The sequence below is a fragment of the Pholis gunnellus genome, assembly GCF_910591455.1.
Source record: "Pholis gunnellus genome assembly, chromosome: 17".
NCBI lineage: Eukaryota > Metazoa > Chordata > Actinopteri > Perciformes > Pholidae > Pholis > Pholis gunnellus.
The window spans coordinates 3217891-3361578 of record NC_136544.1 but is presented as its reverse complement, the minus strand read 5'-3'; the positions used below and the strand labels follow the sequence as shown (position 1 = coordinate 3361578).

Sequence of the window (143688 nt, the reverse complement as noted above, 5' to 3'; positions counted from 1 at the left end):
CAGAGAGTATGTCCGTTCAACCTACCTGGTGCACCATGAGAGACTGGACCTGCCTCTTGAGGACCTGCATGCGGGCTGTGGTGACCACCGAGCGGACGTCAGGCACCACGATCTCACTGAGGATGTCACTGATGAGCCGGTGGTTCCTCTGGAAGCGAGCGGCTGCTGTGTGCTTCACTGAAAAACCATCATCGTAGTCTGGACGGAAAAAGACGACACTTAACAGTCCACCAGGAGAGTTAGCAGCTCACATTCCACCGCAAAACGTTTCTGTTTGAAGTGCAAAGAACTAAAACCTTAAACTGTATTACAATCATCATATACATAGATATATACATGAAATGTGACCATATGCATTTAACCCATCCTAAGCAAATGGGAGCATTGGGCAGCTGTGAAGCACCCAGGGAGCTGAAGGAGAGTCTCCCTAAGGACGACCCCGCTCCACCATCTGAGCCACAGGCGTCAACATTCCAACTGAAAACTGGGCTTTCAGTGCTGTATGGCACCGTATTTCCTCATCATAAATGCACTCGGCTTTCACATCTATTCACATTTAGAACCATTATTAAACATCTTTAATCTCTTGATCGATGCACTTTAGAAATGCTTTTCAAACATTCATAACTCAAACTTACCATCCGGGTCTTCAGCGGGCTGAATGCTCATGTACGGCTCTCCTTTGTCCATGCGGCTCTGCCTCTGTCTGCTCTCCTCCTCCATTGCGGCCTCGGCCCGGTTCTTAGCGTTGACGTAGGCCAGGTAGGTCGGTGAGTTGTGGTAGGCCTTCAAAGAGTCGTTGTACTCAATCTGAGAGGAGAGAGAAAGCATACAAGCTGAACAAAATAATACGACAACCTATCTGATCCAGATCGTTTGTTACAAGCCATTAACTATTGTTGAGGGATTTCTTTGTATATTTTTAATGTTGGGTCAATTAAAGTGGCATTCCACCCATTTTTTGAGCATCAAAGACTCATATATATATACACACATAAACATACACATCAGTGGTGGGCCGTCTGCTGGCCTAAACAGAATCACAAATAATTTTTTTTTTCCCATCCCTTCCTCTGTTGCTCTGCTTCCAGCACAGCTTGTTTCAAGGAGAGCTTTTATCCAATCAGATTCAGCCTCTATGTCTCTATGTAAGGAGAGAGGCCTGGGGTGCTCTAGGTAGACTTTGCAGATTAAAGTATATGGGGACGATATTGTTGATTGTCATAGTCTTCAACCAATCAGATCTTTAGTTTGACATGTTGGGCGTATTCTTTGACGTGCAGATGCTACCGAGGTACCTGCTAAGTACGTCTGCATTAAGGTGAGCCGTGATTGGTCAGTGGGCCAGCGCGTCACTAATGTGAAATTGACGGAAGCTGGCAGAAGTTAGTTGGAGTAGCAAGAGTTCAAATTAAAAGATATGGAAGAAATTATAAAATTTTTAGGGTTATTATATTATTTCGTTTTATGTACGGTGTTCCTGGCTGACAGCGTCGCACATTTTATGGCTGGGAATGTGTTTCATTTTCACTTAGCGTCTTGGTGTTTGGAGCTATGCTACACTAACCTGAGGACGCCATAGCACGGCAGGACACTACAGCGCTTTTGAAAACTTTTGGAGAAACCTGAGTGGATCTACAGATCAACGAACGCGTTCGCAGGGAAACGGAGCTCCACAACCGGTCCTGCCGGCCGGTCGCAGTTGACCCTAACCCTAACCCTAACCCTAACCCTAACCCTAACTCTTAAAAATACATTAAAGAAAAAATGTAATTACAGCCTCAAGGTTGTATACCCTCAGCCAACCAGTCATGTTAGAATTTATATCAATGTCTGTCCAAAATGTCATCATGTCACCATTTTATCCTATTATACAGTTATGTGAAATTGTCATAATTAGCATATGAATTCTTGATTTATAGCCAAAAACATGTTTGGGAGGTCACAGTGAGCTTTGACCACCAAAGTCTAATCAGTTTAACCTCGAGTGGATGTTATGTTCCACACGCTCACAAAAACATAATGCTTATGTTGCAAAACTCTTAAGGCAATCACTTTACCGTTGTCTTTAGTAAACATCATTTTTATTCAATCTAAGAAAAAACAGGGCTGTGATCCATCACTAGATGAAATGAAATTCTAAATAAATGTTAAAAATGGATTGGCAAAATAATTCAATGGCAACTGTGATCGTTTTGATGGTCAAGTAAGAAACAGCAGATTTCTGGTTACCGCTTTTAGATTTTTCAATTGCTCTCAAATTGATTGGCTTAAACTGTATTTAAAGAGAGACACCTCTTTGCGTTTGTGTACTTGTGGCAGAATTAGCTTAGACTTATGGACAACCGAACTGTGCAAAGCCCACACAAAATATACTGCAAAGTACACTCAGGACTGTGCAGACCTGAACCGTAGCCGTAATGATGACACTCCTGGCAGCTCACCTTCTCAGCTTCGTACTCGTTCAGGTAATCTTGTTTCTCCTCATCGGTCAGGTCTCTCCACATCCCTCCGATAATCTTTCCAATCTCCCACAGCTTCAGGTCCGGGTTGGATGCCTTCACTTGGTCCCATACCTTGCATTTGCGCACAAACGCAAGATGCAAACACGCATGCACCATTGAGAGCATCGCCCAACCCACACACACACACACACACACACACACACACACACACACACACACACACACATACAAAAACAACATATGGTCACAACAGGGAAACTGCAGTTGATGGTTAGGTTAATATAAGACAGAGAAGGAAATAAAAGAGGAAAAGTGCTAAGGAAGGAAGAAATTGGCTTCAAAATTATTATTTGGGTAAGGTAAAGGATATTTTGTGTTGCAAAAAGATTGGATGGAATGGAATGAAATATATCTAAAGACAGAATCACCAGTTTTACGTGAACATGAATTTGAGTAGATTTTGTCTTTACGCCGTAGTCAACGTTAAAATGTCAGCTCTAACACTAGAGAAGCAGCAAAGCAACAGGCACAAAGGGGGAAATGAAGGCAGGAGCAGATCATGCTTGCAGAAGGAAACACGAGATGTCATTTCTCTTTATCATCGACAAACATGGGAGGCTACTGTAAGCCAACGGGGAAACAGAGTGGAGAGTATCCACTAGGTGGTTGAGGTGGTGGTGAAGGCGTCATGGCTTGGCTGTTTCCCACCCTAAAACCCCTGCAACTTTTCAGGGGATGGGAGGACAAGCAGTAAAAGCAGACACCGTGGATGGGTGTCTTACCTTCCTGCTTACCTTCCGGCTGTACCGCATGTAAGGCATCAGTGGCTTGTCTGGAGGCTTGGGAGGCTTTGGGACGGTGATCCCTGAGGAGTTCTGTGAAGGGAAGACAGACAGAGACAAGGGAGGGCAAAGAAGTGGAGAAGAAGAAAATGAAGGAGGAACAGAAAAAGGGCAAAAGGTTTAGAGAGAGAGGAGAGAAAAGCAAACAAAAACATCAGCTGATTATGGTCTGTTTATGTTGAAGCTTGTATGAAGGCAAATTAAGAGGCGTTTGTGTGAATATGATAATACATAACTCTAAAGTGGTCCTGAATGCTTTCCTAGTTCCTACAGCTGGATACATATTGATTGTTTGGCAGCTAACCCTAGCATGTCGAGAAAAACAGTTCGAGATAATCGAACAATTACAAACGGTTGCTATTTAGAGGGTTTGCTGCTAGACAACAAGCCTGTGAGCTTTGTGGCTGGTTCCTGTTTGCCGACGAGGCAAAAGACATCCACCAGACTGGCCAACTGAGGGATGCGTGGCAGTGCTCCATCCAAGTATGTCATCAGTTGTATCAAACAGCTGTGCAAACATTCATAAAGCTATAGAGTGTAATAACCAGGAACTGCAGGCGATGCTTGGAAATGTCTCACTTTAGGACTAAAATAAGCCGGAAGGTCAAAATCACCTACTTGCAATGAAAACATTGAACTCCATATTTACAATGGGACAGTTGTGCACAAGTCTAAAAGGTGGATTTGTTCTGTCCATACGTGTTCTCTTTGAGTACAGCAGTGTAACGCCATTAATAGAAATGTGAAAAAAGTTAACCCCCATGTAACAGCCCGAGTGAAAAATACATCACGGGCTACGTGCTTTTCAAATTGTAACCCCCATGTGACGAATCAAATGGTTATTCAGAAACATTTTATAAAACCTCATCTCACTACTAAGAAGCAGCATCGTCTTGCAGGCAGGACAGCAGAGGTTATGTCACAGAGATGTACAAAGAAGTACTGAAGCTAGGTCCATGCCTGCCGTACACCTCAATCCAGACCATGACCAGTCACGGCCTGCACGTCGAGCGCAGAGCTTCCACAAGCAGCACTTTGTCGCGTGCACGCTCGGAGCACGACTGGCAGAAATAGTTCCGTGATAAAAAAGCACGAACAACATTTCTGAGGGTTTTACAAAGACAGATAATTTGTTTTTAAAATATTTAGAAACAGGGGGTCCTAAATATCTACATTTGAGTTTCTATTGTGCCAGCCAAATCTAATAAGATATTCAACCGTTGTTTCGTTATAATGAATTGAAGACTTGAGTTTTCTTTACAGGTCTTGAATAGAGGTAATAAAGTAGTCCATGAATATAAGATGAGTTAACAGCTAATTACAATTCCTCCTCGGCATTGTGGAGAATACCGCAACGAACAGCGCATTGAGCATAGACGCCTTTGTGCGTGTTGTCTATGGGGGCTCGTGCCAAGGTGCCTCGCACGGGTATAAACGCCGCTTTACAGGGCAACACACAGCAGTCCCATTGCACTATGAAAGCTGGTAACCAGCGAGTCTCTGCAAGTTGGTACAGCGTGGCCGTCAGGACACCCGCTTGTCCTATTTGCCTTTAGTACCTTACAAGCAAATAAACACGCAAACACTCATTAACTGAAAAATGTAAAACGTACAGCTTGATATTTCTGTCCTGTGTTCTTTTTAGGGACGCCCCAATGACCTTCTAGATCTCCTAAAGAGTTTCAAGCGACAAAAAATAGTCAATCGCCAAGAACCATCCGTCATAGGGATTAGAACTTAGATGTTTCCAGTGGTTTCTCCTTGCTAACGGAATGGAAGTAAATGTTTGGTGAAGCAGACTTAAACGTATTGGAGAGTCTAAATGAGTCAGAATTACCTTGAAGCAGACTTGTTGTAACTGACACCGAAAATATTCCTTTATTCTTTCATTTAGTCTGAACATTTTTAAATGCAATATAACTCTATGACCGGGGAAATGATGGTGACTGAACACGACCCCTCCTCTCCTATCTGTGCCCCTATATTTAGCCCAAGACAGTTTCTTAGTACCCTCCCTCTTATCCTGCACCCCTCCCATTTTTTGTATTTGTTTTCTCATATCCCTCCATCAATTCATTACCCTGCTGGAGCCTCCGGAGCTCCCTCCCAGCCGGAGGTTGTTGTAGGCCAGATGGCTGTAAGGGTTGTAGCCCACAAACCCTGGGGTGGAAGGCAATTGCTGATGGAAGACAAATGAGACAAAACACGAATGAGAAATGGTTTACAAACAAGAGGAGGAAGAGGGATCAACATAAATAAGTGAAAAGGGGGGAAAAAAGTGAAAATATATGCGTATTGTTTTTCTTGTTTGCTTTCCATGATGTCATCATGCAAGACAAAAAAGGCAACTGGCCGCCAGGCTGGCACTCACAACTCACAGTGGGAATGTTGTAGGGCTGCAACTAACGATTATTTTAATAATCGATTAATCTGTCGATTATTTGTTCGATTAATCGATGAATCGGATAAAAAAAAAAAAAATTTAAAAAAGCATTAATTTCCAACCCTTTAATCAAAAACAGAGCTGTCAGTGCACATTCACAGAGAAACACATCTTCACAAAGTGCACAAACAGGTTGCTCGAACATCCCTGAGCTGTTAAAGTAATTATTTAAAAAATATCAGGAGTGGGGTTCAGCGGGTTTACCCACGCCTCTCAGTGAAGGGTAGACACGCGCTGATCCATCAGTGTGGCGCGCTGCAGCCCCGGACATGCACGCGAATGAACACAAATAGTCCCCGGCGATACCGGCCGCGTTCATCGCGTTTGGTGTTCACACACCTTTGGTCTCTGAATTTTTGGCGTTTGGTGTTCACACACCTCACCAAACGCGGTGAAGCACACGATGCACACGAATGAACACAAATAGTCCCGCGATACCGGCGGCGCGAATGACGCGAAAATAATACAAATCGCGTAAATCAACTTCCGGTGTTGTTATGGCAACGTTTATACGCCGGTCAGCGTCAGCTACAGAACCGGAGTCCTGTTCCATTATTCCTGCTGCTGTGAACACTCAAACATCTCCGCCACTTATTGAGTGGCGTAATAATCGCGCGACACAACGAATCGATAATGAAATTCGTTGCCAACTCTTTTAATAAACGATTTTTATCGATTTTATCGATTCGTTGTTGCAGCCCTAGAATGTTGCATGTAAATCAGGTCCTTGTGACAAGCTCATGTTCTTAAGCCAAAGTTGCATATAATTAGCCATGTAACCGCAGCATTGCATTTCAACTTGAAACAGTTCCGCCCCCTGCTATCAAAAATAAGCTTGACTTAGTGCTGGGCGGTATGACCAAAAGTGTGTATCACGGTATTTTTCTAAATTCTGGCAGTATCACGGTATTGACACACTTTCAACACAGTGTTTTTGGAGCATAGGTCTGTGGTGGACTGTGGTATTTTTAGTAATTTGAACATTTGAAGAGATCATACAGTTATTTGACTTTTACATCTAGCATTGCATGAGCTACGATGTCTTTCCTCGTCTCTCCCCCCTGTGTCACGGTGTGGGTACATCTCACTGGAGTCAGGAAACGTATCAGAATACCCTTATTTGATTGGCTAAACTGCATCACGTGACGTGATTTACAACGCATTGGTCGGTGTTTTCCTGCACCGCTGAACAAAATAACTCCGCCGCTTTAAGGCAAAGGCCCGCGACCCACTGAAAACGGGTCCGCGACGACCCACCAGTTGAGAATCTCTGGTCTACAGGATCGTGACGAGCGGTGGTGAGCAGCTGTTTGTGTGGCGTGTCTTCCGTCTCTTCCGGTTTCCTTCACGTACATTCCCCTGGGTCCTAAGCCCCTCCAAGTACAGCTTCTTATCACCCTCTATGTACCAACGCACATTTATAACAAATACCACACATATTACACGGTAATCAGCGTTGCATACGTGTCAAACTCTATCGGTGCATCTCCGTTCTGTCTTTGTTCACCCTACATCGCTGTTCTGTTCTGTAGCGTTACTGGAGGACGGAGCCTCTCCCAGCTGTTACCGACGCTAACGCTTTTAGCGGCGAACTATATATTTAGCTGCCTGTTGAAAACAGACAGCAGTTGTTCTGGCTATGTATGACGGTATGTGAAAAATTCATATCGTACGGGATATTAAAACCGGTGTACCGCCCAGCACTAGCTTGACTACAACTGAACACCAAATGTGCTAAACTCTGATATTTGATGCCAAAAAAAGCTTAATTTCTTAAATCACATGTAATCATAAAAGCGCATGAGGCACATTGACTTCTGCGCAAAACCATAAATGAGTGGTGGTATGATAGTAAAAAGCAGAAGTGAGAGCAAGGATGGAGAGCTGAAAAACGTCCTCTGTGTTCAGACAGAGAGAGAGAAATTAAAAGAAAGCAATGTAAAAAAATGTGGAGAGAGTAAGACATCAAGAAAGAAAGATAAAAAGGAAACCAAACAGTGTACAGACCTAACATGGCCCTTTGGCCACTAAACAGTAAAAGCTGAGACTGGAACTGAGATTTGGACACTTACTGCTGCCGGGGCAGGGGGAGGGGGGGGAGCGTAGGATGGTCGTTCTGTGAGAGAGAGAAAAGAAAGAAATGTTAGGCCACTGTTACCACAACCTGCTTCATGTGTCATAAATCATATTTATGTATTATTTCCCCTTCATAATACTGCTATACAGCAAACACTAAACACTGATGGTGATTTCAATTATCAGAAATGGAGTCAATGCCACATTGTTCCCAGAACACAGGAAAAGAGCTTGGCAGGCCAAAACCTTTACAAACTGAGTCAAACTAAGTGTATTAGAAAAAAAGAGGGGTGACGGCAATAGAGGACAGAGCAACAAGACACACAGCAGCATGGCGCATGCATTGCTTCTTCAACCAGTACTGGTTTGAGACCAGAGCTTGCTGACGTCAGCTACACTATGGGAGAACTTCCTCACTGCCATCTAGTGTGATTGTAACTAAGAGCTGTTGCACACAGCAGAAACATTCTGCAGTTTGCCAAGACCAGGAGATGGTCTAACGCAGTGGTTCTCAAACTGTGGGGCGGCATGTTTCACGTCTTCAACCAATAACATGCATGTTTCACGTCTTCAACTAATAGCATGCATGTTTCACGTTACTTACTTGACATCGTGGCTGCAGACGAGATTAAGTAGAGCAGGCAATTCCCATTTTGGTCAAGCTGGATAAGAAAACATAAGAGAAGAAGAAAACCCATCACACACATTATATGAAGTAAAATCACACCGCTAATGCAATTTTTAGCTCGGTAGAACCAGTAGCATAAATACACCGGCAAATGATTTTAAAGTAACCAGCACCGACGATAAGGACGAATGATAACAATGGTTGAGGGGAATTAAAAAGCTAACGTGAACTTACCCAGCTTGGCCTACTAGCCAAACCTGCTAACACAAAGAGGCCATTTATCCCATAATAAACTTGATGGTATTGAATTCAATGGTTTGTACGTCATTTAGTTACTAAAACAGAAATTACACAAAGCACGACCTCTTGCAAAACGGTTGACACATCAGAAGCGTGCATGGCTTTCAAGATGTTTGAAACCTTGTCGTTGAAGCTAGGCTAACGAACAATACAAACTCTGGCTAACATTACATCGTGGTGGTTAGCTACCCATACTATCTTAGTTATCTAATTCTAATTCAATCACATTTGACGTCGTTTATACACCAGTCACAAAATGATAAAAATGTAACCGTTTTCAAGTAATTATGTTGGAAACTGCGTAAACATACTCAGTCAATCGTCCTTTGTTCCCTCCGTAGGGCCGCTTGTTCCGCATCACACAAACCGGAAGTGTTAGCTTTGTTCTGTTGGGCGGAAAAGATGTTTTCAGAATAAAAGCGTAACTTCAGATATACAGCCGCTGCAGTTGCCATTAATATACATCAATAAAAGAAAAACAGATTCTGAAATCTGCAATATTCCAAATCAAGCAATATTTCCCAGACACCATTTGACTTCTTGAGAGTTCTAATTGTGTTATCAATAACCAATAATTATTTGTAGTATGTAAAAAATGCTATTCTCATCATTGATCCAAGTCTCACTCAAAGATAAGGGTATCTTCTGCCGGGAATAAAGTGTGGTTTCAACCTCCTCGTTTGGATCACCCTCCCGGTTCCTCAGTCTGTGAGCAGGGCCGAGATCCTCCTTGTGGCACTGGCACCTCAGTGGCTAGTCTGTGGCAGGCGTCACAACAGTGTCAGCGAGCGGCACTCGTTCGGCACCCGTCAAGAAGCTGCAGAGCTGAGCGCGCGGAGCCACGTTTCCTGAGAACACCCACCCATTGTTGTTACGACAGGTCAGCTACCGTAAATCAGTTTTATGATTTGAGTTGAGTCACCTGAGCCACCCGTTCTCTGTATACATCCTGAGAGTAACCACGTTGTACTATTTTGTTTCTCATTCATTTTATTTATTTAAGTATGATTTTGTTGTTTTTGCAACAAAAGGGAACATAATACACTCTTTCCAAATTATTACTTTTATAGTCATTTACAACAATCGGCTAAAATAATGAAAATAAATAATCTGTTTTATTATCATTTAAAAGTATATATATGAAAACGTTTTAAAATTAAAACCCATAAAATGCCCAATCCAAAAATACAAAATATCTTCACTCATCCTCTGCTTATATGTAGGTGTCAGTAGGTAGCCACAAGCTGCCAGTGCCAACAGTTGTCAGAGGAGTGCCGCCAGCAGTCAGAGGGGAGCCCCCAGCAGTCAGGGGAGTCTGTTTTATGGTTTATTAGTTTTTTCTTTTGAAGAGGGACGCAAAGTAAGACAGGTAGTCCAGAAGTAAGAATATGTCAAAATAAAAGTCAAGGCAAAAGAATGACCGTATGCAAGAAAAGTGTTAGTCTATGGTGCAAGCACATACCAGGGTAACATGGAAGAAAAATAAATAAATATAAATGTATAAACGTGGGCCGATGGGAGTATGTTAGCAACAATAGTTGACTACATGTGATTTAATATTCATTCATCCATGTACACAGCAAGAATCAACTTTTCAATTAATCTGTGGATTGTTTGATGCAATACAGTTGGTAATATAGTTTAATCAAAATCCTATCGTAACAACAATGGGTCTTCTCAGGAAACGTGGCTCCGCCCGCTCAGCTCGGCAGCTTCTTGACGGGTGCTGAACTTGTGCCGCTCGCTTGCCACTGTTGTGGCACCTAACTGACACCTGCCTGCTGAAGTGCCACTGACTCACTGAGGTGCCACAGTCCTGACGCCTGACTGACACCTGACTGACGCCTGCCACAGACTAACCACTGAGGTGCCAGTGCCACAAGGAGGATCTCGCTGTCTGCCCTGCCTTGTCCTTCCCGGTTCTCACCCTCACGTCCCTGGATTCCCTGCTGTTCCCTGTTAAGTTTCTTTTTGTGTTCATGTCGCATTAAAACCCTTTTGTTTCACTCTGCAATCCCTGGTCATGTCTGCGTTTGAGTCCACCACCACGCCCCGTGACAGTAAATGCTAGTTTGGTAGCCAGTAGAGTGCTTTATTACCATTCATTAGCAACCCCTGTTTGACACCGGGTATTTTGCACACTACTTTCATAACAATGTTCTGACTAGAACAACTTGACAAAGGGTTGAGGTGGATCTCAAATGAATCTTCTTTAAGATGATGTACACCACTTCTATGTGGCATATTCTGTTGACCTTTAATCTTCCCCTCAAGATTCCCTGTCCTTCACACCTACCGTTCTAAAACAAAAGGTGGGAGGGAGGTGAACAGTGTGGTTTTGATGGTCTTTTTGAGGCCTAGCCAGCCTGCTAGAAATAAAAGTGGGAGTTTTGGACATTAAGTTCTTGAGTTAGGCTTTATTTATAATATGATAAAAAGCTGATCTTGTTGCTGCTTTTATGTGGTCAGACTAAGAGCAGAGTCAACTATAGCAAGAGGGGCACTACAGGTCACAGAGTTATTTCATATTTGGGAAGTTTGATTTAGCTTAATTGTTAAAAATGGAACTATGGACATCCATTTTGGTTGGTTACTCCATAACGTGTGTAGCCTATTATTACACTTTCATCAAAACATTTTGTAATAACCACTGCAGTATGTCATATTTATGCTGTTGCATATTGAATTCTTTGTTGAGTTATTACATAATGTGGTGCTGTTATAGGGCAATATTGGTTTGCATCAGTTGCAAATATTTCACAGGATGCAAATACAGGTTCTATGAAAGTCCAAAGCATGCCCGACCTCTACACCCTTTACTCTTTCCCTCATTCCTTCAAGGGCACACTACCTCCAGAAAAGCAACTGTGGGAAATATTAGTCCGAATCAATATATTAAAGCATATAAACAATGTGTTAATCATCCATTAAAGCAGTTCTTGTTTTTTTTTACTTTAGGTGAACTCCAAGAAATAATGGTGTCACAGACTGGAACTGGAGGAAGGAGACATTGTTTTTGATTAGCCAAATGAAAATGATGTCAACTAAGGAATGTGATGCAAGTTATGCCCATAAAGCGAAGACAACCATTAAAAACTGAAAATGTTGGCGAATCATTAAAAAAGGAAAATGATGGATATGCACATTGTTGGATTTAGCAGTAAACCTTTAATCATATTGAACTCTATTACATCTGTGTGTTGATTGAATAAGCATTTGAACCATTGTGGTAGAGGAGCTCAAGACATCTGGCCCAGGTAAACGTGTTCTTCCACACAATGTTTGTGAGAACAATCTCAAATGCAGCACCGTCTGTAGGACAAAACAAAACGTGAAGCCCCAGAAAATGTTGTAATAGTAATAACTTTGCATTTTCACAACTAAATAAAAAACAAAAAATAAGCAACAATGAAAGTTAAAGTCACAGATCAGTATTGATTGACAAATAATTCACAACCTGTGGTCAGATTTTCAAAATTCTTGATTAGTGCATGGAATCGCATTGAATGTGAACCCATTATAATGACCTATTCTATTCAATCCCTATGCTTTCGCTTTGGAGCCACCCAGGTGTCATGTTTTTGCTACCATGAACGGTATGTCGACGGGTCAAATGCTGGAAGATACATTTTTGCAGTTTGAGGATTCCAAATTAACGATAGGAAGTCCAAATATACAGACAGCTTCTTGTTCCTGGTGCCAGATATAAGTGCATGAGGCATTTAGCAGAAAACAATGTAAGTGAAACAGAAGTATAGAGGCTTTAGGATGATATATGCAAATGATTATTTTCTGCACTTTATTCAATCATACCCCTAATTACAGAGTCTTCAGCCATGGAAGCAGCTCTGTGAGGCCAGTAAGGTTCAGTGGTACATTGAAAACATCAGCATGCTCGCAATGCTGATGCTGACATGGAGAAGTTTAGCAGATACAATGCAATGCTTCCAATGTAAGCATGCTAATTAGCACAACAGATCCAGTAAAAGTACAGTTCTGGCTCCGTGTTTCTATATAGAGAAAAGCCCTGAAGGTTAGTGCTTCATTAGTGATTGTTTCACACAGCAACAGCAGCATATAGCAGCGGGAATATTTTGTTCAGGTCAGAACTTTTGTCTGGTACATGGATAGGACAGACAAAGCTTTTAGCTACTAGCTTAGCATGCATGCCGAGCCAACGCCACATGTTGCTGATGAAGATCTTGACATGTCATTGAAAGCTCTGAAAAAGCAAACAAGTGGATCTAGAGTTAATCCTTTTGTCAAGACATCTTCTGAGCTGTTGGATAACTTCACTGTACAAACCTGTTCTTGTTCAAGTTGAAACTATTCCAGATGCAATGGAATCATGGGAGCTGTTCTCATCGTTTTAGAACCCGCAGACACTGAAGTATTTATAAGTCAGTTGTGCTTATTATTATTAATCAATGCATTTTTTTTAAACTAAAAAACCAAACTGTGTTAACTGTGGGCTACAGTGGATTTAAATATGGTTGTGAAGTGTTAGTCCCTGTATTACAATATCTGTCAATCATTTTATAGCAGGTTCCAATTTTTTGTTTTGAAGTTATGCTGGCTAACATTATACATAATAAAATATAAGTATGACCACAACAGTTTTTCTGCTTTTTCAGTCTTCTTATCTGACTCTGGTCAAATCGGTTTCTTTCTTTTCCTTCATCTCTTTCCTGACATTTTGAATCTGTTAGTCTTAACTCTCTCCTGCTGACTGTCTCCTCTCTCCTCCGTTTTAAACCGGGCATAATGCTGCAGTTAAGCTTTTTCTCTCAACTCATCCTCGTTCCCTCCTTTCACACCCCGACGGCCCAACTTTAACATGGACCAGGGATCAGCAACCTTTTCCATATGAAGTGGCATTTTTAAATGTTCTTGTTAATCAATGGGCCATATCGACTTTAAGATTAACATTACGTTTAATTATGACATCACAATAAATATGAAACAGCTCTGATTCTATTCCATCCATATAGGTAATGTATAGCAACATTTGAAAAAAAAAATGTTTTCTCCCATAATCAGGACATAGTCAACTTCTATGAGAGCACCTTAAGCCTTCTGCATCCCAGTTGAAATCAATTCAATAACAAATTCTGCAAAGAAGGCAACGCGCCCTAGCTAATCAGAGGCAGCGTAGGGCGGGTCTTCCCTGAATGTGGGTGGGGCAAAAAAATCATTCAAACAACCCTAAATTACAGGCTATGCAACTGCCAATTGCTGTGAAAGAGGTTATTTAGCATGCAGATGAGAGGGCACTTCAACATTTCCAAAAACTCTCTTGCACACCTGTAGCTAGTTTTACCCTTTTTTAGTTTTACTGCGCAGTGTCACTTCCTGTGTACATTTGGCGAATAAAGCTACTCGGATTCTGTTAGTTAGGTTATATGAGCTATAGAATTTACATTCAAGCTACTTGAACTATCAGGTTAAACTGGGTGCTTTAACTTTGGCCTTATCTCAGAAGGGGCTACTTGTTTTGTGGTCCTTTGAATGACAGATTACTAGTATTTGAGCCAGTTGGCAGCACGTTGATGTCATATGCCAGTCCTTTTTGAATTGTAATTATTTGTGTTTGTTTTGTTCATGCAAAGCACGAATGGGTACTGGGTTGCTGCTGGTACCAACATGAGGATACAAAGAACTTCAGTTACGCATGTTTACCCGCCACCACAGCCCCGTCGCTACCAGGTCATCTTGTGATTTTTCTTTTGTTTGTTTTTGAGGCGAGTCTTCAGGACTACAAGGTCAATGTAGAGGATCTGGTTGAGGACGGCAGAGGCGCAGAGCAGTCCACCGTGCAGCGCCCCAGCCATGCCGTTACAGAATACATCCTGACCTGCACACACGAACACACACACAATCATCAAGCAGGCACGTCAGTCTCTGTAGACTCCAGACCAGATAAGACTGTTTGTCAGTCAAGTCACCTGTTAGGTAGAGTCCGTCGATCGGTGTCTGCGGTCTTGTCCTGGCAACTGTGTCTGGGGTAAAGCGCTCCAGGTTGTGTTCAGCACCGTACATCTCGCCTCTTGGAGCACCCAAATAGTGGACATTAGTGAGAGGAGTGGCAGCATCCACCATCACCACCTGAACATAAACACACATGCTATTCACTGACACAACAGTTGCCACTTCAGCCTCTTTGCCCTTACAAATATAGTTTGGAGACAGAGCAATATTTTGGACTGGTAATGTGTAAATACGGGGAAATGTCTATGATAAAATATGAATCCGACCACACACCACTGCCTAGCACATAGAACGGTGACACCTGAGCTCCGTTCACTGAAGACGGATGCCCCAGGAATAAAGCTAGGAAGTGAACCTTGAGCTTGGAATACATTACCTTGTCCCGCAGTTGAGGGAAGATTGTTAGTGCCCAGTCCAGCATCTCTTGGGCCATGCTGTTTTTCATATCCACGTAGTTCTGTCCCCTCTTGCCAAGCTTTGTCCCCTCCCATTCCTCAAACCACTCGTAGCGAGCCATGGTCAGCAGCGTCATGCAGGACTTACCTGCAGAGAGATAAGAAGGGGAAACATGGAAACATCAGATTCCCTTTGGATATTCTGAATTAGGTCTTATTCCGAATGGAGCATTTTCCGCTAAAGACATGTGGGATATGCCAGTACTATTCAGGTTTAGGGAGCATTCTTTAGACATGTATACAGCGCATTCACAATATTTTAAGGCACTTTGTGACACACTGCCTCTTTCCTGTTTGCAACCAGCTCTGTGCGTTGAACACAAAGCAACAGTTTGTAAAGCTGGAGTAGAGATGAATGCTCGTTTCTGGGCGAAAGTAGAAACACACCTACTTTTAAGCATGATGAAGGACTTGGATATCAACAGGTTTTTAGATATGAACAAATATTATATCTGGTTTACGTTATTACGGAATATGCACGGCTGCATGTCAACAGGAATATTAGTGCAATATGAATTTTCATTAGGTCATTAGGTATATTGTCTTTTTCTGAACAAGGGCAAAAAATGGTGCATGTAAATGTAGTCATCTTCTTGAATGATCTATGATTGTGGGTAAACTCTGCATTGTACTGTAATAACTGCATTAGATTCCAAGTGAAATAAGTTCTAGCGAGTGATTGTGCTGATGTTCAACTGCTCAGCCAGAGGAGAACATGGATGCTGCTCTACCTGGTGTCTGCTTATTAATATGTTGGCTGGTGTTTTGGTATCTAATACACCTTCAAACTGGATTGAAGTTCATTTTCCTACTGTACCTGTAGCAACACAACAACTCCAATGTGTCTCTGGAGCAATGCTTAATTTTTATATTTAGAGTAAATAAAAAAGAAAAGTAAACACATTTAATTAAATATGAAGAAATAAGATGCCTAAACATAATAAATAACAATAAAATAAAACAATGTAGCTTAATCAGGGGCTACAGAAAAGGTTAAGGGTTAAGATAAGGGTTATGGGGCACAAAACGGATGCAGAAGTGCAAAGAACATCTATGACAAAAGATAAGAAAATTATGAATTTGTAACACGAGTAAATATATATATGCAAGATTTTAAATTGAATTTCTCTGATCTTGATCTTGATCAAACACAGAATTGAAAGGAGCGTACCCAATTTCAGCACCATTATAATTGATCTAATTGTTCATTCCAAAGAGTTTCTCTTTGGGAGAAATCTCATCATAGTTCTAAAGTTCTTTCCTTGCATGTTTGTAGATTTGTCTGTACTTTGTAGACCAACTTTTAAACAGCACCTGAGCCTTAACATTTCATTAGTTCAACTCAGTTCAATTCTCTATGAATTCTAGCAAATTCTTTATATTTGAAAGTCACAAAGTTGCTGGCACGAGTGGAAGGGGGTATCCGATACTAACAAGTACTTCTACATGTGTGTACATGTGAGTGTTACCAGTTACCTGGGTGTCGGGTATCGGCTGTGGGATCTTTAGCTGATGGGAAGGTGATGAACATCATGGGAATGTTTCCCAATACCTGCTCTCTGCTCAGAGAAGAGTAATGCTCCATACTGCACACACACACACACAACAGGGATGTGTTGAAATAACATGGGATATGTTAGACTCAAATATGATCAAAATATATATTTTTATATAAAAACCTACAGTGAGTCCAAGTCATTGTCTTTATACATCCAAAAGTTGGTGGAAACAATGCCCAGCTCCTCTTTGGTTCCATCCAAACCAACAAAGACCAAGAAGGAACCCATACCATGACGCATCGAACCCAACAACGACTGGATCTCTACAAACACACACACACACACACACATTACAGGAAGCACGCCGGAGAAAAAGACAGCGAGTAAGAAAAAAAGGTGCAATATAATGTTTAGTGGCTGCAGTCCCCCATGATGTTACCTGGTTTGTCCTGCACCGGTTTAGGCAGAAACTTCTGGAAGGTGTTGAAGATTCCCGCATTGGAAATGACAACAGGGGCATGGACCTCAATCTCCTCTTGTCCTTTCAGCACCGTCACACCTGACACACGTACACACAGTTTTAATCCCAAGGAAATATGCAGCATTGCATGTTGTGTCCTGTTTAGTAGAGGATACGGACATAAGGCTTAGTGGTAGTGGATTCCCCAAAACCTAACAACAAATCAATCATTTTATAGCGCCATCTGTGGCGTGACGTGTTGGAAAGGGAAATGTCCTTTTATTGGTCAGTTATTAGTCAAGTCATGTGACTTGGAATGCTAAATAGGCAATCAATGAGTGTCTCTCTGCGGACTTCCATGAACAGAGAGAGCCGTGCACACTTTCATGGAAAAGACCACAAGCAACACAGAACCCGTACCCCCCCCTCCCTTTCTCACCGATGGCCTTCCCTTGCTGGTTGAGCAGGACACGATGCACAGAAGCCCTGACCAACACAGCGCCGCCGGCCTGCTGAATGACAGGGATGATGTGGAAGGCGAACTCGCTGGCGCCCCCCCGTGGGTAGTACGCGCCACGCTTGTAGTGGTGAAGCAGGAGAGCGTTGATGAGAAAGCTGGAGTCTTTAGGAGGGACACCTAAAATTACACAAAAAGGGAAAACATTGAGGAGGATTCTGGGAATGTGTGTGACCTGAGATGCTTGTGAGTGTGTGTGTGTGTGTGTGTCCATCACCATAGAACAGGTAGGCAGACAGTGCCTGCAGGTCCTTGTTTTTTGTGAGGCGGGACATCATTTCTGAATGGTTGGTTGCTGCTAGGCGGAACACTGAAGATATGAGATTCAAAAGGCCGGATCGAACCAGGAAGTTAGCCAGCCAATAAGGTATGATCTTCAAGGTGGCGATGAGTGGCGTCCGCCGTGAGGCCAGCTACAAGAGGAGGTCATACAGACACAATATACTTTACTTATAAAAAGAAATGTAGTGTTTTGCACTAAAGGTGCTTTAACGCAGCTGCCTCTTTTGTTTTTAATGTAAACAGCACAGAAGCCGAGCTGCCAAGCGTGGCAGAGGGAGGGCAGCCAGTCTGGAGTACGTGCACGGCTCTTTGCAGCTGCATTTGGAGTTCGTGCTGGTTCAACTTTTTTCAATTTGCCGCAGCAGCTCGTCAGGTGATCGTGGCAACCACAGAAGCCACAGCAAGAGAATTGATACAGTGACTGATTTACTGGTATCCAACACTCCTCTTCATCGGCAGAGAGCAGATATCAATGAAGAGACACAGTGCTACATCACCTTCTGTACTACAAAACAGAAAAGTAACTGAGTTTTGTCATAAATGTAACTTGTACGCAACCGTGTTCGTAAATCAAACTGCTGCTCCCTCCTTTCCCGCCCTTGAGCTCCATCATTCAGTCATGATCACCATCAGCTCCCTCCCACTTTACCTTCATCAGTCTCATGAACTCATCAATGGCCTCCTCCTCTCCTGGAAACTGCTTCTTCAGGCTCTCTGCCATCTCAGTCTTCCCAGCATGGATGTGGTACTCCCTGAGCTTGTCAGAAGTAAGGAAGGGCAGGTCAGAGACGGCTGGAAATGTTGTTCTGATTAGTTCGGTTAGGTAGGATTTATAGCCCTTTGTAGAAATATAAAGACATTTAAATATGGATGTGTTTGGAGCCTTGAGACTTCTTAGTAAGAAATATAGTTCATGTCAGGCTTTGTTTGTTGTAGATTTGTTGTAGTTGATTACTCCTGGCAATGAGTTAATGTGAAGAAAAACCCATTGAAAGAAAGAAAGAAACCACTGAACTGTCCAATAATAATAAGGTGATTATGTTTCCCACCTGCGCTGGTCATGCAGACCCAGGAACAGTGTGTCAAAGTGCTGCTCCAGCCGTGTGAACTGCAACTGTCCCTCTGTGATCTGATCCAGAGCGACCCTCAGCATGCTGCCCTCATGAAGCTGGCCCAGGTAATGGATCCCTGGCGGGGTCAAATCAGTGCTTTTCAATGTATAACATAAAACTACTTTTACAAATGAAGTACCTAAAAGCATGAATTAGTCAATTTGTCCATGAATTATTAATTCAGGAGCATCATTTCTTATTTACCTGCTGGATTAATGAATGAGCAAGCATTTTCAAACGATCTCCACTGTAACAGGCTTCTCTAACTTGGTGTTTGGTGAATTAAAAATCAAAAGTCTGTTCCCAAAGAGTAACTTACAAAGCAGATAGGTCACAAAGTTGTATACAGAGCTGCAGTTGATTTAATGCTGTACTCGATTTTTGAACAAACAGCTCCGTGCTGTGGTTTCACTTCAGTGGGATTTGGCTCAGCGCAGCTTTATTTGACAAATAGATGAAAGTACATGAAAGTCCATATTGGACATGTTCATAGCGGGAGCACATACTTGTCGCATAATCATTGTATTGTCTTAAATCAGCCATCACAGCTCTGGTTCATTGGATATAACTCACCACAATGTTTATGTTCAAGTACAGTTTCTCTATTCACTCAATGAAGCTTAAAAGAAATAGACTTAATGCACTGAATACAACCGCAGTAGAATAACTGGATTGTTCACCATACCATATAGTATGTGGGTTAATCTTCATCTTATCATTATCATAATGTACTTTCCTATACAAACCTACATTGCAGCTGCAGGAAAGAACATATGTGTGTGTATCCATGTATTTCGCCTTCTTACCCACATCAAACTCAAATCCCTTATTCTGAAAGGTGTGTGTGCAGCCTCCAGCCTGGTCATGTTGCTCCAGGACTACAACCCTCTTGCCGGCTTTAGACAAAAGTGCTGCTGCTGTCAAACCTCCGATACCGCTGCCAATCACAACCGCATCCAGAGCCGGGGGAACGCGGTCTGCACGAAACCCTGCAGGGAGCAAAGGCTGCATTTTAAAACCAGTCTGGTGGAAAGGCTGTCGGCTGGTCTCGCGAAGCCTTTCTTGACATCTTGAACATGGAGGTTTTTAGTTCTACCACAGTTCTACACAAGACTGTATCTGCTGTCAAAAAGGATGCAACAGAGAACTAGTTATGTACAAATCATTTAAAGGATAACACTTGTATCTAGTGTGTGATTGAAAATAGTTGTCGAACTCGTGATTTGGTGGAAAACTCTTAACCAGTGGGATGTTGAAGGATAATACAAAGCTCTGGTAGACAGGACAATATCTGCCAATAATCAAGACTCTGCATCAGACACAACTTCTCTTACCTCTCTTCAGCCTATCGTCCCTCTGCCGGCTGTCGGTGACCAAGGGTCCTGGTGGCCTCAGGCACTTCTCACTGAACACCTTGTATCGTTTCCCGGTGGTCAGGAAGAAGATGACGACCACCACCAGCAGAACACAGCTCAAAACACCAAGCAGCCACCACCACCACATGGCAGAGGAGAGCTGGATGGAGAGGAGAGGAAGAAAACACGGAAGTAGATTGAGAGAATAACCCCAAAAGAGAAGGGATGAGGTAGGACTGGAGGATGAAGAGAACAGTTTGTAAGAGAAGATATAGAAGAAATCCTCCCCCTCAAAAAGAGCACTAAAGTGCAGAGGAGGATATAGTTAAAGTGAAGGGTGGAGAGGAGGAGAGACGATTATCAAAGTTCAGGAAGGACATGTAACTCATGATATTTTGAAAGTTGGCGCATTCTCCACGCTGAGGACATGAGACTGGCAGAGAAGAGAGAGCTGGTTGTTTATCGTCTCTTCAGACTATTGCACACACCCAGCACCAATTTGTTGCTCCTTCTAAACTGCCTAAGGATGACTGTTTTTACAACAGTCTTGCTGTACAGCTGAAATCACAGTAGTTCCACTGCATGATTGTGAACAAAGATGCTCTCAGAGCGGAGATGTTGTAAACGGGTTATTTTTGAGCCACTCGGCTGTGTGGGTAAATGGACCAAGGCTCATGTAAAGATTTATGACTATTTCAATGGAGCCTTCCAGAAGCCATGAGTCTGTTTCACAGAAACACAGTAATTCCTTCTTTTGATCAGGTTGTAAAAGCTTTTCACAATTCAGAACTTGCATTTTGCCGCACATGTTCATCCAACACGTATTGTGCAGGTAAGAGTGCCATTTATTCAGTGTCTAAACAGACCAGAATTCATGGTCACTGATCTCTCACAGACAATGTTTTGGTCTTGGAACTTCTTCAGAGGTCAGATTCACGTCTTTGTACTGAAGACGTTTGGCTGCAGTCATGTTTCTCTGTGGCCTTGGTTCTACCTGTAAGTCCTGCACCACCATGGCTACAAGTAGAGAGAACTCAAACATGTCTTTGTACAGTATAACACAATGTTTAGAGCAAACGGTTTCATTGTGGCCACATTTTAAATGACACATGTAGAATAAAATGTTTTTTGATGAAATATAACAATGTTATGCTTAGTTTCGGTTTGGTTTTCTGAAACGTTCGTCTCACGTGTTGATGATGAACATCTGATAGTTATGACGCTGTTAACGGTGTAGCTTTAAAGGAAACCAGACGTTTCCATCCCGCCGGTGGGTTTTGGGGTTCAGAGGGTTAGAAAAGTAAAAGAAACTTTGAAGAAAGGGGTGTGACGAAGTGTCCACATATTAGCATTAGCTTTATTTATGACTCACCGCACCCACCATATGCTCCTACAGGGAGTCTACAGGGGAGGCACCCAACCATTTCCTGTATTTATACACTGGATGATGTCAGCAATGATGTCATGGGGTCAGACCAAGTATGGGGGGGGGGTAGATTATTTCTGTAGGTTAGTTGTGATCTGTTATGCATTGTTGTGAGTGTATAGCACATTGTGAACTATCTTAAAGCGTTTGCTACCTAAAGGTGTGCAGTCAATTATAGCTCGAGTCCCTTAACTATTTGAGGAAGTAAGTGGTGTCACCTGTACTTATGGTATGGGCTAGATCCTGGCGATGAAGGCTCTCTATAATCAGATGATTTTGACTGTTAGAGAGGAAGAAATATCGGCGTGCAGCTGTGTGCACGTGATATGCAGTGTGCAGCTGTGTGCAGCTGTGTGAACGTGATAGGTTAATCTCAGTTTCTTTAGGATGAGTTTCATTCAGTTAAGCTAAGTTAGCCGTTTGCTTGGTTACACGTGCAGCAGGGCACTTTTGTAAATAAAACACCTTTTGTTATGCCTCGTACCACTTCAGAAGCCGCTCTGGTCAGGCTTCACCACAGGGGGTTACCTTCATCATTTCTTGGCCTTATGTTGTTTTGGTTTGCTATTTATATATATTTTTTGTAAATGATCCGGTTATATCAGTGGTTCCCAACCTGGGGTCCGGGCCCCTGAGGGGGTTCACTGTAACTTGTCTGCTATGAGGTTGGCAAAATTAGATTTGCACCTGTACAACTAAAATCACAATAACACACTTGCTGGACAACTTATACAAAAGGCTGTATATAAAACTATTTTAAAAGATTTGTGCTCAGTCAAAAATAGTAGTCCACATTTTGTTTGAATGTGGTATTTGTGCACAGCATCAGATAAAGAGCAGCATGACATTATACTATGTCAAGAATTAGATTCCACAGGTGGCCGCGTAGGATTGTTCCGACTTTTGTAAAGTCTGAAAGTAAAATCTGTCAAGACGCCACGCTAAGCTTTCCTTAGCTACAAGAAAACATGTTGTGAGCCGTTATATACTGAAGGGCTGATGAGTGAAAGTGTGGCTGGAGGGAGGGACAGAGAGGAAGAGGAAGACCAAACGTATCAATAAGAAATGCACATTTGCAGTATATGTATAACAATGCATTATCATATTGCATAGAGTGTCTTATAAAAAATGTAAGGGCAACAGAATCACAGAATCAATAATCGATCAGAATCAATTATTTATTCAGTACAGACAGAAGCATGAACACTCATCAGTCCTACAACAAAACTACAAGGTTCAAAATGAATTCACTTTCCATTTTAGAGCCATGCATTTTAGAAACTAGAGGTTTTATGTGAAATTCAGACCGTTGAATTTGAAGGAGCACTCCAGAGCGTTTACACATGAAGATCATGGGGAGTACTACTCCACTTGTGCTAACACTAGTATAATGTATTTGTACCTTTCTAAAAAACTATTTCATTCCTTTTTTTAAAATCTGTCTGTTGTGACTTCCTCAACTTTATGGAAGTGAAAAACCAAATCACTGGAGTTTCCCTTTATGGTAACGTTTCCTTTACATCTCAAACTGAATGATGTTATGTAACATTTTGAAATGACACCCTTCAAAAGTGCAAATGTAGTACATATACAGTGTACATATGTACAGTAAACCTATACTTTAAGTCACTTTATTCAAACAGATAATAGTCAGCGAGACATGTTTGTACAAACCGAATACAAATTGGATAAAAGCAACTGTTACTGTTGTATCTAAATGTATATCATTAAAGATACAGTCACATGAATGGATTTATTGCATTTGTGAGATTTCCTAGAGAAAGCACACAGTGAGGTTTTGGAATTTCAAGCCACTTTAAAAAAAAATTGAGCATAAATACAAATGTGATTTTACAAAGAATGAGTCAAATGTCTCCTCTAATACGGCTGAGAACTGGTCTGAGGATCGCTTGCCAGTTATGACCCACACCTACTTCACTCATCTATCCCCAAACAATGAATTGTGCATCAAACGTTCAGTAGCTGCCGCAACAACAGATCAGAGTACAAAGAAGCAGCTCGAGGAGCTTTGGCACAATGGACAGTGTTACATGTACAGTGGCCCAGGAGTGCACAACACATGTGAAAGGCAAAAAAAAAGAAGAGAAAAGACACTAATTTGTTGTAATTTAAATTGTCTTCATTCTTTCACACTTGTATTTTGCAGTGCTTCAGTCTTGTCGGGTATCTGCCCCTCTCTGTTGTGTTGTTCACTCGTAGGCAACTGTACGTCTTTACTAACGACATTCTGAACATCAAACACAAAGTGTCACATACTGGAAGTTCTAGCTGGTAACCTCATACCTACTCAAATCAGTCTCTACATGCTATCTACAAACTGTTAACAACTGAGTAATAAATACAACCAACAGGTTTTATTTTGAAATATAAATACTAGAAAATGAAAACAGTATTGGAACACAGTCACCCATTCTTATGAAATACAATGTTGTAGTAAAATAGAGCTTCTGTGCAATGTTTTCTGTGTGTGTGTGTTTTTATGTCAATGGAGTTCAAACTCGTTAACGACTCCATCAACCATTGTGGGATCTTTGGGTCTTGGGTAACGCTGGCTGTGTTCATGATCAGTGTCTGGCTGGGAACTGATCTCATATCTCACAGACTTTGTGTTATTCTCTTCATTTTTCCAAATTCATAAATTGCTAAATAACACCAGCATCAACTGTTCCACATCTGATTTGAGTTTTTAGTTTCAACATGCTGTGTTAAATGCTTCACGATAACCGAATGGGATACGCTGACGGCAACAATGAAATGCTAGTTTTTAAGCACTTTGTGCCGCACTTTTTAGCAGGTGCACCCTTAAAGGCCTCGAGTAGAAAACGATGACTTTTTTCTATTTTTAACTGTGAGCAGGAAAGTGGCCAACATACTAGACACCCGGCGCTATACGACTTCACCAACCGGCGCTGCCATGATCTCAGCAGTAACCAGCAGGCCTGGAGGCACGTTTGTACCGTATTTGAGATTTCAGGTAAGTTGTTTTCATAAATTTAAACTGTACTATTACCTGTAGCGTACAGTTCATTATTTGAAAAGAAAAGACAGCAAAATGAAATAAAAACTCTGGTTGAACGGGCAACAAGGCCGTGCAGGTTGTCTGATCGTCTGGCTGAAGAACTGGCTCTCCAGAAAGGGTACAAGCTAAAACAATCCGAGCTTCTTTGCTAAATATTTCTAGAAGCTTGGTGACGTAGTTACTGTGCTCGCAGGGCTAATTGGTGAACTGCAGAGACGAGCTGGCCTGAGGTTTGAGGTGACCATCACACGTACTTTGTCAAGTGTGTTCTCTAATAAAAACTCATCCGACGTGAGGAAATCCACACAGCAACTGAAGCGTTGCATGTGTTGCTTTATCTAGTCAACTATAACTAGTTGAAGTGGCAATCTCACCGATTTATCAAATGAAAAGCATGAATAGTCGGTTACTCTTTGTAAACAAACATCACAGTTGGCCCCTCCTCTTCCCAGCTATGGTCACATACGGCAGACAAACACATTTAACAAGATAAGTGGTCCCTTGAAAGTCATGATTTTAGGTCTAATGTTTAGTAAATATACAAAAGTCTGCCCTAAATTCGATGTGCACACAGACACACACATACACGTTCAGGGCAAATCTGTGAAATTCTGACATTCACAACTACATTCGTATTTTTCGCCTCCTTCCTGGTCCTTCTGGTTTCTTTTTATTCCCAGCCCTGTCCTCCCGGCACAGAAACATAGAACACTGTTTAAATAATGGACGTCTTATTCACACACTTTGAAGAAAACATCTTGTGATTTATCTGCAAAGCAGCTACTTTAGCAAGAAAATAATGTTCTGATGCGAGGCTATCGCAAAGGTCAAATTGAATCTCTTTGGAAATCTAAATAAGAACTTCCATTATTTACTCAGTGGCATATTTTCAGTGCCATTAAGCTCCCTCCCTCCCTCCTCTGCTCTCCACTAGAAAACCCAGGTGACCGGGACCCACTGGGGGTTTTTAGAAACCGTTTCCAGGGCAGCCTTGACGGTACGGTAGGTCTCGTCCAAGTTGTCGTTGATGATGCTGAGGTCAAAGTAATGGCCGAAGGCCGCCTGCATTTTAGTGCTCTCATCACACGTCCTCTGCAGCTCTTCATCCTGAAACGGAAAACATGTGACTTGGTGTTGCACGTTTTATTGGATCGTTATAATCCCAGAATCTCTTCTTTGAACTACTGTATTTGCAGTTTGTATTGATTTCTACGCTGCTTCTTCAGAGTGTCCTCGACACGAGTACGATCCTACCGTGAGCGGTTCTTACCGTCAGTGTCTTGGTAACCACGCCTGCCTCCACAGCTGAGTGGTTTATCGCCTTGAGCACCTCAAAGTCTGGAGACTGAAGGAACACCACACAGGGCAAGAACTCAGAGGTCCGCAGCACTTTGAGAGACTAGAAGACATTAACACACAAACATCCCTTAATTTATTTTTAATATAATTTTTGTTACATTTAATGGCATATTTATTTATACATTTTAGATATTGTCAGCTTCTGACCTCCGTAATTCTACAATGTAAGATTCTCTTGAGCAGGAACGCGACACTCAGCTGACCGTTATTACATTGTACTGACAATACAGGACAGTTTCTAATATTTTGTCCACCTCATTTCGGTAGCATTTCTCCAACCCTGCATCTATAACAACTCAAAATTATTTTTAATTTTCATAAAGGACTGTAGCATAGCATTCTTTTGGGCAGTGTGTCTGTTATTTTTAAACAGTCCCATAAGTATTCACAAACTAATGTGAAGTTACACAACTAGTAAAACTAAACAGTGATTTGTATCTGGAACTGTGTCTCTTTGTGAATGTCCACCTCGTTGTGTTGATCGTTGCGGTTGTGTGACACGTAAAATGTCACGAGACTCATGAGTCGTAAACCATAATGCAAAAATAAATGCAGACTCATTTGCATCTGTAAATCTATATGATGAGAATGATACAAATATCTGAGAGCAACAATATTTGTGACATTGTGTTTGTTTGGAGAAACTCCCAAATGGAAGTAATTTACACTTGTGTACTCATGTCCCAGAGAAAGCGGTCCATTCACAAGGGGATTTTGAATAAAGCTGAATAGGTCTGCCTCCAGTAACTGAATTTAATTTCACTAATCAACATTATCAAACATCAAGTTCTGGGATTTCTCATCAATAAACCAAATGTCAGTAAAATGGGTTTAAAATTAAGCGAGTTAGTCAATTTTCTTAATACCCATTGCATGTCTTTCCTGTTTGTGTGACACGGTAACATCTGGGGCTCAAAATGAGCCACACAAATAGTTGAGATTCACATCCATTTAAAGATGCTAGGCTGACGATTTGCAAATGCATTTAAGGATTCTGAATGTTATTCAGCCATGCAAATACGGACGTTTAAGAAAAATGTGACGATGTATTATACAACGGTTTGTACAAATGGTCACATACAAGTTGTAAATTAGAGACAGATTTAAAGACACAAATCATTCATTTATTTGTGCATTGTGTTTTAGAGTCCCATGCTCCCAACACAATTAGGTGAAGATTCACTAGTATAGAGACAGATATTTACATTGAAAAATGCTGAGTTGATGCACAAACCATGACATACGAGTGGTAACTTACAGGCACAGATTTATAGACACAAAACACTCACTACTTGTTACCCAACTTCTCCTTTGTTTGTGAATACTCAGACTGTTGAACACCATAGTGAATTTACTTCAGAAGAAAAAAGAAAGCTGATTTAACTCGGGCTCCTTGAAGCTGCTCTTCAAATGCATCACATGACTTTGTGTTATGTGAATGGAGTCACTTGTTGTGAAGACCCCACAAAGAATGATCAACCAGCTTTGCAGTTCCCCTCAGCCCCCCAGCACTTAACCTTTTTGAGTCAAAGGTTTTGGTTTTATGGCCACTTTAATGGTGCCTCTCATTCCCGCCCACAGCAGGCAGCTGCTTCAGTGAAGAAGCTCAAAGAAAGCTCTGTGCACTCCCCGCTCAGCACAAGACGGCAAATACACAGTTTGTGATTAGCTGGTTGAACATATCGGAGCATTGAGCAGCTACAGGTGGAAGTACCTGCCTCTGTAGCTGGTAAAGATCACAAACAAAGCTCACAGAGAGGGAATGATGGACTTAGATTTTTAATGAATGTTAATGGAGCTCTGTAACTGCTAGATGTGTAAAAAGGCAACTGTTAGCTAACCAGTCCACTACAAGAACTTCATATGTCTTTTAGGGGACCACTGGAGCAATGATCTGACGGAGCTGTAAAGAGGGTGGTGTCAGTGGTCGTAGTGTAGCTGCAGACTTGGGGATGTTGGAGTCTGGCTTTGAACGTTTCTTTAAATCTTCTATTATTATTATGTAAGGAACATTTTCCTGTTAAAACAGGGTGGGAAGTGGTTTGTGGGGGTATACATGCGTACCTGAGGGTTGGCGTCCAGTATGCAGACACGTCCGGCCTCAACCACCTCGTGTATGGAGTCCATCTTGAGTCCATACAGGTTGCCGTCGTACTCTCCGTGTTCAAGAAAGCGCCCGTTCTTGATGTCGGTCTCCATCTTGCTGCGGCTGGTGAAGGCGTACATCCGACCCTCGCGATCATCCTTTTTGGGCTTTCTGGAAGTATCTGGAAACAATAAGGCAGTCACGTATGCACACACACACGCATGCATTTCCCCTCCCCTTTTGGTTTCTCTTAAGGCATTTGAGCTTTAATTTGTTTAAATCATTTTCTGTCAGAAACACCTGCATCAGCTTGTTCCTGCTCCTAATTGAGCTCCACAGAAATCTTAAGGATTAAATCTTTATCGGCCAGGTAATACTACTACTTAAAGATATTCAAGTTCATACATGGAATGGTGGTGCCAAAGAGTAGTGGATCCCTCAGTAGAAGCTTGTTCTTCAGTCTCCGCCGCCCCACACCCTGGGCACCAATCAAAATCAGAGTTTTCCTCTTGAAAGGCGGGACCTTGGCCACCTCCTCGTAGAGCAATATCTCATGTCTGTCAAACTCTGAGAGGGGAAGATTGAAAGGGTGGAGGGAAAGAACGATGTACAAGAAAAGTAGAAGCGAGGAAAAGGCCAGAAGGAGGATTCACAGAGGAAAAATGTAACAGTAACGGCTAGATGTAAGGATATTTTAAAGCTTTGTTACCTGCATTTTTGGTTGTCACATACATCATTTTCTTCTTCTTCTTCCCTCCAACACCAGTACAAAGATTTCCTGTCACATAGAGTTAGTCAGACATTAGCATGATTGTCATCAGTCATGCCTCCCATTCACTAGGCTAATGCGCCAAACTATTTCTTGGTTAGGACGATTTGCACGGTAACCAGTAGAGAGGAAGTGGTGAGGAAAGGACCCAGCAGCAGTACGACGGACACACAGAATAGTTGAACGAAGCGTTATTCCAGGCAGAAGACACAACGGGCAAACAGTCCCGGATCAGCTCACGTGGAGAAATCCACTCGGTAGAACGCCAAGCTGTCAGGGAGAAGGCAGACAGAAACCAGAGGACGCAGAGGCTATTCTCGTGGTCGGGGACAGAAGGCTGAGTGGTTTACCGGGGCAGAGGCAAAGATGAGACGTCCAAACAGTCGGAGGGTAAACGTGGGAAAGTCTGGCATAATGCAGAGAACGATCTGGCAGTGTGTGTGTGTGTGTGAGACTGGTCCAAATAGTAGGTGCAGCAGAGTGAACAGGTGAGCGTGATGAGCTGATGAGGTGGGCGTGACTACCAGCTGCACTGAATGAGCTGATCAGGTGAGTGAGAGATGGAGCGACAGGAGAGAATGGAAGCTGAACTGTGAGAGGAAGTCACTGGACCCAATCCAGAAAGTTGTATCAATCTTCTCATCTAACTTTCCCTTCCAGGGTGGTGGTTATTAATACCAAGAAGAAGTGGAACCACATGACTCCCACATCTCAGGGCCACTTTTTAGAAATGACATTCACAATAGGCCTTTATCTATAAACTGTGAGAAGACCACAGCACCTTTGATATCTTGAATAGGTAAACCAGACATTCTGAAAAGATATACGTTTGATGAATCACAACTTTGTTTAATGCATGTGTTATTGAAAACTCATTAAGGCAGATTGAATCGGCTCTTGCTTTTTGCTCTCATCAGTAAAACAAACGGAACGTTTGCCTTTTGTATTAGCTTCAGTGTTACAAGTAGAATATCATTATCAGAACAATATTAGCATGCAGGCTCCCTCGTGTGGCTCAAAGGTTTACTGCAGATATAAATGTGAAATAAAGGACTATGGAAGACATTCTGCACATTTATTTGGGGACCCTAATAAAATCTCCTGCGACCCAAACCCAGTCTTTGGAAATGACTGCTCTTCAGACCACTATCATCTTGATATTCTTTCAAGTCTAAAGCTTCTTTAGACTTCATACTTTTAGTTTAATATTTCTCAGACTACAGGAACTTTTGGAATTTGGAGGATTTTGACATTTAGAAAGGGTTGGGTTTATTAACGCTCCTCTGATTGCTGGTACTTGAAATTTCAATTACATGGCATTCGCCACCATATGGCGTGAAACAGCAAAACACTGACGATGAGGACAATGGGAAACAATATACAGTCGGGTAGGTATACAGTAATAGAACATAGTCTCTAAAGACACAGGCTACCCATCAACTCTCAAGTAGACCACATTTGCCTTAATCACACTTAAATCTGTTAAGGGAGTTTCATGTATCACTTTCTTCGTGAATAATTAATATTTTATTGACCATCAGTTAGTGCTGGGCGGTAAAGCGGTTTTAATTTCCCGTATGATATACATTTTTAACACACCGTCTTACCGGTGCATCGCCGAAACAACTGCTGTCACTCTTCAACAGGCAGCAGAATACATTGTTCGCCGCTGAGAAGGCTACAGTCGGAGCTACTAGTCTTCTGTGTATTGAGAGGGACCCTAGTCATGGTTATAACTTTATAACAACAATTAATAACCCACAACTAACGCTCTTTAACAGCGTAAAACACCACGACACAACTGTTTGTGACACGTAAACAATTTGTAACGCTAATATTTGTATATTTATAAAATGACACCGCCGAACGGCATGCTGGGTACAGCTCGCTAGCTAGCCCGCTAGCACAACAGTCTGCTAACAGCTGGAGAGGCTCCGTCGCTCCAGTAATGCTCCAGTAACGCTACAGTAAAGAACAGAAAGGAGCGATGCAGGAGGAACAAAGAGAGGAGCTGAGTCTGCTGTTTGGAAGTGTTTTGGTTTTAAAAAATCTGATGTAGACCAAAAGATTATGTATTGCAAAGTTTGTCGAGCCACTGTTGTTGCCGCTGGTGGTAACACGAGCAACTTACTCCATCACCTCAGCAGAAAACATGAGTTGGAACACCAAGAGTGTGATTACGGTCGTCGGATTCGAGGCCGTCAACCAGTAACGTTAGCGCGAGTGAAACAGTGAAGCCAAAGGGTCACACATCGCTTGAAGAGACATTTGCTCGAGGCGCTGCATATGACAAGAAAAGCAAGTGGTGGAGCGACATTACGAACGCAATAACGATCCAGCTCTGCAAGGACACGGTCCCACTGCAGACAGTCGAGAAAGACTCAGAGCAATGATTAAAACACTGGATTCAAGGTATGTCTGACCGGGGCGACAATACTTCAGCCAAACTGCTATCCCAACAATATACGAACAAACGCGCAAACCCTATAGTAAGCAAAGCCTTTACATGTCCTCCTGACAGCAGAGTACCACTATAAACCTATAAAAACACAGTCAAGGAAAAAAAAATACCGTGATACACATTTCTGGTCATTCCACCCAGCACTACCATCAGTATTGTTTTTGTTCTCATTATTCTTTGTTTCCAGTTACCTGCTGGTGCCAGTTCCACATCTCTCTTGACAAACGCTTTCCTCTTCTCCTCCAGCATCTGACTGGGGATCAGCCCCGCGCTGCCACCCTCCACATGACGGGCCTGTATAACACACACACACACACACACACACACATTGACATATATATTCATAACACTAAAGGTCCTGGGGTTTTATTACATCTTAATCTAAAGAAAATATGAATATGAACAGCTCTCTGTCTACTGTAGAATCAACAGAACACATAAAAGTGTTTTTGTACTCCCACCTGCCACCAGTTGACGTCATCCTGGTTGACTATCTGCAGGATGTCTCCTGTCTCAAACCTTAAGCCCGCCTCCTTACAGGGAATCAGGTTGTCGTTGGCCGGGTCGTAGTCATAGTGACACTTAAAGAACAGCTGGAAAAACAAGATACAGACACCAGAGATGTAGTAGTCCATACAATACCAGTGTAATTCCATGATTCTGTTTGCATTCTGCAAATGTATTGTTATTGATCGTATTTTATTCAAAATATTTGCTTTGAGTATTGGCATTAGTAGTTCTAATTACATTCTAATTACGTAATTAGAACTACTAATGGATTATTCATAGCAAATATTGCTTAGAACTGGTGTTAGGAAGTTCAACAGGTCATATTTCCCTTTCTAAATCTACGTTATAGGTGTGAAAACATCTCCTTCAATCAACTACATTTATTTTAGTTTCTCACCAAAAACTAGATTTTACACGATTACATTGAACAAATCACGATAATATAATTACCTTTCACCTAATACACATTTTGACTGAATAGAGCTTGAATGCGTCATAATGTAACTCAACGTAACCTCTGTTAACATTAGCTGTCAGCTCCACTGTTTAGCCGAGCAGGACTGTGCTGCCCACCAGCTGCTAACAGCTAACGTTAACCGTGCTATGCTATTTAACTCATATTATATCTGGCCATTTCAGAATCCAGTCACCAGAAACCTTATGTCTGTTACTCTGACCATGTGTGTCCACTCTGTGTGTAGTGATCGGTCACCTGTCCTGGCTGTATGGCTTCATGATAGCTGGGCAGGATCTTCAGAACTACACTTCCGCTGGCTGCTTGCAGCTCCTCCTGCAGCACCCTGGCATCCTGGCCCACCTCTCGTCCATTCACCTGCCAACACATTGGATAGCAGAATGTTTCTGAATTGACACATTATAATAATCACATTTGTGGGATCTGTGATGGATGATATCACAAGAGCTTGGTGAGCTACAAACAATAAAATAAAGGACCCAACCTTGAGGTACTCCACTGATAAGATCAGATAAGGATAAGAATTTACATCTTTTTTTACCTTTTGACAGAGCCAGGCTGTTTCCTGAGTAATTCTTTCCACGTTTCAGTGCTTTTGTGCTAAACTGGCTGCTGACAGTAGCTTCATATTTGTATCGATCTCCTCATTTAAAAATGAAGAAAGAGAATCAGCCTTTTATTTCCCCCCAAAAATGGAACTCTTTCTTTAAGACACACTATAGTTTGGGGGCAGTTAGAGTTTCTGAAGAAATCAAAACAGCAGCTGGAAGTTCAAGGCACTCCCACCATAAATCAAAAGAATGTAAGGGGTCAGTAGAGGTCATGTCTACATCATGGTCTACCTCACCTCTTTGATGATGTCTCCCACATGCAGCAATCCTTGCTGGTCTATCATCCCTCCATGTAGGATGCGTGCTATAATCAGCTCACCACCCTCCACCTTGAACGTTACACCCTGAAACACAACAATGTAGGCTGTTGTTTCTATCATCAACAATAATAAAATGCTTTACAACAAACACTAAGAAGACTTGGAGCAAGAAAAGTGCAAAGCAACATGGAATGAACTCAGCTGTGTCCATTGTGTTTAAGTTTTAATGTTACCTACCAGGTGCTCCCCCGCCACTTTGCGTATGCCCACCATGCGTATTGCGTCAGGCGGCGGGGGCTGGTTGTGCGTGTGGCCGTCTTCCTGCTCATGATCCGCAAAATCACATGGGCTGGGGGGAGGGCTGTCACATGACTGGGACGCCACTGAATCGTGAGTCTCCAGTAGAGACTGAGGAAGATGTTCAAAGTTAGACATATGTACACAACAATATTTGTTATTTTAACTGTGTGAAGAGAAAAGACTCAACAATTAAGATTAAGTTTTGGACATTGGACAATATTTTTCACATGTGTATGCATGTGTTCTACACCTGGAAGTGAGGCTGTGTCAGTATGCGGGCGAGCTCAGCTGCAGTGTTGGAGTGCTGTGTGAAGGGGTCCAGGTCACTGAGGATCTCCTGCAGGAGCTCCACGTTGTTCTCCCTCACCGGTGATGGACGCGGCTCCTTCAGGCTCTCCTCTTGCTCCTAACAAACAAGACACACATACATATGAAAATAGATACACAGACACAACATCTTGACATACACAAGTTTGTGCACACAAACAGACGCACTGACACACAAGTCCATTTTAATTATTGATGTCATTTAGTGAGTATTTGTGTGTGTGTGTGTGTGTGTGTGTGTGTGTGTGTGTGTGTGTGTGTGTGTGTGTGTGTGTGTGTGTGTGTGTGTGTGTGTTCCACACCAGAGGACTCTCCATGATGCCTTTGAGGAAGATGAGGTCCAAGTCATTAGCTGTGGTGGAGCTGGTGGTGCTGTCGCTCATCGCGTCCAACATCTGGGGCACTACAACACAGACAGAGGAGGGACAAAAAGAGGGAGAAACAAGGAAGATAATGAGACAGAGCTTCTCTGGCTAAACAGTAGGACTGCTTTAGGGCTGTCAATTGACAATTTTCAATTCAAATATTAATCACATGATAGTTCATTGTAAGTTAATTGCATTTTTTATCTTTCTAAAGTGTACCTTAAAAGGAGATTTGTCATGTATCTACCGTTTTTTATGATTGCATGATTATGAAAACACACAATTCACACAACCACACACATGTGTAGAGGAACACCTCAGATCTTTTGCTAAATTAAATACTTAATTCAAAGCAATACAATAATTCATAAATACCCTATTTTGTTACCGTATGGCACAAACAGGGTTCATACAATCTGATTGAAATCTGATGGAAACCAATTAACAATTAAAGCTATAAGCAGCGATGAACGGGCCCTCGCACCTTTGCGCACATTGGAGGTACTTGCGGGACCTCGGCTTACGCGGCCGAGAATGTCTGCGACCATCGGACAACGCGACCAAGAGTTAGACGTTTTTGATCCTGGAAATTATGCTTTGCAAATTGTCCACCACTTCCTGTAACCACTGTGTGGTGCTAAACAACGCGCGGCAACATGCATTATGTTGCTCTATATCAAGTATAGATAACATTGTGTAAATGTCATGTGAATCGGATATTGTTTGTCAAATAAAAGTATAAAATGTGACATTTCCTTTTGCCAGTAGGTGGCGCTATGAGTTATTGAAAATGTTGGCATTGAAATGTTGTCAAGCTTGAAATAGCATCATGCCTAAGAAATGTTGTGCAGATTGGATAGTGTCAAGTTTATTCCATGAAAACTCACGAAGTTGATAACTTTTCATCACAAATGTCGTAAGAGCATCCTGACCAAATTTGAAGTCGATCACATAAATTATGTAGGAGGAGTTCGCAAAAAAGCATTTTTCACAAAATTGAAAATGGCGGAATATTTTGGTAGGCAGAGTTTATGGGTCTGAGAGGCTTTTTTGTAGAGCTAGCAGAGCTGGACATGTGTGTCGAATTTCAAGTAAATCGGACATACTGGTCGAGGGGGGTCAGAAAAAAACCGTTGGATTTCTATAGGGCCTTCGTTGGCCCGACGTGGTCGGTTGCTCGGGCCGTAACAATGACAAAGATTGTTCAGAAACCCTCACAAGTACTGCATTTAGCATAAATAAATATGCTCAAATCATAACAATCATAAATACTATTGTTTCATGTTATTGTCTAATGTTATGCACCACCCGCCATGACAAATTCCTTGGCAATACATTGGCAATAAACGGTTCTGATTCTGATTCTGAACCACAGTCAGTTTGTCGGTGTGCTAACTTTATGTTCAACGGCTGTACCGAATATCATTTTTCTTTACATTCATAGCTTTTATTCAGGTTTTCGAATGAAGATTTGATTGTCTGTCATCATATTTTATGATGTCAACAACCTTAAAAAATAAGTAAAATAGGATTTTGAGTTATTGCGGTTATGAGTTATATAATTTATGGTGCTGTTTGATTGGTGCTAGACTGCCCGTTAATACTTGCCTCTCTTCAAATTCTGACCTTAGTGTAACTGTTGTTTTTGAAAGGCTAAACACACACACATATGGAATAAAACATTATTTCATTAGATAAAAACTTGATATGAATTTTGGACTAAGGACTGAGACAATTGAGAATGACAAGGTCATGAATGAAGCTTCAAAGCTGTGAACTATTTGGTAAAGGTCAATGTTCCACTGCTTTGCTTATTGCTTCAGCAGAATGCCTCTCCTCTGTCTTCATAACAGTTGATGTGTTCCCAATGCTGCCTGCTGATGTAGCTGTTTGAGTGTCATCATAGGTGGAATCATCATTGTGATCAGCTCTTTTATCATTATATATACACACACATATATATATATATATGTATATATACACACACACACACACGCACGCACACACACACACACATACATCTCAGTGCTTCCTATTCATTAACTAGACAGCATGGAGCCCCGTTTCCCGGCATGACTGTTGCTGTCATCAACATTCATATTTACACAACCAATATGTTAATAATTAAATGATTTACTCGAGCACAGTGTAAAAATACGTTTCTTACAAATAAAAGTCCGTTATAAATGTTACAAGAGTAAAAGCCCAATAATATTAGCATCAAACATTAAGTTTCAGAGAGAAACCCTACTCTCATCATTTAAGTAAAGGATGACTTTTGAACTTAGTCAGATATTCTTGTTCCTGTTTTACCCATTGAACAGCCCTTTGGTAGATTGGATGTGAGGTAGGGGGTACAAACAAAGAACACATCGGTCATAGGAGATGATGAGGAAGGTGTCTGATCTCACCAGGCTCTGTCCTGGTGGAGGCAACAGGCATGGTAGAGCTCCAGTCAATCTGAGAAAGAAAGGAAAAATAAAGAGTGAGAGACGGGATGAAATAGTCCATCTATTACAGTCAATTAAGTGTTTACCCTCACACTGCTCCAGTACAGCTATAGCACTCAACAGTGAAACAAATAAAACCTCCACTGTTTTACCACAGTTAAGGGAGAGGTTTGTTCATAGTTAAAGGAATGGTTGGTAACACTTTATAATAACTACACACTATGAAGCATTAGTTAAGTATGAGTAAACACTTAATTCATCCTTTATAAAGCATTGTTCCTACATTAACACTCATTAGCATGCTATTCACTCGGGATCCCCCAGTATGAGCTGGAACATGTTGCGGGCGAGAGGGAAGTCTGGGTCGGCCTGCTGCCACCGCGACCCGACCCCGGATAAGAGGAGGAAGATGGATGGATGGATGGTACGCTATTCATAACAGTTACAAATGTTTTATTCTTGATTAGCTCCAGAGCCTAGAGCCTGGTTAGCTCCAGTTGTACATTTACAAATGTTTTATATCCAGCCATTGTATTTAACAGTATATTGTTTGCATCTTGCAATAAATATTGATATGTTCTTGATCACTTTGTGTTGTGTCTATTTGCCTTTTCTGTTGAAATACTATGGGGTTTGAGGCACTGCTGGCCTTTCAATGTCATTTATAAATGCTTTGAAAGACATAGATAGTCCTCACTTTAGATGAGGTCACACAAAATAGTAGTAGTAGTAACTAGTAACGAGTAGTAACTACCTTAATTAATCATGAATTAATCATGAATTGCAGTATTAATACACATTTATAAAGCATATATTAACACAGTCCCTAACCATAAATCATATATATAAATGGATGAATAATATACATCTAAATATGTTCTTAATCACTTACTTACACATTATAAATGATCTTATTAATCATCTACAACGCCTTAATAATTGGTTTGTAATATATATAATACTTCATTTACAAATGGGGAATCCATCATTTATAAAGTATGAAAACACAATCATGAAACACATAATAGACAAGCTTATTAATGCAGAATAAAACATTTATATCTGTTATGAACTGCATACTGAGTGTTAATGTAGGAACAATGCTTTATAAATGATGAATTAAGTGTTTACTCATACTTAACTAATGCTTCATAGTGTGTAGTTATTATAAAGTGGTACCCAATGGTTCAACAGTCAACACCACTACCATGTGTGTACTGTGAAGATAAAGCTGCAGCCAGCAGCAGTGTGTGTGTTGTTGCAGTTTGTACAACTGTGTACAGCAGTTGTATGTAAAATCCTCCTTTTCCCACAACATGGGACAATAAACACAATCACATACGTACTGCAGGCAGTGATGCCAGCAAAGGAGGGCGGAGCCCCGGCAAATGTCCTGAGATTGAGCGTTCATACTGAAAGAGCAAGAGAGAGATGAAGAGAGGGGAGGGGGCGTAACTAATCTATACATCGCCATGACAACAGACACAATACAATCGCAATTTGGGGAAAGAGAGGAGAACAAAGGGGGAATACCAACCATTCAACTCTATATGAAACCCCTTCTACTTGTAAAGCTTTAACACAATCTGTCTAACTGTCCGTCTGTCTGACAAAGCTACAGCTACAGCTCGTGGCTGCCATGGAAACCTGGCCTCCTTCAGTTTGGCCTTTACACACTTCCATTGTTGCTCACGCTAGAGTACACATCACACAACACACAACACACATCACACATTACACATTACACAACACCACAGGAAGAGAAGATAGATAAAAAGAAAACCTGTAAAGACTTCAACACATGAAGAGGATGTAAATCATGATGTCTGAAAGATGGCATGAACATCTATCACCCATTATTACGATCACTATTGTTTTCACTGACTACATGCAAGCTGGTGACAGCAGGTGTGGTGGGAAATGCTTCGAGATACTATCTCCAGGTACAATCCAGTTGTAAAAATGTTAGCCACGTCAGGATCCAAGAAACTAGAGTTTTCAAAGAGATGCAGCCTGACACAGGAACACTAAAGCCGCCTAAAGGTGCATTCATCAAGCCGTTACCAATATCAGGAGGAAGGGTTCACATGTTTGTAGATGAAAATATACGTTTCAGTGCTTGCTTTCTTGTCAACACTGATTCTATCAAACACATCTTGAGGATTTATTGTTGCTCACACTCTCACTAATTGGCCGACATATACACTTACACCAGCATATCTGTGGTAAGCTAAAATGAAATGTATTAGTGAGGGTTTGCAAAAAATGTATTTATTCTCCGTTATATTCAATATTGCAAATGGCCTACCTAACCCTAACCCTACAATATTCAGCAGTAATGTGGTAATTTATTTTAATTCAGGATTATATTGGGCATCAATCATTTTGCAGATTTAAATATAAGCCTTAAGAGAAAACTTCATTTGTTTTATTACTAGGTAATTCAAAATTGTCTCAAAGTCAAAATGTATTATTTGTAGTTCAACACAAACACATATGAAAAACACAAATTGTGTCTCATAATTCATGGTAATTCAAGAGAGCAGGTTACAGAAACCAATATCTTGGGTATTACCCTTGGTGAGCAAAGGTTTTGGTGAGGTCTAATGGTTCGAGGTGCAATATTAAAAAGGCATCACTCATGTCACCGAGCACATTACAGCAGTTTGGACAATGCTTGGTTTTGGCCCATCTAGACCATCACCCTACAAGCTATCTGCTGTAGCTTTCAGGTAATCAAGAGAACATGTCTGGTCCTGAGCTGTTCATTCATGTTCTTCTGTGGAATGAGTACGTCCTAAAATAGGCCAAATTGTCTGTTCTCAAAAATAACTTTTACTACGAATAAGCACTACAAAACTAGACAAGTGACAATGGATAAGCTCTCTCACAACCAGAACAAAAGAAGTAGTCATACTATTTTTGCAACTGACCGCTAACTCCTACTGGTGTGACTTCAGAGATCCTAAATGACGATGCAACAGGTCTATATTTATAATGTTACCCTGAGAAGAGAACGATAGAGCGATCTGAAAACCCTTGGTTACAACCCTCGGTGAGTGGAATGAGGTATGAAGTAGCCTAACTGCTTTTACTACAAGTGCTGTAGGTACGAGCTGTCCATTCACACTGATGCTTTCTCTACTCCATTTGTTTGCATAGTGTGCAACGCCATCTAAAAACAACAGCAATGAATTCTTACTTGTTTGGGTTTAGTTTATGGTAATAAATTAGCTGGGTGATGTTTGTATTGTCTGAACTAATGCATTTCGTATGGCTAGCTTTGTAGGCAGTTTTTAATTTAAGCTTATACCCTCATTGATAAATACTTTGCTCACCTGACTTTTGCACTATAGGCACCAAGACATTAGTCACGTGTACGGTTGAATCATAATTTGAGAAGCTAAAAATGATTGTGATGTTATTTTTTGTATATCTCTCTGTAGTTTTCACGGTGCTTGAGGTGCTGATGGTGATGGGAATGAAAATAAACCGTGAAGCATCACTTTGAGACTCTGTGTCTTGCTTATCAGAGCCAATAAATGAAAAGATGTTTTCCTGTGGATCCCAGGAAGAGTAGCTGTTGAACAGGGAACAGCTAATGGGGACCCAAATAAATAAAAACAATTCACTGAAAATAATCTAATATACAGAACAGTAGGAGATCAATAGATAACAGAGAAAGCTTGCTCCGCTACTAGTGGTGTAACCGATCATGGATCGATCGGTTCGGCACACTTGTGAACAGCGGACTAATTTAGTTTTTCTTTTTTTTACAGTTTAACCATCATAGTGTGTAATAAAGTTGTACTGCTGCTGTTCCTTTTCATGTAACAAGTCCCAGAATATCAATGCAGAGTGTCAGTGAACAGATATAAAGCAGTAGTGTGATCACGTGAACGGAGCTTGTTAGAAGCATTTAATTAATAATTGGAAAGCAAAGTTATATTTGACTCCTCCCCCTTTCTTTGCTGATCCGAACCGTGACTCAAGAACCGTGATCCGAACCGAACCGTGAGTTTTGTGATCCGTTGCACCCCTATCAGCTACCGTTTCCCTGAACTACAAAAACATCCAAACATACACAAACTAGTACCTGATCTCACGCTTATGTGAACTCCATCTGCTACCCTCTTCATCCTTCACCTGCTCATACCTTTCTCACTTCCTTCCTCACTGTTTTTTCCACTCATCTTCAACATCAACAACTCCCCCATTGCCCCATTCTCTCCCTCTCGTCTCTCCCTTGCTCACATGCCCCCGAATGTTTATGGATCTTTTTTCCCCGATCATTATTTAAGAGCGCGGTTTTTCAATTAGAGAGCATGACTCATTGATTTCACGTTCAGATTTTGCAATGGTTTCCCTCAAAACCCTGTGCGACACTCAAATAGCTCCCCGCTTGTGCTTGGATTCGCTCTGCTTTCTGTTCAAACTGTATGCTCACTCAGATATATTGTTTCCTGAACAGTGTTGAGCAATGAAACGATCCCCGTCTTGCTTAATAGAGCATACCTGACGGACGGTTACTCTTCCACCTGGTTGACCCACTTCATCCCTCTAGACCTTTATTATATTGCTTTCTTTACCACTTTTGGAATAAAAGGAAAGTTAATTACCAGCGCACCACCTTTACTTTACTCACAATAAAAAGACAGCTTACTGTGGGCAGACCATGGATGTGGTAAGAAGCATTGGTGACCACCTCAGTTCATGCTAGCAGTAGAAAGCTAACGGCCTGGTCTCTGTGTGCAGCCATCAATCAGTGAGTTGACAGTGTTGATTCACCGCATCCTTGTCAGCATATGGCAAAATACAATAGAAGATTCTAGTAATAGTAGACAATGTAGTTACAGTAAAAGAAACAGTGTGGATGCTGGTATGCGATCATTTTATTCCAAAAGTGGCAAAGAAAGCAAGTAAGCCTTGAAATGCCAGGTTAAAGAGTACCCGCCCATTAGGGACGCGTTAAAAAGTGAAGCAAAGGCAACGAGGCATTGGCTAACACCACATCTAGCATTCTATTGGTTGGGGAACTTTGACATGAATTATTGGAGAAAAACACCAAGAGCAGAAGAGAAATCTGAGAGAAGATGTTTCACCAGAGAAGCAGCCTGACCGGAGGAGAAGGGCTGAAGCTGGAGCGCAGGAAATCTGTGCAAGCAACATGTTCCCTTCTTCCTTCTACCTCCATCCTCCCCTCCATTACTCTCTAATTTATTCCCACCTCCTCCATCACTGCCCCTCCTCCCTCCATTCCCCACCATCATCCATCTGCTCCAATATGTAAAGAGACACACACACACACACACACACACACACACACACACACACACACACACACACACACACACATCCCATTACCTACATTCTACATCTTGCAGTGTCTCACAAACATAATATGGTAGCAACTGTGTAGTTGCCATCAATGCGTGGAAACTATTTGTATTTGTATATTCTCACCTTTTTACCCCATGATATTCGATATGTAATAGGTTTACAATAGGTGTGTGTGTGAGTGGGTAGAGGGTGTCAAGAGCGTGGACACGTGAACCCAGTCAGTACTGTTTGTGGATATGTATCATCGGCTAGTCTTTGTTAAACCTTGTTGAACGTAAACTTTTGTATTATTAGCATGTATGCCTCACCTAATAGGCATACACATAACTTACAGACACAATATATATATATATATATATATATATATATATATATATATATGTATATATATTAGTCTCAGGGGTCACATATAACAAAGCATGAGCACACACACACACAGACAAAGGCAGCCCGAATAACAAAATGCTAACAATACACAAGTTATCTTATTACTGTGTGAATCTCCTGTTCTCACACAAGCAGCACCGCTCGCACTACGCACCATTGTCGAGGCAGTCCAGCGTGTAGCGGTAGATGCTCTCTCACTAACGACCCTCAGCGGGAGGAGAACGAATAAAAGAAGCACAATGTGCTCCACAATAACAGTAATAGATGTGAATAAAGCCGCCGTGTTTGTGTTGGATAAATTGCAGTTCACCTACCTTTTACCTCAATTAGACGAGCTTCACGCTGAACTGGTTGTGATGTCTCGTGCGCTTCTTGTTGTCGTCTGGCTCTCCTCTAAGACACAAAGCCGTCAGCGGCAGAAGAAACACGCGTAGGACTTCCGAGAACATTTCAGAATAAAACACTTTTGGTAAATATGCCAGTATATAAAGTTTCATTAGAAAACTAAATTTAAACTACTTATCGTTGTCATGAGATTAACCTTGTATGGACATTTAAGACCTTAATCATATGGTATACACTATGAAGTCGGCACTAGGTGAGAGTTAAACATGTTAAATATATCATCTACACTTTGCAGGCAGATTCAACATGGGCTTATTTCCGGTTAAATTCAACAAATTCCTTGGATGTTGGCCCCTATCGATGTAGAAGTATTAAAGGGACAGTGCCTTGTTTTGTTTGTTCTCCTCATTTAAGAAAATAATTAAAAGTAGCCTAACCAAAGCCATAACACACACTGGAGCGAATGACAGCGGTGAGTACCAGTTTTAAACCCGTAATCTGACAAATTGAGATTCGAGACATTAACATTTCCTCTCGTTGAGCAGTTAGATTTCTTTGAGTGGGCCTCAGCCAAAAGAATCGCTTTTAAATAAAAGTCCAAAGTTTCTTGAGAGGTTTTGAGTCTGAATAAAAACTGCGAGTTCCCGGGCAGCTCTGAAGTTGGAAGGATGCTGCAGCAGTATACAGAGTTCTGACCTTATGTGAAACCAGTGCAACAGCAGCCGGCAGTGGAGAGATTACACTTGAATTAAATCAACTTGTGTGTCAGCTGTGGTGATTTGGTGTTACTTCATGTTACAGCTAAGTAAAAACATGGAAATATGGGAGTAATATCTTGGGAACAACAGGATAGTACCAGGGTACTTGGTGGTGACGTGGTTATTTTTCTAAATAATGGGGCAAAATATGAAGATAATAATGTGGACATCGCAAGGTAATAATAGGGCAGAACTTACACCATGTTAATAATGGGGTTATATTTGTGTTTCCTCCTGGTATTTGCCTTAATATTACCCAAACAAACCAAAGAAAAAAAAATATTGTAGTTTTATCTGGGATTTGTGCGCGATAGAAATCCATACCAATCACAGACAGGCCATATAAGAAGCCAGTCTTCTAGATGATCGCAACTGACTTTGGGCGAGAGGCCAAGTCATCACAGGGCTGAAACATAGAGACAGACGACCATTCACAATCACGTTCACATTTACCAGCAATTAACCTCACCTGCATGTCCTTAGAACTCCAATAAAGCCCGACCCTGCTAACACAGGAAGATTGTTCTCCACACAGAAGGGACCTAAGCCCAGAACCACCTTGCTGTGAGGCAACATTGTTAAACACCACCGTGCGTCCTTCCGAAGATATCAGATAATTAGACAATTATTTAGTTTTTTAGCCGTTAAAGAGGACCCAGGGTCTCCAGAACCTTAGATTGTAACCAGTTAGATAGAACATGGTTACACCCATGGTTGCATTTAAGGTTGGCAGCTTCTGTCTCCACCTAGCATTAATGTTAATGCTCACATGCTTTCAAATTTAGAGATTTGGTAGATCTCAAACTTTCACTATTAAAGTATGAAGGAACAATATATTTAGTGAGTCAGAAACCCAAGATGAATTTTGTATGATTACAAACCATAGATTATAACAAATGCTTAACAAAATGAAGTTACAGTTAAACAGCTAAAGAGTCAATTTTAAAATGTTTTACAAAAGAAAGGGAAAATGTGTAACACTTAAGTTTAAAAATATATCAAAAATACAAGGATTAACTCAGACATGGCATTAGTGTGCATTCAAATTTCTAAAAAGATCTACATGCCAGGATCTTATGAATGGTTAATATAAAAGGATAGCCCTAGGCTTGCTCTACAGCTTAGCTCGATACAAGGTCCAAAACCACGTCAAAGCACCTCATTACATTATTAAACATGTTAGCTCATCATGACAATTAAAGTGCATTATAATTTGGTAGAAACATCAGTTTCTTTTAGGTTCATAAACCAGCTCGGGTGTCAACAGAGACACTGTGCCTCCTCTGTGAGTTTATCCAGGCATTGAAGTCAATTGAAGGGTTTTCTCTCAGCATTGTTAATACCCTATAACAGTTTCACGGAGAAGTTAAACAAAAATAAGAAATAGGTTCATCATCATCCTCATTATCATGTTTTAATGCTTGGAAAATAATGATAATGTTTTCATGCATGTTTTAATGCTGAAGAAACAACCCCATATGTCACAATGTGAGATGCAAGAAGCCCGTAGAGGCTGCCTGTCCTCTCAGCAGTAATCACAAGTCTCAACTGTAATGTGCTGATGAATGCTTAACAAAGAGGAAGGGCATTTACTTTATTGCACTTTATAGTAATAAGTAGTAATTTTTCTTGTCACTAAACCCATGAAAGGACCAAAACCTACAATGAAAGTATCCTACTAACAAGTATTGTGTGTGCATCCAATCTTCTTCCTACAAGAGTGCAATAGAGCTTCATTGTTGTTAAAAATCAATTATTTAAAGCTTGACTCAAACTCACATAGACCGTTCTGCAACAAATAGTCAACAAGGAAACAAACGTGGATTAATCCGCTGTTTAAAAAAATAGTTCCAGAAGATTAGATTAGATTAGATTTTCGAAAAATTGCTGTTTCAGGAAATTCTATTGTATATAATTATATATAATATACAGATATTTGTTTTCAGATTAAAATGACACTATATATTGAGAGCTTTATGACCTCAGTAGGAGCCAATGGACTTGGAGCTGAATGACACACAGCGGGGAGATCAGACAGTCCTGAGACGGACGAACACATTGTAGGTTTTAGTCTTTCTGTGGTATTTACAAAAAATATCAAATGACACCAGCCATATCATTTAATACACGAGTAAGAGTGCCTTTCAAGTTTCAGACTATATCAAATGAGTAGAACACAACACATTAATCCACAAACACAATTTTGATTCATCAACAAATTTTAATCACACAGAACAGTTTTTAATCATTTATTCTGTTACTTTTTACAGTAGCAACAGTAAAACAATAATGTCCTCCTCTAAAAAGAGTTGGACAGTAGAGGGACATTAATTGATCACACACACACAGACACAGACACAGGTCCACCTTTCTGATTAGCAGCTCTGACCTCATATATATCTATATGTATATATAGATATATATATCTATATATACATATAGATATATTTGAATAATAAATTATGTACAGTTGTGTTGTATTGAGAAAGATGTGAGACAGTGACAAGAGAGACAAAGACAGCTTGTGATCAGTGATGGTCTTCAGTTCAGGGTCGGTTTCAGGGGTCAGAGGTGAGAGGCACATGTCGGCCCCTCCAGGTGCATTGTGGGATGCACCCAGAGGGAATGCTCCATGAGGAGGGAGAGGGGCGGCGGAGTCACCACATGTAGGAGTCGTCGTATCTGGGGAAGAACACAAGGAAGCATGTGTAAGTGCTTCAATATTTACATGGATTCCGTACAGGTCACATGACTCCTTCAGCTTAAGTGTTTTGAAGGTCTTGACCTTGATCTCTGGTCTCTGTTGCTGTCGCCACCAAACAGCAGCTCTGCAACCACATCCTCCTGAGTTGAACGCTTTCCATACCTGGGGAAGGGAAAAGGAGAGCAGTCTTTAGCCAAGCTAGCGAACTATTGGATAGAAAGCTGTGAAATTTGGTACATATTTCTATTTTGACCAGACGATGAATCCAACTAACTTTGGTGATCCCGTGACTTTTCATCTTCAGCCACCAGCAGGTCAGACCTGTTAACTTATCCAGTTAATATCTCAACATCTTTTCGATGGATTGGCATAAAGGTTTCTGCATTCATGGTTTCAAGAGGATGGATCCGAATGACTTTGGTGATCCTTGTCTGACTTTTCCTCCAGCACCACCACAGCGTTCACATTTGTGGTTTTGTCTCATTTGACATTTGGTAAACACATTCATTGTACCCATTCACGATGCATTTTTTTATCCCTTCACTTTTCAACTATTGCCACCATCAGGTCAACATTCAAATTTCAATGGCATCTTATAGGAACAGTGTTTAACATTTAGCGGGATTAATCCAAATGAATCACTAAGTTTTCATTAGCGTATAATGAGCTGCAACTAAAAATCGTTTTGGTTGTTTGCTTAGGAAGAGCCTTATATATCTACATAGGGAGGAGGCCGCTATGTTGCACCTTCATGTTTCTACAGCAGCTCAGAATGGACAAATAAAAAAACCTAATAATTGGGCCCCGGTGCTAAATTATTGGAGACACTGAAGTGAAGATTAATTGAGTCGACGAAAAGTAAGCTCGTAAAAGTAATTACACAATAGCGAGTAAAAAGCTAATACTTCTATCAATATATCTGTTCAACAAGTATGAAGATGTCAAACGGAAAGGAAACCTATTTCAATCGGCTCTGTCGTCAGCACACTAGCTTAGCTCATAAGAAGTAAAACAAAAGCGGTCTGTCTGTAGTCCAACTGTTTGTTCTGGTCACATTCTCTACTAGTTGAAACAAAGCAGCCCCTCCTCTGTCCGTGCTGCTGGATGAGGTGATCGTGCTCTTAGTGATGCTATGTGAAAATGAAGTAACAGGATTTTACTTAGAATATTTTGAGCTGAGTGGTACTCCTCCTGACTAATATAGTGACATTCATGTGTAAAAACCAGTTGAGTTCCCCTTTAAAGACACCTGTCTTTGGCTCAGATAAGTGAAAGCAGCACCCTTTTTCTAGATCAAGACTTCTTTTCCCATAACACATTGCTTCCTGCCTCAAACAGGACACCACTTCTCTGTCTAAAACCTTGGATTTTGGTGATCGCAGTGTGAAACTAAGCGAGTTTAGAGAGATTGTATTTTAGATTTTGAGTCATTCAGGACAATATGTCTTTATGTCCTCTTTATTGGCTCACCAATCCTCCCTTTGATCCTAATGCTTCCATTTCACGGTCAGATTCCGACAAATGCGGATCTGGTTGAGTCTTATCATTCTCACGATAAGGAAACCAAGAGAGCTGCAAATGTAAAACCACAGAGCCGTTTCACACAAAGTTTACTTCCCCAACGTGTGTGTGTGCGTGTCTTTGTGTTTGTGTGTGCGTGAAACAGCGCTCTTCAACACAACCCCTGTGGCGCCTGCAGTTCCACTGATTTGCCATTAACCACCTGTTCCACCTCCCACTATGTCCCCAGCACCCAATCCTATGCTTGGTTACACACACAGGAAGGTGTGTGCGTGTTGCCCTGTGGGAAAGCAATCAAACAACTGTGTCTCAGCTGTCGCACAGTGCAACACATCAGGATCTTTGCTCTCTGATAATGGCCCATCAGCACACATAGATCTCCCCGGTCGGTCCTGCTCTTATGTTCTATTTGTCTGAATGTCTTTCTCTCCATTTGACTATCTTTCCTCGTGTCCTTTCCACTCTGACTGTCTTTCTTTCTAACCGATGGTCAGTTTGACTCTTCTGGTCTTTCCTCTCTCCAATGCAGTAAGCTTTATTATGTTTGTTTTAATATATACAACCCCAGTTTTTACTTCTCCTGTGTTACCATTACATCTGAGTCACAAAGCTATTTCAGTTTCCATAAAATAAATAGCCAGCCATCTTTTTCTCAACCATCATTTCTGCTAAATGTGTTTAAATTCAAAGCAGTTTGTACTTTCAAGAAATTTTCCTCTGAAAATCAACAAGTGCTTATAAAATGAGCTGAAACTATAACAAATAATTAGTTTTGCTATTTTCTTTACAATTAGTACCTCGTTTCATATAGAAACGACGAGGAAACTATGAATCTATCTTCAGGAAATGAATTATTACAGGATCAAATCTGATGCCATTGTAATTGTTGATCTGTGAGATGTTGAAGTGTTAGTTGATGCGGAATCACAGGAAGTGCTCTGATTTTCATGTCTCCAGTAAGACACTGTAAATGTGTCCATTTACACAATGCTATGAGCTGCAGTATATAGTTATGCACCAAAGGCACTTGACTACCCAGATCCATCAAGTGTATGTGGAGTGCACAGCCTAAAGCTGACAGCCAGCACATTCCCCATCCCGTTATTTTATAGAGTCAAACCTTCATAAAACCATTAGTTACCTTTATCCCATATATGTCTTCATCTGCAACTCTCCAGTGGAATGTGAAAACCTTCTACCTAAATCAATTGACTTTTTATGGCGATGATGAGTCTTCTTTAAACCAAGTATCTAAATATCAACGATCTATTTGGCTTTCATGAGTAAGAACAGATCAGCTCATGAGCCAGACTGCTTCAAATCAGAAAATATATCATCTGACAAGCGCCTTTTATACCCGAGAGCAGCAGGCCTCGGCTCAGGCCCCGCTAACTGAATTTGGGATTCTTTCTTGGGTTCATCTGTGCCAATTTTATTGCTCTGGTCCCGTTGATTTGGAGGCCTGGCGGTTTTGGAGAGTGGCCAGTAATCTAATTTCCGGAGCTGCCCTGTGTGGGTAAAGAGTTGGGGATGAGGGGGGGATTGCATCACGGAGCTTCAGGTTTTAAGTACGAGCGAGAAACTCATAACTCCGTCCCTGTAATGACTTGAATCAAACTAAATGAAATACAGACTAAAGGAGCAAACGGGAAGAAGTAAAAAGGGCAAACTCAGTTCAGCTGCTGTTCCACTTTTATTAGCTTAACAGCTGAAAGTCAGTTTTGGGGAAGGGTTCGTTTCATTTTCTGGGATCTAAATTTGGAGAAGGACGATGCATACATGCGTCTATCTTCATGAGGACCCTCCGTAACTTTAAAGGTGCATAACACGAGATTGGGAGCGTTGCGATTGACTCTCAACGGCTCTCAACATGGCAACGCCTGAGCCTGAGCCTGAGCCTGAGCCTGAGCCTGTAGCTAACGGCGCAAATAATACAAACTATGGCTAACGTGCTGACAGGGCTGAAGTGTTTACATGAGGGGGAACCGGAGGGCGGACGATACGCTTCTGTGACCACGCTGTCAATAGAGAAGGTTTTTATCAGCTGCAACCGTGTATGAGAGCAGTGCAGAGGGGCGGCACGAGCTAACCAGTGAGGCACACTCACCTGCACCAACATTACTGTCGTCATAGAAGTGCCCAGTTTACTTCATATATATCAGTCCTTTATTTCATTCATTCATTCATTGTCTGTAGTTGATTTGTTTGCCATTGATTTGGCTTTTCTTTTCACTTGCAATGTGTTGATAGGTGACTACAGTGAAAATGATTATTTAATTTGGTTATTGAGATCTAAAATGGGCTACGCTACCTTTATGTTGGATTTTACTTGATTCAATAAGTCCAAACATTTTGGAGGATCAAAACAAAAAACATTAAGTTTGTGGAGTGCCTTGCTTCATCAAAAATATTACAGTATAATAATATAATTAGGATATCAAAATGTAATATCAAATATCCAAGATTCAGCCCTCCTCCCCACACCGATATGTACAGTCCCTAATCTAAACCGACCTAAGAGCTACACCCTGATGATGTTATAGCTGTGAAAAATACAGAAATACAAGACGAAACAAAAGGAGTGCAGGCTTATGCAGCACAAATACCCGTACATGTGTATGTACTGTATGTGTGTGTGTGTGTGCATACCGCTGCCTGGTGATCAGATTGATGTAGTGTCTCAAGGCAGTGTAGTACTTGGCCAGTTCCTCGGGGGGAGCGTCTTCACCGGGGTTCTCAGGTTTGGGGGGGTAGGCGTCCGCCAGTGTCCCCAGACACACCAGCACACACAGCACTAAGGCCACCAGCACGGTCCATGGCTTCAGCATCACGGCCTGCTGGACGGGGCGGAAAGATTTAAGACGACTTTTGAAAGTTAAGGATCCAAAGTTATGAATTAACTCCAGTAGAATAATACCTTGACCATTTGGGATTTCTTTAAAAAATAAATGAATTGGTTATTTCATTTGTTTCTATCGATGATTGGTTTTGGTTGTAATTGTAGTATGCCAAATTCTTATTTTTCATTATATTATTGGTCAAAATTAAACAAGTTGTGAAAACGTTTTATGAAAAAAATCCCTGATTATCTGATGTAAGATGTCACCTTCTATCTCAGATGTTTGCTTGAATTAATCCCAGAAAACTCAAAATACAACAGAGAGTGAAGGAGGCGTTGATCAGGAGATTTTCTTTGTCTTTTCTATGAAAAAGAGCCACATCGTATCTATCAGACCTCTCCTGAGGGGCGCGGGGTGGAACACAGTGTCATTTGTTTGGGGAATGCCAGTTCAGGCTAAGTTGGGTTACAAGTAAACAGAGGTGTGTGGAGGAGCTAAACTAACTATGTATCATGTAAAAGAACTCTTATGCTTTGGATTGACTTATTGTCACAGTGTGTTTACTTCCTGAGGAAGATGAAGAAAAGGGATTGACTCCAGATGTGGAAACTAATTTCACACATCATAAGGGAATTGGATGTTTGTCATTTAATGGACATAAATGCTACGTATTTAAGATGATTTGATAATAATAATGATGTTGCAGCAGCTTAATTTCATGTGTGTATATTATGAGGCAGTTATATTTTTCTTTTATGCGTTACAGCTATTATTATTATTATTATTATTATTATTATTATTATTATTATTGTTGTTGTCATTAATGTTAGCATTATCATTAAGGCTAAAACACTAAATTGGACATATCTCCAAATAGAACACATGATACTCAATTGAAAAGGAAACTAAAGGAGAATCTCACAATGACTGATCTCGCTGCTCAGTAGATGCAAACACATCAAGAAGGAAGATACAGAGAAACAGAAATTGAATAAAAGCTTTTAAACTTACCCCGGCTGCTCAACAACAGGCTAAAATAATTCTATAAAACTACTTCATCGTTTTCACTTCACCTCAGGAATAACGGGCGGGAGTACCGTCGCGAAACAATGAATTATATAAGTATAATTATTATTATTACTATTATTATAAGTAGATACTATTGCTCATTATCTCAGGCAATAAGAAATACAGCTGCAGACGTTTTTGAGATTAAGTCAATTTGCGAGCATCAAAGGGTACTTTATTGTTTTGCTGCCCCTTTATCTGCTCTAATGCACTCTCACATTCATTCTCATTATTATTGGCTATCGCAGAGCGAGGTTCACGCGGGGTGATGTCTCTGGCTTCTTCTACTGCTGCATGTGAAGAAGAAATGAGGCTCGTTTGACTGAAAAACAGCAAGTCAGCTCCATGTCTGCAACAATGCAATGTCAATATATCACAAGGAAAAGCAACTAGCACGATTTGATTCCATAAGCTGACATGTGTCATGTGGCGGCGGATACGGTTTGGATGTGTTTAGAACCCCGCAGCGCTGTCCGAGGTGCTGAACTCACTCCCTCGTGGAAGTGATCTCACTTCATCTGAAACTGATGCACGAGCGAGACCTCGCAGCTATGAACACTTAACACGGAACACTTGCACTAAAGACGAGGCTGAGCACACAACTGGAGTTAGTTTTTAGATATCTATGAAATGAGAAACTGCGTCTTCTAATGCAAATAAAGTTGAAAAACGTATCTTACTCTTAAACAATTATTCTGATTTAAGGTATGTGAGCTTCTTGAAATGAAACATACAGGCTTAAACATTTCGACAGAGCAACAGTGTTTCTATTTAGGAAAGAATTGCTCATAATAATTGAAATGTGTCATTATATTTTAGGGTCTACATGTATTTCTCTACAAAAAAAAACAGTGTTATGACATCATTTCTTCCAATGCAATTGAACTTCCAATAAGGACCTTGCGCATGATGCGGGAGGTAAAAGTGTCTCAAGTACGCTTCTTCGTATTGGAATCAGATGCGCACAGCTCAACCTGTGAAACGAGCAGCATGAGTGAGAGCAAGAAGTGTGGAGACTTACTTTGAGGAGACTTTGAGGTTACAGGTTCCGTCCGTCTGTGCTGTCGAGGATCGGGTTCTTTGGGTTCTTTGGTTTCTTCTCTCTTCCGAACAGCTTTTGCTCTGCAGGTTGTCTGGTTTCAAACTCCAACAGAGGGGATTTATATAGTTTAGCGGCACCGGAGGAGGGAGGGCTTACATCATTGTGTGTGCGTCCTTTTCGTGCGCGTGTGTGCGCATGCATGTGTGTTTGTGAAGCAGAAGGGTGCGTGAAGAGGCAGAATGCGTCAGATGGTGATGATGGTGGAGATATTATGCATCACGCAGTCAGTCTTGTGTTTTTGAAAGAGTTAACAGACGACACTCAGAAGCTGCTTCAGTGAGGAAAAAGCAAAAAACAAAGTAAACGGTTGATTTCCGTCTGCTTCCGCAGAATACACAAACCCATCATCAAACTCAAACATTGTCCATCCTTGCTGCATTGTCCTTTACATCAAGATTACAAACTCCCACCACCTCCAGCAGTTTGACCTTCCTAACAAGAAAGGAGAAAAAAGCAAAATCTAGATAGAAAAGAAATGAAACATCTCTTTACATCAGTCACTCAACCAGCAAGTCCAAAAGGGGAATATTTCATGAAGTGACTGTTCCATCCTCAGATGCTGCAGAGATGTTCAGCAACGCAGGAATACATCTCTGACTGAAATCATTGTTCCTGGTCAGCTTGACCGTCTACTGTGACAACATTTTCATGTTCATTGAATTAGATGTGGAGATGTCAGCCTCTGTACATAAGTGCCTGAATTGAAATATTTTGATCTAAAAATACGATACAGAAGTTTCTCAGTTTGGCAAAAATGATAAAACATGTTGTTTCAAACTGGTCTGCGTCCTGCCACTAGATGGAGCTCAGGTCTTTATGCGGCAACAGTGAGGCTTGAATGACAGACTGACATCAAGTTATTTCATTAGAAAGGAGTTGCGGTGATGCAAAGTCTCAGCTCTCTGAAGCTTTGACGCACAAACACTGTGCGTATGACTTTACGCATCATTTGACTTTTGTTACTTTCATAAAAAAAACCTTCGCAGCATCCGGCTCGACCTGAAGGGCAGAGAGACGGGCTTGGTCTCCTAGAGAGAGCATGGGGTCGGGAAGAAACATGAATAAAACACAATACAGTAGAAAAGGTTTATTGTGCTCACTTACAGGGACAACATATGAAAAACAAATGATTTACTCATGGTGCTTTGCGTCGTGGGAACCTGTCTACATCCGGCTGGCTAGGCTGGTGCTGCGTGCACATTAAACACGAGAAAGTCTCCTTGAAGATTATGACAAACTGGCAAAAACAAGCTAACCAGATGCAGCAGCGAGACCTGATTTTCCTCAGGCTATACCGTGTGGAGTCGACTCAAACAGCGGGAAACAGTCATTGCTGCTGGTGATGGAGACAAGACAACAGGGTTGAAGCCACTCGCGTCAAGTGGATTGATGATGACTGGTCACTAAATGAGCCCTTGGTGAGTAATGGTACAGTAGTTTGAGCCACATCATTTGGAACAGCTGTACTGTATTATGAAACAGTCCATACAAACTGTCCATTTCAGTATTTGACTGGAACGGCACTATATAAATACCATAAATAAATAAATCAAATAAAGTCCATTTACCATCACATGGTCATCCAACCTTGAAAAAGATGACACAGAGAAGTGAAAGCAAACACAGATTTTGGACTATTCTTTCACTAATAGTCACCACAGCAAACATTGGACCCATTTTTTACAACAACTTCCTTTTCTCTGCACCGCTCATTGTTTACAGTCCGACGGGCAGCTTGAGATGGAAGGTTGAAGTTGTAGTTAAGACGACGTGTACGACCGGATTGTCTCTCAAGTTGCCCCTTCACAAGCTAATTTTGATCCAAATAAAATGGAAACCATCATCAGACAGCAGTAGGTTCTGAGATTGCGTTTTTGGCCGATGTGTCCTTACTCCTGACATTTTATGAGCTATGTTTGCTATATTATGCCTTTTTGAGCTCCTGCACCGACATCCTTTTGATGGCCCGTTATTACCGTCTATTCTATCAATAATAATCAGTCTATAGAGATTAAAATAATCTGTGATATTTGCTCATAACCAGACCCGCTACTCGTTCTCAACGGAAGCAAAGGATGACCGAAACCATCTTCCATTTAATAAACTCATTTCATATAAAAATGGCCACGAGAAACACGGGACAGTTGCTCACTCTTTTCTCTTTAAGCCCCACAAGCTGCTGTGTTTGGCAATGTCAGCCAGTTGGTTCGGTGGCTGGTTTACCACATTAATCCAAACTCAACTATTTCAGCAACTGTGGATTGTCATGATATTTTGTAAAGACATTGATGCACCCTGGATGAATCCTGACTTTGGTGAGCCACATCAGATTATCTCTATAATAAAACTAAAGCAAGGACATTGATAGTCAAAACCCAGCACTCATTCATTTTATCAGATGTAATCATCTCTCCTTTTCTCATTACTGTGTGGTGATAACAGAGCTTTGGTCAAAGCAAACACACAGAAGGTATGTGCAAGACTTGACATAAAACAAAACTCCAATATTAGAGAAAAGCACAACCAGATATCTGCACTGCAAAGCATGAAATCCAATCGCTTGAATGTAATTATTCTGCTGGATTATGATTGGGTTTGAATGGAGATGATTTGCTCACTGTGATGGATAACCTATTAGCAAATTAAAAAAATATATATAGAAGTGTCATTTTTCACTATAATTGTTAGTGAGCCGGATCAGAGTGAAAGGAATCACACAGAAATGTAAATATAAATTGTATTAAACACCTCAATAAAGATTGTATTAGAGCATCTGCTCTGTTCTTCCATGTCGTCTCTCTCTCTCCGAGACGCTCTGAGTGGACTGGCTTGACGTCAGACACGTTTTACCTCACCCCTGAGAAATTAAAGTTTAATCCTTTACCGCCCTTGATTTTCTTTTTTTCATCTTTTTATTTATAAATTCACAACAAAAAATAGTTACACTTTCTATTCTCTAATTCTTTCCAAACAACCATCCATTCATCCAGCGTAATCCCTCTTTCACCGTCTCTGTCTTACACAAAGTCAATAGAAGCAGTGCAATCACATCAGAGATTAGCACTCAACCATTCCTTGAGCAAACACAGGAGTCAACTACAGTACTGTGTGTACTTGGTAACAATGTAGAATGTGTGTTTAGAGAAGCCAGCACACCATAGTTCCTTCCACAAATACTTTTTACCTGTGATAATGCTTTAAAAGGGCAATTACTGACGTCTGTCTGTCTGTCTGTCTGAGTGCGCACATGTGTGTATGGGAGCCACGTTTCAGAAGCCGAGATTAAACGACTAATTGGTCAAATAGTCGATAGATTAATCGATTGAAAATGAGTTGGTAGTGGCTGCCCTAATACAGTATGGATTTTCTTCCCTCTGTGAGGTACTCCACTGCTTCTGGCAACTCGACTGAAATTACTTTTGAGTAAAATGTTGCTTTTCTAAGGACTGTCACCCCGAGTGTGTGTTTCCTCACAGCAGAGGATGAGTCCGAGCGCAGTCCTTAGTGGGTCTGGATGCAGATTAAAGGTGGCAGCTGTTGCTTCACCTCTCTCTGCCCTGGGCTTACTGTCTGTGCTTACACACACACACACACACACACACACACACACACACACACACACACACACACACATGCACACACAGACTACAAGAACATCAAAAACCTACAATTATTTCCTGATGCCTAAACATTATCTAATTACAAACCATTGTACATACATTTCTGATGAAGGTCTTTTTTATTTTTCTAAATATATCAGAAGAGACAAATACAGCTTGAACATAGTACAGTTAAGTCAAGTCCCTACCCCCCCCCCCCCCCCCCCCCCCCCCACCCCCCATGCCCCCTTTCCCCCAAGAAATGAGATAATAATATCCCTTGGACCAATGAAGGCGGCATACATTTTTAAACTTAACTACAGTGGGCCTGGTGTTATTTCAATTATGTCTGTTTCGCATACATTTTTAAGAGAGTCCAAACTGGTCTGGTTTTATTTATTTTGTGTACTTTACATTTCAAAAAATGAGTCCAGCACAGATACAGAAGGACCTAACAGGAAGTAGTCTTAATTAGATGGTACAAATTACTTGCAGAAATGTGACTCATGAATTAAAAATGTATGTGATAATTGTTCAAAAGAAGCATTTTTCAATGCAGGAGTCTGATAGTGTGCCTATTCCTTTTATTGAGCTGTGTCCATTACTGATGGTTCATACATCTGACTTCTCGTCTCTGGTGCAGCGTGTGAAAGGTTGGGACCAAGACTAAAGGACTGTCTAAACTGGTTCCATGTATGACAAATGGCAACAAGAATGCATGGAGACCATCCTAATGAGAAGAGGATGGAGATGGATAGGACATGTGTTGAGTAAAGACCAAGAACAGCCTCACATTGGACACCAGAACGGAAAAGAAAAAGAGTCCGACTAAGAAACACATGAAGAAGAATGGTGGAGAAGGAGATGCAGAGCCTAAACCACTCATGGGGCACCAGCGACTCGCCCAGGACAGACGGGAGTGGAAGACTTTTGTTGCTGAACCTACATGCCAGGAGGCATAAAGGGCAGCGATGCTGCAGATCACAACAGCGCACAGCAGAGCAGGAAGCAGAGCAGACGAAGCAACACTGAGACAGGGGAACACAGGGTTTAAATACACTGGGAGGTGCAGGTAATTAGACACAGGAGGAGTCAATCAGGGGGAGGGACAGAAAATCACAAAGGCGGGAAAACATACAAAAGGCAGGAAAACCAACGAAACAAAACCCAAGGCCGTGACATAAATGCATGATGTGATGCAAGTACTTGTCAATCATTTTGAATTTATTTGCAAATATTTCTCCATCTAAGCTGCTGATTTGAGAGGACATTTTGGGATAAGATGAAACTACCTCACAATAAACACCCACTTCCCCAAATGACACATTGTGTCTGTATTTCACTTTTTTCATCCATCTTGCATCTCTCACCCATTTTACTGCACGTCTCACACTTTACATAAAATCGTGTCTGCATCTTCTCACCACTTTCCCTGTTTCCTAAATAGCTTCTACAAAACAGATTTTAGATTTGCAATCTACAGGATTGATTATTAATGCAATGCGAGTGTTTGTGGTAGAGTTGCCATCATACTGTCAGCCCACCACTACTTAATCCAGTGGGATCTCATCTGTGTGTAAATGTCACAGGGTGTGGTGGAGGACTCAAACACAGACCGAGCAGAGTAGCGTGAAGCAGCTATTTAATGAACAGAGAGAGACGAGGGGGGGAAATCCAGCAGGAACCAGACGGGGAAACCGGGACGAGGACGAGCAAAAACAGGCGGGTAGACATGGAGATGATCTGTCTGTGAGTGGCTGAGAGGCCGGAGTTCATAAAGTGTCTAGAACAGGTGAGGGGAGTCGTGCTGATGAGGAGGGAGCGCTTGATGCATGATCAGAGGCAGGTGAAGGGGGTTACTGACAGGTAGAGTGAGGAGGGTGAGCTACACAAAGACACACACAGAAGACAGAAGGCAAAGCCTAATTGTGACAGTAAATATAACTTGTTTGCAAAAGTTCTAGCAAAGTCAAATTATCCCAAAAAGCACAGTGTGGGACAGAAACGCACACGAGTACAAATGGGCAACAGAAGAAGATATTTTTACAGTATGTACAATGAACAGCACATACATTCAGGACGCAACAACTAAACAACGCATGTGTCTTGCTTTCTCTTGGTCCAAATGGTTTCCAGCAGCTCCGGTTTGAGGTGGACGGGGCTCTTTCCACACGCAGCTTCAATATCCACCAGCACAGCGATATTCCTTTAAGGAATTAAGAAAAGATATATAGACACCTTCTGTCTGTATTCAGCATTCAATTTGTTGTTTCATGACAGATGAAGTCATCCAGTGACGAAGTCCATTCCTATATGTATGTTGCCAGATCTCAAAATGAATTCAATGTACAATATTATAAAATTGAGAAGAGGACCCGCTTCCAATATAGATATGAAAGGCTCAGTCTATGCTTTGAAAAACACGATTATGAGTTTCAGGTGATTATAAAATGTTCGGAAAAATAAGTATTATTTCTACAAAATATGCTAATGCCATTGGATCGCCCTAAATCCTGCACACTGAGCCCTTCAATGATCTCTCTTTCATCAGTGGATCAATGTATTAATGCATTTATTATTGTTAGAGAATTGGGCTTCTATAGACAGGAGTCTGTACCCTCACCTTGCTCCCTCTTTAGCTCCTCTGTGGCAGCTCGGAGCATGTGGGGTTGGGAGGTGGTCCACTTCAGCTCTGTATGGCCTCTCTAAATACAACAAATCATTTATATGAAATATAATGTTTAATTCTATATACGTACAGAAACACAAACATGTAACCTGTGTAACAGTGTCATAACAAGTTCTATGTCTTCTGTTGCAGTTGTTAGAGGGTATCTGGTTGGTATCATACAGTTTATAGTCAGTATCATCGAGGGCCGCGGCCCCCCTTTAAAACCGTGCATGTATTTCGTACTGAAGTACTTGTTGGTCACGGAGCAGCTTCCTGACGTCCGTGAATGTAGCTCTTGGGATCAAAGTTATTGTGTTGTGGGAAATATGAACATGAATAACTTAAAAATCCGAATCAGCTTTATTGGCCAAGTATGTGAAGCATTGCCTCCGGTTTTTCGTTGCTTTCAATGTACTAGAATAGTGCGTTGACTGGTTGCGAGTAAGCTGCCTCTTTCTGGGTCTCCTGCAAAGCACTCCCTGCTGTGAATGTGAACATATGCATTACTAAGAATAATGTCAGTGCGTCTCTATCAGTGTGTTTACGCATCTTTGTGTTTGTGTCAGATTGTATCAACAGCAGCCTTGTAAAGGTTAGTGTCGCTGAAAGCGGGGAGGAAGAGTGACAGGAAACATTTAACCAGCACTGATAAAACACACAGAGCTGTTGCTGTCACTGCATGTCACTTGGCATTGCCTCACACACACACACACGCACACACACACACACACACACACACACACACACACACACACACACACACACACACACACACACACACACACACACACACACACACACAGATTGAAGTCCATCTCTTGTCTTGTTGTTCAGGTGCCTTTCAGAGTTTATTTAGTCTATGATTCTTCTATCTGTATCTCCACGCTGTCAGGACAATATGACAGCCAGACTTTACTGATAACCAACCGTATCAGGATAGAACAACACATCCCTCTAATGGACCCTGTTGTGTGCGTGTGTGTGCGTGTGTGTGTGTGTGTGTGTACTGATGTGTGTATCTGTCTTACGCTAACTTCCTTCTCTGCATGTCTCAGTTACTAATGCAGCATATTCTAAAGTTAAATTACAATATGTCTATAAACATTCCCCAAACTCTTCACTAAATAACTACAGACACTAAAACGGTTAAGAATAATGAGCTCAAATTTCATTGCCATCTTATTACACTTTTGTTTTCCTTCATGCAGTAAATTCAATTCTATCTCAGTGCTAACTACATTATCTGCTCCTTTTGATTAACAATATAGTGCCATCAGTCTCTCATAGCCTCTTTTAATATCGGCATCTCAACAATGAACAACACATGCTCTTATTGAAAAGTACTATACATACTAAAGAAAGGAAAATCCGAAAGAAAACCTTTGTCATGTGCTGTTTTAAAGTGAATGCAAATGCAAGTGAAATATGAGCTTGAGAAGTTTTGACCAGTGGTGGGCCGTCAGGGCCAGCTAAGCCTTCTCTGCTGGCCTAAATAGAATCACAAAGTTATAGCTATTTTATCATTTTTCATAAATACACTACATGTATTCTAAATATTTTCCGATTATCTTATTTTCTCATTGCACAGCTACTGTGTTCCTCAGTTGCTCTGCTTCCAGTGCAGCTTGTTTTAAGTAGAGCTTTTATCCATTCAGATTTCACCTCTGTGTCTCTAGGTAGAAGAAAGGCCCCAGGCCTGCAGACTCACCAGTGAATCCATGTGCAGTTTAAGTGAATGGGGACGATATTGTTGATTGACATAGTGTTCAACCAATCAGATCTTTAGTTTGACGTGTTGGGCGTATTCTTTGACGTGCCAGAGCTTCTAGTTGGCCTACAAGTACGTCAGCATTAACGTGCAGCTTGATTGGTCAATGGGCTAGCGTGACTGTTGTGACGCTAGCGACATCAGCCCTGACCCAAGGATTTGTGCGCCACTTTCAGTCCAGCAACTACGAACGGTATTCCTGGCTGACAGCGTCAGAGAAGCGTTGCACATTTTATGGCTGGCAATTTGTTTTATTTGCGACTGAGCGTCTTGGTGTTTGGAGCTAAGCTGGATTTGCTAACCTGAGTTGGCTAACCAAGGCAACAACACGACACCATAGCACGGCAGGACACTTACAAGCTCCGGTGCTTTGAAAACTTTTTCAACCCGAGTGGATCTACAACTCAACGAACACGTTCACAGGAGGACCTCTGGCTGGAACTGAACCGCACCAATGTTCTGTACAACCGTGTCATTAAACTCTTTGTTAACAAAGAAAGGAGGATGGACTTTAAGTGAACAGCAGCTTTGGTAAGTGAACTGCTTTGTTTTTACATCTGCAGTAGCGTTACTACTGTGCTAATTTGTCTATGATGTCGTTTTTATGATATGGTTAATATTGTTCCCTCTGATGTGAATAATATTTGAATGCTGCTCTTCAGTGTGTGGATGAATACGTGTTTTAGCGCCGCAGTGTTGTTGTATTGATTTGCCATGCTTTGTTGTCATATAAATATGTGACTGGTCAGCACACAATTATTTATTTTTTGTACAGCCCAAAATCACAAATCACAAATTCTCCTCAAAGGGCTTTACAATCTGTACACATAGGACATCCTCAGTCCCAGGACCCTCACATCAGAACTCCCCCAAAAAAACACTTTAACTGGGAGAAAAGAGGAAGAGCCCTTAGGGAGAGCAACAGAGGAGGGATCCCTCTCCCAGGATGGACAAGTTGTGACTTTGTTCTTGTCATTGTGTTAATTACATTGATTTTGACTAAATGCATTGTCTGTTCATGGTGTGTTTTCCGAATACTATCCATTGCATTCTGGGATAGCCTCCAGCCCACACAGACAATGCTGGTTTCATGCAAAGTACTAGAATAAGTGGAAACAACCCCATAAATAAAATGCAGCTTCAAAGCCAGTAGAAGCAGACTTGCTTGTTTATATCATTTTCTCGTAATGGGGCAAAAGCAACAGTACATGCTAATGCTACATTGGTCACCTTTGATGAGTCATTTGCCAGCATGTCATAACTCTAATGCCATTTGGTGGACATCTTGACCCAAAAATGAATCACAATAACTGATAGAAATCCCATCCACTGTTGCTCAGTGGGAATCAAATAGTGTGTCTTACTCTTCCCACGCAATACTGTGAACAAAGCAGCGTCTAACCAGATCATCACTGTGGAATAATCGGTCATGAGAAATTAAATCAGTCAAAAGAATCAGTCAAAACTGAGATTCATATTTCTTTCTTTTGTTTGATTGATTGATCCGGCCATAGAATGAATCTGTACTACGTTGTTTTGCATTGAGCATGCCATGAAGTCTGTCCTCCAGGTGAGGTACACTGATGTCATGTTTATTTAAGTCATCAATCACATTTGGCAGTGATGGCCTGCTTGTCTTAATGTGATACCTGGAGAGTGAGGAAGAAATCACAAAGTGAAGCCTGTAGGATGACTGGCTCAGCACTGCACACCAATGCTGTTGTGACATCGCTGCATTACTCAGCTGTGGGCAGTGGTGTGGCATTAAAACCTGACACCCAGAGCTACGCAGGTTATTGTGCCATGCCTCTTCCTCTGTGTGCTGACATAGTATGTTCTTATTTCATATCATTTCATATCGAGTACTTAATCTGTAACAGAAGCATAAGTTCTTAACCACTGGAGACACTGGCACCTGTAACCATCTCAAACTCATCTTCACTCTGGGCCACATCAGCATCACGGTCACCCTCAAAGGGCCGGTTGTGAATGTAAGACTGTGTAAATGTAACTACTCCTAACATATTGGTAAATAACTGCATTTGATTATTGTTTATTCAAGTGTAAAAATACATTTAAGCACATTTTTGTTATTATAACTTAAATCCTTTTAATTTAGGGTTAAGAAACCCACATTACTCTATCAAAGATCAAACGTTTAAAGAAAATAGCAAAGACAAATATCAAACACAAGTTATTACAATAACTTTGTTCAAAGCTTAAAATCCTTTCAAGGGTGCGTTTGCACAATCCACGTCAAGTATTTCATGTGTTGTGAAACCACGTTTAAAGTAGTCTTCCATGTACTCATAATACATTTATATGTTAAATGTAGAATAACCCATGAAGAGCTGCTCTATGACTGTTGTGTTCAAGTATCTCATAATTATGACTTTCTATCTCATAACTTCGGCTATGGGGAGTCTAACTTTACATTTTTTTAAATATTGCTGGCGGATTCGTGGGCCACATAAAATGACGTGGCGGGCCTTGAGTTTGACACCCCTGCTGTAAATAGATGACATGACAGCTCCCCAAAAGTGAAGCCAAAGAATCTCGATCGCCCCCTGGTGGCTGGCTGCAGTACAGGTCATAAACCCTGATCCCTCCATGTTATTTGATGTTACATGAGCCAAGCTAAATGCTAATGGTTTGTACTTGTATAGCTCCTTTTTAGTCTTCCGACCACTCAAAGCTCTTTTACACCACATGTCGTTCACCCATTCACACCCATTCATACACTGATGCAGGGGCTACCATGTAAGGTGCCACCTGCCCATCTGTACACTGTAAGTGTACACATCAAATATTTCCCAATTTTTCCCAAAGATTGTTTCTGTCTATTTCGGTCGTTCTTATCACGGTGATGTCAAGTGGTCATTTTTCTGATGAGTTTGGTTTTATTTAGTTATTTGATGCTATGACGTCATGATGGACAGCAAATCCTCTTTTAAAACGTGCATTACTGAATTATCAACCACCTCCCATCCTTTGAAGCACGTTAGTGGTGATGTCCCAGCACGCCAGGTGTCACACACATTCCTTAACACACAACATGGAACGCCGACACTGTCAATCCACAGACGTCTCGTGCGCCCGCTAATGGAGCACGGCATAACCTGCTGTTATCCATAAACTCATGGATGTAAAGGCCAATTTCAAAACTGCACACTTCAGTACGCCAACCGACACACATAGTGCACACAAACGCGTCCCTCTCTGGATGGAGTGAAATGTGCGAGCGGTGTGGAAAAGAACATTCCTCCTTCCCTCCACAAACACTTTAATTAAATATTTCTCATGTTTTATGATCCTCTTCTATCCTGAGTTGTTCTGATTGTAGTCTGAATCATTCAGTGCAACATTTAACCTGACTCTCATGTATTACTGCTTGACAGATCATTGATGCTACTACCCACTGACATATCATTTTTCCCAAGTCCAGCTTTTGAACCTCATCTTTTCTAAAAACCATATGGCCATGGTCACAATCACAGCCGTAGCGATATTCAGCAATAGCCAACAGCTAACTACAGCCGCTGCTGCTCAAAGATGTGTAAGAAGTGGTTGGTGGACTATAGTTTTGAAGCCTTGAGTTCAGCATTTTGGCCATTGCCATCTTGGTTTTACCATTTATTTTTTTGACATGAGAGGGTAGAGGTAAGTCCAACAGAATGCTGCATAAGACATTCTTTAGGGAAACCAAATTCTTGAAATTAACATTCATGAACTAAAAACAAACTGTGAAAGGGTAACGTGTGTGGACGACAGCACAGACAATTCACAGAGTGAAGGCAGTGGTATAGTGACATGTCAATCACAAGGTAGACACACTGTGAAGCATACCCTGCACTATGTTTACTCTAAATGTGACCATCATTTAGAAATAAGCATTATGCTTTATTGAAACTAGTGATTGAGTCCTTCAGCTGTTGACAATGTGATCGTTTTCTCATAGACTTGAATACAATCAAACTTCTTTTTGCAGTCAGAGGAGTCCCCCCTCCAGCTACAGCCACAGCACTAGCTACAGCAGTAGCTCCAGCTACAGCCACAGCACTAGCTACAGCAGTAGCTCCAGCTACAGCCACAGACACAACCACAGCAATAGAAACATTTACCAGCAACTTGTTTTTATCTGTTCTATTTTTTTTTGTTGAGGAAAGTTGGATATAAATGATGCAAACAGAGAAAATATTTGCTATATCAGTAGTTTACAATTTATGTTTTGAGCAGTCCACTGCTCCTAATGCTTCAGGAAATTGCAGTGAACAAATGTCATGTATGTACCTGTATGTATATGACAATACTTATACATTTAAAGTTTTTTTGTTTTTATAAATGCGTTGAAAAAAACAATACATTTTTAAACACTTGAGTTTTCTCCTTCTTAGTCTTTTTGAAGTCTTTAAATCTCTATGTACGTCTCGCCCTCTCCCTCTGATCCTCTCAAATATTTTGCAATTGTCGTCCCAGAATGAAATGTCTTCACAGGCTCTACAGGGGCTTGTTGTGTGTAGGTGTATGTGATTGTGACTGTGCATGTATTTGTGTTATTTGTGTATGAGTGTATGCATGTGCGTAAGTTCTTGCACTGCAGTCGAAAGGACCAAATGTGCAATGACGTCCTCCAGAGTGACGGCTTCTTTCTGGCAAATGGTTAATACAGATGAAATCTTGTTTTGTGTGTGTGTTCGTGTTCGTGTTCGTGTGTGTGTGTGTGTGTGTGTGTGTTCGTGTGTGTGTGTAAATATTGTCCATGGCAACAGTTATGAGGTCATAATGATGATGGATTCTCCAGCATGTGTGGAGGTAAACTTTGTTTCTCCTGAAGACACTGGCAGCCAGTTCACTCTAAACAAACAAAACTCTCATCTCAATAATGTGATTTGAGCGTGTGCCTGTGGAGAGTTCAGTCCTTTGGTCGTCATACCAAATGTGAAAAACCCCTTCAGTGATGTTAGCAGTGAGAGCAAACTGTCAAATATGTGGGACGATAAGAGGTTTGGGTATGTTGTAAATTAACTACAGAAGATTGTAGATATATCAAGGCCCACTCAATTTACTCATTTATTCCCATTATTTGATCTATAATATAATATATTTTTTTCTGTGAGGTTAATTCATGTAAATGTTCCAAGTCTGATTGGCCAAACTGACTGTATACAAAATGTAAATTCCTCATTTAAGTATGAAAGAGACTCATATCCAGTGTCCAGTAGTAAAATAATAAAATAACACAAATAATAGTCAATTAATGTCGTCTCATAAAATACACTAAACTATCAATTTGGAAATCTGATAAACATTTAAATGAATAATACATCCAAAAATGTAAACGTTGAATAGAATAGAATGGAATAGATTGGCAGCATTCACTCTCACCATTAGACAGACCAGAATATAATAACAACACAACACTACTCCTAAGCAGTGGCGGCTGGTCAGTAGAGGGCGCTAAATTTTGGTGATCTTGTCACGTTTGCCAAATAGTTGTGAAACCGAAACAAGTTATTCCTCTGGCTCCTTTACATCTGCTCCTGGCGGACCGTTTGGCCGTGTCATAATAGACTGTGTTGGTCCCTTGCCAGAAACCAAGGCTGGTCATCAGTACTTGCTTACAATAATGTGCCACATGCACTGAGGCAGTCCGGTTGTGCACCTTGAGGGCTAAAGCTGTGGTAAAAGTCTTGCTTAAGTTATTTTCCACTATTGGGTTGCCAAAACGCATTCAAACCGAATGTTGTATCAGGTCTCCAGTGCTTATCACCCGGAGAGTCGGGGCATACTGGAGAGATTTCATCAGACGTTCAAATCTATGCTTTGTAAGTGTTACAAAGGCCATGCCACTTGGATTATTCCACCTCCCCTATTAGGCCACGTCCACACTACTCCATTTCCATTTGAAAACACACATGTTTTGCTACGTTTACACTGAGCATCCACACTACGCCGGCGTTTTCGAGCACCGAAAACAGAGGAGTTTGAAAACGCTCCTGAAGACGGATACGTTTGGAAACGATGACGCCCACACCCGCGTTCGCTACTTGATTGGTTCTTAGCAGTCATGACGTGTCCTTCCTTGATTCGTCAACACTCCTATCACTTGACCGTTTCCCGGAAATCATAAACAACAACAACATTGATTGCCGATCGGCTACCAGGTTAATTCAACATGAACAACTGATTACAGGTGTTGCTGACCGTGTTGTCTTTACTAGCAGCTGTTGTCCAGTTAAAGTCTGCATTATTACGGAGGAAGCAGCAGTTATTGGAAAGATTAGAGAGCGGCGTGTCCAGCGGCGTTATCAGCGCTACGGAGCGGACGTCTGAAGTCACAGCTAGCGGCTTTAGGGAGGGTGATGGACACACAACGGAGGACTTTCCTTATTAATGCTTATTTTGTTCTGCACATCTATTGTGAAGTCCGCAGATAAAATGTAGATAAAAGGAACAAAGCAGTAGGACAGATAGATAAGCCACCAGCAGAGCTACGAGTGAGAACAGACAACAACGAAACCGAGGGAACGAGTGAGAGACGTGTGTTGACCACATTTATGGACCATAATCTAGTAAACCTTTACGTGGAAGTGTTGATTTTAAAGTAAATTTGATGTGAGAGAGAGAGATATAGAGAAAGAGCCGCAGCGCTGTAACTAACCTTAAGTGTCAAAAATAAAACTTTCCACTAAATGTGTCTGTTTGTGTTCATAGAGGAAGATTTTAGAGAAGATCTTAAGTATCAAACACAACCTTTCATTATTAAAGACTACTTTATTACTCGTATTAGTCATATTTTTTTAACAAAGCAACCAATCTACTTCCTGTTTACATCGGCACCACCCGAATGCGCAGTGTACGTGAACAGTCACGTGATATTCGTTTTCAGGCGTTTTAGTGTGGACGGAGATCATCTCGAGAACGATGCTGAGACGGAGTGTGGACGTGGCCTTAGAGTGGTAAGCTCCGCCTCTCCCATTAGAGTGGTATGTTCCCTCTCTCCAGTATCGTTCGCGACGGCCACAAGAGTTCCAGTAGTTAGGCCAATTAAGCCCAAAACAGGTGTTACTGCCTTTGTTTGACTGTTGCGTGCGTCCATTAAACTGGAAGTACATTAAGTTACATATATCTATGGTGTATGTTCAGTATTCATCCCCGATTTGGAGTTCCATTTCTGTTACTGACCACGCTAATTACGCTCACTTGAGTGTCTGCTGTGTTAGCTTCCACCTGTGTAGAGCCTGTGCTTATTGTTACTACATTCAATGCGCCTGTTTGCTCATTCATTGTTTGTAAACTCATTGTATTGCTGAATTCATATTAAGTCTGTAAATTTAGTCAGGTACTATGTCCACAGGTTAGTATTTGTTATATTCACCTGTGGGTTATATAACTAAATGCCTTGATGGTTATTTGCTGTTAACTGTTAGCTATTCCCATTTAATGGGATGATTTGGTGTGGATAGCTGTCACCATTGTGGCCTCATGGTTCCACCTTGTGGCCATGCTAAGCATAGCGATGCCATGCCCTTCTTTACAATGCTTGGGTTTAATAGTTTTCCTTTGTTTATTCTTCCTACGCACGCACCTACTTACAAATACAAACTACAAAGGTATTTCAGCAATAAAGTTTTCCATCTGGAACTCCTGGATTATTTGGGTTTGAGAGGAGCCACCGTCAGCCAACCTCTTTCTTTGAGTAAGAATGGTATTGAGTCCAACCGGGAGTGGCATGAGGGGTCTGCTACTGTTTGCATTCACACAGTAGTTTCTTGGGTTAAGTCCGGCTGAGCTGGTTTTTGCGCACACTGCGTGACCCGTTAAGACTGCCACCAGAGCTTACAGATGGGCGGTTATAACTCCAACCTTCCATCAGCTGGTGACGTTGGTATCTCCAACATACCAATTCCAAAATTCTGGAGAAAATAGAGGAGCACTTGTCTTATTTGTCTGAGCCAAAAGTGATATTTGACACCTCATTCGTTGCCACGCATCAATATTTGGTGACAACAACAGTGCTAAGGCATGATTGGTAAAAACTAAAAATAAAGCCCATCAAGCAGCATGCGTACAGTGTTCATCCAGTGAAGTGGGCTGCTATACAGAAGAGGCTGAGTAAGTCCTGTAAAAGGGCTTTTACTGTAACATGCTCCAGTCCGTGGAGCTCATTCTCGCTTCTGGTCCCACAATCTGACCAAACGTTTTTGTGATGATTATTGCAAAGTGAACACCATTACTACACCACAATCGTCTCTCCTCCCACACATGGATGTCTGGATTCATCTGAGGTCTTGCTCCTGTCATCCCTAACCACTTCCTTTAGTACAATGTAAAGCCTTTTCGGTTATTACACTTTCCAGAGGCTGATGAGTAAGGCTCGTTTTGGTGTAACAAACAGAGAGACTAGAAGAGTCTGTCTCTCTGCTTATTTTTTAAATTCTGAGTTCAGGCTGTGGTCACACATTTGGGAAAGCATAGGGCAGGGACAAGTGTGGCCTCTGTCAGCCAAAGTCCAGGCCGCTTTGGATTTCTTTGTGCCAGAAACTCCGCGTGGCAACTCGTTTTCTGGGATTATGTGGTCATTATCATGGGTTCTGTAAGAATCTTGATAGGTTTCCCATAGCCCTGGCGTAACATGCAATCCAGTAATAAGAATAAGTTATTAAATAAGAGCTGGTGTTGCTTGCTTCACATTGCTCAGAATAGAGCAGCAGATAATGAGAGTTGTGTGTTGCTGTGGAGCAGTGTTTGCGGTACACAAACAACCAAAATGACACCTTTTAGCATAATACAGCATATATGCCATGGTGTCAAATAGAGTCACCATTTTATAAACAGGATAGAAGGGATATTGGACAAAGTGCAAACAGAATACATGTTTATAGCTACATTATTGTATGCATACGTACCAGAGCCAGAGGTTTGGCATCTTCTCTTGGCTGCCAGTTCATTAATATCTGGGGTTAGGTTCTGTGGAAACCCTCAAGATGGAGTGAAGGTGTGCATCAGTGAGACGACTCCTGTGTGAGTTTTTGTTCATCTTCATCACAGAGAAAAGCTGCTCACACAGGTATGAGCGTTTGAGCAGCAGGTAGGCTACAGTAGGCGGAGTTAAGGCATCGTTTCGGGGATGAAGCTTGGAACCTCTGCAGCGCCCACAGAGTCACACTTTGCCTTGAGTGTCATTACACTGGAGGTCTATCAGCTCCATGTGGATGTGCACAGGTGCTCTTTCCACTTCAACTGCAAACGGATCGCTGAGCAGTTCAAATTAAAATTTCTGAGCTGCCAAAGTCGGCAAATCGCTGAGTGAACTCTGTGCCAAGCGCGCCCAGTTATCAGCAAAATGCGCAGTCGGGAACACAGCGGTGGAGACTTTTACTGCATCACACATGTCTGTGATCACACGTCCCTGAAGCTGGAGGTTTAGCGCAGTGAGATGCTTCGTTATGTTGCACATAAAGCCAGCTCACATCGCCACGTTTCGTCCCGGAGCTCTGTGGTGTGGCGGCCAGTTATGATGAACAATGATATGTTCTGGCGGGCCGTTGTACCGAGGGCCGGATATATGCTGACAATTTAATGACAAGTCTCTCAATGTGTTGATCCTTACGAGGCTTTTCATCTGGGTTATTTTGTTCAGTCTGCATTTTTCCTTTTCAAATATTTCTCCATCGCTGTTCGTCACAACATCTCCCGCGCGTCACTGTTTTAAATGAACAACGTCATTATTGAGCTACCAACTGAGTGTCCATGATACATCAAATAAACTACATTTATGACATGTACCATTATCACGGCAGGAGACAGAGGAACAGAACTAGTTTACGTTTAAATGTAAAGCAGGCAATTAGCTGCCGTAATGAAGAATATAACACCATGAACTGGATTATGCTACAGAAGCTCTCAAGCTCTGCCAGTAACACAAACACAGTGGCAACCAGGAATGAGACCCGCTGCTGTAGGCCTACGTCACCACATCCATGAAGAAGAGCAGCTCTCACGCGCTCTTCACGTATCTCCAGAATAACTTTGGCTAGGAATGAGCCAGCTCCGCTGTTTTCACTGGAATCAGTAAAACCCCATGAAAACAAAAGTGTTGTGTAAGATCTCGTCTCCAAATCATCTACAGTGCAGCTGATCCAACTCAGACGTGGTGGGTCTTTCTTTCATGACCTTTGGGTGCCCTTGAGGAAGTCTACTCTTGCCCCTGGGTTGCCATCAATACAGTTCTACTGCACAATAAACTACAAGGCTGAAGCTGTCTTCCAACTTCCAATTTGCAGTTTCGGATTTGGCCTTTTTGTTTTCACATGTAGAAATCAAGGTTTCACAAGTTTGAAACTTAAATTTCAAAATAATGTCATTTCTACTTCACAGCCAACGTCAGCTGTGTGTCCTGGAGGAAGATCGCTCATCATCAGAATGAGCATCGGAATCAGAAACGGTTTATTGCCAAGTGTGTTTGCAAAAACAATTTGACTTCTTGAAACATAACCCATATGCAGCAGGAAAGATGACCAAAATGAATTAACACATACTTTATTTCATGAATAATTATGCAAATCAATGAATACACAAATGAATGTTGTTGTTTTTTATCCTCAAAACTTTTGACTGAGATGACACTTGCCAGTTGACTGAATCCAGTGTAGTTCTTCATATCGCTAATGCTCGTTCTCTAGCTGGGACACCTGATGGAGAAATGGTGGTTGAATGGTTCCACATGCTTCCTCTGCTACTGACAGCGGACACTGCTGAGGAGTGCAGTGCACTACATGAGAAGGCAAAATCAAAACGACTTGAGAATATAAACCCTAGGTTCTAGTTAAGCCACACACTACAGATAATGTGTTGCCCTTATGTAATAGCATGCTGAGGATGATTTCACACTGGAGAGATGAAATTACAGGCATGGTCTGACAACAAGCTGACTCTGTATTTCTCTAAGAAATAGGGAAAGAGGGAGGGGAGAATATCCTAAACTGCAGCGTTGGCTTCATGAAGAAGTTCAGGTAGCAGGCGTTGGTAGGCTACTTTGGTTTTTTGCTTCTCATCTGCGGTCTTGCCTCCTGCTTAGAACAGAACAGTCAGGAGGGTTAGACGAGGAGGTTGATGGATTAGCGTTGGATTAGCATTAGCCCCTGGACTCCAGAGATCTGCAGGAAGAGAGACAGAGAATGATGCTGCATGCCAGAAACTATACTACGACATGGCCACAAAAACAAATTTATGAATCTTTGTTTATGAATGAAGTGATGCACAAGTTGAAGCAGCAGCGCCGCTGTTTGTGTTCAACCAATCAGCGACGGTCCGCCCTGCAAACCCCACCCCCAAAGTTCTTATGTTTCACTCCGACCAGGACCTTTTTGGGGGTTGAAATTTCCCCAGAACTTAATTTAGACCCTGGTACCATGCGGTCGAAATGCAAAGAGTTCCTTAAAAGGTTCCTAGTCCCAGGGGAAAGGGTTTTTAGTGGCCCCTCTGGATCATCCCGCCCAGCTTTCCTTGACATAAGAGACATATGCCAGCTAACCCGCATTCATTTGCATATTGAGATCAGATCAGGATGCAGGTGATCGGAAGAAAGCTGAGTAAGCGTGTCATTTGATCCGGGACACGCTGACAGTGTGATATCAACAGTGTGTGACTCACGAGTAGCTGGTGTGCTGCTGTCGTCTTCGGGCGCTCCTCATCTTCTCAAAGCGAGCCTCCATTTCCTCCAGGACCTTCGGGGTGTAGCGGACCACCAGCTTGACCGAACCCTGGGCAGCCTTCAGCAGCTCCACGGCCTTCTCGTGGTGCTCGCCCTCAACGCTCTGCATGGACACCGACACACAAGACTCTCAGGCCACATGCTATAAGGGTCCCAACGGTCTGCTGGACACCGTTCCATCCGGGTCACTACAATGGCTCCTTATACTGATGAACACAGTATCCCCCACAGAGGAGAACTCAGCTGTAGCAGACTTCTAGACAGCACAGCTCTACACATGTTTGTTAAAAAGGCCTGTAAGTTAAAATTTGGTCCAAAGTGTGTCTTTGGAGTATCCAAGAGAAAACATTCAAAATGACCAAAAACAGACCTTTGGTGTGATAAACAGACAATTCTGAAATGATGCTATTTACACTCTTACAGTGTCTTGTATGTGGAGCTGCTTTTTCTTCCTGGTGGGGTTTATTAGTAAATAGCTTTTTAATTGTCAGTTGTTCTATGTGCCGCTGCCAACAGCACAGAACTAGCAGAACCTGTATTAAAAGAAGAAAGCACTTCTTATAATGTTCCCTTTGGCCAGGCTCTGCAGTTGTCAGCGTCCTATTTACATGACAGGGTTGCACAGTGAAGTGTAAGCTGTCGTCCTTCACACTACATGTTCTCACTCATAGAACACGTGAACAATATAAACTCTCAGTGAGGGTCTACACAGACCGGACTCTGCATGCAGACCGAACACCAACAAATATGTGTGATTTACATCCATGTATGCAGACATGCAATGAGGTCTAAACCACTGCCAGAGTCCGTTTTTGGGGCCCTTATAGGTGCCTCCCGTCAGCTGAAGCTGGTGTTTGGCGACCTCTGGTGGCCGAGCTCTCACTTTCTGCAGCGAACACAGAAGAGGAGTTGACTGTGCTTACACGTCCAACAGAATGGAAACTTGGAATCAGAAGAGTTGGGGAAACAGTGCATATCAGCTGTATACTTTTTCACTAATTATCAACATCTAGAGTAGACCCTCAAATATTTGGAAGTGAATTTTTATTTGAGTTTATTTATAAAAGCTGTCATTGAAATAAACTTGTGTTGAACTTGAGTGTGTGTATCTCCTCTCAGTGGGCGTCTAGTAGCTCACAGCAGGCCTGAGCTTCTCACCACTCCGTTGACTGACAGCAGCTGGTCTCCTCTCTTCAGCCCTCCTTGGCGGTCGGCCACGCCCCCAGGGATCACTCTGGAGATGTAGATGGGGGAGTTCTGCTCTTTGCCCCCCATGATGTTGAAGCCCAGACCCTCTTCTGTCTTGGGCAGCTCCACCACCCTTGGATGGGCGTGGCCCTCGCTGGCTGCAAAGGCTGCCACTGTGGCCTGTTTAGGAAGGCGGCCATATGATCAGCATTAAAAAAAGGGTTAAGTTCACATTTTTCACGTCTGTCTTAAAACAATAGTCACATGCCCACATGGACATTGAACTAGGTTTCACCTGCTGTAATGGTTCCTCCTGTTCATACTGGCTATAAACAGATCCCTTCCTAACACGCGTCCAATGGAACAGACAGAAAGTAAATATGAAGCTTCAGCAGTTCCACAAATCAAGTGTCAATCTTCTGAAGTTACAGTCTGTGTAGTTCAGAATCCCCTGCATCCACGAGAGGAATGATTACAGCAAGCAAAATGTCTTTCAATGTACATACGAGCGTGTATGAGAGTACATCTATTAATCACCTATATTCCACTGCACCCAGCACTTCTTCCCTTTGTGCTCCTGGACCAAAATAGCAGATGAGCTGGGAGACGCCCACTCAGTCCATGAACTACCACAAGCGCTGGTTGCTGTGCTTGTGCAATTAAAATAGGGCCTAAATGTCTCTTATACGATGTATATTGTGCAATCGTGAAGTGTCTTTAGTTATTAGTTTGCATGTCATACCTTGGCAGTTGCCTGTGCTCGCACCTCCGGTCCTCCAACGATGTCTAGAGTGTCATACAGCTGCTCATACACCTGAGGGGCAACAGGGCAGAGCAGAGAGTCACACACACAGTGAGATTGAGATGAGAAGATGAAAATGAGTCTCGTGTCAGGATGTGACCGAGCTGCAGTCAGGACATGGTTAGCCTGAGATAGCACTATGCCGACCGGACCCCAACTCAAAGCTCACTTGTGTGGGGAAGTAACCGTGGTGGCTGGATGCAGGCTGACACAATGTTCATACATTAGGGAGGAAATACTCTTGAGTTCTTTTTGCCCCAGACTTCCCAGAACTCTTTGCTGTACCTCTCTGATGGCAGCACAGAATTTGCTCTGTAGGACTCTCTGCAGGGCCTGCAGTTTGGGAGGAGGCAGCTCACCGCTCCGCTGCAGCCGGTCCAGCAGCTCAATCACCCTGCACACATCTAACACATACACACACACACACACACACACACACACACACACACACACACACACACACAAGGACGGATTATCAACAGGGCTAAGCAGGAACCACAAGCCAGCAGGCGACTGTGTGGCAATTATGAACACTATGGGCAATAAAGCACAACAAAAAATATAAGGTTATTCATTTTCCATTATATTTGTAACGTCCAATATCACAGTTTGCCTCAGAGGGCCTTACATCTGTACAACATACATCCTCTGTCCTTGGACCCTCGCATCCTTGAGGAGGCGGCTAACCCTGTAGTAGCATTCCAGAAACGCTTCTGACAGTGAGCTCTGCTTCCTTCTGAGCCACCTTCATAGAACGCTCCTCGTGAGTTTATTGCGTGGTTATTACTCAGGCACGCGACCACACCTATAGCTCCTGTCGGCCGCGCTGTGAGGTTATATGGGCTCAAGAAATAGGAGTGAAATAAAGAGCGTGCTGCTTTACATCAGAACGCAGTTCGCTCCTCCATTCACAGGAACAATGAGGGAGAAGACTTGACCGCACCTCACACACACGCTTGCTGCGTCCGCGCGACGGACTCACCATATTCGCGCGCGCTGCACGGTTTCGTTTTTTGTTTTTTTAAGGGACAGTGACAACTCGATGTTTCACACCCAGCCGCGCTCAGATCAGTGGAATGATGATGCATATTGTCGGAGGCGCGTGCGATAATACGTCCTCCGTATTCGATGTACAGATAATAAATGTAGACCAAGCCAAGCATGTTTAATCAAAAATGTCTTCAGTTAAGTGGCAGTCTCAATGGATTCTATGTGTACTACAAGAAAGAAACGTGCGCGAGCCATATCCCTTTATAAAGGCCCTTTTAAACGTTTGACACGTTCAACTGCGACATGAGGCTTCACTAACGTCAGCCTAGCTTATTAAACAGCCGACACATATTCAAATGAGGACAACGCCGTTATTCCCCATCATTGGGTAGCTTCATTTTAGACAAAGTGCCGCCTCTACATCCGCGAGGTGAAACAGGTGATACGTTACTGAAAACCTGAACGAGGCTCCGTTAATGTTACCTCTCTCCAGGCACAGCGGCTCCGTCAGGGCCGCCATATCTGCGTCCTTGGCAGGGTGGTAGTAAGAGGACATCATTGTGAGCCCCTCCGCGTCCAGGCCGATAGCCTACTCAACACTGCTTAGACGAGCAAGGGGTCTGGCTCACAGCGATGCGTGGTCCATCTTCTATGATGACATGGTCAGCAGACTGTCGATGAGGAGCCGAGACGGCCGGTGAGCAGGACAGAGGATCGGGCAGTGTGCAGCCTGACGCACCGCAGCTCGGCTTCAACGCGTGCTCATAGAACGGGTGTTTCTGTGCTCCTACTGCGCAGACTGAAAACAAACGCTAATTCACTCCGTCATTCTTACATACACATTCCAATATCAGGTCTGTATTCCGAATAGGTGAAATTATTGCAACTATACACTAAGGAATTATTGTTCACAATAATTTGATAAACTGTTCCAAACAAGTTTTTAGCCCATCATACTATATGTAACTTTATTTCGTTGCTGACTATTTCTTGTTACATAATGCAGTAGATTTTTTTTACTAAACATTTAAATCACCTTTTTTCATTCACGCAATATAAAAATCAGACTATGGGGAATTGATATGCTATATAGTAAGCTCTCTACCTGTGTGGACCACATAGTCAAAGCAAGCTACTGCGCCGATGCAGCTCCATTATAACAGAACTATCATGCAACTAAACCGTAAGAAAAATAATTTAAACATGTCAACTCATGATAGCTGTCCAGCTCTGTCTTTTTATACTGCAGGTGGAGGACGGAATGGTTACATTTAAGGTCTGAAAATAGAATCAGAAGTTAAAGTCACAGGATGCGTTATGAAAGGCATACAAATAGGATGAGCTCTGGCTTTAAGCCACATCTTTATTAAAATGGCCTTGCAAATCTAACATACAAACAGCAGACATAATTAACCAAAAAGAAAAGAAAAAAACTTTATTCCAGAATGAATAAACAGAACCGCCCTCAATAGTCACACAATACTACATCTCCATCAATTTCACATACATTGAGGGGAAATTTGTCACTTGGTTCCAAATGAGCATACAATCCAACTGTTTTATGAATCTGGAAATAAAAGACAACACAATCTACCCTTCTAAAACCGAATGGAGCTTGTGTTTCTACAGTTCTTCCCAAGCCAAGTGGAAAAAGAAAAAACATCTAGAGTGAATCAAGTAAAAAGTAATCTGGTAACATTTAGTGGCACGGATTAGTCGGACAATGCAGGAAAGCTGCAACTTCTGTGAGACCAAATCAGTTATATGTATCAACTGTGCGTGCAACAGTATTAAGAGGAATATTTCAACAGATTCTTGACAGACAGGAGGAAAGCTAGCTAGAAGCCTGGTGCTAAAGAGGCCCTGACATCATTTAGGGTTCCTGTGTCTTGGTAAAAAGTTAAGGGCAGAGTTAAAGTATAGTATGAAACAACTTATTTATGAGTGGGCGTCTGCTGTCTCAGTACTCTTCTCCCCCCGCTCCCTCCATCTTGTAGCCATTTTCACTGGAGCCGTAGCCGTCAGCCGATGGCACCGACTGCTGGTCCATCATGCCATCCTGACTGTACTCCTCCATGTGTGGTGGCGCTCCTCCCTCACCCTCATTGGCCAGGTCATCTTGGGGGCCCATGTCATCTCGTTGGGAGCCGTGACGCTCCTCTCTGCGGTCCCCCCTATCCCTCTCCCCCCGCTCCCTCTTATGTTCCCTGTCTCTGTCCCGGTCTCCCCTGCGCCTCTCTCTGTCCCTGTGGCTGCGCCTGCGGTCCCTGTCTCTATCCCTGTCCCTACGCTCATCCATGCCCTCACCCACTTCTCCTTCATTTTCCTCCAGCACCCGCTCACCACCTTCAGGGGCTCCGTCTCCCTGGCCGACCTCCTCCCCATCTAGCCCCTTGCCTCTCTCCCTGTCTCTCTTGCGATCCCTGCTCCTGCTCCTTCTCTTCCGTTCTCGACTCCTCTCCCTACTCCTGCTGTCTCCTCCCGCTGCCACCCCCCCACGGTCCTTCTCCCGCTCTCGACGCCGGCTACCACTACCACCACCACCACCACTACTACCACCACCACCACCACCGCCGCCGCCGCCGCCCCCACCGCCGCCGCCGACCTCCTCTGCTCCTCCAATCGGTCTCTCTCTCTCTCGCTCCCGAGATCGAGTACGGCGACGGCGTTCACGGGATCGAGACCTTCGGCGCTCTCTGTCCTTGTCCTTGTCGCGGTCGCGCTCTCGGCTGCGCTCCCTGCGCTCTCGGGGTTCCCGATCACTATGAACAGTCAGGACAAAGTGAAGACTGTTATACACAGCAGTATTTTATAACAAATCACATATCTTCACTGAAAGTACTCACCCCACTATAGGGCGCTCTTCATAACGTGATGCATCATCTCGGCCGGAGTGCTTAATGTTGACATCAGCGCCACCTCTTCTAGTGCCACCCAATCCACCACCTAGTTAAGAAAAACAAGCAAAACATAAGATGAAGTCAAATATGTGTATTCTCCAAGTATGGACCTTCAGACTTAGAAGTCAACACTGGTTACAGGCTGTGTATAGAAAGACAACAGCACTGTGTCACAAAGAGCACCACATGGCTTCTTTGGTGTGGATGTGTTCCTATAGCTAAAAAAACAACCTGGATGTCAAATCTGAAGGATTATCAGACACAAAGATCTAAAGGCAACACATCAATCTCAACACTTGCATAATGCTAAAAATGTATCAGCGTTGATCAGTCGTTTTCTCGAGCATCATTAAATCAGTTTCAACTGAGTATCATGTTCAAAAAAAGAAGCTAATGATTGATCCAGGAAACCAACGTCCATGTGCGTAGTACGGTGGCTACATCAGAAAACAACTGTCCACACTGAGCAGAGTATGTAAATTACGTGCCAACACACGTGAGGTGCTGTTAAAAAAAGCTTACAACAGGTGGTAAATAATATTCATGTGCAAGGTGTTTTCAACATGATATCTAATCAAGCCCAGCACAGAGCTCTGAAGTTTGAAATAAAAAGAGGCAGCTGACCCAGCCTGCGAGGATGCCATCCTTTCACAGTGCGTCCACGTTCCACGTCAACCAGCACCCTTCTACCGTCAATCTTCTTCCCGTCGGCATGCTTGTAGGAGGCTGGAGAAGAGGAATGGGGAGAGGGAAGACAGAGGTGAGATAGGAATACGACTGCACCAATGTGGCCAAGGAAACAAACAATGCATTATTATACTGACCAGGAGCAGGCGAGGCCGAGATGGCTGCTCTCTGGGCAAAAGCCGAAGGATAATGGGAGCAGACTTCCTTCCACCCGATGAGTGATTGATATGTTACACTTTTAACTGCATCATTTAAATACCCAGCTTTCAGTTCCTGTCTGCATTAAATAACAGTATATATTGTAGCCATCTTAAGTTGTCCTCAGGAGAATCATGCAGCCTTCGTACAATTACTACTTAATAAGTAAAGTTTCTCTGCATTTTCTCATAAATGCTCAATCTCTCACGCAGGTTTGACTGAGAGAAGTTAGACAGCTGACATGGCATCTTAAATCAGCTCATTACACATTCGCAATAGTTAACCCAACCTGCTGGAATGGCCGACTTTGGCATTATCTAGTATTAAAATCACAGCTATTACAACTCTGTTATGTCTTCACCTGTGACAAATATCAGATTTTTCTTATTTGTGAAAAACACAAATTCCTATCATGGCAGTAAAGCACACGTTTGACCTTAAATATTTTACAAATGCGTGAGAATAAACTGGTCAGGGAAATAAAGTTTACCTTGCACTATTAACAGCAAATACTTTGGTATGGCAGTAATACATTTTGTTATAGAAGCTGGAACTTCTTACGAGCTTCATGGGAGATCAACATGAGCTTGCATCAGCATGAGGTCTAGCATTTGGCATATGTCCAACCTCGTGTACATTCAGACTTTGTCCCACACCTCATTATACCCCACAACAGCCTTTTGATCCATCTTGCATAATGGAAGAGGACTTGGAGAGATGCAGGTGGCTCATCCTGGCTGCTACACTGGTCTGATGCCGTGATGATCGCTGAGGGCAAAACTTGCGTCCAAGAGGAGGGCCTTACCAAAACCCATCAGTGATAGCATACAGTCCGAGGGCCTTACCAAATCCTCACATACATTTTGAGGGCCTTACCAAACTCCCTCACTCATACTATACAGTCTTACCATAGTCCCTGACACATGGGCCTTATGAAAGTCTCTGCCCCAGTCTTAGAGTCTTACCAACATCCACCAGCACCAGTACATATACCGTCGCAACACCTCTTATCTGGGGCCTTACCAGAACCCCTCCACTTCCTGTGTTCACTTAGGACGACAACATCCCATCCAATGATAGGGCCTTACCAAACCCCCACCAGTCCTACCAAAACTGACCAACTGAAAGAAAATAAGCAAAGACAAAAACAAAAAAACGGGGCTACCTTCCTTACAGGAGTTGCGTTATTACAACCCCGACCAAACTAATGAGAAACAAACTTTTTTTTTTTTAAACCAAGAAAGTCATGTTCATCGACACACTGGCATGTCTTGATCTAAAGTGGCCTGAAATATCAAGTCCAGTGTCTAAACGTATTAACTGACATGACATACACTGAAACTTTTCTTTAAAATAACCTTACTATTGTTATGAATTCATATGTAGGGCTACATTAAACTAGTATCTACCTTAAGTTATGTAGTGAATAAATGTATGAATTGCTCATTTAGCAGAATTACCAAGAAAATTCCCCTCATCTGCCATTTCTATTAAAGCCAGCTCAGACCTATTTGATTGGACAGTATAATGCACTGACTTCTGTGAGATTTGAACATTTTAAATGGCGTTATGAACTGTATTTAGGGCAGAGCAATATGGTGAAAATGACAATATCATATCATATATACCTTGATATTGCGACCTTTGGTGCTTTCACCAAATATTTACGCCATGACATTTCTCAGTGATGTGGATATAATGATCAAGTGGGCAAAGGCAGTCTGTTCAGTTTAGATATCACTTCAGCATAATGCAGCCTTAAAACCAGGAGAAGACAACACTAGTGCCATATTATGATATCCAAAATCTAATCTCATAGATCTCATCACTAATACCGATGTATTACACAGCCCTACCATTGTTACGCTAATTAGGCTCTACAACCTGCCAGCCTAACAAAGGTTTGGAGAATGAAGTGTTAAATGGTATCAACAGTATGGGCCGATATGTACCGAGTCAATGCCCAGCTTCTGTTATTTACATAACGCCTTATTTAATCGGCACCGATATTTAGCAGAAAAACGTGACTCCATTTCTTTACCGAGTGCCTTTCCTGCTGAGCTACGTTTACACGTTACTGAGATGAACTGCTACGCAACCAGACAAAACGGCATCACTGAGATTGTGAAAAGCAATCAATCTGCACAGTGTTAATCATATCTAACGGCACACTGAGTGACAGCTGCTTAACACATTTAGATTTCTCCTTCTTGTTCACTGACCCTGTGCCCCCCCCACACAGCAAAGCTATTGCGAAGCATAAGCCCTGAGTAACTGAGGTGGCTTTGACAAAGGGCAGAATCATTGGGCAAACTTTAATACACTAGTGGTCAGGGGTGCGTTCAATGGTCAAAGCCTAAAATCCAAGTAGTAGTAATTGCACTGAAAGCTCTTTAAGGCTTGCAAAGAAATGCCGCTTTACCCATTGAACGTAGCTCCTCTTCCCTATGTAGGAGATGGAGGGTGGAAAAAAATCTTACCCATCATACAAACCCATTATACCAACCATATACTGAGCTGTGGTAGTAGGGTGTAGATGTATCATAACCATCATCATCTGCCAGCCAGCTCTGGCCAATAGCCATCACAGATTGGCGGCTGCAGTGGCAATGAGAACAACACACAGTTAATATACTGTTTAGCCCCACATCCCCCCTCATTTCACCCACTGCTGTGACTACACGTTTGCTGTGATTCAGCAACTCTGGTCTTGAAGAGCCGATCACACTAATATCCCAGAATGGTGTCATTGTGTTAGATGGCACCATTCACTTGTCTAATAAGACGGTACACCATTACTCGCTGTGGCGTCACCACCGGCTTTAAATATCTCACTAGTGTGGTGTATTTAACTAATCTCACCATGACCAGGGTTGAAGACCACCAATAAAAACTTTGACAAACAAGCTACGATCTACAAAAGATGGGTTTCCATAAAATCCCATTCAGTGCTTGGCGACCAGTGTGACCTTGTGCTTACCATCACAGTCCAACCAGGAGAGCTGCTCTTCCACAGAGCTACAATGCCTAACTGTTAAAAGACAATGTGCCCCTTGACAGGCAAAGATGTTCCGGTTCACAGATGAAAGACACAGTTCTACCTCTTGGTCGTCCCACTTTTCCCAGGATGCTACTGAATGAAGTGGTCCCCTCCTCAACCAGACTATTAGTCAACTGATGACACGCATCAAACACAGACACACACATCACACAACCACCAGACTCTGATTTCAACATTTAGAAGTACTCAGATATCTTTGATTCCACAAACATCTATTTTGTCATTCGGTAGTAGTCGCCTTCCTAAAGTGTCACCCCAGTATCATTACCAGAATACCCACATAGAATAAAAGGACAGGGGGTTCAACTGAAGAACCACCCTGCATGTCTTCATGAACATGTGACCATGTATACATTGGTACTCACAGTGCATGTCTCGTTCATGCTCATACTCAATGAATGCATAGCCGCGTGGCTTCCCCGTCCTCTTGTTGTAGACTATGTAAATCTGGAACAAACAGGAATGAGACATGAGTTGGCTGTGGAATAATCACTACACAAAGACCTGGAAATCCACGACAGGCCACATCAAGTGTGTGCATACATCATGTGTAACACAACCCAAAGCCACAAACGTATAGTTGAATCAAACTTGTCTTACCATGTTCAACAGAAATAGACTATATGCTTCCTAAATGGGCCAGTGGTGCTACACTGTACACTAACAATTTAGAATTTTCAATACACCGACATAGCACAACAAAAATAGGATAAAATAAATTAAAAGTACAGTGTACAGCAGTCGGTGTGTCACTGACATCTCTTAATGGGTCAGGTGTCCCCGAGATATCAGATAAAGTTTTGGCATGACATCGGCACCACTTGCGGTGTCTTAGGATTTACTGCCAGCAAACTATGTAACAAATGCAGATGAATGGATTTCATGGTGTTGGGTTTGCAGGGATACATACTGTATATAGCATATATAGGATGTCATTTAAACAGAGTTTGTACACAGGTCTCGATAAGTGAGAAACAGTAGCTGAACATACCCGTTTGATGGGGCCATAGACCTCAAACTCACGGCGAAGCTTGGACTCTGTCGTATCGTAGTTCTACAGCAAAGAGAATACCATTAGACATCAACAAAATAATCATTTGCTTAATCTATAAACGCCTAAAATCACACACTCACCACTCGTGCAACAAACAATGTCTTGAAGGCATCCCCTTGTGCATTGGGGTCATTATGGGGGTCCCCTGAAATAATGCAAATAGAAAAGCCGGTTAGTTTAAGCCAAGAAACCATATGCAGTGAAAAGAGCTCGTAATGTAGGTCACTGTGAAAACTTACAAAGCTTGAGTTCTGTCTCCACCACGGCTTGTCTCCTCTCGATCTTTTCTCGCCTCTGCAAATGCCAAAGATGAACAGGAAATGGTTAATCTGGATCCCTCAGTGAAGGCTCACTGTGAACAACGAAGCTCATAGAGGTGCTAGGGCTGGCCTTTGATCACGGTCAGCGCCATCCACGACTGCAGACCTGCAGCCCCTTGTGCAAAGTGGAGGATTTGCTCAGAAGTCATGACTTCACACACAGTTATTGGATACCTTATTAGTGTGACCGTGGCATGAGAGGTTAAAAGCTATCCTACATATTATATACATATTCATTTTGGAGAGACACTCGAATAAAGTTAGTTTTGAAAAAGCAATGTTTCCCAGTAATATAAAGTAGTTATTAGAGAGGGAATTATTGTGGTTTGACTTCCTAACTATCAGAGCTAAATTAATATCAAGAAGAGGCAGAAAGCCAACTGGGCTTATTTGAAGCCTCCACCTATATAATATTACAAATTTACAAACATCAAATAAAATATGCATAAGACATTACAACTAACAGAAAGAAAGATAAATAATGTAATTGTGTTGAGTGTGTGTGTGCATGCGAGTGTGAGCGTGGGCTTGTGTTTGTTCAGGGATGTTGGTTTATACACCTGCAGTAACTCATAAGCAATATTAATGCTACAAGTCCCTCTGAGGGACAACAACTATACATGTAATATAACAGCTGAAACAAGAAAGACATGAACACTAATACATAAAACACTGTTACAAGACCGCAATTAGATGTTCTTTTAGGCACCGTTTGACACATTTTATAGACATTTTTTTGTTAGGTGGGAAAAGTCATTCCATGATTTGGTTCCTAAATCTTATTGAAAGTGGACCTCTGCTAGTCAGTAATGTAGGAGGATGAAGATGTGAATAGACTTTGTAGGTCTTGCAATGATCAGGAATATTCCTTCACCTGAAAGTATCTTATAAATGAAAACAGAGAAATTAGAGAAATATTGATGCCATAAATAGTAAGAATCTGCAATTTCTGAAATAGAGGAACAGATGAGATGTGTGACTGATCGGGTTGTGATCCTAACAGAACGTTTCTGGAGGACCAACATGTTTTGCAGAGAAGTAGGGAAAGTACTGATCCGAACTATATTACAATATGAAAGATAGGGATACATTATACTGTAATAAAGAATAAGGAGACAGTCTGCAGAGACAAGATGTCTAACCCTCCTGATTATTCCAATAGATTTGTTTATTTTTCTACTAACAGTCAATGTTTACTTACTTAACTCATCAATAATAATTCATAGGAATTTCGGAGATGACACTTGAGGCATCTCAACAGATTCCATTTTAATTTTAGATAAATCCTTAGAGTACGATATTTTGCCACTGTAAATAATAAAATTAGATTTCGTTGATAGTCAAAGATAGTTTAGTTAATTTGAACCATGTAGCATAGGCAGTTAAACCAGCATTAGCTTCCATAATCAGTGAATTGAATTGAATGAGAGAACTAGGGTTGTGTCATCTGCAAACATTATCGGAAAAAGGCCTTTTGACACATTAGACAAATTATTAATATAAATAAGGAATAATAATGGACCTCTGTGGAGCCCCACATATTAGTCTGGCTTTGTTTGAATATCAACCTTGAATCGCCGCGCCATCGCAAATTCGTGTCACATAGCGTCTGTGCATAGACTTTGTATGTAATAATTCGCGACGCGTTTGGTGTGAACACGGCATTAGTCCTCCATCTAACCATCTATATCGGCCAATGTAGATCAATTGGTAGCTGTGGCAAAAAAAACGTTATTGGGTCATCTCTAAAAGTTTGCGCCTCGTTCTTTTGTGCAGATTATCACCAGAGTATCAATAAGGTACAGCGTTAACGGGTCTGCTGTCTGTTTTAGAATTGCGGGGTGAGATATCCACGAAAAATATCAGCGTCGTAAACCTCTGTCTGTCTTTGCACGAGGGCTGGAGTCGTGCTTTAATCTGACACCCCGTCTCAGCGTGAGACACACGTCACGGCAGAGATAAAAAGATCTAACGCGTGGTTACATTCTACTCCAGTAGATGCAGATATCTCTCGGTGTCACAAATGCAATAAACCCTCACAAGTAAGGGAACAATTTATCAAAACGTTTGGCAGAACATAAATCTCTAGAAACGCTGAATCTGTAGAAACGCACGGTTTTGACTGGTTGGTGAGCAGCTGACCATCCTCGTCCACTGCAGGTATGTTAGCGATGCCATACACCAGGGGTGGCCAACCCGCGGCTCCCGAGCCGCATGCGGCTCTTACGTTCTTATCGAAGTTTGTATTTGTGTTTTTTTAATGTGCGTGTTCGCTTCGCTTGAATTAAATACGGTATTTTCGTCAAACGCGCATGTGCAGCCACAGATTACGTTCCTCGTCGACCCATTTAACGCCGAGACGGACTGTTTGAAAGCCCCGCTAGTCACAGACGAGGATGCGGCTGAGTTGGAGATGATCGATCTTTGTGAGGAGGACCAAAAACCTGCTTTGAGGGACGGGACCATTGAGTTCTGGAAAAATGTGCCAATGAAAAAATACCCCAATGTCAAACGGGCTGCGTTAAGATACTGTCAATGTTTGGGTCAACATACGTCTGCGAGTCTGTGTTTTCTACCCTGAAACACGTGAAATCAAAGCATCGATCTGTTCTGACTGACACCCATGTGAAAGAATTGCTTCGAGTGGCAACAACGGAATACAAGCCAGATTTGAAGAGGATTGTTCAAGGCAAGGAATGCCAGAAGTCCCACTAAGTAACATGCATAGTAAAAGAAAAACACTATTGTAAATTATTATATTTTTGTTTGTGGACTTGGTTGAACTGAGAGTTTGTCTGTGTGAGACAGTGCACACAATGTTCATTGTTGAAAATGACTGGCCTGTGGTCTTAGGAGTCAATTTCTGTCATTATCATGTTGGTGTGTGACATTTACAATAAATCTGGCTGAGCAAAGGTATGTGTGTGTGTGAGGAAGGGATAGGGTGATGTTCATGTGTGCCCATGTGTATGATGTGGCTCTTTGCGGTAACACAGTAAAAAAATGTGGCTCTTGGTCTGACTGGTTGGCCACCCCTGCCATACACAGTTCTCTAACAAGACGTCTAATAAATGAAAGCTAATCAATTAACTTATTGTTTAGTCGCAAATGTATTTGAAAGATTTAACTTTTTTTGTATTAACGCTCAAGAAAATCTATTTGTACACATACAAGAATAATAAAGCAATTTGCGTCTCACAATATAGTCACAAAGAACCGATAAGAGTCTCCATAAGGAAGCAAACCAATAAGACGAATCATACGAGTACTAATATTAATAAAATCCTAACTATCCCCGTCAGTGCCTAATAAAGTGGCCACTGAGCGTATATGGCATAACAAACCTACGATGTAATCTATTTTGTTTATAGCACTGGGTACATGCTTGAGGAGCATCCCAAGACAGAAGTATTATCTTCACAGACGGGGAAGAGTCTTAAAACGCTCCTCTCAGCACACATCAAGGCCTTCATTACATGTCTCACCTTTCTCTCCAGCCGCTCATCACGCGTCTCTGCCCTTGTTGGTGGGGGGGCATCTCTTGGATCCTGATCACAAAATGAAAAAAAACATGAAAAATGTGGTATTGTGAAAGAATATGGGCACAATTCAAAAATATATATATATATATATATATATATACACATATACACACACACACAATTATAGAAGATTAAATATTCACCTCGAAATGCCTGATGAACGGTGCAATGCCACTGTACGGTTGGTTGTGGTGTTTCTCGTGGGGCAGCTTCTCCAGCTGTGGCAGGAAAGGTATCGGGTCCCGCGGTGCGAATAGGGCCAGCAGATTCGGGGGTAAAAACTGCGTCATCTTTCACCTAAATTGACAATATCATGTAGAAGTATTACCATAACAAACATCTAGACACGTTGCAAAATTCTACCAGGAACGTTACTGGTAGAAAACGGAAGCTCGCAAGGCAGTCAACTGTTAGCTTCATGTGGCAACTGTTGTCTTCATGCAGACGACTTCCTTAAAAGCACGTGCAATTTGTACGTATTACAATTTGGCCAAACCGCATGCTTTATAAAACGTTACACACCGCGTGAACAGTGTACATAATCTAGAAGTTACATGATAATAGGTTTCACACTGGCTATCATCTCGACAGTGTAGCATTGAGACTTCATTAATGCCCCTTGCGTTAGCCAGCAAGCTAACTATGCTAACAAGGAGCCTCGAGCATGGTTCTTACCTTCTCTCCTCCAATGTCTTGACAAAATGTCAGACCATGAACCAGAAGAAGGAGCGTGTGATATATGCAAGTCTCCTGGACCAACTTACTCAAGCAAAAGTCGACAAACAATAAACTAAAGGCGGTACGCTCAGGGTGCCAAGGCCGTATGGCGACAATTACTTGAATGTGTGCGAGCTGACTAGCTGCTTGTGTTTCTGAAAAATAAAATGGCGGGATGCCGTAAATCGACGTCATCTGACGTAAACCTCACCGGGAGCAACACACATCACCATCAAAATACTTCGATGTGGATTCGAACCAAAATTCAAGTGCAGCACGCTTAATATGATCTTCTGTCTGCACCATATAGCCTTGGTGTTTACGTGAATGAAATGTAATTAAGCATTAGATGTTTTGTTCTCAAATAAAACTGCTATTTATAACGCGAATGACATTCAACCACGAGATGTCGCACTCGCCCTACGCACTTCAATTCCATTCATTTAAGTCAGGGGTCCTTAATAGGCGGACCGCGATCCGGATCCGGATGCAGACACCGTTGTATCCGGAACCAGGACCTAACACCGATAGATAATTCAGAATTATTAAATCTCGATTGAGCGCTTCTATTTTAAGCGGCACATTTACGACACTTGTTCAGCGGTGCAGGAATCACGACGAACAATGCGTTGTAAATCACTTCACGTGATGCATCTCAGCCAATCAAATATGGGTATTCTGACAAGTTTCCTGACTCGAGTGAGATGTACACACACCGCGACACCAGAGGGAGACACGAGGAAACAGATTGAAGAGCAGGTCCAGCGCGATTTTGTTGAATTAATTTCACATGACGTCCTCAATAAAACGACAATCGGTCAGAGAGACCAGCATCTTCATCCAACACTGGACAGACCCTTATAGGTTCATTCTTCCCACGAGCAGTTTAAAACCAGTAGGCCTCACATGTTCAGAGTCCGTGACTATTATTAAAAGCGGTAAATGAAGCGTCACTACAGACAAAGCACAACTCTTCTTAGCGAACGTACCCGCTCACATCTGAAATTAATTCACAGAAAATAAACCTAAGAGCCCAATATGATCAGAACCCTAACACAATAGTTCACTGTTCACTGATGTTACCAGAGAGAATAGAGCTGAAACACGTGGTTTAATAACCACAGAGAAAGTTCTGAACACTAATGTCTCTTGTTAGATGATGTTAAGATAAATATAATGTTGGTTTTTGATTGACATCACTTCACACCTGAATGAACTGAATTTAAAGCTGCAGGAAAATTCAGTGAAATTAACTTTTCTAAAATGAATTACTTAATTTTAAGAAGCACATTTTTCAAAAGCGTTCTGTTATGTAGTTTATTCTTTAATGCAGCCATTATTTTACTTGAAATGAGAAGAACATTTATTTATGTATTTCTATGTATTATTTATAATCCATCCAGTTAAATTTGAAAACTGAGAATAATAATTGTTAAATATAATTGATGTGTACTTTCTTTATTTGAAAAATAAAAAAAATGACCCAACTTCCCCCCCAGAGTGACATGCAGGGCCCTCTTGTGCCTTGAGAAGCGGAGTAGTACCGTGAGAGTCATGCTCTTTGACCTCAACACCATCCAGACATGCTTTCTAAGGGAAAAGCTTTTTGGCAATGAACCTTCCCCCGACACTGGATCCTGGATCATGAACTAACTCGATGGCCGGCCAGGCGGCCACAGAGTAACCTCAGGAAACGGTACTGCACCGTGCACGCTTTAATCTCGCACTTCTGCTTAAATTCCTCATTCCACCTTTTAAGAGTTTTATGATGACTCCTTCATTGTTGGATGCATGCTAAAGGACAACAAGGAGTACAGATTATTGATAGTCACTTGGTGCAACCGCAATCACCTAAAGCTCAATTTCAGCAAGACCAAAAGCCGGTGGTGGACTAGCAGAAAAACAAAGAGGCCACATGTCCTGGTTATCAGCCAGGAGTCAATGAAGAGTGCAACGTTACGCTCATACATTGGACACACGACCCCCCTCTTCAGGAAGGGGCAGAGCAAAGTGTTCTTCCTGAGGAGTGTTTGCAACAGCTTCCTAAAATTCTTCCACAGAATTGTAGTAGTCAGCCCCTTCCTTTGCTGGGGCGGTGGCATCAAAGCTCGTAAAGAAGGTGTGTCTGGACAATCTGGAGGCAGTGGCGGAGAGGATGACTGCTCCAGTCAGGGCGAGCCACAGTGGATCTACTGATCAGGTATGGAAATCTGATTTTATCATCCGCATATTTGATTTGATAGGTTTTATGCCGGATGCTCCTTCATGAAGCAACCAGCCCATTCATAGCGTTCGGAGGAAGGGGGGTGGGGGGGAATAAACCGGAAAACCCACGCCAACACGAGACCTTGTTGCTGTGAGGCGACAGTGCTATCCACTGCACGCCCAGCAGAGAAGGACGAAGGACTAGACCAGAACATACTGGACAGCCCCTCCCAGCTCCTCTACAGCCAGCTGTGGCAGATGGGCGGCTCATTCAGACACCAGATCGTCCCACTCCAGGTGCCAACGCAGCACTCATTTGTGTCCACGGCCACCAGACTGAACACTAGCCGTGGAGACCACAGACTGTGCACGACACTGGTCATGGGTACTGTGTGTACTGCTTGACCTAACATTTTGAGTTTAATTTCTCTTATATAGTTTATATTTTCATTCTTATTTTAAAACAATATTATCTGTTCTTATTTCTGTTATGTGCTGTTGCAACACCTGACATTCCCCTCTGGAGATCAATAAAGGCTCATCTCATCTCAGTCTATATGCTACGTTATGTTTAGCGTCGGCTTTCTAGACCAACGTTTGGGATTTAACCAACAAGTTTCATCCATGAAGTTCTCTAGAATATGAATGCAAGTACAGACAACAGACTAAATGAATATGGTCATTCTATTGCAAACTGGTTTTCAAGCAACATTTATATTTTGTTGGGCAAGTCATTGTATAAAGAGATTTAGCAACTTTCTCAACCTCAGTATCACATGCACACAAGACAGACAGCAGAACCAAAGAGCTTCAACAGAGCACATGAACCGTCCTACTGTCTGCACAGAGAGATGGGCGGGAGGGGAACGTGGTGTAGTGTTCTTACACTATTGTACAACATCTTTTGGTGTGTGCTAGAGGGTGTTACATCGCCCCTCGGCTTGGATTTTGATACACATAGTGATGGGGGAGACAAAGTAGCATGATTCAACGAGCTAATTCAATGTCTCAGCAGTCAGTGCCGTCCAGGGCGAAGCTCCTTATGGACACAGTCAACAAAATCTAAAAGGCAGTATTTATTGCAGGGTTGGTGTACTGGACTGTATTAGATCACACAGCTGTGCTTGACAGCATCCACTTCCTGGACACGTATACATTTTCTATGGGACACATATTTACAGTGAGATCCTAGAGATAAGGGGGGGGAGGCTTCCAGAAGATCACTTTAAAGCATAGACATGGTGGGCTATGAAAACGATAAAAAAAAAACAACAATAGATAAAAACAATCTGTGGAGTGCCCAGGACTGGAGCAGAAGGCGGTGGGAGGACATTTTTAAAAGTATCAGGCAGAGGAATGCAGCTCCCGGTCATCCCTCTCTTCCTCATCCATCCTGCGTCCATGTTTCCGGAAGTATTTGTAGCGCTGGACGTACAGCTTCACGAGGTTGCTGACTTTGACCGGGTTGATTTCTCCAGTGCGGCTGTGGCAGATCTGAGACATTGACACAGAGTGATTTATTTCAATCCAAAAAGACGTTCATACCTGTATTTTGTTGACGTATTTTAACTGTGGGAATAGATACTACCGTTGCTTTGTCAGTCAGCTTGACTTGTTGTTTGTAAGCATTACTCAAACTCCATGTAGTGACCTAACCCGAAGACCTCAGACGTGCACTGAGGTACACTCACTGATCTAAGTAACCGGTGTGTTGCTATGTCCCGTGATGTGTGTGCGCTGAAGCTGACCTTATGCACTGCTTTCCTGAGGATGTCTTTGTAGTCGTCCTTGTTGATGTCTTTGCGCTGATAGTAAGGTTTGATGGCAAGCTTCACCTCCTCCACGGCCCGCTCCTGGGTGTGCAGCTTCTTCAGGTACTGGGCCAATTCAGGTAAGAGACATGTTAAATTAATGGAATAAGAATAATAAGACATTTTTTCTCAATTTATCATGTCAGCCATTATATTATTATTTGGATACTTGTAGTTATTATTAATAGAGGAAAATAAAAATGATAAAACCCCGTGAAAATTAGAGTTCTTCAATCAATACCTCTGGTGTTTGAGGTCAGAACGAGTTAGAGTTCAACACTGCTCCCTTTCTACTTCACAGTTATTGTGACAGATATGGAATTAGGTTTATAAACTTTTGACCAGCCATGCTAATATCCGGTGTTACTGTTTTTTGTTTATGAACAAACTGGGTCTACATTACTTGTCCCATGTTTTTTTTTACTTCTTATCCAAATGCTAAATCAGTAAAATACTTTAACATACAAATGGTTTCAGTTCACTTCTGTAATGAATGTCTGAAACTGTAGGAATATTTTCACGTTATTCAAGAAAGTAACAATAACATTGCAAACTGAAATCATTTTGGCTGAGACAGAAATATTGGGTCGACGTAGACAAGAAGCATCAAGAGTTGGATGTGTCACTGAGTGAAATGAGCCTAAAAACGCCTCTCCAAGGCGTACCCAACGTCAACTGAAAGCTGTTCTTGAACCATGTGGAGTACGTGCATGGTTTTGGTCTCTTTTGAAAGGTAACACTCTGAAGTTAACACTGAAGATATTCAGTGCAAAACAGGTTAATTGCAGCCACAATAAGTTCTTTTTTGCCAAATATTAGTTATGTTTTGCACAGATAGAACTTTATTTGCATTGTTCTAACAAAGTGACTGCACTTTGTATTTGTTTTTGTCTGATGGAGCGATCTGGTTTACTTGAAAGTGATTGCAATTTTCTTTATTCTATTATTTGAAAAAGCACAGATGGAGGAGTCAAGAAAAGTTCAACACGGACCATGTTGTTGGGGCGTGAACATTTTTCTTCCTCCAAAGTGGGGCGCGACAGAAAAAGTTTGAGAAACACTGTAAGTTATTTCACCATTATTCACTTTCCTAAAGTCTCCAAAACTCTCAAACACCACACTTTGTGTTTAACGCACGGACGCAGGGAGCAGACTCGCGGTCACGCAGGTTACTTCCGTGTTCTGCCTTTAAATCTAACCCCTGAAGCTGTATAGCATTATTTTCGAAATTTCATTGGCTATACGAAGCGTCAGTCATCAAGAACGATCGGTTGCAATTGGCTCGAGCTTTACATGAAAGAAGAGGTGGGAGGCACTTTCCTTCAACGCGGACTCTGGTTGGCTGTTGTAGGCTGTGGACAAGACAATGGAAGCTCCTATTGGGTCAAGTGAGGTGTCAATCGAAAGGTCAGAGTGCAGCCACCATTTTGAGACCCAGAGAACGTCAATGTTTACATGCGAAGTGGAGTTACGTTCGAAACTACATACATAATTAGGCATATCTGCCGGCTAATTTGAAATGATGCAACAGCAGTCCGTGGGTATTTATGGACTTGGTAATGTGTTTTGGACTAAATATTTCACTGGATTGGATCGTCTGGATGTAACAAGACCGCTTTTGTTGGAATATTATCGATGGGTGGATTTTTATGCCTCGATTTTGTAACTGCTTGTTGGTTGGTGGTCTGACAGAGACGTTGATTGTACCTGCTGTTGTGATTGTGTCTTGAAATGGTTTGCAGAAATCGAATCACAAGAATCTTAGCTTTCCAAAGACATGTCGCACCAGTATCTACCTATAAATAGCAGTTGTGTACATGACACAGATGAACACAGTTGTACACTCCGACGTAGTGTTAACAGGATAACAGAGAGCAAACTGATCTAGGCATGAACCTGAACTGACCTTATCAGGGTCTTTGCTCTCATTGTCCCATCCAGTGTCACCAGAGCTCCCAGTAAGTCCTGACAGCCCCACGGGCATGATGGAGGGTGGGGTCTGAGCACATCCACCACCTATGGAGAGGTGCAGGAGAGAGGGAGGGGTTTTGGTGCAGCCAACCAATGGAAGGGAGCTGTGGAGGATGAACTGGGCTGGGCTCAGACCGGGAGGCGGAGGAAGAGAGGGAGGGGGAGGGATCTGTGAGGAGGAGGCTGAGGAGGTAGGAGCCAGCTGCTGGGACTGGCTCTGATTGGCCTGTGAGAGAATCTGCATGAGAGACATGAGACAAAGTAAAAAGGCACAGTCAGACCAGATTTCATACCCATTCATCACCTGCCAATAGGACTGAGCTCTGACAAACAAAATCACAAGGGTCCCATGTTCTCTTCATGTCCAGCTTGACAGAGAGGGGGAGTTTGAGCTCTCATACAAGAAAAAAGAAAAAGTATTCTTTTTGACATTTGTCATGTTGTGAGTCTGTGTGTGACTCAGCCAGGTGTTTTTTATTTCCGTCTCTCTGGATACAGATTTGGTCACTGATGGCATTGCAGTCGTGTAAGATGCAGTCACTAAGGGGGCATTAGCGGTCAAAACAACAGCTGCGCTTGAAGACGGGTGTGATCCAAGCAAGGGAGCTAGAAGTAAGGAGGGTAGGAAGAATTCTGAATAATACAAAAAAATGTATTGAGCGAGATAATCAGCAACTCAAGTGGTCTTTCATCAGAATCCGTCCCTATTGCGTGCACCATTTAAACACCTAGCATTTAAGCCTTTCTTTTAACAATGTAAGATAAAAGACATTATTTTTCTATTACCCTTAAAGTCCTTCTTAATTAATATTTAAAAAATAATTTCAAACGAAGACTGAGCAGAATGACCGTTGCCACAGAGGGACAGTCTCTCTGACCTGGCTGGTTGCTTGAATGAACTCTTGTGCTTTGGCTCTGCTGGCGATATTGGCCTCCTCCATTTTGAAGAGCAGAGCGGTCACTGAAAGGAAGAACGATGAAGACCATTTCTTTCAGAACATGAATTGATAAACATAACATAAATGACAAGGCCACATGTAATATGTTAATTTATCTCTAAGAGCCAATCAACTCCGAAAACAAAACGTTGCTGCTTTATTTTTCACAAGCATTGCATGTATAGCATTGTAGCAAAGGCGCCTATTTATTACTTTTTTCATTGCAATATTTCCAAAATACTTGGCCAGTTTAAACAAAAAGCCGATATATAAGAGGGCATCATGAAGTCATACATCACTGTAAAGCTAATGCTGCGTTCGCACCAAATGCAAAGCTAATTTTCTCCTCGCATTACTTACGGGATCATTTATGGTTATTCACGTCATTCGCGCTAGACGTGCCGGAGGAGTGGCTTTACTACAGCTGAACACCAAATAAACTGATTTAACTGCAATAAACGGACAGAACGGGTTGACGAAATAACTACGTACTGATGACGATTTGTAAAAAGTCTGAATTCATGTTTTGTTAGTTCTCTCCGCCAGACGACAAACAAATAACTTTTAAAATTCTTGTTTTCTCAATGGAGCTCGGATCGATTGGTGCTATGCTAAGCTAACATTGTAGCAGCTCCATCAACACTCAAAATAACGTCATCTCGGCGTAAAAATGTTGCATGTTCCCTTTACATGTTCCGTCGAAGGAGGATTAGTCTGGAGAGTGGACAGTCATTCCTTTACTATCAGTCGATCACCAACACCTTCTTACCGAGGACACGAATATCTGGCTGCAGCACATTATATCATATTGAGTATATGATGCACAGTACATATTATGGCAGAAAGTTAAATGACTCCATGTTTAAAAATGTTCACGGTAAATCAAGTTTCATGCTTTTATGAAAAAGCGATCATTTTCAAGTTTACAGAATAGTTCTAACATGTTTATATTGACAATGGGGTATAAATATAAACCTGGTAGAGAAAGTTTTGAGTTTTGTATTATTTTGTGCCTCTGCTGCTTACAAAGCTATTTACAACTAATAACAGAATCCAATGCAAAGTTGTAAGCATTGGATCAGAGTTAAGTTTGTTCTGATTCATGTAATGTATCATTTTGAAGCTTTATGGCGGTTAGACACTTCAGATCAATATGAAGTTGGTTATAAGGGCATTTGACTTATTATAGTGTTAGAGGTCAAAGATCAAATTCTGTTCTCGTCAGTGTCATGAAAATGTGACTGGTAGATAAATTATAGTCTAAGCTTTACGATTATGTACGACTTCATGATATTCTGTGAAGGTTACAACTGGCTTTACGTTTAAAATAACCCCAAAATATGGGGAAGTTGTAATTATGGAGAGATACAAAAAAAGTGACAGCACATAGAAAGCTACCTTTGCTGCAATGTTATCTTACATTTCCAACACTAGGGACATAGACCTTTAAAAAAAACTATGAGACATGATCCCTCCAATTTGGCTCAACCAACTCCCCAGTTCAGACTCTAACCCTTTGTATGCCCCTTCAAGGTGTGACTATTTGGTAATAACATGGCAGACTGTACATCTATGGAGGGTACTCACACGCTAGGACTCCTCCAGTTGTGCAGTCCACCCCGGTCTGCAGACTCCAGGGAAGGGCAGGCGCTGCTGGAGGGGGAGGGGGGGGAGGCTTACTAGCAGACGAGGAGGACACAGAGGAGGAGGACGGGTCTGACGAAGACAGAGGCAGAGAAAGGGAAGTGAAACCGCAGCCTGCCGAAGAGGACGAGCATGGAGGTGAGGCCAGGGATTTGGGAGCATCATCTGGAAGAGGGGGCTTGGCAGTGGGTGTAGACAAGGCAATGCTGAGGCCAGCTCCCTGGGGGGTGGACAGGCTGGACGGACTGGATGCTGGGAGCGTGGGGCTGGTCTGGGTTGGACAGTCCTCAGCTAGGAAAGAAGGGTCTGGAGTCTTACAGCTGCTGTCCACAGTCTGAGAGTCTGGCGAAGACTCCCTGGTGTCCCGCAAAGGAGCCATGGAGGGTGGAGGCGTGTGGGGGGGCGAGGAGGAGGGTGGGAGCACACTGGTAGAGGAGGAGGAGGAAGAGGAGGAAGAGGAGGACGAACAGGGTGCAGGGCCAGCTTGGCTAGTATGCGGACTGACTGACTTGCTCCCATCTCCGATGGCAGACTGAACATCTAATGAGGCTCCCCCCCAGCCCTCAGACTGGGCTTTTGCTTGGGCGTCGTCTCCAGCCGTCAGCCCGATAGCTCCACCTTTTTCTCTTGTCTTCTTGGCCAGGCGACGGCGGCGCTTGTTTGCCAGAGATGATGAGGGGGAGGAGGCAGAGGAGGAGGTGGATGTGATGGAGCTTGGTTTTGTTTTCTTGGATTTCAGTCCTGCAGGACTGGTTAAGGAGGATGGTGGTGCAACAAGGCTGCTTCGCTTCCCCATACTGGCCAGATCTTTACTGCGGTTGCCCAGTGACAGCGGCTCTGAGCAAGGTTTGAGGAACGGAGACCTGCTCTCATTGTCCCTGCAGAAGACTACTGCAATCGAGCCACCCACCACAGAGCCCCCAGCACCCCCTCCTGTACCCCCTGGCCCTAAAAGGTCCATGCCCAGTTTTCCAGAGCCAACTGAAGTCCCTGTGGTGCTGCTCACGCCCTCACGCACCAGAACAGACACTTTCGACTGAAGCTTGCCTTTCCGACTGCCGCCGCTCTCTTTCTTGGATTTGCCAGAGTGACCCAAATCCTTTCTGCTTCCTTTGTTCCGGTCTTTGTCCTTTCCCATCTTCCTGGCTCGCTTTGCTGAGGGGAGGCCCGATGAGGCGGCAGCAGACCCCGAGGTGACTGTCAGTGAGGAGAGGCATTTGCCTTTAGAGGAAGAGGAGGAGGATTGGTCAATTTTCTTTAATGCGTGAGATTTCTTTTTCGGGTGATGTCTTCCAGTCTTGGGGGTAGTTTTAGTTTTGGGGCTGGGGACTGGTGGTTCTGGAGGCAGGGCAGCAGGGGGTGTATCCTCAAGGGATGGATAGTCCGAGTCTAAAGCCTCACCATCCAAAGACAACACGTCAATCTCCAGTTTGTCTGAATAGCGGTCTGACTCGTAGCTGTGATACCTTGGTGGTGAGATCGACTGTGATTGGCTGTGACAACTTCCCCGGTCATCCATCTCTCCAGCTGAGTGCCATTTTCTCTTCTTCTTCCTCTTATGGGGCTTGTCAGAGTCCTGTGTGGGCCGACAGGGAGAGGTCGGGGCGAGCCTTGGGGAGCCGGGTACGGTAGTGGTGGTTGTGGTGGTGGTGACTGTGATAGTTCTCTTGATGGCAAATAGGTCAGACCCATTGAGATCTTGGATAGATGGCGGGACAACAGGACGGCCGTCCCGACGGCGTTCCCTCTCACGCTGCCTGTCTCTATCGCCTTCTCTCTTTTCACTGCTTTCTTTGGACCTCTTTGAAATGCCCCGCTCTCTGCTGCTTGAATGTTGTCTTCCCTTCCTTTCCCTCTCCTCCTTTTTGGAGCTAGAGTCTCGATCTCTTTCATCTCTTCTATGGCTACTCGTCCGATTTTGCTCTCTATCCCTGTCTCTCTCTCTTCCTCTGTCGCTCTCTTTCTCCCTTTCCTTCTCTCTGGGTCTTTCTTCAGATAGGCTTGAAAAAGGCTGTCTAGTGTGGCCCCCTCTTCCTGAAGAGTTGCAGGATCTTGAGGCCTCTGGGCTGCTGTGATGTCTTTTCTTCCTCTTCCGGCTACTACTCCTGCTGCTCCTCCTTCCTTTAACTTCCTTCCCGGTCTTGTGCCCTCGCTCCTTTTCTTTGCTCTTCTCCCGACCTCCCTCTTTGTCCTTTCTACTCTTTTTTCTTCTCTCCTCCTTCTCCCCAGCCTTCCTATCCTTGCTTTTCTGTCGATCGGAGTCCTTGGAACTCTTGGAGGACTTGCTGCGGTTCTTGGTGCCTTGTTCTATCGGAGGTGTGAGAGGGGAAGAGGGTGTAGAAGCTGGAGGATGGGAGGGAGGCGGTGGCTGAGGAGAGAGAGGAGAGGAAGCAGGAAAGGAGAGATATCTTTCCTTCCGCCTGCTGACCAACTTCCTTCTCAGATCCTCCACTCCTACCACGGGCTCATCCTCATTCTCCCTGTCCACCTCCCAGGTGCTCTCTGTGCGCACAGACACAAAGCCATCCCCGTCCAGCACTCGGAGGATGCGCTCTGGCTTTGATCCAAAGAAGGAAACGCTGGGAGAATTTATGGGGAGGGTTTCTCCAGCTGGTCTCTTTTTGCCTCCATCTCTGTCAGCAGCCCCAACAATCTCCCCTTCCTCTATCTCAGAGTGATCAGAGTCAGCACACCTCTGCTCCCTGGCTCTGGCAGAGCTACATTCCACTCTCCGTCTCAGGGGGAGCTGGGTGGACAGAGAGGGGCTGGGCAGGTCAGTCAAGGCCTCAGTGGAATCTGGAGGTTCTTCCTCCTTCTCCTCATCTCCTCTTTCATCATTTCTCTTCACCCCCCTCACTTTGCCACTTCCATCATCATCATCATCATCTGATGCTGGGGAACCAGTGGGGTCGAAGGGGTCATATTTCTCCCCCTCCTCCCCCTTCACTCCCTCAGTAGGATGGAAAGGATCATACATCTCCCTTTTCCTGCTTGCTTCTTCACAATCAACACGTGGCTGCACTGAATTGTGAGGGAAGAGTTCTGAGGAGATGGTGTTGGGTGCAAGTGTGGAGAAAGACTGCGTTGCTAGAGAGGCAGAAGTGGAGGACACCCTGGCCACCTCTGTCCCCTGGGTCGGACCTTTTACATGGTTCTGATAAACTGAGGAGTTGCCGCAGACAGAGGAGGATGTAGACAGGGGTGAAGACGGATCGGATGACGGCGATGACGGAGACAAAGACGGCGAGCAGGGAGGAGGGCTCCTGGCGGTCTCTCTAACTCCACTTGGGGAAGAGGAGGCAGCAGGCCTCCGTTTGAAGCCTGATGCTGGAGTCAAGTCCATGGGCCAGGAAAACTAGGGGAGCAGGAGTCAGACAGTGGGTCCTGGAGGATGGTCGCCACTCTGGAAAAATGGAATCCAGGAATAAACCTATTAGAAAGAACAGGACACATGCAGTCTTTATCTTACCATGAAAATCTACTGGAAATGTTGAGAGCACAGAGGCAAAAGCAGCCTGTGGTCTTTGTGATCACTTTAAAAAGGTGTGAGAATGATTTTGCTGGGATACAGCTGGTTAATTTGGATAATCCGTACGGATCCCCCTCACAGTAGCACGCCTGTGAACTGTGGATTAATTACACAGTTCATCTTAACCAGCAGTGTGAAACAAAGTTTTACTGACATTGTTATCCACTGTCATTCAGTAAAATATGTGATCAGGACATCATGTATGCATTTCTAGTCTCTGATAATGTTACACTGTAAACAACCAATCAATCTAAATTGACAGGAGAACGAAGGTTCTGTCCAGTTACTTTATGATGCGTTCAGGCTCTGTTCAGTGAAAATGAGTATTGGGCAAAGATAAATGATGATGTTATCATGTGTTCAAATGTAATCTTGTAAGATGTAACGTTAGTGTTGGTGAGAAACGTGAATAAATCCAGTTGTTAGAAGGAACAATGATGTTCATAAATAGATAGAGGGAATTATGACCCGTTAATAGCCATAAATAGTTTAGATTACATCATTAAAACTACTAATGACAAAAAAATTTTAAACCATAAATTACAATCTTTTATTTCCTTATCTGAATTGTTTGTTTTAAGACAAAAACACTATATGACTATAACAAAGTAAATAAATAACTTTTAGAATTTGTATTTAAAGTAGCTCACGTTACCTTATAGCCCATTTAATTCATTATATTATCTCATGTTGAGCTTGTACAAATCTATTTTTCCAGTGTACCGTTCACTGTCTCAGTGCCTGTGTATTTTGTGTATGTTGTGTATGTTGTTGATGGAGAAGACAGAAGTAACGTTAGGCCTCCCGTTACACATGTTGCTGTAACGTTAACGATGTGTACTCACTAGCCAACTGTGGAGGCTTCAGGGTTAACGTACCGCCCCTGGCTGTCACATTGAGCATCTTTGTTTGGTCGATGCTCATAGATACATAGATTTAGTTTATAACAGACGTAGCTAACGTACACCCTCTGAGGTTATGTCAGCAGCAGGTATCAGGGAGCGTTAGCTAGCTAGCTTAACCGATATTTGCGCACAGTAGGTAACGTTAGCTGAAGGCAGAGACGGGCTGTGTAATGCTTTACCTGTAGTCCAGTGATCTGCAGTCTCTGGTCAAAGCCACCTTCTTGCATTACATTTAACCAACCGCTAAAATACAGCATTAACTGCTTTTGTTGCCGATTTAGAAAGGCACCCGTATCTCCATTCCACCGACCGCCGCCATCTTCCTTCCTTCCTTCCCCTCACACCGGACGACAAAGACTGCTGGGAAACATAGTTCAGTGCGCAGCCACAGCACCGCCGTGCCTTCCGCTGATTTCTCCGCAAAATCAGATTTACATTTCATTCAAATAACCATTTTAACATTATCAAAAGACATATGTCTACAATATTACAAAGACAGGCAATTCAAATTAATAAAACAAAGATGATTTTTCAATTTCTCATCTTTAGATTTTAAGCATTCAAAATACAATTAAAGAGGCCCTTGCATTAAAATCGGCCATATCATGTTACTAACGCATCATTATAGAGCCTGCCTGGACTGTATCATCTGAATAAGTCTTGACCAGGTTTAATTATAATCATTTAATATGTATTCAAAATATGCATTACCAAACTCAAAGTGAAAAAGAAATATTTATTTTCAAGACTAAACTAAACTAGTTGTATTTCGTTAATATGTTTGCCATAACAAAACATGAAATAATTATTAATAAATATGTAATAGAAATATGCTTTATTTAATCTCAAAATGCTTTACATTGTGTTGTGACACAGCCAAAGCATGTTTCATCCAATTTGTACAAGATCACCAAAAGCACAACTTAAGACATCGTCCAAAGATCCAGTAGCCTCACATAACCAAGCAGTCTGAGCAGGAGCTGAATTCACACACATGACACTAGGTTTCTAGGAGAGGATTGTGGTGATGTGATAAACAAGAGATAATAGAGATGACTGGTTCTTTTAATAAATTGAATAAAATAAATGCAGAGCTCCTGAAGTTACATGCACATTAAAAATGTGAACTCAAACTTTGTGGTGAGACCTTTAAACCAGTTACTTGTGCACCTTGAATGGTTTCTTGTATGTGCAGGTGAACTTAGCCACAAGAAAGAAAAAGTGATGCTTGTGTAGCAACATGTATTCAAAATGGGAGCAGAACGTGATGAATGGCTTCACAAGATAAAGAGATGACAGCAATGCAAAGCAGTGATTTCTATATACTGAGGTCCATAATGACAATATAGTTTCCTCATTCCTGCACATCCCGGCTTCTTTATTTAAACACCAGACACTTTTAACATTTCACTTACATTCACTTGTCTTACAGTCCTGTGTCTGTTTTGCACTGTGTTGATGGTTTATTGTTGATTGTTAAATGTTACGCACCACACGCCACCACAGATTCCTTGTTGGTGCAAACGTCCATGGCAATAAACGGTTCTGATTCTGACTCTGCAGTTCAGTTTTTTTCAAGACAAATACATTATTTCTTTTGACATTAATTATCTGTGGGCATGAAACTGTTCCCAGTGCACACTAGAAACTCAGATTTCTTTCTTGATGTCATTTGAAGAGCTCTGTTTACACAGTACCTTTATAAAGTTTCATTCAAATGAATATATTCACTAAAATAACAGTAACTCACAAACACAAATTCAGCAATGCAGAGAAATAAACTCAATTGAAAAACTGCTTTGAGCGCTTAAGTCAGACTTTGAGAACATATGTTTTATTTTTTTAACTTGTTGGCATGCATCTATTTCTTTGAGGCGTGACATGCCAACTGTAAACATTTCAAATATATTTAATGTGTACATAAAAACAAAATGAACATAAAAAGAGTATAATGTCTATTTGGTGTACATTCAGCACATTGTGACCTCATTAAGAGTTCCAACAAAACACAAATATGTAATAGTAAGCATGTATTACACGAGTAGAGCCTCTAACCTAATGAACAGTTTGCATGAACACATGAACGTAAAGCTTTTGCTGAAAGAACACAATAAATAAAACAGTCAGTGCTGGACGAAAAGTAACAGTCAAGTGGAATCGGTCCAACAGTTTGTGCGTTTGTAGTTTAGTTGTGATTAATGTGTCTGCCTGGCTTTGAGACATCCTCAGTGGAACTGCCGTTTCTGACCAATCAGCTGGCACACCTGCATCCTAATGACGCTCTGAAAGGACACTCCTGATAATCTTACCGAGTGGAATGCTCTCTATCCTTTTAGCTAGCTTTGTTTGGTCAAAGCATTAGCGGTGTCCCAGTTCCATACTGCTTACTAATTGTAAATCACTTGCTTAAAAGATAAGCCTGGAGATATTTTATATCCATCCATCTGGGGTGGGGGGGCTGGAGCCAATCCCAGCTGACAGTGGGCGAAGGCAGGGTTCATCCCGGACGGGTCGCAGGGCTGACACAAAGATACAGACAACCATTCACGCCTATACGGGCAATTTAGAGTCATCGATTAACCTAAGCTGCGTGTCTTTGGCATGTGGGAGGAAGCCGGAGAACCCGGCGGGAACCCAAGCTGACAACGAGGAGAACATGCAAACTCCACATAGAAGGGCTGCCACACCACCGTGCAGCCCAGATATTCGATATGTTCCTTAGAATGAGAAAATATACTGTACGACAGTGGCGTACCAGCAGGCTGCAGATTGTGTCATTTCCTCTTGGTATTATTTCCTGTTAGTATAAAACTGAAGTGTGTTGATTTCCTAATTACCAACTAAAAAAACAGCATACTACAAAAGTTTATTATACAGAACATACTGTATACACTTTGGATGAGGTATAGAATTTGGACCAAGCATTTGTGAGGCAGGAATTTCTCACTTAAGTCTTAACTGCAACTTGTTGAGTCAAACAATAAGAACATCCAAAAGTCCATTTGAATGCGTTGTATATGTACCTGCTTCTCAAATCAGCGCTCATGTTTCAAATCTGCATCTCAAAAATAACAGATGTTTGAGGGCAGTCTTTGGCACGATAGGATTTTGTACTTTCAGGACAACAGCCTCTTTGTCCTCTACTGACCTCAGCACTGGTTACCACAACCAGAAGAGACAGACTGCAGGGAATTCTGTCTGTATAGAAGTGAAACACCCCTTCCTCGCTCCAGCACAGATATAATGCTCGAGCAAAATAAAAAGCCAAATTCAGTATGTCCCTTGTTAGAACCTGTCCCCTGGTTCATGGCAGAAATGGCAGTAAAAGTACATGAAAGGGGCGGGAATATGTAATAAAGGGCGACATGATCTGGGCTAACAGGAAGAATCAGGTTGGTTTGGGACGGGCAGCATAGAATTGTGTAGTAAAACTGAAGTGTGTGGTGGAGCAGCTCAGACCAAACCCGTTGTTCTCATCAACGCCCTTGCGTAAATAGTCAAACACTCTAAATCCTAACAATCCCCCCAACTTATGTCAGGAACTCCACACCGTGGACCCAGATGACCTGGGGAGGAGCTCAGAGGAGCAGCTGAACAAGAAGAGGCACCTCCTGCTTCAGACCAGCCCGGCGTCCTTGGCCATCTTGTAAAAGGCTCCTCTTTGAGCGAGGAGATTGGAGGGGGAGTCAAACTCTGCCATCTCTCCCTTGTCCAACACCAGGACCCTAGGGGAGCCAGAATACCGATGAAATGATTTATGTACAAATAGCAAAAGAAGTACCAGTAGTACTACAGCTGCTTCTTGTACTTCTACAATAGCAATCTCTACATTTGTTAGTACTAAAGCCTCAAACACCTCATACACCTGTGTGTTAACATCTGGTCTGCAGGCATGCACACATCTAATGATAATGACTAATATGTGACATCTCCAGAGGACGTCATCATTATCTTTACATGACAAATTGTAAACATTAATAACTATTTATCTTCTGACAATGAGATGACCATGCAATGCTCATAAGATATAGGATCAATGAACACTGCTTTCTGTATAAACTAGTACACACACACAAAAACAATAGGTATTAACAGATGAGAGCATTCTGTAATGGAAACATGTGTGGTGTACATTACCTGGTGTAGTCCATGATAGTGTTAAGGCGATGAGCTATTGTCAGGACGGTGCATTCCTCAAACTGAGAACGGATGGTGGACTGGATCAAGTTGTCCGTCTCCATGTCCACGGCTGCTGTGGCCTCATCTAGAACCAGGATCTTGGTCTTCCTCAACAGAGCTCTGGCCAAGCACACCAGCTGCCGCTGACCAACACTGGAGGGAAAAACAGACGTAAACGATCTTGAAACAGAGCGACTCTTCTTCCTACGGTGATTTTTGTGCTCAGATGAAATATCTGTGTAGGGATGTGTTGACTGTCACTGAGAGTAGCTTAACACTGGATGAAAAGAGAACAAGCGGAAGCAGCTGGTATCAATCAAGCATTAAGTTAGCTAAATAAAATGGAAGCAGCATAGATACGCATGTCTCTTCTACACATACCTCCAAACTCATAAGAGGTGAAAAAGGTGACAGAGGGGGGGGGGGGGGGGGCATGCTCCCCCAGGAGAATTTTATTTTAAATAGGAGCTTTAAAATGTAGCCTTCTGGTGTACTCTGAGAAGAAAATTAAGTGATAAGACGCAAAAAAAGAATTTATTATTCAGTTATTAATCAGTATTTCAGCTCTAGTTGAACAGCTGGCGAGTTAGCTTCTTTTTTTTTTCCAATCAATATTATTACTATCCTTTATTTAGACAAAATCCATCGAGACCCAGGTCTCATTTTCAAAAGTTTTCGTCAAATAAAAACAAAGATAGCAAGAGTAGCGAGAACCATCGCCTGTACAAATGAAGGGATTAGTTTTCATTGAACCCTGTTTCTGTATGTCTTCATATTAACTTCTACTGTTACTGTATGTCTTCATATTAACTTCTACTGTTACTGTATGTCTTCATATTAACTTCTACTGTTACTGTATGTCTTCATATTAACTTCTACTGTTACTGTATGTCTTCATATTAACTTCTACTGTATGTCTTCATATTAACTTCTACTGTTACTGTATGTCTTCATATTAACTTCTACTGTATGTCTTCATATTAACTTCTACTGTTACTGTATGTCTTCATATTAACTTCTACTGTTACTGTATGACTTCATACAGTAACAGTTTTGATTCAAAATGGCGAATTTCACCAAAAAGCGACAAGTGTGCAGGTATGTTTACAAGCCTGATTTAAACAAAAGCCTGGTTCTCTCTGCGGTTGAGGTAAAATAAGTTGTCGGTATCAAGGCTGTATATAAAGCAGTATTACCTGAGGTTCTCTCCTCCTTCACTACACTCATGGCTGAGTTTGTTTGGCAGAGCTGACACAAAGCTCTTGAGATGGGAATACTCCAGAGCCCTCCAGACCTCCTCATCAGAGTAGCTGTCGAAAGGATCCAGGTTCATCCTCAGAGAGCCTGAAAACAGCACTGGGTCCTGAGGAGAGGGGAAAACAACGGTCATCTGGATTTCTCAGACGATGGGCAAGCTGAGCCCCCATTTCTAGGTCTCTTCTTTAAAAAGGGTGCTACGAAGCCCTCAGGAGGGACGGAAGCTGCACCTCCTCACCAAATGACATGCTTTACAGACCCACCAAAGCATCATTGTGAGTTCTGATATTTTGTGACTAATGCACGTCATCTGTGGGTGTTTTGCAAATTGAACTAAATAAGGCCACAATCAGAATGGATACAATGAGGCCATATGCCGTCTCAGTGTCACCTTTCCATTGGGACACAGCTGTTTCCTTAGCTTGGACTTATCACTAACAGTTGAACTGGTCATAGCGTAGATGCCGGTTTAACTTCACGGTCTTTTGTGTCATCTCTGCACTGACCTGTGGTATGATGGTGATTCTGGAACGAAGCTCATGGAGACCCAGCTGAGCAATGTCCACCCCGTCAATGAAGATGTGGCCCTCAGATGCCTCGATGATTCGGAACAGTGCCAGCGTTAGGGATGATTTTCCCGCTCCAGTGCGCCCCACAATCCCCACCTTATGGGTAGAAGCAGGAAATGTTACGGGCCACAGACACTGTACACATACATACATCAACACAGATGTAATGTACAGGACTGTCTCAGAAAATTAGAATATTGTGATAATCCCCATACGTGTGATTTAGTTTACTGAACCAAGCTGAGTGTTTTTCAAGGCTCAGGAAACCCTTGCAGGTGTTTCGAGTTAATTAGACGATTCAAGTGATTAGTTGAATACCCTACTAGTATACTTTTTCATGATATTCTAATATTTAGAGATAGGATATTTGAGTTTTCTTAAGCTGTAAGCCATAATCAGCAATATTAAAAGAATAAAAGGCTTGCAATATTTCAGTTGATTTGTAATGAATCCAGAATGCATGACATTTTTGTTTTTTTAATTGCATTACACAAAATAAAGAACTTTATCACAATATTCTAATTTTCTGAGACAGTCCTGTAATACACAGTCACAAACAATCACACACACACACACTCATCAATTCAAGCACAATCAAAAAGACCGCTGTAAGCAGACCTTCTCTCCTTGGTTTATCTTGATGGTGATGTTGCGAATGGCGAGATCCAGATCGTGGCGGTAGCGCAGGCCGAGGCCTCTGATGTCTATGCAGCCCTCAGTGGGCCACCCTGTGGGGAGGCTGGAGGGTTCCTGTCTCCACTCTGCCTGGTGGTCAGAGGATACTCATTTAAATAAGTAGATCTTCAAAATCTTACTAAAGCAAAAGTATAATCAGCTAAAAAGTAGTTCTGTCTCAGAATGGTTTCCTGTCAATGTTATATTATTATATATTCATAAGTTCACCTTCTGTTTCAGCTGATCAAGGTGAAGCGCATCTCAGCTACTTTCTACAAAGTTTGGTAGTTAAATCTCGTACTTTAAGTGGGTAACTTACTCAAACATCATAACGTTTTCTAAAGTTTACACACATCACCACTTTCAAAATGGAAATTGTTGGAGTACCATACGAGTTTACAGAGAACAGCTACAATGGCACATAACCTGTGGTTCAAACAAATAATAAGCAAACATGAATATTAATACACCAGATTATCAGTAACCCGATTATCAGGCGTTTTGATATTCAAATGATTGGTACTCTGGTGTATCGATTCTCATCACGGCCTCCAGCTCCACTCACTCTACTCTATAGAGACTATAGTTGGCAAATATACGTGTTCTGATCAAAGGGCAACAAGCTATTCTGTTTATTTAGAATAAAATGCCTTTCCCACTTTGACATTAAACACGATTTCATTGAAAGCTCAGTTGTCCCAGTTTTCCACCAGCGCTTAAACGCAGCATGCATTTGTAGGCCCGAGTGGAGCTGGAGACATTGAAGATAGTCTCAAAACTCTACACGCAAATGTAACCTGATCAGTGCGAACACATTTAACAATCTGTAAATAAATATCTTGTATAGACCTACATATAGATTTGGAAAAAAACTAAATTCCTAAATTCAGTTTGCAGTACTTTTAATCCTAAATGCTGGCAAAGCAAAGCCTCCCTCTAAAACCACAAAAACTGGATCCCAGAATTTGTTCTTTGTTTGTCGTTGTACCTCTTTCTCTGTGTCACTGTACTCTTTCACTCTCTCCACAGCCACTATGTTGGTCTCCACTTCAGAAGACATCCTCACCAGCCAGGTCAGAGAGGCAGTCAGCTGCACATGGGACAGAGGAACAGGACAGAGGAAAAGCTTGTGAGATCTCAGATCTGTGCATCAACCCAAATACATGGAGGTGAAAGTCATTTAGATTGTTGATAGATCGCTACATTAAAAAAATACTTTAGGACTCAACTCAAAAGCTACAGAAGCGTAATGCATTCTCTTGAAAAACAAAAAACCAAAACAGGATATAGTCCCTAAAAATCTCAAGAGAAGTTCTGATTTACTTGAGAGCTGGATTTCATGGAAGCAATCTCCCGCCTATTTAGTTGAATCCAGCATGGAGAAACTATGAAGGACGCAATGTCCAGCAGATCAGCATGAGCTTTACGCCTGAACAACTGCAAAGTTCTGAGGTGCCTGCGTAAAGTCAACAAACTAAGCAATGTTTCAAAGCCAAGCCAAAATAAAACTGGATTAAACTAAATAGAATTGTTTTTGAGATGATGATCATTTAATTCAGAAAAACAGGGCAGATCTTTTGTCTCAAGTGAATGTATTACGCCTCCCTAAAAAGCTGTGAGTCATTGTAGAATGCCACTTGCTTTGGATAATCCACAGACATCACTGAATAGTTTTCCCTGAGTGTTTAATTGCTAATATTTTCTTTGTTACACCCCTAGAAACAAATAATAACCGTAGCTATTATTAGGAGCTGGTTCACCTGTAGTAGAACAGCACAGAAGGCCCAGATATAAAATGCACCGTCCGTCACTGAATTATATACATTTAAAAATACATGCAAAACATCCTATAGGATAGAGAGGTTTCTAATCACTTCTCCGTGGCCCTGAAGAAGATGTGACCTGGTCAGGTGCGAGTATGAGTGTTTACCTGGAGGGCATAGGAGATAGCCAGCCCCATGATGCCTGGACTGAGGTTCTCTCTAGCTATGACGGCAAACAAAGCAGCAAATGACACGATGCAGTTTCCTACAAACTCCAGGCGAACAGCTAGCCACCTACACAAACACAGAGTCATTGACACAATAAGGACAGAAGACCATTGTAAGAACAAAGTGGCATATCCAACTGAAGAAGAAATATTTGAAAAGATCAAAAGAATTCTCAAGAATCTGTCTTTTTCCTTACTAAGGACGATGCATACTGCTGCAGCAGGTAGTATGTTTAGTTAGTGAGTTGTAACCTGTTTGCTACTATGCTGGGGTAGTAAGCCTTCTGGTTGTGGTCCACACGCTGGTCACTCTCCCGGATGAAGCGCTCCTGTTCGCCAAAGGCTCGAATAACGGAGGTGCCCAGCAGCGTTTCATTGAAGTGGGTGTAGATGGGTGAACGGCTGACTGACTCCAGACGCTTCAGCTGGCGAGACGACGCCACATAAAACCTCTGGACACAGGAAGGACAGAGACCTCTGACAACTTCAAGCAACCAGTCAGAATGAAATACAGTGCAGCCAGAAGTGGTTGGACAGTGATACTTATTACCCCATATTTAGGGCATCAAAATGGATTGGAAATGTATGGAAGGAAGAGGAAAAAGTTCTTTTGCCGTCTGAAAATTTCCAACTAACCTGCACAAAAAAGTAGAGCAGACCGAGAACAGGAATGATGATCGCTACCAGTGGTGTCGCGATCAGGATGATAACGCAAGAACCCATCACATTAAACATGGAGCCCATGAACATTTTAATAATGCTGGGGATCACTGAGTCAATGGTGTCTATCTCCTTGGCAAAGCGGTTGACCAGGTTGCCGCTGGGGGTTCGCTCAAAGAAGGACATGGGTGAGCGCAGGACATCATACAGCATGGACTGGTGGAGGCAGCGGGACGCCAGGATGCCCCCCATGGACGTGGAGAGGGAGTAACCCAAGACAGCCACACCTACAAAAAGCACATCAAGTTGATTTGTACATGCTGTATGAATTTCAAACACACGTCCAAACCCTCAGGTAAAAAGCATACCCTACTGCACCTGAAAAGAGTTACACAAGTTTCACTTGAATTGCTGTGTTTGAAAAAAGAGTCACCTGAACTGACACCAAATGAGCAGGTTTTGTGTTTCAAGTCCTAAACAAGTCGTTATCGTTCCTGATTGGCTCATTCAAAGTATCTGTTGTCAGAAGTCAGGTCAAAGTCCAAGTGTCGTCAAATGTCATTGGTGCTGAAGTCAAGCTTTAAGTCTTTACTTAACAACTCAGGTGAAATATCATTCTATAGATGTTGCTCCCTGATTCAGTACCTCATTAGAATGGCTGTGTATGTGTCCAGAGCAGGTGTGAGTGACAGAGAAACTACAAACACAACTTTGATGTTCTTCTGGTGTGTCAGAACGATTGGAATCTCTCTCCCTTAACCTTCTTAGATCGCTTTGTTCTGGAGTTATTTCTAAATTGTGTATCTGCATCTCCCTCCCCTCACCCCTTCCTCACCCTGGGAGAAACCGAGAGCACCGTACACCCCGAGCCTCATCTGTCTGTTGGGCTGAGTGCCATTAACCACGGGGTCGTCGGTCCACAGGCTCAGCCAGTAGTTGGAGAACAGGGAGACCAGGTGGTGGGCGAAAAACAGCAGCAGACTGACGCAGGACAGAAGCACTCCGATGGCTTTCAGATAAGACCCGAACACAGACAGCTTGACCTGGGGAGGGAGAGGAGGCCAGCTGGGGTCAGGCAGTGGTTGGGACCATCACATACTGCACTGATACATGATGATGATGAATTATTAGCTCCGATGCTGTTGAGCATGTCAAGCTTCTACCTACCCGTCCAGTGCTGGCCTTGTCAGCCTCCGTCAGCTTTCCCACCTCGGGTTGCTTGGCTTTCTTGCCCGGCACCTTGTCCTGCTCACCCGTCTGGCACAGGCTGGTCACACTGCCGACTCCCGGACTGCTGCTTACACATGTAGCAATAAAAAGAAATGTGGTATATTATATACAGGAGCTTCAACAAGATGAACAGCTAGTATATATCATGCTGATATATACTGGAGGTGGCTGCCTCAGGGTCTTTATCCAATATCATCCACGGTTATAACACCTGACAGTGTAACGTCACCGGTGTGTACTGTAGCAATTTAAATGATCTCGTCTCACATTATGTGTTAAAGTTTTCTTTTTGGTAAATGAAAATTTTGCACAACCACAATGGCCAGCCTCATAGCAATTTTAGGGCAATTATTATGCTAATTAATCAAATCTCAAGAATCCTTTGAACAGGCTGAAACGAGTAAATTACCACAAGTTTGTGACGTTAACATTTGGAATACAAAAAGTCAAGAGAAGAGCAGGATGAAAATACAATTATGTAATATTCTTGTTCCCAAAACCCATGTGCAGAGCCAAATGAACAATGACTTTTTCCTCACACTAACAGGTATTGTGTGTGTGTGTATCCAAAGTCTAAATACTTATGTTCTTTGTGCCATAGTGCTCCATTGTTGTCCACTTTTACTCACCCAACAAGAGCAGTTGTGCTGCCGTTCTCTGTTCCACTCTTTGGCACATTTTCTAAATGTGGTTTTTGGAAAAAACGTTTTAGAGACAAAAGAATTGATCCATAAACATGACCTGCATCCACTGCACCAAACAACTACTATGATCCCCAACAACTCCAAACCCCTGTTTATGTTCATGGAGCAGATTTCTTCATTATCAGCATTGCATAATTAATAACTTTAGTAAAGTGCAGTGTGCAGAACGTCTCACCATCGTCGGCAGTGTGGTCGACGGCAGCGTATGTTCGCTGGAACTCGGCGAAGGCTCCCTCTGTGGCCATGAGATGCTGGTAGGAGCCCATCTCTGTGATCTCTCCCTCCACCATGACCAGGATCAGGTTGGCTTGAGGCAAGTAGCTCAGTCCATGGGTCACCAGCACACGAGTCTGCACACATGCACACACATATTACACGCCTGTGTGTAATGGTGATACCTGTTCCATCTTTTTATCAAATCTTTACAGCTCACTATCATCATCATTGACGAACCTTCAAACCACTGTACAGCATTACCACACACAGATGTCAAAAAAGGTCATTCTCAACCAGTCTGACACAATCTGTCACAATCAATTAGTTTCGCCCTTGATCCTTGTCCGAGTCCTTTAAAGCCGGGGTAGGACATTCATTCTTGCCATCGTTGGAAAAAAAAATAAAAACATAAAAACCTTTCAGCATATTGTACTGTCATCCAATGAAACGTCGTGAAAGTCTGATACTAAACCAGCATTGGTAACAACAAAGATTACTGAAAATATTGGTGGAGCATTTAAGAGATGGAGAGAAATGTTGCTAATGTTTTAGCCGTCGGTTAACTGTAGTTGGCTGCGACTGGCTCACAGCTATGGTTATCAGAAAGTAACTAACAACACTTACAAACAACATTTACTCTCCGTCTCTCCAATAGTTAAGCCTTCTGCGTGAGCTCACTGCTGCAATGCAGCCTCTGAAGAGCTTCGCCCATATTCTTTGGCTCGCTAGAGCCAAAGAAAGCAAAGACAACAGGACGGTAGTACTCGTAGAATTGCCGCAAAAACTAAAAAAACGATGACCAAATTTAATGCAACCAATTTAATTATCCATTATAGTTTTACATGTTCGTTTGCTATAGGAACCTGTTTGTTCTACGACAGGACTTGATTTCAGTTGAATATTCTGTTGTATCAGCAGGAAAGTTCAATAAACAACATATTTTTGATTGAAGTATTCATCTTTATTGTTAGTTAGCACATGCCTAAAACAAGCTGAATTTAAAAGCTCATAGATAATTAAGATAATCAAAATGGTAGTAAGTTGCTGCCCTACTATATAACGGCAACAGGATCACAATCATGATCGGGACGATGTATGAAATCAATGAGTAGTACTAGTACAGGTTACTGTGTGAAGGATGATGTGTGTAATGAATGAGTAGTACTAGTACAGGTTACTGTGTGAAGGATGATGTGTGTAATGAATGAGTAGTACTAGTACAGGTTACTGTGTGAAGGATGATGTGTGTAATGAATGAGTAGTACTAGTACTAGTACAGGTTACTGTGTGAAGGATGATGTGTGTAATGAATGAGTAGTACTAGTACAGGTTACTGTGTGAAGGATGATGTGTGTAATGAATGAGTAGTACTAGTACAGGTTACTGTGTGAAGGATGATGTGTGTAATGAATGAGTAGTACTAGTACTGGTTACTGTGTGAAGGATGATGTGTGTAATGAATGAGTAGTACTAGTACTGGTTACTGTGTGAAGGATGATGTGTGTAATGAATGAGTAGTACTAGTACAGGTTACTGTGTGAAGGATGATGTGTGTAATGAATGAGTAGTACTAGTACAGGTTACTGTGTGAAGGATGATGTGTGTAATGAATGAGTAGTACTAGTACTAGTACAGGTTACTGTGTGAAGGATGATGTGTGTAATGAATGAGTAGTACTAGTACTGGTTACTGTGTGAAGGATGATGTGTGTAATGAATGAGTAGTACTAGTACTAGTACAGGTTACTGTGTGAAGGATGATGTGTGTAATGAATGAGTAGTACTAGTACTGGTTACTGTGTGAAGGATGATGTGTGTAATGAATGAGTAGTACTAGTACTGGTTACTGTGTGAAGGATGATGTGTGTAATGAATGAGTAGTACTAGTACTAGTACAGGTTACTGTGTGAAGGATGATGTGTGTAATGAATGAGTAGTACTAGTACTGGTTACTGTGTGAAGGATGATGTGTGTAATGAATGAGTAGTACTAGTACTGGTTACTGAATAATGGATGGTGTATTAAATGAATGACTAGTACAGGTTACTGTTCAGCATCTGACAGGTAGATACTTTACCTTTTCCTCAAACCTGAAACCTTACAAACAAAGTTTCAGCAGTCACAATACATCAATGATTTTCTGTGATTTTGGATGACGATGAGTTTTCTACAGGTTCTTGTACTCTATTTCTGCCTGGCAACAAGCAAACTGAAAATATGAGCTGTTCATACAATGAACCCTTATATGGTGCTTTAGGTTGGTTAAGCTTGAGATGATACACACCTTGTCCTTCAGCAGTCCCTGTGGGCCGACAACTTGATCAAAGATGTGTTTTCCTACGTGAGCGTCGACAGCAGACAGCGGGTCATCCAACAGGTAGACAGCACGGTCACAGTAGACAGCCCTGGCCAGGCTCACCCTCTGCTTCTGACCTCCAGACAGATTCACTCCCTATACAGAAGAGAGACGGAGATAAAGCCAGAGACAAAAGTAAGGGTACTTCATCATTTAATGACTGTTCTGTTCTTTCTGCCTTCTTAAACGTATGTGTGTTAACCTCTAAGCCTATTTTGAGGCCTCTTCTCGAAAATGTCATACCCATACTCAAAGGGGCTTATCTCGCTAACAAGGTCTATTTGAATAATTTCAATGGAATAATAACACTAACACTTGTGAAAGTTTTTTAATATGTGTAAATATCAGTGTATGTTACTGGTAAATGCTGAATGAATATAACACACAGCTCAAATTGAAAATGTTCAGGTTCGCCTGGAAAGAAAAGCACTTTTGTCTTTCAAATAATGCAGCAGTAAGCCTACAACTCTCCACAATCATAGCACAACATGTCAGCAGTCCTTTTTAAAAAAGAATTGGCTTTGATAAAGTGAAGCAGGCCAAGTTGATAGAGGTTGGAGTACAGAGAGTTCATGCCAGCTCAAGCCAAAATTCCGGGTGAATATGTAGCGAAAGGATTTATGTGGATTTACAGAGTTTGTCACCCAGCAGACCAGCTCAAGGTACGATGCGTTTCAAATGTTTTGCTCTGTGGTTTCATTGTGCTTGTGTGTGTTCCACGGTGTAACGTTTGAATGATTTGAAGGAGAGAAATATGAACGATATCTGCGGATTCAGGGTGGAATTCTCATGCTTGCTAAGCTATCGTTCGGCCATGACTAGGGCTGCACAATTAATCGAATTTGAATCGCGATCAAGATTTTGGCTGCCACAATTCAATGAGCATGATCGTCAGCGATATTGACGTTTAAAATGCTCTGCTACATATCAAATCAAGCGCTTCCTCAACTAACAGTCGGCCAACCACCATGGGGAGAACGAGATGGGAGGTGTCATGCTCGCACCCTGCAGCGGCAGCCTCAAAACAAGTTCTGTCTGCAGTGACTCCGGTATCAGTAGAAGAGAGACAGACAGGAGCTCATCTCTCAGGCCAGAACATGTCGACAGGCTAGTGTTTCTTGCCAAAAACCTGTAGGCCTAACACCTTGTTATTGCCTTCTCGGCATAGGCCTGAATTGTTTTCATTTGGTTGCATTCTGTGATGGCATATTTATTTTTAGTTAGCCCTTTTATTTTGGGTAAACATTTTTATTTATATTTTGCTTCAGGTGAATAAGAACCATATAAGTTTTTTATTTTGATGCAAAGACGTGTACATTAGGTGGAATGTAGCACAACATGGAAGTGAAAGCAGTGCTCTGTTGATTTAATTTTGGGTAAAAAGTGTTGATACTATTTTATTTATATTTTCCTTCTACGAGATGCACTGTGATAAGGACCAGTCTGATGCAAAGATGTGTACGTTAGCCAGAATGTAGCACAACAATGGAAGTGGAAGCAGTGTTCTTGTTCATTTAAACATGAAAGTGCAATAAAAAGATGTTGTCCCTAAAATTAATGAATAATCGTGATCTCAATATTGATCAAAATAATCGTGATTATGATTTTGGCCATAATCGTGCAGCCCTAGCCATGACGGTCTCTTTTGTGATAATATCTGCATTCGGAGTGCGTAGCTCGCCGAAAAATACGTGGTATTGTGCTAGAACTTAGTAGTTTATATATTACTTTGTGTATAATTGTGTTTTGAGTAAAATGACTTTTTTGTATTTTTTCTCATAATCTCGTCGTTAAGTAGGTATACAGGACTGTCTCAGAAAATTAGAATATTGTGATAAAGTTCTTTATTTTGTGTAATGCAATTAAAAAAACAAATGTCATGCATTCTGGATTCATTACAAATCAACTGAAATATTGCAAGCCTTTTATTCTTTTAATATTGCTGATTATGGCTTACAGCTTAAGAAAACTCAAATATCCTATCTCTAAATATTAGAATATCATGAAAAAGTATACTAGTAGGGTATTCAACTAATCACTTGAATCGTCTAATTAACTCGAAACACCTGCAAGGGTTTCCTGAGCCTTGAAAAACACTCAGCTTGGTTCAGTAAACTAAATCACACGTATGGGGATTATCACAATATTCTAATTTTCTGAGACAGTCCTGTATAGCATGTAGGTAAAATTCATTATATTAGTTTCAGAAAAGTGATTTATATGATGCTCTTCTTCGCAAAACACTCTCGCGACGCCCGGGTTAAAACTGTCTTGAGACAGCATTTCATAAAATTGTCTCTGATGTCTGTTCGCTGTGAAACCACTTGCTTTCTATTCGGCTTCCATATTAACAGATGCACAGCTCAGGCACAGCGAGAGATCTGAGATTTACAGTACACAGTGAAAATGATCTTTTGGCAGTATATCGATAGAACAGAAACACTGGTATTACAGTTTTGATGTCTTTATCTGCAGATATATATGTCATAGACATCTGTAGAACATGTCATAGACATAAAAGAAAAGCTAAAATTAATTTCTGTCTGTGTGGACATCAGACGCAAGCGAGCTACAGCAGTTCAGTGAGGTAGCCATCACGCACTGCTCACACAGGCAGAGGAGCCCACGCGGGATTCAAGTGAGGATTGCAGACAACTTCGACCGACACCCTACATTTTGTACCACTCTGCATGAGTTGATACCTTCTCTCCAATCTCTGTCTCGTCTCCAGCCGGAAGGATCTCGAGGTCAGGCTGAAGCGCACACGCCTCCACCACACGCTGGTACCAGGCCTCTCTCCTCTCCTGACCAAACATGATGTTGTCTTTCAGTGTGGCATTCTGGATCCAGGCCTGCTGGGGAACGTAGGCCACTGAACCCTGCAGGGAGACAAACGCATTGGAAAATGTCACGGCATTCTGTAGTTGACGATGAGCAGTCAGACAGAGCACATTCCTGCTTCCAGAGGATGAACCACTCTGTTTTAATGTCACCACACCCCATCGGTGTGCACTAGTGTGAACAGCTTTTGGACTGAAATGACCCTAGCCACTCACATTAATGGAAAAGCAGAATGATGTCATTAAATAGTTTGTTTCTCTGAACACCCCCTAACTTTGACTTCCTACTGCCACCACTTACATCCTGTGAGCTGGCCAGACTTAAAGTGAACTGAGTTAGTTTCAACAAAAAAATATTATAGAACGAGACAAAAAATAAACTAAAAATATAGTGCATTATGTGCAGAATCAGCGTCCGTCATACCTACAGTTGTGTCCAACTCCCACCTGTGAACATGTTGCTACGGTGTGTGTATATATGCAAAATACCGCCGTAATGTGTGGTTATAAAACTGGTATTGCTCGTAATAGCGGACCTAGCTAGAGCATGGCTCATTACGTTTTTAGACTTGTTGTCCTGGAACGTGACGTCATTCCCAATTCCTAATTTCCATTTTCAAGTAAATGTAATTAAATTAACACTGGTTAGTGTTCTGTCTTGTTGAAGTTGACTCTGAGATGCAGAGCACTTTATGAAGAAGAACTGTAACAAGGGCCTGCGCTCCTTTAATCGACCGTGTGCACTGCTGCTGCGAGTGTGTTTGTGTGAGAGAGCCAGAGCAGCCACCTTGACAGACACGGCTCCTTCTAGCTTGTCCATCTCTCCGAGCAGGGCCGACAGCAGCGAGGACTTTCCCGAACCCACGAGTCCCACCACAGCCACCAAAGAGCCTTCTGGGATACACACATTCAGCCTGCAGGAACACAGGGAGATTCAACCCAATTCACTTCCATTTAAGAAATAAATCAGGTTCATTTCTTAAATCAAGAAAGAATTACATACTTATAAAGTAACATGTACTGCAGGTGTGACCCCTAATAGTCGACTATCTACCTGGTTAGACTGCCGATCTTAGAGTTGAATCATCACAGTGGCGGAAAAAAATGCAGTAATGAAACAAAGGATCATTCCATTCGGGCTACACGGGGGTGTTGTCTGACTTTACATTGAAGTGCTTGGTTACTCCCAATAAATCATGACAATAGGCTGATCAAATAAAATGTTTTTTTGTTTTTTCATTTACGTGAATGCGCTGAAGCATCCTGAGGAAAGATGACACCAACCTCTTGAGTGTCGGTGATTCAGCTCTGGACCAGCTGAAAACTCCATCCACTATGGAGATAATGTGTGAGGCTGGGGTGCAGAGAGAGAGTATATTAGTATACTGTATGTGATACCTCCATATATATATATATATATACACACACACAAATGGTAAATGGACTTGTATAGAGCTTTTCTAGTCTTTCCAACCACTCAAAGCGCTTTCACACTACTTGTCATTATTCACCCATTCATACACTGATGGTAGGGGCTACCATGCCCACCATCAGGACTAACTAACATTCACACACCGTAGGCACAGCTACAGGAGTAATTCTGGGGATAAGCGTCTTGCCCAAGGACACATCGACATCCGACCCTGCAGAGCCGGGTTTCGAACCGCCGATCCTTTAAATGAAGGACAACCCTGCTCTCCGCTAAGCCAGAGTCGCCCAAGAAAAATAATCTACACAACATGTGGAAATGTGAAATTCTGAGGGAAGAGGGAGGACACAACAGACAAAGCAATAGACAAGAAAAGCAGTAGATAAGAACTCACAGCCTGCTACTGCTTTGTGCTCGACGCTGTCCTCCTGAAGCTCCTCGTGTGAAAGAAACACTCTCAGCCGCTTCAAGGACACGCTGGCCTGAGGAGTGACACAGAGGGAGGGAAACCCACTAAGACCAGTGGCAAGACGCACAACAATCTGAGTAGATCCACACATAAAACTGTGTAGGCACAAAGGCAGAAATGTACATATGCATTATCTTCATCAGATTTATAAGTGTAATAGATCTGAATCATTGTGGAACTAAACTAATAACATCACATTAGTGGTCAGTACAAAAATAGAGTTATATTCTGTTTTTGTCACACCCCATGTGATGCTTGACATTTTTTACTAAATTGAGCAATTGCCATCAGTAGATGTGAATCAACAATGCGGCAGTTAGTACGGAAGAGCATTAAGAAAAGAAAAAAGGTATACACCTTATCTCGCATACAAGAAAAGAGTTTATAGCTTTTATATCTATATATATATTTTATATCTATATATATATATGATGATTTTAATGGAAAGTGTCTTTGAGTACCATGAAAAGACACAGTCACAGTCGGAGGGTTCACAATGAATACATGGCTTATGTTGCCTTTTCTTGTTGATTCCGCTTTAATTCATTTTCAGGAACAGAGGAGACTACATCAACTGCTTCTGGTTCATGTTTTGATTGTCATCCGTCATCCCTCCCTAATAATCTGTACGTTAGAAAGGGACGCTATAATGGGGACAACAGTTCCAAGACTCCAAACCACCTAAAACTCCTACAGCAAAGAGTCAGGAGAGTAAGGAAAGACCAGCCTGGTATACCTGCTGAACAGGCGGGAGAATTCTTCATTCTGACTTTTACCTGTGAAATGAGTGTGTGGACTGGTGCGTTGTAATAAGTTGTTAGTAAGAGCTACTGAGGCTCATTGCATAATGTTCTATTTTTCATCAAAAGATACAAGCTCCACACAGCTGCAACGTTCTCAATCAACATAATTAAACATCAGGATGATTCATCTTATAGAACTCATGTTGCAACAGACTCAATGAAATGATTTACAATTGAGAATAACACGAAAAGATCAAATCATTTGGAAATCACATCTCAAATGTAAATAAAAAAAATTATACAAATTATATTATTTGTATAATCGTATTACAACATCATTTTAATGTATTTAAAATTAGGTTTAAAAATGCGCCTCCAAAGAATATCCTGCAGAACGCTGGGCAGACTGCTTAGAAATAACAATCACCGAAACAACAAACCTAAGAAGCTAAACAAGCTGTTTCACCATAAGACCACATCTCTCCCTTATGTTTCATGTCCACCTCATCATTTCACCAACAGCTCTAGAAAACTGGTCTGAAGTCAGCGTGAGGGGCTCCCAGTTCATGTGTGTGTAAAGACGTACAGATGTTTATTGTGCGCACACATCATTTATACATCTTGCCTCAGTAGTGGGAGATTGACAAGGACTGATTGCAGTTCCATTTGATTTAGTCACTAAAGGTCCAAAGAGGGACGTTCTGGCCACAGAGTGTGTCCCACTCGTTCCCCATGCACACAGAAACCCAACAACAATACTGTAGAAAGACAAGTCATCGACCTGAAATCACGTCTTTTGATGCCCTTAGCTTACACCACAGCGGTGCAGCTAAGCGCTACCACAACACAATATTTTATATAGTTTCAATAATTCATATTAAATATGTTGTAGCACATTAAAGGATCGGCCCTCACAAATTAGTAAAACACATTTTCTCACTACCCTCTTGTGATTATCTGTCCGTGCGCATAGTTTTGGTTTCATTGCGTGTGGTTTTGACTGATGGAGTTGGTCGTGCTCACAGCAGACAAATTGCATTCAATGAAACACAATTCAAGAGCAATGTATCTTTTCACAAAATGTTCCCTTAGTTCCTCTGAACAGTTGAGCTGTGAATAGCTAGGGCTCCAAGCTAGAGGTAGTACTATAGTATTATTAATCATTACTATTAATGTACAATGTCCAAGAACAAACAGTGTTAAAAGAAAATATCCATGGAATTCTTCCAAAACACCAAAAGTGTTAGCTTTAGTAAATATCCTGTGAAGTTAGAACAGAAGAAAAGCCTGTTTTTCTCACTGCTGACTCCTCTCTCAGTGTGTCCGTCTGAGTCCGACTACGTCAAGACTTCTGGCTTTGTTTGCCTTAATCGTTAGCGACGGCAGCTGGTTTTATTGCTACGTAGATCTGTGTGTCGTCTGCATTATAATGGCAAGATACTGTGTTGATTTGTATAATCTGCTTTAGTGGTGGCGTGTAGACGAACAGAAGACCAAAGAATGGAGCCTGAGGAAACTTCTTTGTATGCTCAGGTGTGTAATTACTTTCGACACAAGTCCAACCCAGTTTTCCAGTCTGTCTAGTAATACGAAACCAAGACCCAATGTTTCCACTGTCTGTCTAAGTGGATGTCATTCAAGACCTCAAAAGGACCCGTGTGGAGGATTAGGGGGATCTAGTGAATAATCACCTGAAACCTTGAAAATTGAATATTTGCAGTTCGCATAATCTGGTTGAACTTCATATACTTCTTCTGCTCTTGACGCATAGGTCATCCAAGAGAACCAATAAAAACAAATGGAATTGTCAAGTTGTCATATTGACATTTAAGGTGTGTTGATTGATTCACAATGTCAACTCATGCTTTGAGTAACATGCAAGAAAACATTCCACCTAAGATTTGCCGGAAGCTGCCGGTAGCCTTTGAGCTGCATAGTGAATTGAGTTATTTGTTCTCAGTCTATAGCTAGCGAACTGCTTCGTTTGCTGAAGTTAATAATACTAATAACAATCTCAGAGACAGATATATCAACGTCTGGACAAATACAACCAAAACTATTTGTTTCGTCATTCAGGTGAATGAGCCCTTTAAACCATTCGGCCCTGGATTCAGGAGTCCTCTGTGTGTTATTTCACCTGCAAAGCCTTCCATTCCAGTGATGGTTAACCAGCAAATGTTTTTTTAATAAGACTGGGAACGTGATTTGTGCAGATCCAGATGTGATTATCTATATCTCTCCTGATGTTGCTCAGAGGGAACGTGAGGTGAAGGCTTTTGATCTTGACAGCTGAGTTCTATGACCAAAGTCAAACACTGGACCTATTCCATTCCCCATTTTCCGTACTCATTGAAAACCAAACATGAAAGGCCATGCTGCTCCACAGTGGAGACAACCACGGAGGCTCACTCACCTGCACCATACTGCTGATGACCATCGGCAGCATGTTGAGAGGAAAACGCAGGATGTTGAAGAGCGCCAGTGACACAAAGGCCTTCTGGGCATCGAGCACGTTGTGCTCGTCGATCAGCACATACACAGTGAAGGTCGACAGGGCAACCTGTACAGTGACACAGCAGGAGGGAGAGAGAGAGAGAGACATCAAAATGATATTATAGTCCTTTTCAATTTATTGTGATGTTTCCATTTGCAGAAAATGAGATAAGCAAAGTCCTTTTCCCTACAAAAGTTTTGAATTTTAGACACTTGATATTTGTGATCTTGTCACTCCGTCATCTTTTCCAGTCTGTATAGATGCTGCTGCCTGCTTGGGTGTCTGTACCAGCTCAACTACATGTCCACATGATGAGATGAAATGATCTACGCGCTTTTCTTTCTTCATTTTCGTGCACGTCTGACCTTCTGTGTTGGGACTCACCAGGAAAGGTGCACAGATCCAGGTGAACGTGGAGATGGCACCCAGGTAGGCGGTTTTCTTCAGGACCTGCAGCTCACTCTCACGGATCTCTGACACCTTGTCTTTGAAGGCCAGCTCCCAGGCGTACAGCTTCAGGACCTTGATGCCGTTCAGCATCTCGTTCATCAGCTTGATGCGATTGTCTTTACTCTTCATCTGAGCGACCTGCTCAATAGACACAAAAAATGTCAAGAAACAAAACGCAAGTCAGACAACGCTACAAACTGACACAAGCCCGACTGTGATCCGTGATCCTCAGTACGAGCAACCTGGTTGAATAGGACCTCTGTGTGTGTTCCACATCTGTGTATGAATGAAAATAATAAGTGCTCGGTTGGATATGCCCCGACTGTCACTGAACACACCATCCACGGGTCTTTGAGCCATCTGAACACTAGAAAGGCTGCAGAGGCAATACGTGGAAGTAATCATGAAGTTTTGTATGGCTTTAAAAAAAGGAAAGATTTGTGTGAAAATGTGTGTCCGGGGAAAAGTCCCACCTGGTAGGTTTTGGTTTTCATGGCGATGACGGCATTAATGGGAACCATGAGGACCATCACAGCCACTCCAGCCAGCACGGACGGACCCAGGTTCTGCACAGCAACAGATCAAAGAATTACCGCCTTACCCACATACTGTACATCATACATACATACATGCTGTACCTACGTACAGACCAAAATGCTGCGACAGAGGCAGAACTTGACGTTTTAACAGTTTTATATGTTTGCAGCTTCACGTTTTCCACCAGCTGTCCATAAAGTCAATCACAAAAATGGCCAATTTTTATGATGTTATTAGCAAGTTTCTGGGATGGCTGCTGGTGCTAATCTGCTGCGTTCGAGATGTTTGGCTTGTTTTGTTCAATAAACAAAAAAAGACAAAAGATTATACATAAAATAAAATAAAAACACGCTTACAATATATTACTCTTACTTAGCAAAGTATCAAAAAAAAGTTTTGTTTTAATCTCCGTATTGTTTGGAAGTCGCCACCATCTCACAACTACACTGCTGAACCAGTGTCTTTAAGTATTGAGCTGTGCAAATTGGTTTCATGTAGTTCTGTTTATTTCTTTGTTCTCTGCTCCAGAACTGACCCCCTGCATGATGTCCCACCACAGCAGGTGTTTATTGCTTGTCCACCAGAAGTCACAGCAGGCTGCCGTTCCAAGTGTTTACGTTGGCAGTCCAAAATCAGCCCACGCCAGACTACTTCTGCATGGAACTGTTGGTGATGTTAGTGAACTTGGACCAGTGTGATACCGTGTCTACAGTTGCTTCTGTAACCCTACCTGCCAGAGAAAGTAGAGGGCGAGCACCACCTGCAGAGGGGCGGACCAGATCATGTTGATGTACGTGATGAGGTCCATGAAGCGCTGAGCGTCCACCGACATCAGGTTGACGATCTCTCCCACCGTGGAGGTGCGGCGTGCTGCGCTGCTTATAACCAAGGCCTGAAAGAGCAGAGTCCAACTGTAGATTCAAAGCCAAAGCACGCAACTGACCGGGAGAACAATTAAGCCATTCAATAGAGAATATTTTAGGTTACTGAAAGTTTTAACCTATTTAAACAGAGGAGGAAGTGAGTACCACCTGGACTTAAACACGTCCTTGCTTGTTATGTAGTCTGTGCTTTCATATCGTTTCCGTTAAGTCTTTATTGTATTTCTATAGTCTATACCAAAGACATTTAAAAAAATGACCGTTATTCTGTCCTGTACCTTCCTGTAGACAGCTCCTATGATGGCAGTGCGCAGACGCATGCCTGACACAAAGCAGACATGAAAGTACTTCTGGAGGATGAGCGACTGCACACAGGTACATATGAAGAGGAGAGCTGTGTAGAAGTAACCGTGCCAGTAGGGGGCGCTGGAGTTGTTGACGAAGCGAATCAGCAGCCTGGACAGATCGAGTGAAGAAAATGAGCATATTAACACTTAGTCATAATGAAATCACCAACAAAATGTTGTCCATTTGATCTTCACAACCCTTTCAGAGATTAGGGAGCTTTGTCTCTGCTAAAGGAAAACGTTGCTGCTGATTATGGGACTGTCCATTAGGGCTAAAAAGGTCAGTGTATTTAGTAACTACAATAGCTGAAGGTCTTTGTCTCTTTCACTGACAGCAGGCATCCCGATGTGTCCTAGGAGGTCTCGGTCTGTGTCTACAGAGGAGTCACTCTGTGTCCAGCCTCACAAAGACTAAACCTAAGGGGGGGGTTCAGGCAGGCCTCGACCGTCCTCGTCTTTCTTATCTCTAGGAAATGTCCCATGGATGGCTGACAGAGCACCAGTGGAACAATTCATATTATAAAGAATGAGTATGAAAAGTAACATTTTACTCCAGGACAACAGACAAAAAAGTGCCTCGACAAAGAGTCTTCTCAGTCAAAAACAGATCAATGCCTTGACTAATATCACATTACTTGCATCATATTTGGGTTGTCAAGGAATATTCTAAATTCGAATATGTATCTGAATAGTCAAATAAACACATTAATCGATGTGAAACTTCCTCGTGCCTCGAAGCCACTGCATGATGGGAGTCAAATGTCACTTTCATTATTGAAAATGAAATGTAATGTTTTACTGGGAATCTTCAATGGAAGTGAGACGCGAGCGGCGGCCACCGTAGCGAGTAAGCGGAGTATTGAGACAGACGGGCTCACAGACAGACGGTGCGCCCAAAGCAATCAATACAGATATGGCTATTAAGTACAAAACACAAATACAGCTACACGACATTTGTATGATCTAAACAGCTGTCTATGACTATTATGCTTCACTAAAAGTGTAATAAATGGGTTCATGGTCACGCGCGCACACACACACACAGTGTGGATTTACCCATTTAATATAAAAGGAAGCACATCTGCTCTGTCCTGAAAGAACAGAGCACCAGTATGCGTGAAGCTTGGGACATCTCCAGGACATGAGTGTGTGGGTGACAGGTTCCTTTTAGCACCGGTTGCAGGTTAAAGTCCAGGTCAGGCACAGGGACAGGTTAGCCTTTGACCAGTGGAGCCGTGAGGCGGTTTTCTTGGTCCAGAATGATATAGTCTGCATGGAAAGGTGGCCCTGACTTGGGCCCCAGCCTTTGCCTGCCCCAAACTTTTCCATTTGACCCATATAATGTAAGTTCTTGTGTATGAACGGTGCATGTATGAACCCCAGATGCATCAATGATTCATTTTCATATGAAACAGATAATGCTACAAGGCAATGTTACTCCTTTTGAAAGGGTCTGTATGTTTGAGAAAAAACGTTCTTACCGGAGGATCTCAGGCCCAACGAACATGAGGACGTCCTGGATGATCTTATAGAGGCAGGAGATGAGGAAGTAGGGCCCGAAGGTTAGGCACAGGGCCCAGAAAAGGGAGGGCTCCTTTGTTTTCTGGGCTTTTACAATCAAGATTTCAGACTCCTCCACAGCTGGGCCCTCTTTGCCCTCGCTTTGCGTGGCTTTCTTGGGAGAGTACAACGTTTTCTGCTCCGTCCTGAAAGGAGACAATTGAAGGAACGGCAGACTGCTTTAATAATATACTCTAAATAAAATAGGTTGTCGATAGGAGAGTCATCTTTGATTTGTGCGTTCTTTTTCTCCATTCAGTGGACCTGTAGTCCAAGATGAGATCGCCACACAAGATCGTGACATTGTGAAAATAAATAATGTGAAAGTGAGGAATTGTAGGCGTAGTAAGTTGAGATTTCAGACCGAAGCTGCTTGCCATAACATCTTATCAACACCTTTGTGTACCAAAGGAAAGCAAAATATTCCTCTTCCTATGTACATCAAATCTAGCAGGTGTAGTTTTTCCAGGGTAACAATGTTGAACACTTTGGGTAGATTTCTTTGAAGTGGTCGTGCTCTGCTGTACTGAGCTCCTGACCTTTTGACCTTTTGGCACTCTGTGTTCCAGCGGCACGCCAGCTGTGGGACCACTCTATTGGAGCGGTCCTCAGAGTTCAAAGACCACAGGTCCTTTTCCTCCAGTGGGCGCTTGTAGCCCGTCACCATCATCCTGGTGGAGACGAGAGGGGCAAGAGGAGCAGAGAAGCATTTAAAATCAAGTGACTCGGATTAACACCGTGTATATCATGTGATTCATGTTCCATATGTTTTGCAGGTACATGTGCTGAAAGCATGACACAGTTCTTCCAGGCTGGATTGGTCAACTGACCTTTACTGTTTTTGTTTAGATTTTTCCCACTGAAGAATAAGACACAGCTTGATCTTCACTTGAAACTGTTTGTGAAAATACAATAAAACCAACATTTGCTAAATATAGACCAATCCAGGGAATTAGTAGTAAATAGTAACAGTAAATTACCTGCACAACAATGTTCCAGTGTATGTAAAAGCTTTGTTGACATCTGTTTCAATAGCAGAGACAACATTATACCGATTTACTACCCAGAAGCCTCAGCTCCTCCATGAGAAATGCTTATGACTGAGACCACATTTAAGACTTTTTTTATTCAATTGTACTGTTCAACCATTAACAATGAAAGAAACCAACTTGTTCTTGAATGATAATCAAATGCTAGAGAATATCATTTTCCCACCATGATCAGATTTTTGACCAATCTTTGAAGACTTTGGCCAGAAATCTGACGGAGGATGGGTTCACAAGTCTGTCTTTAAACAATACTTGCATGCCCATGTCAACACTGAAACATGTTTGATGTCGTAATCATTCCTCATGTTCCTGTTCTAATCTTCCCAATAATCTCATCTAATAAGAGAAAGACAGCTGGAGAATGGACACAGCAGGTCATTAGACTGCACACGACAATCCACTCCACTGGGATATTAATCGTCTGCTTACCTGGTGATCCACCAGAAGGATATTCTGGAGAGAAAATTAGCTCCAGGCTCAGGGCAGGGATTCTGTAGACACAAATATTACCAAAAATATTTTTGAAAAGCCAATTTATTGATCACAGAATTAGGTTTTTATTAACATCGAGAAATCCCGCTCACCAATATGGACCCTGGTTGTAAACACTCAAGTCACTCAGTCATCAAATCTGATAACTCAGACACAAAACACATATTTCTAGATTCAGTTTGACTTTTACATTTACCGAGAATATCATCAACTCAGAACAAAAGTCCATAATTCTGCTTAGAGATCATAGAAAAAAAAAGGTTTGGGAGGACTTTTGATTTTGTCTGAGGGGGGGGGGGGGGGGGGGGGGGCAATTGTGTGCGACTTTCGGAAGCCTCTACTCTTCGATACATGAGTGACAGAGTGACAGACAGGACACAGATGTACAGCTTGATGTAGTCTCACCGAGTCTTTGATGGCTTCAGAGAAGAGAGGCAGCTGGTCCGTCAGGCAGGACAGGACCAGAGAAATGAACAGCAGAGCATAGTAGATATAGAAGGTGGTGTACCTCCACACACACACCGTCGATGGCTACAATAGAAAACAAAAACGTGTTTAACCCGTGTGAGATATTCTTTGTGGTATGTTTGCTTTAATCAATGTCTCCCCTGAAGGCAACCGTTTTTATGGTCTTTTACTAGTTACATGTGCCACACCAAACCAGTTACATATCTACAGGTTTATTATTAACTCTATTAATCCAAATGTCGTTCAGCCCTGCTCGTTCAAGACTGACCTGGTCCAGGGCCTGGAAGATCTTGGACCTGAAGGTGACTGTGGCACACAGCAGGGCCAGCAGCCAGTAGATCAGCATCACTCCAGACGACTGAACCCCTTTCATCCGCTCGTACTGGATTAACAGGGTGGCCAGCAACTGGAGCGCAAACGCAGTTAAACACCATACTTGACAAAACATACAAATCTTTCTTGAAACAACATACATTTGCAGCTCTACCACATTGTTCTCAAGCTCCAAACGTGTTTAATGGTTCCCTTTATTTTTGTTAAAAGGCCGCAATCTTCTCTTAAACACAATGGATGGACTACATATCCCATCAGGCCTTGGAACGCTCTGAAATTCCATTGGAGGAAATGGATTACTGAGCTACAAAGGAGTAGACATTTTCTGATAAAAAAAAAAAAGTTCCTTCCCGACACTGAATACTGATTACAATACATGAACTTTGGTATCTGTCGATACAGAGTACTGATCCCAAACCAGTGACTTAAAAAAAGCTGTACACTATTAACTTAGTAGTACTTGTTGTATGGCCTGCATGCATACAGAGATTGAATGCCATAGAACTTTCTTTTATTATCTGGACAGTCATGACTGGCTAACGTTAGCCTCCCTGCTAACACTGCTCGGCATTTCTGATACTGGTATCAGAGAAACTCATAGAAAAGGATGTCTGGAGTATTTGGTTTGATCTGCTGCTATAGACCTGGACCGGATAAGTGGACTGTAACCTTTTAAACAGTCCTACTGTCCCACTGCAATCAACAGCATTTCTATGGTTGGTCAAAACTTCGCTTCAAAGCCTTTTGCACTGTTAAGGTGCAGACAAAGATAACTGGAGCCTATAATTCCCTGTTTGAGTGTATAATGCATTTGAGCTACACACCAGAACCATGTACTGCTCTTTACTATGTGCAAATAAACTCTACTTATATAGAAAACATGCAGTTTGAATTTCATTTTAACACATTTAATCTTCACGACAATACAAACAAATCTAAACTAAAACAAAATAACATCTGAACTGAAATATTCCAGAATATATAACCACGTAAAAAAAGGTTTACTTAAAAAACAAAAACTACACTAAGAACATCTAAGATCGAAAAAAACAATATTATGCTAAATCCAAACAACTATGTGCTCTACTTCAAATAGAGGTTATAGGGTGAACCCTTTCTATAGAAATGAGAAGGAAAAGCTCTCACCATGGTAAAGCCCAGTAAGGTAGGACTGACGAGGTGGACGGGTGCAGGGACGGTGCTGCCGTAACTTCTTTCCCAGAAAGAATAGAAAACATCTGACCAGCAGATGATCCACAGGAGAAGGCCAACAGCCTGTGGAAAGAACAACAACTTACAGCTTTCTGTTTGATGGAAAACCTGTGGCTTTTACTAACGATGCATTTTTGTTAGAGTGAGTGCTCTTTTTCCACTTCGCAAGGTTAGACACTAAGAAAAAGTCATGTTTGCATTATGTTAGTGATTATAGGATGCGATTATGGGATAAATTATATCATTATTTACTGTATACTGGAGCCCTTATTCAGCAATGTTTCTATACACAGAGCTAGAGCTGTCTCACGCACCTCCTCCTACAACGCAAAATATTAAATGCAATAAAGAACATTTACTTTGATAAGTTCAACTATGGTTTCAGATTTCAAAGAGCTTTTTTGTTTTGTGCGTCCTCAATCATGCATTTCTCACACTTTTCACTCTTCCAGTGTGGCCGTTCAGTACAACTACAAACACTTTCCATTGCCGACATGGTCACACAACATGTGGCACAAACCACTTTTCTATTATAAGCGGAGCTTTATACACACATCTCATGTGTGACATTTATTAGTGCTTGAGCTTTTGCTCTGCTCCAATTACAAATAAGATAACACAGAGAGGGAAGATTGGCATGTAGAGCAGGAATAATAAAACAAATGACATCCTCACAATTGGAAAGAATACCTCCCGAAATAATCACATCACTCACAGTTTTAGCTTTGTTAATGTGACTCATACATATGTAGCCACGATCGTGGCTACGGAGGTAGATGAGGTAGATGGGGGCACATATCCAGAGGTAAAGGCATGGCAGCCACACCAGGACAGTGTTCTGGAAGCACTGGGTGAAGTCTGGGTTGGCAGTGTACCAGGTACGGTTCCAATCCTGGTAGAGGAAAGAAGAAAGAAAAACTTCTAACTTTTTCTAACTAAAAATTTCACATGTAGTTTCAGGTACAAAAAAAAAAAAAAAAAAAAAAAAAGTCTACTGATTACTACACATGAACTTTTCATCCAGAATTGGGTACAGAATCAAGGCTTTTCTGTTTGATCTGAAGTTCCCTTTCAAAACAGCAATGTTCTATTTTGGCCACTAGGAGCAGAGTAACAACCAAACAACATCATTTTACCCGCTTTAACAGCTGGTGACACAGGAAGTGTAGGGCCATGCTGTTGTAAAACCAAAACAATGAGCTTTGAAAATGTTCAAAGACGAGAGCCAAGAGGGCCGCATTTTAGTTTAGTAATGGATCCGTAATAGCTGTGCTCTAAAGCAGAGAGGTCCACAACCTTTTCTGCACCACAGACCGCTTTGATGTAAGACAATATTTTCACGGACCAGCATTCAATGTGTGGCGGATAAACACTTCGAAATAAAATGATAAGATTGGATTGAAAACAAATATAAAATGCATACAAAATACAACTCACAATAACGTTGAATCAGTGGGAGCCCTGAGCTTGTTTCTCTGCAACGAGACGGTCCCATCTGGGGGTGATGGGAGACAATGACACCCAAAGTGTGTTCCTCATGTCCAGTTAGTGCTGGGCGGTATGACCAGCGGTATCACGGTATGGGCATATACTTATTAAACAGACACTTTCAACACAATGTTTTTGGAGCATCAGTTAGAGACTGTGGTATTTATAGCAATTTAGATCCTTTAAGAACATACAGATATTTAACTTTTGCATTTAGCTTTCATGTGAGCTCTGCGCTATGTCTTTCCTCGTCTCTCCTCCCTGTGTCACGGTGTGGGTACATCTCACTGGAGTCAGGAAACGTATCAGAATACTCTTATTTGATGACACATATGCAACAGCGTTGCATATGTGTGGTATATGTGTCAAACTCTATCGGTGCATCTCCGTTCTGTCTTTGCTCACCCTGCATCGCTGTTCTGTTCTGTAATGTAGCGTTACTGGAGGACGGAGCCTCTCCCAGCTGTTAGCAGACTGTTGCGCTAGCAGGCGAGTGAGCTGTACTTAGCATGCAGTTCGGCGGTAAAATTGTATAAATATACAATTATTAGTGTTACAAATTGTTTATGTGTCACAGACTGTTGTGTCGTGGTGTTTTGCTCTGTTAAAGAGCGTTAGTTGTGGGTTGTTAATTGTTATAAAGTTATGACCATGACTAGGAGTCCCAGATAAGATAACTGTCTTCAACAGGCAGCTAGAGATATTGTTGGCAGCTGTAAGCGTTAGCATCGGAGCTAGACAGCAGTTGCTCCGGCTATGCACCGGTATGACGGTATGTGAAAATTCATATCGTACGGGAAATTGAAACCGGTGTACCGCCCAGCACTATGTCCAGACTACTTTGTTTTGTTTTGATTGCTGTCACTGCAGAACATCCCGCTTCACAAAGAGGATGTGTGAAAAGGAAGCAGGGTCTTCAGTGCTTTAGTGGCGATCTCAGGATATTCAGCCTTGATTTTAATCCAAAACACCAGCAGAGTTGTTGTCTCAAACATACTTTTAAGGCCCCCGTCATTCACAATCTCCAGCAGCTGATCTTCACCTGTCGCCACATATTCTGCAGAGCGGGTTTGTCGCGTCAGGAATACTCCTGATATTTAATTAGACTCCTGATATTGTCTGTTAAATGAAGCTTTCTTTTTCTTGGAAGTTGTAGGCTCTTCTTCTGTCTCCTTAGTGGCCTTTTCCCCTATGCAAAGAAGCTCTCCAAAAGTTATTTATTTTTACTCATTCTTCCTGGGGTCCACAGACCATGGATGTATAAAGAGAACTGGATACAGCGTTGGAGGTCGGGGCCCGTTCATTCATATAAATGTTGCTTAGTGCCACATTTCATTCCTTCACGACTGCCAGTGGCAGTCAAAGTGACCTGGGTCAAGATTTTATGCAAACAAAGTCCCGTGCATGACGTGTAGGCTACCTGCCTGTTCCAGTTATAAATACCAGGCGGTAGCCTACACCGGCCTCTTTGATCTTCTTGCCGTTAGTCTGGCGTTTACCGCAGCTTCATCGCTCCATTAGATGTGTTTCGGTTCTATATTTTGCAGGTCTAAGGGAGGTAAGCACATTATGTATTGTTTGGCTTATGATACTACGACTTGTATGGCTCATATTGGAAACACCCTCTCTGTTCTCCTCGCCCAATCAGCAATGGAGTAGCCAAAGCGTGAAGTGCAGATTGGCTGACACAAACAATGTGGCACTTCATGCCTTCGGGTTGATGACCAGAGAACTATGTCGATTGATGTCCACCCTCGTCGTCAGGTGTGGCTCGTATTGGTGACTGTCTGACATTCACAGGCAAACCCTACGAAGGATCCCTGGTGTGCCGGGCCAGAGGCTGAGAGGGCATTAGAGCACAGGAAGCTATATAGCCAGGCTTCAGAAGCCTGGGGTCCTCCGGGTAGAGGCATGGGAGCCCCAGTTCAGCGCTCCAGGAATCGTGGTGCATGGGAGAACCTCAGTCCTGCACCACAGCCCTGGCAACACCAGCCAGGTTGCTGCAGGCAGTTGGCTTCAGCCCAGGGATGACCAACCTCCACTACGCCAACCCCAGCGGTGGAAAGGGTGTGACTGGTATCTGAAGGTCCTCAGATCCAGAGCAGTCGTTTGTCTGCTACAGTGGGAAAAACAGGGGATGTGTGTTGTCTAAACACAGGCTCTTCACATGAGCCATACACTTTGTTTGCTGCCAATTCAGGTCTGTGAATTCCGGGATGACTGGCAGTCATGCTGGTCACTCTGAACCTTTTTTGGGGCGAGAGGATTCTGAGAGGCTGGCTGTACGCTACCACTTGGTATCTATAGCTGGGCAGGTAGCCACGTCACGCACAAGACTTTAACAGAACATCTGGACAGCACAGAGCACGAGGAGACATATCCCATGTGTGTACTGCCATTGGCAGTCCTCCAGGAAATCACAGAACCACAGTTACATTCGTAACTCACGTTCGTGCCAGAGTGGCTCCCGGTGCCTAGAGTTACTTTTTACGAACGTAATGCGAACAACAGCTGAGCTCCATGACAGAAGACGTGTCCCGGTGAGGTCGACGGTGCGTTCTGAAACATTTGGATATAGACTTGGAGACAACGCGCTGCTGTGCAGGGCTGTGACAACCGGCGGCTCGTGCTTAAGCCGGTCATTCCACCAGGTTACCGTCACTGCTACATGGAATAGCTGCGTTGTAGTGTTATTTGGCATCGGCAGGTGAATAACTTACAGGCTGAGTGGGGTCTATTAGCATGTGCCGGGTAGCTAATAACAACTGGACAGAGTTGTAATATAAAGGAAAAGAAATACAGGTCGTGAAAATAAACTTACCCAAAATGGATCGGAACTGTCCAGACTGCAGAACTTGTCAAGCCCCATTCGCAGCGACGCAATAGAAGTTTAAGCCCCGGCTGTTTTGGAGTGTTTTGGACGCAAAGCTTTCGTTTTGTAACCTGAGGTTATAGCGGAAGGTTGCTTCCTCGTCTTCTTCGTTGGTAGTTTATAAATCCACGTGAAAGGTATATACTGCCACCTGCTGTGCAGTGTGCAGCGCCGCGTGAGCGACAACTTGGAGACGTTGATTGAACGTTCACATTTAGTCTAAATCCCGATGAAATATGGTCTAAATGATATTTCACCAAGATTTACAACAGTTAATTTTTTATCCTCTCCCTTGTGTTAATAGCATATCATTATTTTAGAGACAATCTAAGAAACCACATCTCTGCTGAGTCAACACACATGTAGGCACCATTTGCTCTTCCTTCCTCTTTAAATGGGCACATGGCACTAATTCACCTCGATGCTACATTCATTCATTTGATAGGATTATTAACATATATTAACAATAAAGGGGTAACCACCCTGGGATCAGGGACCAATAACTAAACTGTTACTGATTAAGTCTCAAAAGGGGTGTTAAATCAAAATTTCAATAGTTAAGGAACTGTTCCATATTTATTGAGTAAACAGTGAAGGTTTGAATACGAGCACTGGCTATAACAACCAGCAATTACTACAACACATATGCACAAAATAATCACAGAAAACCGTTTCTTAAAATATAACAGATTTTATTTACATAATACTGATCAAAAATCCAATTCAATTCAATTCATTTTGTATGACAGAACCACGGCAGGAGGCAAGACCAGGTCCAGGTATAACCCGGATCCACAGGAACCTGTGAGGCAAGAAAGCACAGATACTCTGGTGAAGAAGCAGGTCAGTAATGTACATTAATGGTATTGGTAATATGAAATAGTAATGTGAGTAATAATAAAAGTGATATTAGCAGTTGGAGTCAGCAGGGCCATGGCGGGTGGAAGGACCAGTGTCCAGATAAAACTGCGATCCATGGAACCTGTGAGGCGAGAAAGCACAAAGACTAGAAGTAAAGTTAGTAATGAGCATTAATGGGACATCAATTCATACAGACAGAGATGAAGAAGAGGAGAGAGGAGCTCAGTGTATCCTAGGGAGTCCCCCTGTAGTCTAAACCTATACCAGCTTGTCTAAGGGCTGATTATTAAGAGGGCAGAATGCAACACACAATGGAGGCCGCGCTTAACACACAGCGTTGGTATGAATGATCGTAATGGCTTATGTGTGTGGGTGTATGTGTGTATGGCAGTGGTTCTCAAACTTTTTCTGTCACGCCCCACTTTGGAGGAAGAAAAATGTTCATGCCCCACCACCCCAACAACATTGTAACAAAATGGTCCATGTTGAACTATTATTGAAATAACATTTTGTGACTCCTCCATCTGTGCTTTTTCAAATAATAGAATAAAGAAAATTGCAATCACTTTCAAGTAAACCAGATCGCTCCTTCAGACAAAAACAAATACAATGTGCAATCCCTTTGTTAGAACAATGCAAATACAGTTCTATCTGTGCAAAAAATAACTAATATTTGGCAAAAAATAGCTTATTGTGGCTGCAATTAACCTGTTTTACACTGAATATCTTTTCAAAACAACAATAACTTGCAACCTGTGCAAAACTAAACAAAATGAGCCATATGCTCACACATACCAGGAGAATTTTATTTTAAATATGAGCTTTAAAATGTAGCATTCTGGTGTACTCTGAGAAGAAAATTAAGTGATAAAACATTTACTTTAAGCAAAAAACTAATTTATTAATCAGTATTTCAGCTCTATTATTATTAACCTTTAAATCCTCCACCTTTATCCAGGCCCAGCTCCACCTTTATCCAGGCCCAGCTCCACCTTTATCCAGGCCCAGCTCCACCTTTATCCAGAACACATGGGTGTGTTCCAAATAAGCACCCGGTTCTAACGAGTGGTCACATGACAAGATGCGCCCACCACAGGCTATGCAAGGGCTCAATACACACAGACAGAGACGAGAAAAATGCATGGAGGAGAGATATGAGACGTCAAAATGGGTCAAAATGATGCCAAACAGCTCTGTTATGATAGATTGTACAATATGAGTGATAAACAAAGTTAAGACTCCTGATATTGTCTGTTAAATGAAGCTTTCTTTTTCTTGGAAGTTGTAGGCTCTTCTTCTGTCTCCTTAGTGGCCTTTTCCCCTATGCAAAGAAGCTCTCCAAACAGCTCTGTTATGATAGATTGTACAATATGAGTGATAAACAAAGTTAAATATAGTGAAATATATAGTTATATAGTATATAAAAGTACAATGGAACAGCTGCAAATCCTGGTTCGAAAATGAGAATTTGGCATGTTTCTTTTTATATAAACACCTATAACTGAGGTTTGCTTCACTTTATTTCCACCAAATCTTTTTGTGAGGCACCTGCACCCTTTGTGCTATGAATTATGAATGTTTTTAGGCTAGCCAGGGCCTCATTTAATAAATTACAGTGCTTTTTCTTCAGGCGAACCTGGGAATTTTCCCTGTTTGCTGTGTTCAGTCTTCAGCTACTATTAACCAGTAACGTATACACAATGTTTACTCATCTCATCAAATCTCACAATTCCTAGTGTTATTCAAGCATCAACATTTTTAAAATAGACCTTGTAGTTACAGAATTGTAGTCTCTTTTGTATGGGTTACAATTTTCAAGAAGAGGCCTAAAAAAAAGCTTAGGGTTCAAGAGTTAAATGTGTTTCCGTTTTTAATGTAAAGCACTTTACAGTGTTTTGAGAGGTGCTATACAAATATATCTAAATGTCAGTATCCTGAAGCCGACCATCCTTCCGGCAAAAGACTGAGATGCTGTATCACACCTGCCTAAGTAGATTAGCCTGGACAATTGGACTGTGCCATTCTACAACAGCCAGAGGGGTGTTCTCAGGAGCACCGACATCTGCACCACAGAGGAGGAATTTCTTCTCTCCCCTGCAATCAACTATGAACTGGCATGCATTGTATATATCATGCAGTTAGGAGATGGGGAGGCAGTGTCTCTTGTTCAGAAGAGAGCTCACTATGTTGTATTAAACTGTACTAAAAGTTCTGTTTCGTTAAGTCGTGCTTAGACTTTAGAGTAATTATGTTACGTTTATATAGTTATTATGATTTGTCACTTTGGCTTGATTTTGTTGCCCTTCTTAATTATTGTAAATTGTGAATAAGATCCCTATTTTTCCCACTTTACCTGCTCTCCCAGCTTTACGTGTACCCTGGTCCCTCACAAGTTGAAAAAATGCTAATTTCTGTTTAAATGAATGCTTCTTGCTGCAACCACTGCTATATGTTGCCATGTGGGTCGAGCTTATGCCATGAGATGTCACATCTGGTGGAAAAATAAGAAAGTTGAACTTGCATTCATTCAAATAGACGTTGCATTTCACAAAGCATGTTCTTTCTTGTGATTCATGATTTTAAAAATATATTGTGTTATTGTGACGTTCCGGACCTTTGCGTGAAGAAATTATCTCGAAATGGACCTCGGTGAATTTTAATTGAATACCTCTGTACTACACTATTGCTTTTGATGACTTTTTCCACATAATGTACTATGACATTTTTCATGAATTTCTTTTTTTTACAAGCTATGTTATGAGTTTTTTTGACATACTATGCTATGACTATTTAATGCTTTTTCCCGACATACTATATAGTATGACTTTTGGACAAGATTTTCGACAAACTATACTTTGACTATTTTATTACTCTTTTCAACATACTATACGTTGACCATTTTTGCCATACTATACTGACCTTTTCATTATTTTTTGCCATACTATACTATGACTATTTAATGCCTTTTCCTGACATTCTATTTTATGATTTTTTTCGACATACTGAACTATGACTTTTTTTTTATTGGCGAGAGCCAGAGAGATTTGTGAGTGAATGTTTTTAATGACTTATTATACCGTGGCTTTTTGAACACTTTTTTACATACTATACCGTGATTTTCTTTGACCTACTATAGTATAACGTACTATACTATGCCATTCCGACTTTTTTTCGAAATATTTTATGATGACTTTATTTTCGCTTTTTCTGATATACTTTGCCATGACTTTTTCTTGTTACTTTTTTCAACATACTATACTATGACTCTTTATGACTTTTTTCGACATACTATCCAATTACTTTTTTTGAGATATTATACCATGAGTTTTTTTATGACTTTTCCCGACATTCTATATTATGATTTCTTTCAACATACTACACTATGACTTTTTGACAAGAATTTTGACAAACTGTAATGACTATTTTATTACTCTTTTCAACATACTATATGTTGACCGTTTTTGCCATACTATACTATGACTTTTTTAATGACGTTTTCAACATACTATACTATACTACTATACCAAGTTATCACTTTTTTCGACGTATTCAATTCAATTCAATTCAATTTATTTTTGTATAGCCCAAAATCACAAATTTGCCTCAGAGGGCTTTACAATCTATACACATACGACATCCTCTGTCCCGGAGCCCTCTCATCGGAACAGGAAAAACTCCCCCAAAAAAAACCCTTTAACGGGGAGAAAAGAGGGAGAGACCTGTGGGAGAGCAACAGAGGAGGGATCCCTCTCCCAGGATGGACAGAAATGCAATAGATGTCATGTGTACAGAATGAACAACATAACAGAGTTACAACACATTCAATGCATATGACAGAACCACGGCAGGAGACCAGACCAGGGTCCAGGTATAACCAGGATCCATGGACACCTGTGAGGCGAGAAAGCACAGAGACTCCGGTGAAGAAGCACAGTCAGTAATGCGCGTTAATGGTATCGGTAATATAAAATAGTAATGTGAGTCATAATAATAATAATGATAACATAACATACTATACTATGACTTTCTTTTTTTTCTTCTTTTTTTTATGACTATTATGGCCATACTGTACTATTACTTTTTTTGACATTCTAAAGTATAACTTAATTATTACTTTGATTGACATATCGAACTATGACTTTTTTGCCATACTATACTATGACTATTTAATGCCTTTTCCCGACATTCTATTTTATGATTTTTTTCGACATACTAAACTATGACTTTTTTTTTATTGGCGAGAGCCAGAGAGATTTGTGAGTGAATGAGAGCATAAAAAGACTGTCGTAATGTAGGAAGTTAGAGTAAATCCCAACATTTTACATAGTTAATTATTTTACAACTGTATGATTATAAATACTATATTTCATAATAGCACTCCTATAAGCAAAGTTCTCTAAGTTTTACTGTACTTTACTCTAAGTAAATAATCAACGTAAACAATTTGATATTGAAGGAGGGATTTGGTAATCCTCAAATGATTATGACACCAAACATCCTGAGCCAAATTACGAAAAGTGGTAGCAGTCAAAGTCTATTCTGAACCCAAAGTTACAGGTCAGATATGCTACAGGAGTTTGGTTCGAGTATCTTACCACAGCCTCCTACATCGCAGACTTCTTGGCCCCAGGTAGCATTGAAGACTGGACGACCATCTTTACACAATGCTGACGGCAGCCTGCGGCTTGCCCCACACACTGCGACTCCTGTCTCCGTGCAGGACTCAAGAGCGCGACTGTGTCCATTTCACAGTTGAAACGCTCACCGTCAGCATTGGCTCAGAGGAACCAGGGCTACTGCCTGGGTGTTGAGTTGTTGAAGAGACTGAGGTTAAGTTGCACAAGCCATCTGGCTTTATACATAAGATGACACATCAACATTCTAATTTATTCGTGACATGGAACACACATGTTCCATCCAGCATTCTATTCTATTCTGTTCTCAAGGGCAGATAATGTCTCCTTTTATGAATTCACTATTTGCTAGTCCAGCGTTCACCGTGTTTTCCATGGCACAGTTTTCACAAAACTCCACACATTATGACCCATTAGCAGTAATGACATAACACTGTATATTACAAAAACAAACATTTTTGTCTATTGCTTTGCAGATTGCAGATATTTTAAATCATATACATACAACAAGTCACAACAAAAGTTTAAGCTGTTGCAAATAACTCCACAATTTATCCTTTTAACATTGTTAAGCTGTCTATGTTTGCAAATTCATAATCAAATGCTAATATATTGCGTCCCGTGTACTGTACGGTATCTATATCCACACCCAAATCTCACCTGCACCTGATTTTCGGAATTCGTCAATTGATGGATTTAAGACCTTAAAACTGTTTTGAACTGAATTATTTGGTGGATAACAGTTATTAAGACAAATAATAAGTCTTTCTATTCATTCTTTTTTGTTTGGGTGGTACGTTTCACTGCTCTGATCGGAAGAAAAGATTACCCAATTTGCATTTTACTACTATGACTACGATGTACTATACTAAAAGGTTTTATTACTTTATTCAACATGCTATATTACTTATATAGACTTATTTATGATTTAGAGGAATATAGCTGAAACAAGTGGTTTCAATAACCACAGATAAAGTCCCTGCACACAAATGATAAGAATATAATATTGTGGCTTTTTTGGGTGACACGACTTCACACCTGAATGAACTGAATTTAAAGCTGCAGGTCAATTCAGTTCATCTTTCTAAAATGAAGCACTTTATTTTAAGATGCACAATTTTTAAAAGCGTTCTGTCATGTATTTTATTTTTTTACTCCATGCAGTCCATATTTTAATTTATTTAAATGCATGTATTTGATTATTAATTATAATTCATCCAGTTCAATTTGAAAACTGACAATAAATATTGTTGAGATATTATTCAATTGCACTTTCTATATTTGATTTGACAGTCAGTTGTTGACTTCATACAGACGTTAAACATTACACCCAACGTAAAAGAGCCTTAAGAGTTGCAACTGACATCGTTGTAACTGATTATGATGCACAAACTTTAAGCATTCCAAAATGAACATTTCTGTAATCTAACTTTTTGGAAAAGACCCACAACATACATTATGAGTGAGGTAGGGGTTTTAAGGAGGAAGGTATTCATATTCCACATTTTGGGTAGTAGGTGACTCATAATAATTGTATTTATGTAAATAAGTAATATAATGTGTAGCTTGCCTCTGTACAAATACTATCATATATATGAATTTGTTAATTTATTACCAATGCATTTGTATGTTATATGTTTTGTATTTCAGGCCAGGTATTTAAAGTACATTAATTTACTCCTCTATTCCTTGATGTTGTTAATCTAAATCTGATTTTGGTTCTCTTATTCTTAATACAAACACAATCGAGGAAGTTACAACTTTAAGGACGATGTATTGAAAGTACTGGCTGCACAACTATGTCCAAAGGTAAGAGCTCAAATTGTAATCTAGCTCCACCAGAATGTCATTGATGTAAAAATCGAAGTCGATTTTGATTATGTCAAGTCATCAGATTCAAGACTCTTGTCTTACTCAAGTCCAAGTCTCAAGTCTGTCTTTTACTATGTTGCACAAAATTGCCTGTTTTTCCAGAAAAATTGTCTTTCACTGTCTTTTATTGTTAAACAGCATTTCATTCATTCAGTCTATAAGCACTCTCAAATCAATAAATCAATTAGTGAAAATGTCCTCTCTTTTTATTTAACATATCCCAAATATGTCTTCAAATAATTCAGTTTCCTAAAAGTACAGTACGACTTGTCAGTTCACAACAGTACACAAATATATTTAGTTATTCCTTTAACAACTTCTATTCACTCATTGGTGAGCACATGTTCAATGTTCTCAAGGAAAAAGACAAAAATAACAATGAAAATCAGAAGTGAAGGTGAAACATGGTTTGGCCACATGGTGGCAACATATACGGGCTCAGTTGTCGTCATCGCCATCATCAAAGACATCAGCTACAGTCCTGTCCATAGAGAGACAAATAGGTCACAGACTGTAGTTTATTCATGTTTGAACAGGTTTCAAACAGTGTAAATATGACTTACTTGTAGATAGATCCAGTCACTTCATCAAGAAAACCCCCTGAAGAAAAAAGACAAAGTAAGTGTGAGCTGGAGCCTCCGTCAACAAACAGCAAAATCCAACCTTTTTCATCAAAGCTCGGCCTGCATTTTGGTCATATAACAAAATGTTTTGTGATATAACACTGCTGTAGAAATCAAACTATTGTCATTTGATGTAAGTTGAATTTCCTTTTAGGATTAAAAATGTTGCGTCAAAATTAGACTGTGATTAGTTTACATATACTACATCGCCAGATAAGTCTCCACGCCCTGCACGACTCCCAGCAGCTGCTCGAATCAGATTCAATACACCGGTACGCTCTCTGCTCTGCTAACCGGCTTTCTACTCCCACTGTTTGCTGTCCTGCCTCCGCGATGGTGGAAGGAGCTCCCCATTGACATCAGGAAAGCAGACACTCGACACATCTTCCGTCGCAGACGGACAACTCATCTGTTCAGAATGCACCTTGGCCCATACAATAAAATACGGAACATAAAAACCCTTTCTCTTATTTTGTTTAAATGTCTTAATGTTGCACTTGAAGAAGTACGTCGCATTTGATGAAGTTTATATACCTGCGTGATTCTTGTAATTTTTGGGGTTGTATCCCAGTGGTTGAACGCACTTATTGTTACTTTGGATGAAACCGACAGAAAAAATAAATGTAATGTCTTCCGATACTGTGCGGGAAAGAAAACTCTCCACTTTTTTGAAGTGCAGGACATTCGGAGTGATCAGTTGAAATGAGCAACAAGACTTTCCTTTACTGATGTGATACTGTGGCAGCTCTGCATTTACTCACCGGGCTGGCAAAGAGTTTGGCAAGCAGGACACACATGGCAGTAACTGCACATCTGTGAACAAGAAAGAAAGTAATAAATACAGAAAACAGAAATTAAAATAGTATGCATTTGTATGATGGCTGAAGATGTAATGTTAGTGAATGCTTCTGTGTCTGACTCTGGACAGAGTGCTTGCACTGCTGTTTAGTCCGATGGAAAAGTGAAAGCTGTATTGTACTTTATGATTTTGGTCATTTAGAAAGCCTTTAGAGCAGGGACCCAGACACCGTTGTATCCGGACCCTGGACCTACAACC

The 143688-nt window shown here is 41.9% G+C and overlaps 9 protein-coding genes across 13 annotated transcripts in view; all 9 read right to left on the bottom strand.

Annotated features, from left to right (window-relative positions):
- Nucleotides 1-9125, bottom strand: part of LOC306709565 (SWI/SNF-related matrix-associated actin-dependent regulator of chromatin subfamily E member 1-like) — a 12222-nt gene extending 3097 nt beyond the window's left edge. The window contains exons 1-8 of one of the 2 annotated variants that reach the window (XM_079177750.1): nt 9066-9125; nt 8431-8488; nt 7823-7866; nt 5388-5486; nt 3248-3340; nt 2445-2576; nt 639-810; nt 26-198 (exon numbers count right to left, since the gene is read on the bottom strand). In XM_079177750.1, coding sequence (XP_079033876.1) covers nt 26-198; nt 639-810; nt 2445-2576; nt 3248-3340; nt 5388-5486; nt 7823-7866; nt 8431-8437 — 720 coding nt within the window. In that variant the 5' untranslated portion in view covers nt 8438-8488; nt 9066-9125. The remainder of the gene's footprint in view (nt 1-25; nt 199-638; nt 811-2444; nt 2577-3247; nt 3341-5387; nt 5487-7822; nt 7867-8430; nt 8489-9065) is intronic. The other variant, XM_079177751.1, reaches the window with a different exon arrangement.
- Nucleotides 9126-11908: 2783 nt separating this feature from the next.
- Nucleotides 11909-21806, bottom strand: LOC306709946 (all-trans-retinol 13,14-reductase-like). 2 transcript variants are annotated; one of them, XM_079178273.1, is made up of 13 exons: nt 20402-21806; nt 19874-20056; nt 19005-19143; nt 18605-18707; nt 17891-18086; nt 17596-17793; nt 17136-17255; nt 16881-17019; nt 16674-16783; nt 15119-15285; nt 14700-14859; nt 14434-14608; nt 11909-12066 (listed from the first exon to the last, which is right to left on the bottom strand). In XM_079178273.1, the coding sequence occupies exons 1-12, from the start codon at nt 20568-20570 to the stop codon at nt 14454-14456; spliced, it is 1839 nt and encodes a 612-aa protein (XP_079034399.1). In that variant the 5' UTR covers nt 20571-21806; the 3' UTR covers nt 11909-12066; nt 14434-14453. The 2 variants fall into 2 exon arrangements, with proteins under 2 accessions (XP_079034399.1, XP_079034398.1); XM_079178272.1 differs by having other exon boundaries at nt 11909-14608.
- A 4012-nt stretch (nt 21807-25818) lies between these two features.
- Nucleotides 25819-42957, bottom strand: mpp2a (MAGUK p55 scaffold protein 2a; the record flags this gene model as incomplete). The annotated part of the gene is made up of 14 exons (XM_079178261.1): nt 42903-42957; nt 36823-36871; nt 34349-34449; nt 33970-34122; nt 33657-33827; nt 33396-33503; nt 32786-32905; nt 32025-32156; nt 31755-31857; nt 29043-29111; nt 28739-28900; nt 28312-28514; nt 26159-26287; nt 25819-25995 (listed from the first exon to the last, which is right to left on the bottom strand). Exons 2-14 carry the CDS (start codon nt 36851-36853, stop codon nt 25819-25821), a joined length of 1659 nt encoding a protein of 552 aa, XP_079034387.1. The 5' UTR covers nt 36854-36871; nt 42903-42957.
- A 2967-nt stretch (nt 42958-45924) lies between these two features.
- Nucleotides 45925-52947, bottom strand: pyya (peptide YYa). Of its 2 annotated transcripts, none has more exons than XM_079177909.1 (4): nt 52846-52947; nt 50566-50750; nt 46477-46557; nt 45925-46373 (listed from the first exon to the last, which is right to left on the bottom strand). In XM_079177909.1, exons 2-4 carry the CDS (start codon nt 50742-50744, stop codon nt 46349-46351), a joined length of 285 nt encoding a protein of 94 aa, XP_079034035.1. In that variant the 5' UTR covers nt 50745-50750; nt 52846-52947; the 3' UTR covers nt 45925-46348. The 2 variants fall into 2 exon arrangements, with proteins under 2 accessions (XP_079034035.1, XP_079034034.1); XM_079177908.1 differs by having other exon boundaries at nt 50566-50753; nt 52846-52945.
- An 18677-nt stretch (nt 52948-71624) lies between these two features.
- On the bottom strand, nt 71625-76355 carry lin7b (lin-7 homolog B (C. elegans)). Its single transcript, XM_079177752.1, has 6 exons — nt 76144-76355; nt 74956-75074; nt 74611-74682; nt 73839-74048; nt 72620-72783; nt 71625-72123 (listed from the first exon to the last, which is right to left on the bottom strand). Exons 1-6 carry the CDS (start codon nt 76217-76219, stop codon nt 72102-72104), a joined length of 663 nt encoding a protein of 220 aa, XP_079033878.1. The 5' UTR covers nt 76220-76355; the 3' UTR covers nt 71625-72101.
- Nucleotides 76356-76998: 643 nt separating this feature from the next.
- Nucleotides 76999-88292, bottom strand: snrnp70 (small nuclear ribonucleoprotein 70 (U1)). Its single transcript, XM_079177851.1, has 10 exons — nt 88098-88292; nt 87566-87719; nt 87366-87428; nt 83800-83854; nt 83641-83705; nt 83498-83560; nt 82872-82953; nt 79185-79286; nt 78507-78606; nt 76999-78422 (listed from the first exon to the last, which is right to left on the bottom strand). The coding sequence occupies exons 2-10, from the start codon at nt 87710-87712 to the stop codon at nt 77621-77623; spliced, it is 1479 nt and encodes a 492-aa protein (XP_079033977.1). The 5' UTR covers nt 87713-87719; nt 88098-88292; the 3' UTR covers nt 76999-77620.
- A 2746-nt stretch (nt 88293-91038) lies between these two features.
- Nucleotides 91039-101471, bottom strand: scaf1 (SR-related CTD-associated factor 1). Of its 2 annotated transcripts, none has more exons than XM_079176876.1 (6): nt 101322-101471; nt 96652-100138; nt 95005-95087; nt 94062-94364; nt 92093-92221; nt 91039-91838 (listed from the first exon to the last, which is right to left on the bottom strand). In XM_079176876.1, the coding sequence occupies exons 2-6, from the start codon at nt 100049-100051 to the stop codon at nt 91689-91691; spliced, it is 4065 nt and encodes a 1354-aa protein (XP_079033002.1). In that variant the 5' UTR covers nt 100052-100138; nt 101322-101471; the 3' UTR covers nt 91039-91688. The 2 variants fall into 2 exon arrangements, with proteins under 2 accessions (XP_079033002.1, XP_079033003.1); XM_079176877.1 differs by having other exon boundaries at nt 96652-100111.
- Nucleotides 101472-102127: 656 nt separating this feature from the next.
- abcc1 (ATP binding cassette subfamily C member 1 (ABCC1 blood group)) lies at nt 102128-134719 on the bottom strand. Its single transcript, XM_079177700.1, has 31 exons — nt 134591-134719; nt 130997-131173; nt 130216-130344; nt 129005-129142; nt 128674-128799; nt 128206-128267; nt 127267-127398; nt 126649-126873; nt 125099-125276; nt 124670-124831; nt 123876-123968; nt 123337-123540; nt 122872-123018; nt 119641-119728; nt 119102-119171; nt 118605-118731; nt 117680-117856; nt 114906-115073; nt 112582-112756; nt 112332-112383; nt 111640-111766; nt 111308-111515; nt 110449-110759; nt 110065-110264; nt 109753-109879; nt 108811-108912; nt 107766-107912; nt 107085-107243; nt 106518-106684; nt 105280-105474; nt 102128-104867 (listed from the first exon to the last, which is right to left on the bottom strand). The coding sequence occupies exons 1-31, from the start codon at nt 134636-134638 to the stop codon at nt 104759-104761; spliced, it is 4530 nt and encodes a 1509-aa protein (XP_079033826.1). The 5' UTR covers nt 134639-134719; the 3' UTR covers nt 102128-104758.
- Nucleotides 134720-142115: 7396 nt separating this feature from the next.
- Nucleotides 142116-143688, bottom strand: part of LOC306709900 (uncharacterized protein) — a 12177-nt gene continuing 10604 nt past the window's right edge. Inside the window, exons 4-6 of the mRNA XM_079178215.1 lie at nt 143393-143444; nt 142572-142608; nt 142116-142489 (exon numbers count right to left, since the gene is read on the bottom strand). Coding sequence (XP_079034341.1) covers nt 142447-142489; nt 142572-142608; nt 143393-143444 — 132 coding nt within the window. The 3' untranslated portion in view covers nt 142116-142446. The remainder of the gene's footprint in view (nt 142490-142571; nt 142609-143392; nt 143445-143688) is intronic.

Excerpts from the sequence above, each read along its gene's own strand:
- abcc1 (XM_079177700.1), bottom strand. The coding sequence starts at position 134,638 with ATGGGGCTTGACAAGTTCTGCAGTCTGGACAGTTCCGATCCATTTTGG. Across the intron at positions 128,800-129,004 it reads TCTTCCAGGCCCTGGACCAG|CCATCGACGGTGTGTGTGTG; the intron begins GTCAGTCTTGAA and ends TTTCTATTGTAG. Across the intron at positions 119,729-122,871 it reads TCATCAGCAGTATGGTGCAG|GCCAGCGTGTCCTTGAAGCG; the intron begins GTGAGTGAGCCT and ends GTCACTCCTCAG.
- pyya (XM_079177909.1), bottom strand. The coding sequence starts at position 50,744 with ATGCTGAAGCCATGGACCGTGCTGGTGGCCTTAGTGCTGTGTGTGCTG. Across the intron at positions 46,558-50,565 it reads AATCTGATCACCAGGCAGCG|GTATGGAAAGCGTTCAACTC; the intron begins GTATGCACACAC and ends TCCCTTCCCCAG. Across the intron at positions 46,374-46,476 it reads AACAGAGACCAGAGATCAAG|ATACGACGACTCCTACATGT; the intron begins GTCAAGACCTTC and ends GTTCTTCCCCAG.
- lin7b (XM_079177752.1), bottom strand. The coding sequence starts at position 76,219 with ATGATGTCCTCTTACTACCACCCTGCCAAGGACGCAGATATGGCGGCC. Across the intron at positions 74,683-74,955 it reads TCTGTGCTGCCATCAGAGAG|GTGTATGAGCAGCTGTATGA; the intron begins GTACAGCAAAGA and ends GTTGCCCCTCAG. Across the intron at positions 72,124-72,619 it reads CAGCAGCACACCAGCTACTC|ATCTCTGGAGTCCAGGGGCT; the intron begins GTGAGTCACACA and ends CTCTTCCTGCAG.
- scaf1 (XM_079176876.1), bottom strand. The coding sequence starts at position 100,051 with ATGGACTTGACTCCAGCATCAGGCTTCAAACGGAGGCCTGCTGCCTCC. Across the intron at positions 95,088-96,651 it reads AACTGGAGGAGTCCTAGCGT|TGACCGCTCTGCTCTTCAAA; the intron begins GTGAGTACCCTC and ends TCTTCCTTTCAG. Across the intron at positions 91,839-92,092 it reads TCAGGAAAGCAGTGCATAAG|ATCTGCCACAGCCGCACTGG; the intron begins GTCAGCTTCAGC and ends TCAATGTCTCAG.
- snrnp70 (XM_079177851.1), bottom strand. The coding sequence starts at position 87,712 with ATGACGCAGTTTTTACCCCCGAATCTGCTGGCCCTATTCGCACCGCGG. Across the intron at positions 83,855-87,365 it reads ATGAGCGGCTGGAGAGAAAG|AGGCGAGAAAAGATCGAGAG; the intron begins GTGAGACATGTA and ends TGGCATTTGCAG. Across the intron at positions 78,423-78,506 it reads GAAGAGCGCCCTATAGTGGG|TGATCGGGAACCCCGAGAGC; the intron begins GTGAGTACTTTC and ends GACTGTTCATAG.
- LOC306709946 (XM_079178272.1), bottom strand. The coding sequence starts at position 20,570 with ATGTGGTGGTGGTGGCTGCTTGGTGTTTTGAGCTGTGTTCTGCTGGTG. Across the intron at positions 18,708-19,004 it reads GGTCTGCATGACCAGCGCAG|GGAGTACCACATCCATGCTG; the intron begins GTGGGAAACATA and ends TGACAAGCTCAG. Across the intron at positions 17,020-17,135 it reads ACCGGTGCAGGACAAACCAG|AGATCCAGTCGTTGTTGGGT; the intron begins GTAACATCATGG and ends GTGTGTTTGTAG.